Source organism: Limanda limanda, chromosome 18, assembly GCF_963576545.1.
Source record: "Limanda limanda chromosome 18, fLimLim1.1, whole genome shotgun sequence".
Classification (NCBI taxonomy): domain Eukaryota; kingdom Metazoa; phylum Chordata; class Actinopteri; order Pleuronectiformes; family Pleuronectidae; genus Limanda; species Limanda limanda.
In genome coordinates, this window is record NC_083653.1 from 7,375,849 (window position 1) to 7,520,027 (window position 144,179).

The 144,179-nt window shown below is 44.7% G+C and overlaps 5 protein-coding genes across 9 annotated transcripts; 2 read left to right on the forward strand and 3 right to left on the reverse strand.

Moving 5' to 3' along the window:
- Positions 1 to 1,859: 1,859 nt before the first annotated feature.
- Positions 1,860 to 13,653, forward strand: rbm25b (RNA binding motif protein 25b). Of its 2 annotated transcripts, XM_061091127.1 has the most exons (18): positions 1,860 to 1,974; positions 2,433 to 2,533; positions 4,023 to 4,231; positions 4,637 to 4,694; positions 4,866 to 5,026; positions 5,228 to 5,413; positions 5,536 to 5,619; positions 8,137 to 8,432; positions 8,604 to 8,636; positions 8,729 to 8,852; positions 9,048 to 9,137; positions 9,535 to 9,608; positions 9,924 to 10,074; positions 10,286 to 10,697; positions 11,467 to 11,762; positions 11,957 to 12,055; positions 12,161 to 12,208; positions 12,755 to 13,653. In XM_061091127.1, exons 2-18 carry the CDS (start codon positions 2,455 to 2,457, stop codon positions 12,845 to 12,847), a joined length of 2,493 nt encoding a protein of 830 aa, XP_060947110.1. In that variant the 5' UTR covers positions 1,860 to 1,974; positions 2,433 to 2,454; the 3' UTR covers positions 12,848 to 13,653. The 2 variants fall into 2 exon arrangements, with proteins under 2 accessions (XP_060947110.1, XP_060947112.1); XM_061091129.1 differs by lacking the exon at positions 8,604 to 8,636.
- Positions 13,654 to 14,221: 568 nt separating this feature from the next.
- eif2s1b (eukaryotic translation initiation factor 2, subunit 1 alpha b) lies at positions 14,222 to 18,885 on the reverse strand. Its single transcript, XM_061091077.1, has 8 exons — positions 18,724 to 18,885; positions 16,875 to 17,117; positions 16,428 to 16,507; positions 16,065 to 16,216; positions 15,843 to 15,949; positions 15,642 to 15,739; positions 15,388 to 15,531; positions 14,222 to 14,874 (listed from the first exon to the last, which is right to left on the reverse strand). The coding sequence occupies exons 2-8, from the start codon at positions 17,113 to 17,115 to the stop codon at positions 14,749 to 14,751; spliced, it is 948 nt and encodes a 315-aa protein (XP_060947060.1). The 5' UTR covers positions 17,116 to 17,117; positions 18,724 to 18,885; the 3' UTR covers positions 14,222 to 14,748.
- Positions 18,886 to 19,400: 515 nt separating this feature from the next.
- Positions 19,401 to 24,221, forward strand: atp6v1d (ATPase H+ transporting V1 subunit D). Its single transcript, XM_061091401.1, has 9 exons — positions 19,401 to 19,630; positions 21,804 to 21,921; positions 22,047 to 22,126; positions 22,521 to 22,588; positions 22,698 to 22,742; positions 22,852 to 22,955; positions 23,269 to 23,335; positions 23,433 to 23,511; positions 23,648 to 24,221. The coding sequence occupies exons 1-9, from the start codon at positions 19,590 to 19,592 to the stop codon at positions 23,790 to 23,792; spliced, it is 747 nt and encodes a 248-aa protein (XP_060947384.1). The 5' UTR covers positions 19,401 to 19,589; the 3' UTR covers positions 23,793 to 24,221.
- Positions 24,222 to 24,603: 382 nt separating this feature from the next.
- Positions 24,604 to 41,044, reverse strand: pals1b (protein associated with LIN7 1, MAGUK p55 family member b). Of its 2 annotated transcripts, none has more exons than XM_061091403.1 (14): positions 40,856 to 41,044; positions 36,300 to 36,778; positions 35,302 to 35,510; positions 33,257 to 33,334; positions 30,335 to 30,439; positions 29,506 to 29,667; positions 29,189 to 29,266; positions 28,914 to 29,097; positions 27,677 to 27,745; positions 27,493 to 27,564; positions 26,700 to 26,861; positions 26,209 to 26,411; positions 25,934 to 26,044; positions 24,604 to 25,566 (listed from the first exon to the last, which is right to left on the reverse strand). In XM_061091403.1, the coding sequence occupies exons 2-14, from the start codon at positions 36,625 to 36,627 to the stop codon at positions 25,390 to 25,392; spliced, it is 1,938 nt and encodes a 645-aa protein (XP_060947386.1). In that variant the 5' UTR covers positions 36,628 to 36,778; positions 40,856 to 41,044; the 3' UTR covers positions 24,604 to 25,389. The 2 variants fall into 2 exon arrangements, with proteins under 2 accessions (XP_060947386.1, XP_060947385.1); XM_061091402.1 differs by having other exon boundaries at positions 30,335 to 30,451.
- Positions 41,045 to 43,883: 2,839 nt separating this feature from the next.
- On the reverse strand, positions 43,884 to 118,123 carry gphnb (gephyrin b). 3 transcript variants are annotated; one of them, XM_061091588.1, is made up of 24 exons: positions 118,057 to 118,120; positions 94,060 to 94,138; positions 86,131 to 86,188; positions 85,911 to 86,003; positions 82,922 to 83,016; positions 82,676 to 82,742; positions 78,672 to 78,944; positions 76,962 to 77,096; positions 67,899 to 67,923; positions 57,626 to 57,650; positions 55,858 to 55,907; positions 54,621 to 54,758; positions 52,738 to 52,830; positions 50,736 to 50,791; positions 49,495 to 49,614; positions 49,255 to 49,313; positions 48,930 to 49,083; positions 47,618 to 47,739; positions 47,317 to 47,404; positions 46,877 to 46,950; positions 46,606 to 46,670; positions 46,380 to 46,483; positions 44,559 to 44,655; positions 43,884 to 44,181 (listed from the first exon to the last, which is right to left on the reverse strand). In XM_061091588.1, the coding sequence occupies exons 1-24, from the start codon at positions 118,118 to 118,120 to the stop codon at positions 44,048 to 44,050; spliced, it is 2,268 nt and encodes a 755-aa protein (XP_060947571.1). In that variant the 3' UTR covers positions 43,884 to 44,047. The 3 variants fall into 3 exon arrangements, with proteins under 3 accessions (XP_060947571.1, XP_060947570.1, XP_060947573.1); XM_061091587.1 differs by lacking the exons at positions 57,626 to 57,650; positions 67,899 to 67,923 and adding an exon at positions 77,945 to 77,957 and having other exon boundaries at positions 55,858 to 55,900; positions 78,634 to 78,944; XM_061091590.1 differs by lacking the exons at positions 57,626 to 57,650; positions 67,899 to 67,923 and having other exon boundaries at positions 55,858 to 55,900; positions 118,057 to 118,123.
- Positions 118,124 to 144,179: the final 26,056 nt, after the last annotated feature.

A 144,179-nucleotide genomic window follows, 5' to 3' on the forward strand; every position in this document is an offset into this window, starting at 1 on the left:
CGAAATGGGCGTGGCAAAAGGACTCAGCAGCAATCCTGTCTGGTTTAACTGATCTTCACGAGATTCGGTACACCCCTGCACCATGACCGGACAAAAAAAAAGGGTCCTTTGTAGCAATTTGATTAAGACAACAGGAAGTCAACCATTTTGGATTTTGTGGCCATTTTGTCTAGAGTGTATGAAGACAAATGGAGCGTGACGCGCAAAGTCAGGACTTCAGTGATAAGGTGAACTGAATGATCCCAAGTCATGATCCGACATCATCGATTAATAACCACACACATGTTATTATCAGTTTGTGTGAAGAGTAACAAAGAAGCGAGGCCTCGTTCATCCAGGAACCTAAATATGAATTCAGAAGGTTTTTTATAAAGTGAGTCATTAGAGAAGATCAAAGGAGAAGTTACTAGTCAACTAGTCACACTTGTTGACTTGCAGAGTAATGGGCCTCAGTGCAGTGGCGCTGCTGAGGGGGGCCAGGTGGGGGCCCCTTGATACAGTGAAGGCTTTAATACGAGTTTGTCCTTTTAAGCAGCACATCAAGGCCGGCGCATGGTTCTGCGTTTTCACAGGCCCGGAAGCGTAAGAGCCCTTCCATGCCCCTTAAGTACTTACGTATCCTTTCTTACGTGCTTACGTGCGTTGCCCAATTTTTCTAACTAGACGGCAAAGCTCTGCAAGCGTCACGTAGCCGGCAAGGGCTGTGATTGGTCTGCTAACTACATCATTTCTGGAGTCGCATTTCCGGTTCATGCCCGATAATACCGGCGGAAACCACGGAAGATTTAGAAGAACGAATATGGACCAAATAGAAGAGCACTTGGCAGAAGAGATCCGGAACTATGACCACTAGTATAACCAGTCACTGACTGGCGGATTTGTCCACCAGAAGAAGGCTCCGAGGTGCTGCCGTGGCGATGTAAATAGACGGCTCTTCTTCGTGCCACACACGAAGAAGAGCCGACTTCGACAAAAAACATTACTCCGCCTAGTGTTCTGGCGGGGAATTGCTTGGCAACATGCGCAACGCTTGGAAAACCATGTGAGTTCTGCGTCACAACTGCGTGAAAAGCCGCAGACGCCGTTGCAGAAGCATGCGCCGGCCTTAAGTCTAAACTGAATGAATGTCAATTCAATGTGGAGACAACTCACCTTGACTCTTCTCTTCGTTCTCCTTTGACCTCAGTTCTGCAAGGTACAAGGTAATTTGCTGCCCTGTCGAGTTGAGTTGTTCAGGTGATTACTCTGAAAGAATGACACGTGTGTGTGACTTAACTCCACTCAGGCTTTATAGAAAGAACACTTCAAAGTTTGGCTTTAATGTCATATCCGCCTATGATTGTCTGTCACAAAAGTGAAAGATTTATGAGATCTGAAAAGAAACAAGAGTGTCTTTGATCTACATGTAGTGAGAGGAATAGCGCCACCTACTGCCAAAATGAGGTAAGCCCCTCCCCCAGCCCTGCACAGTGCCGGTATTAAAACCCTAGTATTAGTGTTACCAGCTTATACCAGTATTAAATTCCCAATTTTTCCAGCTCCATCCCGCTGCCAAATTTCCATACCTACAACAAAACAAGGGCAAACAAATAATCCATCAAAGGAATAAATAGTAATTGATGTGTCCACGATTGATTCCCATGATCGGAAGATATTACAAATAAATTCAATATTCATAATCCACTGACATTTAAACCATGGTCTCCTCATGCAATCAACATATGAGGATGATTATTATTATGAATCACCAGTATATACACCCTTACACTTGTTTCAAGCTCCGTCCCCCGGCCTTGTTCCGGTGCGTAAAACAAGCGCCCCCTGATTCTGTGACGTAGAGCGCTTGCCTCCATGTTTGTGCAGGCCTGTAACTAGCCGCCGTGCTAATGCAACTTACGGAGCCTTACCACGAGTTTCACAATTCAAAACCTTCCGACTGCCGCTTGTACCTCCTCGCACGCCGCCTGAGTTGGGGTATGTACACCTGGACACCGGCACATTCATTCAAAACGCGTGTTCAGCGCATAAAAGCGAGCTAATGGTCGGTAACACCAGCTGTAGCTAATGTTAGCTTAGCTTGAATGAGCTCCTCGGCTGCGGTAGCGTGCTTTATGCTAGCTCTGGCTAACTGAGTTGCTAGGTTATTCTTTTTTTGTTTAAAATCAGGTGAAGATGTATTTGAGTCATTTAGCCTCATGTGTCGTGATTTAATCAGGTATCAACATAATAGTAGTGGGACCTCGTGGTGTGGAGTTAGTGACCTTTAGCCTGCTTAACTTAGCTGGGCAGGAAAAGTCTCCAATCGATGGGAATTGTAACAATGGTGGAGTTTATGAAGCTGCACTTCTCCTTTTAGAGTTGTACTGAATGTTAATGCTAGTGGAAGCCCTCGGGTCTAAGTGGACAGCTCATGGCTTTCTCTGTTTCTTCAGGTCGGTCTGATTCTCAGCCACGATGTCCTTCCCTCCTCATTTGAACCGGCCGCTGCTGCCTCCTCCTGGGATTCCTCCTCAGTATGCTGGCTTCCCCTCAGGTAAGATCCCACCGGCCTCTCACCAGCAGTAAGAACTACACCCTCATTAACTGTAGGGCTGCACGTACTACTTTTTACAACAACAACTTTTTACTAACGTTGCACCATCAGAATCAGAATCACAATTCTTTTATTTGCCAAGTACATTTGCACATACAGGAAATTGCCTTGGTGTCATTGGTGCACTTAACATAAAACAACAATATATAACAAAATAGAATAAAAATATATACAGTAACAGAGTTATGGACACGTGCGGTGCCAAGGTGCAGAGATTGGTGATAGTGCCAATAATATATAAATTATAAATTATGTGCAAGAGTGTGTGGGGGGGCAGAGTCAGTGTGATGCAGAGTCGGTGTGATGCAGGGGGCTTGTTTGTGAGCCCCACTGCCACGGGGAAGAAACTGTTCAGGTGGCGCAAGGTTTTAGTCCTGATGGCCCAGAACCTTTTTCCAGATGGAAGTCTCTGGAAAAGGTGGTGACCGGGATCTGTCCTGAGTGATCCAATCACAAGTGTTCATTGATAACTACAGGTCTGAGATCTGATCACACGATCACTTATTCATTTGTTTGTGGCCATCGCTTCAATATCAACACTGACCAAACTCGTTATGATTGCACTTAAAGGTTCAGTGTGTAAGACTTAAGGCCGGCGCATGCTTCTGCGTTTTCAGGGACCCAGGACGTGTTTACGTATCCCTTCTTAAGTGCTTACGTGCGTCACCCAATTTTTCTCACTAGACGGCAAAGCTTCGCAAGCCTCACGTGATTGGTCTGCTAACTACATCCTTTCAGGAGTAGCATTTCCGGTTTCATTCCCGACAATCCCGGCGGAAACCACGGAAGATTTAGAAGAACGAATATGGACTAAATAGAAGAGCTCTTGGCAGAAGAGATCCGAAACTATGACCACTAGTATAACCTGTCACTGACTGGTGGCTTTGTCTGCTATGAGGAGCTGCTGTGGCGATGTTTAGATATAAATATAAAGGGTTTTTTCTAGGGTAAATAAAACAGCTATTTGCACAATTTAAGATGATCACACATTAGTGGAAACACCACTAGGATTATTTTACAATAGATCCCTTTCAACCAAATGTTGCACACTGGACCTTTTTTAATTTGTAAAAGCTGAGCTGCACAATTCATCATTCATTCAGCCCTCGTGCCCCCTTCTCTCTCTCTCTCTCTCTCTCTCTCTCTCCCCCCCCCCCCCATCTCAATCGCTTGCCGGCTTGCCGGCTTGAGGCAAACACACACCCTCAGCTTTCACACACACACAAATAGACACATCTTGTGATCGCATGTCTCAGGATAGATGATAATACCAGGTGTGAATAGCACCTATACTGTCATATGTGTAATAACATTAAGTTAAAAAAGCAACAAAGTCAGAGGTTATTGATGATAACATGATTTTAATAAGCTACAGATAAATATTTAACTCCAGACTCTATTTAATGTGCATTTCTTCTGGTGATTGCAGGAGGTCCAATGATGATGGGCATCATGGCCCCCACCTCTGCAGTGATGGTGACTTCTATGCCAGTTCTCAGTAAGCCTCCAGTTCCGAGGAAGGATATTGCTGCTATGCGAGCCAAAGAAAATGATGAGAACAGTGGTCCCACCACCACTGTGTTCGTGGGGAACATTTCAGAAAAAGCTTCGGACATGCTGATCAGACAGCTGCTTGCGGTAAGGGACAGAAAAATAAATACATATAGCCACTGAGTTACGTTCAAAAAGAAATGTTTCTGTGCATGGACCTTGTATTCAGGATTTGTTTCTCTGAAATTAGACATGCTGCATTTAAGCAGTTTACATCTATAACCTTTATTTATCTTTTCAGGAACAACAATGAAATTATAAATGTAGTTTTTACGTACATTTGTATATATTTTTGAATATATTTTTTGTATATACATTTATTATTATTTATTATACATTTATATATTTATTTGTATATATACATTGTAATAGGATTTTATAACAACATTGTGTAGACAGCTTGGTGAGACTGAATCCTGTGCTGTGGTATTTTATATAAATCCACATCTGCTTGACTCATGAACTCTTTTCCCCTTTATGCTAATGTTGTAGAAATGTGGAATTGTTCTGAGCTGGAAGAGAGTTCAAGGAGCCTCTGGCAAGCTTCAAGGTAATTCATGATACGCACAGATAAGGCCTCCTTTAGGACAAAAAATACACACAAAAGACGTTTTCACTTTAAATCGACCAGGAATGATTCATCTGTATTTAATGTCCTTTCAAACTAGGTTTGGCCGTATTTTAATCTACCCCAAAATGTATTTCTGTATATTTGTTGCAGCATTTGGGTTTTGCGAGTACAAAGAGCCAGAGTCTACGTTGCGTTCCCTGAGGCTGCTTCATGACCTGCCGATTGGAGAAAGAAATCTCTTGGTGAAGGTGGATGCCAAGACCAAAGCTCAGCTAGACGAGTGGAAGGCCAAGAAGAAAACTTCAAATGGGGTACGAATCTGTTTTAGTTTAATCAGGACGCCGGAAGTTGTTGCTTCAGGAGTAGGAATGTGTACCTGCCTGTGTTCCAGACCTCTGAGTGGCTGGCCACATTTCTTTTGTATATATTGAATAAGCTATTCAAATGCTTATTTATTAATTGCACTGATGAAATTGGATAATAACAAGACTATTTCTGTACTTTCTGTACAGATTCAAAAAGCTGAAGATGGAGGAGATGATGAAGAAGAGGTTCTAGACGAGGAGACCAAGAAGAAGGATCAAATAGTTAAAGGTGCCATTGATGGCTTGATGCGGGAATACGCTGCCGAACTCAACGCACCTTCAACGGACGAGGACTCCCAGAAACGAAAGAGAAGAAAAGAGAAAAAAGAAGAGGTATACAAACCTAGATCCATTCTTTTCTAACTTGTATCACCATTCTCTTGGAACCTGACAGTGAATATTGTTATTTCACCCAGAGAACTGACTTTTCCTTCCTTTTTTTTCCTTAAACACAGGATGACATTAACACAATTGATATGGAGGACGACAAGAGAGACCTGATTTCCAGAGAGATTAGTAAATTCCGTGACACTCACAAGGTAAAGTGGCTCTTTTGATCTTGTAGTTGACATTACAGGTTTTGGACAGCAGTTCACTCCTAGAGCTTGCACATTAAGTTGACACATTTACCCAGCTTTCTTGACCTCAGCAACATGCACAGTGTGCAACAAATTGGCCGTCCCTAAACTTAAACTCACCAAACATATGAGTTCGCCCCATATTATTTTAAAATGTTACATGCTCAGTGTTAGGACACCACAAGCAGGCAGACAGCTAGTCCTTTATCACCTTTCTCAGGCCTGATTTGACACCTGTGACCACCGTAGTGAAACTATCTAGGTGTGACCATTTATACATCCATTCTTCATTCATCACACAAAAATGCATGGAGACGATGTAAAGTTACTTAAAAGCTAATCTATTCATTAAACCCCACCATTATGATAGTGATCATATGGTGACTAAAGCAAGATGAATCTCAGAGCTTTGGGAAAAAGTTGCGAGGATAGGATGTAAGTATCAGCCTTTATTTACTATATACATATACTGGGCGTCCCCCTCTTGAGGACTTGCATAGGGGCAACTGCACTGCACTGTGTGTGCTGGCTTGGGCTCATAACGCTCTTTATTCCACCAACCACTTGTCATTATAAAGGCACTTCCTTACTTTGTGATCCTGAATTTATGACAGCATCGGTTGGTCCCCTGGAAGCTGGAAAGTCAGTGAACCTGTGCGAGTCCTACGTAAAGTATGGTTTGTCTTAATGGTGTTCATGTTGAAGCACAAGGACTATTGTCAATAACCACTGCAGTGACTCTGGCTGTAGCCTTTATTATACTAGTGTGGGGGGGCGCCCTGTCCACAGCAGCATGCTGATCTGAAGATTGACAAAGGTAAGTGCTCTCTGTATGTTGTGTTGTGTGATTACTCTCCTCCATCTCGTGCTCCATCAGTATCGGCACCTGAAGTAAGTTTATGCACAAAAGATTAAACTGTTCTCCAGTAAACAGATCCTGTTTGTCTGTTTGGAAAAAGATGTTTTCAAGGTTTCCAAATCCAGGTCAGAGATTTAGTCAAAACCAGGGAGAGACTGCAACACAGACACTTGATAGACTGACACAAAGGTATTTAGGAAATTTTGATAACAAAATTATAATTATTATAGGCGAGGGGTGATGCAGTTTGATGCAAAGAGCACTTTTTTTTAATAGCACAACAACACCGGCGTCGGCCCTTATTACCAAAAGCTCTCTTCCCATCCTGGTCATTGTCTTCTACGTGATAGCACAGCCGTCCCATCCTGAGATATTTGTACTCATTTTTATCGGAGCCCCGATATATTCTGTGCAAAGGTAAGTAAAATAAATATACCAAAACAGATGCTACATTTTACATCTGACTCTAATTAAGGTAAACTTATTTTTACTAGAGCCAAGGCATTGAAATACAAGACTATAATTATTAACCTCAGGTACACAAGGGATAAAGTTGCTCACATCTCATATTTCCTTCTCTTGAGTTGCATTGCATCCAAGGCTTTTGGTTATTTCTGTGTTTCTTGGTGAAAACCAGTTGAATGTCTGTAGCTTCATGTGGCTGCGTTAAACTTTAAATAAAATAAAACAGACATAGAACATAGTTGTTTATTTGGTTATGTTCTGGTTTTGTGTCGGGTGCCATTTTAATGATAATGTTACCAGATGCAATCAAAGCCTTGTGTGTAATGTCATTAAAGACAAAGCTGTGGTGTGAGTGTGTGTGTATGTGAGAGTAATGAGTCATGAAGAGCTGCTGAAGACTTCTGCAGGGGTAAGACCGCTTCTACAATTTCATTTATCTGTGCAGAAATGTAACTGATGTTTATTATGTTCATTTCTTGATTTAGCACTTAACCGAATAAAATTGAAGTAAAGGCTACTGTTGTTGATGAATATGATGATGATAATGCTAAAGCAAGACAGAATCCCATAACGTTTTCCCCTTGTATACCGTGTGACCTGCTTTCCTCCCAGGCCTAACTTAAAAGGCTTGTAGGGGCAGCGAAGGGCTGAGTCCATAGTTCAACACCTGTAAGTCTCAAACAACTAGTTCAACCGAAGACTGACGCCTGTTTCTGTTTTTGTTTTCCTTGTTCTGAGAGGAGAACTCTTAAGGAGTGAATAAGCATTTCTTTTTTGCAGCACCTTTTTCTCGTTATGAATGCGTCCAGCTGAACATGTTCCACAGAAACCATTGAGGTGGTTTCCAGTTCCATTCGTGTTAACCTGTAGTTTATACTGCAAGTTTGAAGCATAAAACACTTGATTGTATTTCTTTAAATTAGCGCTGGAGCTGTCTCCCTGTGAGGGAGAGCCTTTTTGATTCTTCCAGGTTTTCCTCAGTTTGAGGTTTAGGAAATCCAGCTTCACTTGCAGGCCTTGCACGGACTAGTTTAGGGCATGTTACTATCTGAAATCTCAAAATCTGGAAACCACTTGATCTGTGCACAGTAGGCAAACAGAACCGCTTGACCAAATGTGCCATTGGCTGAACCTGTCTGTGTTTTGATCTGCAGAAACTGGAAGAGGAGAAGGACAAGAGGGAGAAGGAGCGGCTGGAGTTCGAGCGGGATAGGAAGGACCGGGAAAAAGAGCGAGAGCGGGAAAGAGAGCGGCGCGACCGTGAGAGGGAGAAGGAACGGGAGAGAGAGCGGGATAAGGAAAGGGAGCGAGAACGGGACAGTAACCGGGACACTAACCGGGACAGTATCCGGGACAAAGAACGCGACCGCAGGCCCAGAGAGAGAGAGCGGGAGAGGGACTGGGAGAGAGACAGAAGCCGTGAGAGGAGCGTCGACCACAACAGATCCAGGTACAGGAAGAAAACAATCGTGACAGTAGAGGTGTGGAAATGTTGCCTCAGAAGGAGCAAAACCTTTCATGTTTAGACTCTAACCTAATTTAGCTTTACTCTATGTTGGGTAAAAGCTTTTCCTTTATGATTATTCAATGTTTAAATCTTCTCTCATGTGGACCTATACAGACCAAGCTTGACTGACCGTTCCCTGATGATTCCGTCAGTTTTTAAGATTTATACTAAGCAAGTTAAAGTGCATTTTTTCCGAAGTCAATCCAGCAGTAATAAACTTCTCCCCATCATGTTTGCAGGGATGTGAGTCGAGACCGAGACAGAGACAGAGATAAGAAGCGAGACCAAGAGGATGATGAGGAGTCGTATGAACGCAGGAAGCTGGAGAGAAAACTCCGAGACAAAGAAACGGCCTATCAGGAGGTAAGTGAAGGTGGGATGGTTAGTGGGGGGGGTCACAGCTTCTAGATCCTGGAATATGAGACGTGACAATTATTGTATTCGAGAATAGGAAAGAGAGCGTTTTTAGTCAATTCAACACTTCCTGCAGTTCTATCTCCACTTGTTAATGGGTGTTTGTATTTGGTTGTGGCTCATCTGACACTGTATTTACTACAGCGTCTAAAAAACTGGGAGCTCAGGGAGAGGAAGAAGGCTCGGGATTATGCCAAGGAGACCGAAAGGGAAGATGAGCGTCGACGAGAGATGGTGAGAGGACGATGGGTGAACAAATGATGTTGTGATGTTACTAGAGGTGTTCTAAACTTGGCGCACACACACACACACCAAGATGAGTTGTTCCAACAGATTCTATTTGAGTTTAGCCATTTAAAGTTGATTGTCCTTCAGGAATATAATTAATGGCTTATTTCAAGTAAATTTTGGATGGAAAATGAAATGATAATCTGTTAATTTGTTACTGAGTCTTGTTTCTTAATTTTTTCTACTACTTATGTTGCTGATTTTCAGTTTATCATTTTTTTATTCCACACATTTTACAAATTTGTATTTATCTCCCCATTAAACAAGTGCTATTAACTGTGCATTTTGTTGTGTAATCATGATGAAGACTTAAAAGTGACGAATTATTTAAAATTGTCTACAGATGAAAGAGGGGAAAAGGTTGAAAGAGTTTCTTGAAGACTATGATGACGAACGGGATGATCCGAAGTACTACAGGTGAGCAACTGGAAAAAAATTTGCAATTGTTCTGTCTTTTCTGAATTAACTGTCATTGAAAAAACAAATGCACACGTGTCAAGAGGAATTCAATCGGTCTTCATAAAGCCTTCATAAAGCTTGAATTTACAGATGTGAGATGTTGCACTTGCAGTGTCATTAAAAAAAAAATTCTGAGAGATTTGAGCCATGTGACGCCTAAACATGTGGAAAGTTGCAGCAGATGCGGTGTGACCCAGATCAGACGTGTAGCAGATGCAGTGCTGCAGCGGTGGCCATTGTTCTAAAGGCTGTTATTTTTGATGTGACCCCTAGGGGCAGTGCACTGCAGAAGCGTCTCAGAGACCGAGAGAAGGAGATGGAGGCGGACGAGCGTGACAGGAAGAGGGAGAAGGAGGAGCATGAGGAAATCAGACAGAGGCTGTTGAGCGAGGGACATCCAGACCCAGACGCCGAGCTACGCAGGGTACGCTTGTCTGTGATATTACTGTGTGTGGGTGTGTTTGCTTGTAGCCAGTGAGCATGCTGTATTTTGTCTTTGTGAAGGTCACCTCATCATCTGACTCTCTGAATTTTTGCACATCAGGGCTTTCCAGCTTTCATTGTCTGGTCTTTTTTTCTGGAAAACCCAACGCTTGGTTGTTTAATTTCTGTATATCTTCCTCTTATTGGTCCAGATGGAAGAGGAAGAGGAGGAGCGTCTGAGACAACCTCCCATCGTCCCAGAGCCGGAGCCCGAAGTGGAACGGGAGCGCCACAGGAGTTCCAGAGACCACCGGGACCGCCGCGGGGAACAGGAAAGGGCAGAAGTCCGCCCCCGGCCCCCCCAATCAGATGACGAGGTAGAGGAGGGTGAGGCGCAAGACTATGACAACGAGGAAGATAACCCTGACACTAAACCGTGCCTGAAGCCCAAGATGCGGCCAATCACAGCGGCGCCGTCCGTGTCGTCCGCAAGTGGCAACGCGTCCCCCAACACGCCCGGGGACGAGTCGCCCTGCGGCATCATCATCCCCCACGAGAACTCCCCCCCCGAGGCGCTGCCGCAGGAGGAACACCGGCCGAAGATCGGCCTCAGCCTCAAACTAGGTGAGCCCAAAATACACGTGTCTAAGGACAAACTACACAGATCAAAAGATCGAATTAATCCAGAACAATATTGAGTGTTAGGTTAATATTAACTCACTTTGCTCGCCCTTATTCTGGCTTCTCAATTGTGGAAATTAACAGTTTTATGTCATTGTAAGATTTTTGATTGTTTATCGCTAAATTGAAAGCAATCGGTTTGGGTTTATTTGTTTAATTGTGGATCTAAAGGAGATCTATAGAGAATTTGTACACAAAGAGCTGCACTGCTCAAGGAAAACCACAATATTAGCAGGGTTTCCTCTCAAGACATTTAGTCTTTGTGTTTTAATGTGGTAAATAAACTGGTGTAGGTCAAAGGAAAGACACTTTCAATAGACCACAATGCACCAGCAGCACGTCTGTTGTCAGTAGCTTGAGTAACTCATACTCACAAATGGATTTTTGCCATTTTAAAAACCACCTACCACACACACATTCATCTGACTGGAAAAATACAAAGCATTCTTTGTGCTCCATTCATACACATAGTGACATTAATCATGACAAAGAGCCCCATTCTCACTGGAAAATTAGTTAGGATAATATAGGAAATCACAATATGTAAAGCGTCTTTTGGTCCCTTGAAATTCCCTTAAAAATGTGAAGTTATTATTACTGTTGAGTTATATGTAGTGAAACAAACAAATCTTTAGATACCAACGACCCGGTACAATGATCTTTATCATTTTAAATGAAAACCTTAATTTTTCGATGTCCCTCTTGTCTCCAGGTGCCACAGGAAGCCCCAGTCAACCCAACGCAGGTAAAAGGAAGAAGCTCCCCGTGGACAGCGTCTTCGACAAGTTCGACGAGGAGGAGGCCGACGAGCAGCCCCGCAAGAGGAAACTGGTTCCGCTGGATTACGACGACGACAAGAGCCTCGGGGTGGACGGGGCCGGGCTCTCCAGCATCAAGGGAGACGACAACGAGGAGAAACGCAAACACATCAAGAGCCTGATAGAAAAGATTCCCACAGCAAAGCCTGAGCTGTTTCTCTACCCACTGGACTGGACTATGGTTGATACGGTGAGGACACAAGGAGGGACGTACATTTATAATGATTACATAAAGGATCACAACGAGTTCATTCAGAAACTTTGCAGGGTCGTGAAATGTATTGGTCAGAAACTGGTCTCGCTGGTCTCCATTGTTAAAAACAAATAGTTGCTGATGTAATTTCTACCTGTAACAGCTCAACCTTTTTGTCTCCTGGTCCTCAGACGTTAATGGATCGACGTGTTCGGCCCTGGATCAATAAAAAGATCATCGAGTACATCGGAGAGGAGGAGGCAACGCTAGTGGACTTTGTCTGCTCGAAGGTATCGAACATGTGATCTTTATACGTTTGACTTCAATCAGAATCGCACGGAAAGAGAAACGGTGAACATAAAACAATGCTGATGTGTTTGTCCTTGTTTTCTCAGGTGATGTTGCACAGCATGCCACAGAGTATCTTGGATGATGTTGCCATGGTGAGTAATTGATCAACTTGAATTTCACTCAAAGTTCAAACCTCCCCGATGGCCCAGCCGTCCCCTTACATCCAATCAAGCTGCACAAGAATCTCACACTTATAGAAATCAGTCCATTAAATGTGCCTGATTCATTATTCCCTGGGAAATTATTGAAAAATTTGAAAAATGCTAAATCTCACAATGTTAAAATAATATCCTGGATCTTCCCCCTGATTCGGATCCGCACCAGAGTTTTATGAGTTATCTGACCAATACTGCATTTTCCCAGCAAGTTTCATTGTAATCCATCCAGTAGTTTCTGTACAAATGGAGAAGGGTGAAAACCGTATCTCCTTGAAGGACGTAATAAGACATCACACTGAAAGCTTTTATTAAATGTTCATGTTGCTCTCACTGTTTTATTTTTTGTTCAAATCATTTGATGAAAACTTCATAATCAAAGTATTATTCCTTTGTTTTGCATTTTCACATCCATTTGGAAGTCTCCTCTATGAACTTGGGAAGTTGTGTCATGTTCCTCTAACTCATTGTTTCGGTTTTCAGGTTCTCGATGAAGAAGCTGAAGTCTTCGTCGTGAAGATGTGGCGGCTACTTATTTACGAAACCGAGGCCAAGAAGATTGGACTGGCGAAATAAGCAAAACAGCCACTGAATGAAGATCAATTTTTTCTTTTTTTTCATACAGTGTACAATAGTGTAGCGTGATTACGTCACCCCACCCCCCCCCCCAAAACACAGCGACTTGTCCACATCAGCACAGACTGTAACTGCAGATTCTGCTCATTGCCACATTTGCTCCAGTTGTTTGTCTCAACACACTCAGGCTAAATTCACCTCTTCTCTCCGTTTGCAGCTGCCGACAGTATCGGTGTAAATCTGTGTATATACAGTTTGTCATAATGTGACTTCAATTGTGAGGAGGCTGCTGACACCTGGACCACTGTGGTGCTGCCAAGTAACATCTCTGGGTCCTTTTACTCTCTGTACACGCTGGTGCACATTTTGTGTTGACTGGTTTAATGAACGTCAGTATTTGTGGTGGGAAATCTGACTTGCAGTTGAATGTAGGTTGGTCAAGCAAAATTAAGAGATGCACAACTACAAGGATGTAATTTTTTTTCTTTTTACAGGGTTATTTATTCAACGTTTTTCGAATCCAACTGACTCGTTGAGTTAGTTTCCTCATCACATTCCTGATAAACGCGTCGGCATGTTCTTGTCATCACAGCATCTCGGATACGAAGCTGTCGTTTGAAATGTGTCTTTTGACCGGACCCACAGATCATATCGGGTGGTGACGTCCCTGCAGCTGTAAAAGCACACACACACACATCATGACCACTATAGGAAAATGAGCTAAGAATGTGGGGTAAAGGATTTGACGATGCTCTTCATTTGTTTTTGTATTGGTGAACATTTGAATAAAACTGATTTTTTTATAACTTTGTTCAACAGTGTTTGATTTTCTTTTCACCTTCATTGTTCCTCTCACAATTCTTGCAAGAATGGGAGTCTACATTTTTATGAATTTCTCGGGACTGTGGTGATTCCACTGTCTTGAGTTTACTGGTTTCGTAAAGGGACTGTTGGGCCCTGGCAGAGATGAATGGTCTGAGACATTGAAGTTGGTTATTATCAGGATTATGCAAAAACTATTCTGCACAATATACTTTACGAAAAGTTTCTGTTAGTAAAGTATCAAAAATCTGATTTGGGAAATTATTTAGCACGTCCGACAATTGTTCTCACCCCTGTTCATTCGTCGACAGGATTATGTAAAATTGACTTAAACCATTTTACAAAACGTATGAAGAAAGCTAATAAACCCACTTAACTCATGGATCTTGATTTAAAAGAACAGTATTTGGGCATTTTCAGAATAAAAGCCTTTGAAACAATTTCTGCCATTGTTGCTGAAATTTAGTTCTAATCTTTTGATACAATTTCCCATCAGTCACAGCAACGACTGCATTCAATCTGATGACAGCAGCTGACAAAGACACACAGAGATCAAAACTTCCAGAGCTTTATTGATGCCATGTGAGCTAAACAAGAGCAGGTCTTGCCAGTATTAACCCTTGAACTTTAGAGAAAGATCGAACAATAAAGCCACCAGTGGCCGGGAGACAGGCAACCGGGGCTTTCCTCTTTAACCACATCCAGTGACCACACACAGATGAAGAGTCATGGACACTGAAGACACTGGGCTCTTAAAGCAAGACGCAAGGCCACTGCTTGTAAACAGCTTTTGCCGTTACCACTTATTTTAATGGGTGAAATTAAAAGCAGAAACTATGATGAACAATTTGTGATTTAACTTTAAATTTTTTAATGTGTCCAAGTCTGAATAAGAGGACAGCATTTAGAGAGACCGCCCTCTGAGACAAACCCTGCTAATGAACAAACCTGAATGTTTACCAATGAAAAACCACCGGTTAATGTTTGCAATGTGAACATTAACATCTTTAGAACTGAGTGACAATGGCCGGGTCTTTCCAGGTTTTCCCTCCACCAGCCTTCTTTCCCGAGGACGGACTCTAGTCCTCTGTTTTGGCCTCCATCTCCTCGGCGTCATCGTCTCCATCCACCTCGGCGTTCTCCCGTTCTAACCTCTCCAGCTGCCGGGCGAGCTCTGTCTCATCCGTGTCTGTGACCACCTTGGGCTGAAAGGGAAAGTGCAAAGGTTAGTTTATTTTTAAAATCAGTGATGTGCATGTCCAAGATAAACAGAAAATGTAAAGCCTGAGGGAGGATAAAGCTGTAATATTTTATCTAAACAGTGTAAGGATGTAACTTTGACATCTCAAAAGTAAATAACATGTGATGGAGAAATAAAATAAGGGGAAATATGTATGAGATACAGTCATAGACTTGCAAGTTAAAAAGGCTGCAGTATTTCAATAAAATAATTCAACCTGCTATTCTATTTGAGATACAGGTTTATTCTTAATAAATCAAAATTAGAATTGTATCCTCATTATTATCACACAGATAAAAACTACAACCAACAACAGAAATAACACTGTTGAATTTAAAACTCAATTCCCTTTTTTTAATCTATCATTTGCTGTTGGCTTAATTTTATTTTATTGTTATATAGATTTGGCTGCATTTGTGTTTTCTATTTATTTCTATGCTCAGTGTACACCTTAGAAAACACTAAACTTGTGGCTCACCTCCATCTGAATGTTAAAGACGCCTCTCTTCTCCTCGATCTTCTCCTTGATGGCAGCCATGGCCTGGTTGAGGACAGACAGACCCTCTGTGCGCTCCAGAGTTGTCGTTGTCATCACGTAGCGAGGGGGGGCGATCAGATTAATCTGTCCAACACATACAAACACACTCAGTTGGACTCAAATGTAAAGGTCTCCAGTGGAACCTCAACATCTGCAGTCTGGTTTTAACATGTGTGAAAAGGGAGCAGTGTTACCCTGATGGGCATGGCCTCTGTGGAGCAGCCGAGTCCGGCCCTCAGAGCCGCCTTCACCGCATCGATGCCCTCGTAGCCGTAGCATGCCACTTCAATATCTGCAGGGAGGGCGCAGAAATGACCCTTCATACTTTAAAATCTATAAAACTGCAGTTTTATAGCTTTAATGTAAGATGCATGAAATGGACGGCTCTGTTTTACCTGCTCTGATTTTGACAGCCTGTGGAGTGAGTCGCCTGTTGATGTTATCGATCAGCACGGCCCTCTCTTCCTCCGTGAGGTCCAGACAGTCCAGGATGGCCGGATCTCTGGAAGAACAATTTGAAAATAACTGCTGATGGAGAGATTTTTTTTTTGAGGGGATACCGTGAACAGGTTTTTTCGTGGCCTGACACAAACGCACAACGCTTTTAAAGAACTTACGACACAGCCTGCTTGAAGACATCATAAGCTCCGTATCCTGGCCGCTTGTACTTCTCATCAAAGACCCATGCAGTGCGCATGTAAAAGCTCTCAAGCTGCTCGTCCTTGCTGTACTCCAGCACCTCAGCCACGTGCCGCAGGATGCTGTACACCTGCAAAACACAACACCTCTGGTCAGCTCAGCTCAGAGTCACAAACGGAAACATCAGGAGAAAGATTCGATTTGGATCATTCACGTGGTGTTTCATTTTCCCTTAAAATCACTTAACATATTCAAACAGGACTTCTGAAATTCAAACTTTCAATAATTTTAATGCTCATGAGGAAAACACACAAAAAATATTTAAAAAAAATCTGACTTACAGTTTTAGATTTGGTGAATTTATCTTCACACTTGATGGCCTCCTCTGGTGAAACTCTTCTCTTTGATAGATCAATGTATCCTGAGGAGAAGGATGAAAAGATGCAGTTGCTAATATTGAAGATAGGATTAACTACGCGACAGGGAATCAATCAATTAACTTAACGGTCCATCATCAGGTAAAATCACTTGTTGAATCAAGCTTCACAACACATTTGTCACATGTGTGTTATCAGTACAGGCAGAATTCTATCACTTTTGCTGTTAGTGCGAGGAAATAAGAAAATGTATCTTTTCTCTTATGTAGAAAATTTAACGAGACAATCTCCTGACAATTGCTAAAAAGCTTTTGTCATTGCTGCGATTTTTAAGTCAACAATTATCCTATTTTTCAATCTTTCTCACTGGCCTTCACCTCTACTGGGTCGCACGCCTCTGCCTGCACTCACCCTTCTCTTTGTCTACTCGGATGACGACCACGCACTCGTTGCGGCCGATGCGGATGAGCTTGTTGATGGAGCGGATACGTCGACGCGACAGCTCGCTGAGGAGGATCATGCCCTCGATGTTGTTGTACTCCAGGAGGCTGACGTAGGCGCCCATCTCGGCGATGGACCGCACGTTCACCATCACGACATCCTCCACCTCCGGGAACCGGTGCTGGTAAAAACGACAGCTGAGGCTCGGCATCGCTGCGAGGACAGAGACAGTGAGTGAGGGTCAGACCATTAGCTTCTGGAGGAAACTATAAAGAGTTGCATTGTGGGGATTGTAGGATCCATCCCTTTTGAATTTAGCTTCAAACTAATTGAGGAAGAGTAAGAACATCTCGGCCTTCGTCTCAAAATTGTATCAAACCACAAAACTAAATTAGCAGTTTGTCCCATTGAAACAGATTCATAATTGTACAGCTAAGTTACAATGAATGAATTTGTTAATGAATTAACTAACTAACCCTCGAGACTTGGACAAGGATCTTAAGATTAAGTACAGAATCTTATAAGATCTTCAGGTGGAACAAATCTGTCAAATCAAACAATTTGAAATGAAAAGACTTTGCTGATAATTAGTGTCCAGGCTGTGACCTTCACCTGTGATAAAATGGAAACTACTTCATTTTAACGAATCCCAGCGAGTGAAAATGGGAACCACTGATCTGAGAGTGAAAGCTGATGCAGCACCAGAGAACAATGGCTCCACGACTGGGACACAACAACAGCCTCAGTGAAGCAACTGAGTCATAAGATGAGATGTGTTCATTTTAAGCTTATTACTTAAATGATTTAGAGCTGTAAATAATAGGTATTTATATGAATTTCTGTTGGTTGGTTAATGGATTAATCAATTTGGTGTTTGGCCAATATCTAAACACTAGGTCACGAAACACATTGTTTTATCGGACAAAGCAAAACAAGAGGGATCCAATTCACCAAATGTTCATTAGTTGGAAAACTAAAACAAGTGGATTTTGACATTTGTTGGTCAGAGAAGCAATTAAAAAAAGATGAATGTCAAATATTTTTCTTTCATTCACTTATTGGATTTATCCAATCAGATATCTGAAACATGAGAGTCCACCATTCATCATCACTTCTTCCCATCAACCCAGGATCTGTGGAGACATTATCCTACACATATGGTGATTTCACTGCAATTCAAGGACAATTAAGTCCAAATCTACAATGACAAACCACTAAGACACAGAAACCAGGACAGTTTTAAACACTGGTTTATATGAATTAAAGCTGGATCGTGTTTTATTCTCATATTTACTCAATGACGAGGGATGATGTGGAGCAAATATTAGAAACGTCATTTAAAACAACACCATTAAAAGGCAGATTGGTTCATTCAGCTTCAGGGCAGATGTTGTGGTTTACAGGGGTTGAACCACCGAGTTTAATCTGGACAATGATCGCAGGTAATAAGAGAAACGTGAAAATAGTGAAGTGGACGTTTAATTCCTCGTTTTCCTCAGTGAATGGGATGATGCAACGCAGACAAACGAGAAGAAGTTCAGAGCTAAAGCTAACGCGAGGAAAAAAAAACCCGTGAACAAAGAGGTCGTTTAAATCCAACAGAAACACAATGGCACGGATTCTACCTCTTCGGAATAATCACATATACCAGCTAATTAAAAAAGCCGTTTCATTATCCGTTAGCTTCCCAGCTAGCAGCCGGCTCCCAGCTCACATGCGGCACATGCCCCGCATCCGAGGCTAGCAGCTAGCTCGTTAGCTAGCCCGCTATCGGTCCCTCCCTTCCCGTCCGAATCAAACCCCCCCCACACGGACTCACCTGTGTCATATGTTCACAGGACGATGTGCTGGTTTGTTCTGATCCGACGGCGTCCGAACGTCCTCTGCTGGTTCCTGCTCGGGGTCTTTTAATGGGAGAACTGGGGCCCGTTAGCTCACTGTCATGGAAGCGCTACTTTCTCGACCCGGAAGAGATGGTGCGAGCTCCGCGACCCGCGCATGCGCACGAAGGGGAGGGTTTACGTTGACGGGGGTCACATCATAGACTAGATGTCTCGTCTGCGTTGCCGGCCAACGGAGCCGGACGTCATCACATGGCGGCCATCTTGCTACGGAGCAGCTCGCTCACCCATAACATTGTGATGGTAGTGGTAAATAACCATAACTCGCTCAATTTTCAACCGATTTTGAAACGGTCTGGTTTGTTATAAACGTCAGAGATGTAGTTATGACACATTATTATTATTATTATTATTTTTTAAATAACATAATTATTCATAAGTATGTAGTGTATTTACATCTCTGACGTTTATAACAAACCAGACCGTTTCAAAATCGGTTGAAAATTGAGCAAGTTATGGTTATTTACCACTACCAACACAATGTTTGGGTGAGCGAGCTGCCCCGTAGCAAGATGGCCGCCATGTGGTGACGTCCGGCTCCGTCGAACGAGACATCTAGTCTTTATATATGTCTATGGGTCACATGACCGGGAGAAGCAGCTGATCATCACCGAGGACAAGATCACGACCGACGGCTTCTCGGTGTGTTGCGCTAATCCTGCACGGAAAACAGCCATTTCTGCTCCGCTACGGACACAGACAGACACCCGGAGACCACAGAGGACGTGTCTGGTTTTATCTGAGACAACCCGAGGACTAGAACCCCCCCCCGAGAGAAGACAAGATGTCCGGAAAGGACAGGATCGACGTGTTCCCCTCTAGGATGTGAGTTGTTTGCAAGGCGAGATGCTAACCCAGTGTTAGCCTGCTAGCATAGATTGTGTTTTCGTTGCTTACCAGCGTCTCACGTGATGATATCCTTAATTATTATGATCTGAGGACACACACACACACGCACACGCACACGCACACGCACACACACACACACAGAGGATGTGAGAGCCAGGGGAAAGAGGAAGAGTCCTGACGTCTGTCATGTGATGAAGCTCAACATCATCCCAGTGTGAGCTGTCTGTCTGATCTCAGAAACACACTCATCTCATCCAGTGGCGAGTTTAACCCGAAATTTCTGGTGGGGCAATTTTGTATGACGCCATGTCATCGTCACAAAAATAGAGGTAGCTGATTATTATAAGCACTAGGCCTATATAGACCAGTGAGATATACCATGGGCTGCATTTCGAGTGCCAGCAGGGAGCAGAAATCCTATTTCAAATACATTTCCAGGGTTCCTGGAAACCATGGAAAACATGGAATTTATTTTTTCATTTTCCAGCTTTGGAAAAGTCATGGAAACTGAGCAAAAGTGAACACTTACATGGAAATTGGGAGTTTGTTTTGGATTTGGATTCATTAATGATGGTTAGCAAGCACATGCAGTGCAATCTTGCTAGCCAACATTCAGCTTGCTAACTAACTAACTAGTGTTGGCTAGCTTGCATTGCTAGCTAACTACCAATACATTTGCACATTAGGCTGTGACATTACTTCTATACTAGTTGACATGACCAGTCTAGTCTTGATCAATTTTGTAACATTCATTCTTACATCTACTTTTAGCTATTTTGTGATTTTTCGTTTTTTTCTTTTAAAAAAATGATACACAAATGAGATAGGAGAGGAGTGGAAGAGAGAACATATATCAATCCCAGTGCTCATGTGTCTCAAAGTTCCAGTTCAATAAATTGTTGTTCATCTACAGCTTGTTGCATCATTTCATGCATTGATATTATCAATAAGACATAATCTCTAAGCATTTACCATGTAGACTTGACTGGCACATCGTTTAAATCAAGTCGCCTAAGTAGTCAGGTGTCCTAGGGGGTTGTGTGTGTGAGGGGAGGGGGGCGCGGAAGGGGGCGGAAAGCTTCAGGGGCCTATAGATCATCACTTAATATGCTACCTGCAAAATCAGGAGGTAGCATGGAATTTTTTTTTCAAGGCAAGCGTGGGAACCCTGATTTCACATGCTTTAGCGCTCAGCCCAACACAAAGATGTTGCCTATAATACAGCATTAAAGTAAAATGATTGCAACAAAGTAAACAGATTAGACAGACACATAGCTCAAATAACTTGCATCATTTATTAAACAACACTTTGTAAAAAAGTTCACTTAAAAAGGAAGTTATTAGAACAATGTTTATCTTTTGCTTTCTGATTTGATACACTTTAGATAAGAACCCAGCGTTTTATTTTTCTTCTTTGCAAGAAGAGACAGAACACAGTCAGCACAGCTGTGTCCTTCAGGCTCGTCTGTCCCTAATAAAATGATAGGAAACATAAAAGTATGGCATTATTGTAGAGGAAGTGTTACTCATGAACAAAGTTTGTATCTTTATTTTCTGTGGATATTCAACTACTGATTTTGAATATGGATTTGGATTAAACTTTGCACTACCAAGAGTGTAGATGAGAAAAACATGACTCAATCTCGACAGTTGTGTATTAGAGGAACATGCATATACAACTAGAGTTACAAAACTGTGATGTGTACTTAACATTTCTCATCACAATAACTTTCCAACACATCAGCCTCTGACCCCTGAGAGTTAAAGAGTCCACAAACAGTAGGTGTCACCCAAACACATCCCCGCTTTCCAAGTGATAAGTTATGAGTTATGCTCCAAATGACACCAGCTCAAAACTAATGTGAGACAAAGACTAGAAAAATAGAAAAGACATTAAGCCCTGATGTCAGTAGCATCGTCAGCACGAGGATGGATTCAAATACAGCTGCGTTTCATATCAATCTCCTCAAGAGGAAGAAGGAGGAGCCATGTCTTCATCAGAGTAGAATGGCGAGGATGTACCTGAGTCACGCAGGATGGAAACCACTGATTCACTAACTGACTGAGAGGTTGTTCCAGCTGTTACATCATAGTCGCCCAGCTGTGTTCCTCCTATCACCCAGTTAAAGCATCAAATGTCTCCCCACAGGGTTCAGACCATCATGAAAGCTCGGCTGAAAGGGGCGCAGACCGGACGCAACCTGCTCAAGAAGAAAGCCGACGCCCTCTCCATGCGCTTCCGTCAGATCCTTCGCAAGATTATTGAGGTCAGTCGAAAACGAGTTATTACTCCGTCCGTTTTAGTTTCTGAGGTTGTCGTATCGGACTGTGTTAGTTTTAGAAAGAAGGAATCTTGATGAAGTGTATTTTCTCTCATCTCTGCTTCTTCTAGACCAAGACCAAGATGGGGGAGGTGATGAGAGAGGCGGCCTTTTCTTTGGCTGAAGCCAAATTTGCAGCTGGAGACTTCAGGTGAGAATCAACAGGGTTTCGTCAGGTTTTTCAATAAGTTAAATTTAAGACGTTTCAAGACCAATATGAATGGATTTTAAGTCGTATGTCAAGTTCTACACATATGAAGGAATCTCAGAGCATTACATACAATATATATTTATATATGGTAACACGTTATCTCGCAGTTTACAGGTGGAAACAGTCGGTATCTGTAGTCTTTCTCTCAGCCACTGTATTTAGATCCATTCTGACCAGGGTGTTTGTAATATATTAGTTATAAGTTCCACCTCAATACTTTTTGTAGTTTTTCAGCGTTAAACATATTCAAGACATACTATTTAAATATATTTAATTTCCATTATTGAATTGTATAAGACCCCGTTGGTGTGGTGGTAATATTTTCTGTTCACAGCACAACTGTAATCCAGAACGTCAACAAAGCCCAAGTGAAGGTCCGAGCCAAGAGAGACAACGTGGCAGGTAAGCGTAAAAAACAAGTAATAACGAAACTGTCAACTACTTCTTCTGAGAATCCTCGTTATACGACCGGACCCGTTCTGATTACACACTCTCTCTCTCTCTCTGCCAGGCGTCACCTTGCCGGTGTTTGAGCACTACCAGGAAGGCGGCGACAGTAAGTGGGATCTCAGTTGTCGCTCTGTGGCCGTGTGAAGTCTCACATCGTTACATAGAATGAGTCTTTGTGAGCCGCTGATTGAACCGGAGCTTCTCACCCTGTTCAGGTTATGAACTGACCGGTCTGGCCAGAGGAGGAGAGCAGGTCTCCAGGTTGAAGAGGAACTACGCCAGAGCTGTGGAGCTGCTGGTGGAGCTGGCCTCCTTACAGGTAGGGGGCGCTGTTAGAGAAGCTCCTGTTTAGTTTAGCTCAGATTTGATACTTGGCTAAATGAAATAAAAAGGGATAAAAAGTCAAACATTTTGAATTGTAATTCCTGCAATTAAGTTGAGCCTTTAAATGTTTATATTACTCTATACTTTAACAGCGATGCTTTCATGTTAATGCATATAATAATTCTGCATTATGAGGATTGGCTTTCTTTTTCAAGTCTTTTTGAATATTTGTTGTATCAAATTAAGTATTTAAATGAAACCTTTTTAACAATTACCATCATGTCTCTGTGTGTTGTTTCTATTTGCAGACATCCTTTGTCACTCTTGACGAAGCCATAAAAATCACCAACCGCCGAGTGAATGCTATCGAGCACGGTAATTTCACCCCCTGTAACATTGTTGCCTCACTTTCTTAAAACGACCTAACAAATTGTGTTACCGCAGCTTCAATCATGTTTCTTCCACCTTCCAGTGATTATTCCAAGGATTGAGCGCACCCTCACCTACATCATCACAGAGCTGGACGAGAGAGAGCGAGAGGAGTTCTACAGGTGGAAACATTTTTACTTTTTCATTTGAAAGTTTTCCCAATTATTGGTTTCTCTGCTAAACTATTCCATATCACAACCCCCAACAAGTGAAGTCCACGTGCTATCCTACTAATAAAATGTTCTCCTCCTACTCCAGGCTGAAAAAGATCCAAGAGAAGAAGAAGCAGCTCAGGGAAAGGACGGAACTGGAGATCGCGGCGCGCCTGGCTAAGCTGGGTCCCATCGCGGAGCCCAGCAACATGCTGATGGAGGAGATGGACGAGGACATGCTGTTCGAGTGACGCGTCCTCTCCCGGGCTGACGAGTCGCAGACATCGCTCCAATCATCCTATTTATTCCGTGCCTCTCCGGCCACGTCTATGTCTTATCTTGCAAATCGATGAAAGCGGTTTTATTTGTCGTTGTCGTTGATGATCTGTTCTGTCGTTTCGGTGCTGGAAGGTGTGTGAGCGTGTGTGTGTGTTTCCAGATGTGTCAATGTACAGAACCAGTGTTGTCGCACTTGAGGGATCGGTAATGAAATAATTTAAATAATAATAATCATGTGTGTTTGAACGTGGTTTGTAAGCAACATTAACAAGCATCCCCAGGGTTTGGTCGACTTGTGGATACTTTGCGCTCGGAGCCGTTGCATGCTGTACAAGCTCAAAGGTGGTTGTAGATTTCAAGGCGTGTGTGAGTCTGTGTTGTGGAGGTGCGTCCCACTGCTGACCTCACCTCTTGTCATCACCTCACTGGATGAACTGGATGTTTACTCATTGTACCAGGACCCCTATTATATGACCCCCGCTGTCAAAACGTGTCAACAAGGCCCAAGACTTCATCCAATTAAAGATGTTCGACATGTTCAACCACTGTCTGGACATCTTGTTGATATTTACACCTTAACTAAAGCTTTTCAGATATATATTTAAAGAAAAGCTGAGAACCCTGAGATAAAAACCTTCTCAACTTGTTCCGTCGACTTATTTCCGTGAGCAATTGCAGGCATTTCGCACCAGAATGCAACATTTAACACATATATAGTCAGGCATTTAGTTAGAAGGCTGAAAACCTTCTAACGTGGATAAATCACAACAGTTTGTACATCACTTGTTCACATATTGATCTGATTTATTAAAACAAGAGTTGTGCTTATAATTTAAAAAGGACCCTGCAAAGAAGTGATACAGTATTTGTTGGAGTTTCACTAAGTGACATGATGTTTGGTTCATTCAATACTTTACAGTAGTACTTTAATCACTGACAGTAAAGATACCTGCTAGAGGGAAGATTTGAGGTCTGTTATAGTGTAAATGAGACATGAGACGACAAACTAATACTGATACTGGTGCATAGAAAGCAACAAAACACTGCAGGTCACAGCAGAAGTTTTGCCTTTGTGTGTTTTCTCTGAAGAGAAGCCGTCACACTGCAGCCACTCAGTGCTTCTCTTCTGTTTGGTACCGTGACGGTGATCCTCGTCACTTGATCCTCGAGACATCCACACACTCCCGGTCGAGTGTTGGAGATGTCCCGCGCACAATAAAATATTTTGTCTAGAAAATATATATTTACAATTATAAATAACTATTAACAATGAAATAGAAACATTTCTATTTGTTAAATAAACAACTTTGCATAAAACGGTGAAATCAAGAACCTTATTAAAGCAAAAAAAACACAAAGACCAACACACGGCAACAAAAAGAAATGGAAGAATAGTGAGTCCGTCCCTGCAACATGTGGTACATCAGCTCCTCCACAAACGAGGATTTGTGCACGTGACAATTTTACCACACAGACTTTCATTGTCCTTCATTTTTCAGTCTCCAGGAACATCGTTTTTTTTTTACCTCTGTCTACCCTGAGACTCAGTGCGTCACGACCCTGTGACCTCTAGCACAGCCAGGAGGTGGGCACCCACTGGGGCTCAGTGTCCAGCTTGTCAATCAGCCGGCGCAGCTCATGGAAAGCCTGGTCGGGATCCATGTTCACGAGGGTGGCATCGAAGAAGTGACCGAAGTTGTGCTCCATCTCACGGGCTTTCTCGATGACGTCCTTCAGATCCTCCGGCTGCGCACAGAAAACCGATAGAGAGAGAGAAACATGTTTAATGCTGTGGTCATGATGAGGGTGCAGATCCCCCCAAAGAATCCTGATCTAGTCAATTGAAATGCGTTTTGTGATGTGTCAGTTGATTTCTAATTATCAGTGTCCTTTCTAACTATTAATAACAGAGCCGAGATATAACTTCTTTCCTCAGTGTCAAGGAGCACAAGATCAAATTTTCTTTATTTTCCTGTGAAAATAAGTCTTACGGCCTTTATTTAGCTAAAACATCACAATGACTGAAACTGCCACATTTATGACATAACATATACACCATATTTCATTGACAACATGAACTTGCTGGTGAAGTACTGCACCGCACATTGGGTACCTTTGGTGTCTTCCCCTCTGTGGCCAGCAGGGTGCGTAGTCGTTCCTGAGAAGGAGGAGCGATGAAGATGACAAAGGGCTTGAGGTTGGAGGTCCTCAACACTTGCAGTGACTGACAAGAGAATAACAAAGGACACAAGTTACTAGTCAATCAAGTTTATATGATAAATGTCTCATCGGCAGTGAAGAGTTTTTAAATCACATTGTAACAGTGTCATACTGTTAATATGTAGTAGTGTGATATTTTGGAGAGAGACAGTATAATCAAGTCTTTACCCTCGTGTGCATGCAGAGCAGGCAGATACGTCCGGAGTTGACGATGTGTCGGATGGATTCGGTGCCGGTCCCGTAAAGGTTCTTCTCATATTCCCCCGACTCGATGAACTTCCCTGCCGCCAAATCGGTTTCAAAGGCAGATCGACTCACAAAATGGTACTCGCGGCCATTCCGCTCATGTATCCTCAGGTTTCTGGTTGTGTCTGTTAGGCATCAGAGAGATGGGAGAATTTAGATATGAACTCAATGCTACAATTACCATCATGTTTTTGCACTAAATGTCACTTTAATCATTTGAAGATAAGTCTTATGCACTAGTTCTCAAGTTGTGTCTCCTGACATTGTCCCAAAATTGACAATTGAGCATTTTGTGCAGTAAAAGTTGATTTATTTGAATTTCTTTCTGACTCACACACATCCATTTTAAACCTGGTTGTGTATTTATCAGCGCCACGCCCTCAGGCCTTGACAGTGACGATGTGTGAACTTACGTGGAACCGCGACAGCAAACTTTTCCGGCTCGATGGAGAGAAGCCTCCGACGCAGCTCGTCGTGGCCGCTGTTAGTCGGACCAATCAGAGCTATGGGGCGTTTACGATTGGCAGGCTGGTGATAAAGGGACATCTCCTCATAGGTCAGGACTTCATCGTAGTCTGAGGAGACAGTTGGGAGGGATTAATGAAACGTCCCTGAACAAATCCCTTATAGTTCTTCTGGAACTCACTCTGACCTTTAACCTGCCTGTGGAGGCGGGAAAGAGGTGAGAGGATTTAGAGATCTATAAATGATCTCACTTTTACCTCTTTGTTACTGTTAACATTTCTCAGTGTATCTCAAGTCTTTTTTTGGCAGCTTTCCGATTCATATTTCTAACTACGCACACATAAAACACAACTATCAGCCAGTGAGGGTGAGTCTGTGTATAAATGAGTTTCTGTACGTGAACCAATAGAAACACAGGTCCCTCCAAACCATTTAGGCACCTGCTGGGCACCTGTTGGTGCAGCCTCAGTGAGCCGGAGACTAATCTGATCTGTGACACGTCCAGTCTGGACAAGCTGCTGTGCGAGCGACAAGACGTGTCAGCTCCTGCTAACGAGTGAGGCTAAGACCGACAGCGTGTGGACACCTGGCAGCTGCCCAGTGTGGAAGCCGCCTGTCGGGAAGTTGTAAATAAGATGAGACAGTGGGAGACGTTTCTTTGGACTCGGTGTGAAGCTTCTCTGTGGCATCGTGAGACGGAGGCACTTCTCACATTGTGAAGCTGCTGAGTTAAAGTCTTACCAGTACTTCTGCTCAAGCTCAATGTGTTCTTCTTCCTCTGCTTCCTGCTCTTCTTCGCATACCAATGTTTCCCTGGAATAATTACAAGAGAAAAGATTTAGCTGGATTATCATTTCACATTTTATTCCTAGACGCTGCAAATGCAAATCTTATACATTCTTTTTTTTAACCACTCTCCATTCACCTTGGTGCTCTTGACTCCTGTCTGTTATAGTTTTCTTCAAGGTCTCTCTCTGCTGCTGGAAGCTTTTCCCTGAGAGAAGCAGATGGAAACAAGTCAGCAAATACACACAGAAATCCAGCCCAGTGTTTGCTAAAAAACGCATTAGAACATTCTGGTTTTTAGTATAAAAAACATCTCAGATGATAGCTTATGAATCACAGTAGCTACATTACAAGTCCGGAGCTTTTATGTCTTTCATGCTCTTTTCATACTTTCCAGACATGCAGAGGAGCAGGTAAAAAGTTGCCCAGCTTTCCATTTCAGGTGCTTAACCCAATTTTCTTCCAGCCACAACAGTCCTGGGTCAGAGAGTAATCGCAAATAGTTTGTCGGTGTTTGTTTTAATCTGCTTGATGTGCCAGGTGGGCGGTGTTTGCTGCCAGGTTAGTTATTAGTCACAGACAAGTTTCAAGTGCCTTTCTGTGACTGATCAATCCCACGTAGAACTACAAATGGAAGTAACAATCAACCAATCAAAGTTCTCCTGTGTGATTAATGCATTATGCATTCATTGTTAATCTGGTATCAAGTAATTCTGTTAGATTTTTAGATGACATAGCTTATTTAGGTACAACCATGAGGTAACATATCCTATAGCTTTTTCTGGCAGTTCAGCCTTTTCCACCCTCTGATCCTCTCTACAACCCTTATTTGCATGCAACTCCAATTTTGTTGACCCCTTTTTTCACATTCACAGCACAGGTCATAAAAATACCAAACAGCTCAAATGCAAAAAGTGTGCGTAAGAATAATGTAGGTTTTAAAATATACAGTACGATATACTTATAGTTTGAAAACAGTTTGAACAGTCTTCTCTGTATGTTATAGTGAATGTTTTTACTTTTAAAGTGAATCACTTAAAGTGCTTTACAAAGTCTGTCTCATTCAGTCACACACACACACACACACAGATTCCCTGATGTTAGGCGTTTAGTGTCTTGCTCAAGGACAGTTGGACACACGCTGTGAGAGCCAGACACCCCTCAACCTCCCGAAGCATGTCATCTTCATGTCCAGGTCACTTGTGTATAAGAATAAATAATACTCCAAAGCAAACACAGACAATTATAATGAATGAATACTTGTGTATGACTTTTCTAGACTTCTTGCAGTGGTAGCTGAATGTCCTTGCAGTCGCTATCGACCCATGTGGAGCAGCACATGAAATATTGATATTCAGCCCTGGTATGATCCCCACCTGGAATGAGTCCAGCCAGGGGTTGGTTGTCCTCATCTCCATCCCTGTAGGCCTGCCACCAGTTGGGGTCGTCCTGGCTGATGACATGGAGGATGTCTCCCTTCTGGAAGGACAGGCCCAGTTCCCGGCACGGCACAAAGGGATCATCAGAGGGGTCGTAATCGAAGTAAGCTCGAACGTGCATCTGAGGACGAAGGTTTTACAACTTCAAGGTTGGCCCGTTACATGCATGCAGACAGGCACACTCGCGCACACCCACATCATTAGAGACTTACCACAGTCTGTCTGTGTGGGGCAGGTTTAATCTGAGAGCTCGGGATGAGGAGGAAGGTCAGAGTGCCTTGCATTTGTTGCTGATGGAAAAGATGAGACGCGATGAATTAAACATGACAGGGAACGAATTTCCATAAAAGAAGACTTTTTTAGGACAACATTTACCCAGGAGCTTAGACTTTTAGAATTTGTTATTGCTAAGCTGGTGGATGTTTAACATAATTTGAGAGAGAATCTATTCAGAAACAGTTTAAATATAACCAATAAACAAATACTTTTTTTCCCGGTGTAAATACAGTCAGCAGTGGTGACCCCTCACCAGTAAGTCGTGGACTTCGTTGACATGTTTCCCGCGCATCGGAACCCCGTTGATCTCCAGGATCTCGTCTCCCTCGCTGAGGAGGCCGCTCCGCTCGGCTGCTCCGCCTTTCACCACCCGACTCACCACCACGCTGTCCATGTCGTTACGTACCGTGGCGCCCTGATGGCAACACACACGCACGGATTGTTCACACACAGCTGAGGACTGAGATGATCTTTCAACACACTGGATTATTAACATGTTAATGAAATGAAACACCTGAAACGGATCATATTATTCTGTAAAATGACACGGGACATAGAGGGGAAGTCTGAAAGCAAAAGGAGAAGCTTGAATAAACAGAAACAGAACTGTGAAGACCACTAGGTCATTGAAAACATTTCCAACTCTGGAACTCACACTGACAGGCAGTTAGTTTGTTGCCCTGTTGGTTTGTGGGTAAACTGACACCGACACACCCAGGTGATAAATGTGAGAGCTGGAGCCTGATCGAGTACACAAAAACTCCCATAACACAATATTGAGTGATGCTGAATTCCCATAATATATTCCCAGGGATCCATTTATCCTTGTTTTTTTAATGCTCTATTTGAACAGCTAGATGTGAAGGCTGGGTACCAATTTTAAATGTTTACAGTACTTTAATTATATCCCCGTTTGTTTCTCATGCTTTACTTTGCCCTCTGGGATGCTGATTTACAACATTCACAAGTCGATTATAAAGCGTGAAGCGGGTTAAACGCTAGATCGTCTGTGAGAAAATGTTGAGGGACGACAAGACACAGTCGAGAGAAGTGTCTGAAAAAGACTAATGATGGTGTCTTACCAGTGGCGTGTCGAGGGCCTTCTCCAACCGCACAAGTTTAACTGTCTCTCCGAGGTACTGGGTCTCATTTTCCTCAATTTCCTTCACCGCCACGTTGTCGTGAGCCTGCATCAGTGCCTGCCACGCAGAACAAACACAGAGACCCACGTAGAAACGAACAATACGCACAGACACGTAAGAGACAGAAACACAGACAGACAAAGAAAGAAAATAATGGGACAGGCAGTGTGAGGTAAAGTGAATGCTACGGTCGTAAATCATCATAAATGTGGTAGTTTTAGTCCTTGTTTTTTTGTTTGATACAAAACCCTTTTCCTAAGACAAGCACCTGCTACCAGATCGCCCATCTCTTTTAACAAGTGCAGTCAGCAAACCCACCTCGAAGCCAGAAATAATACAGAGATTGGGCCTTCACTTCATTTAATATGACAAGCGCTCCGTACCGCATAATTAATAACCGTCAGTCCAAATTAGTTTCTTTGTGCTGCGGCAGAGCGGACCTGAGAGATTGGAGGCCGGGCTGAGCTTTGGCGTTCGCACAATCCGTCTTAATCTCTGCTCGCAGTTAGGAGTCAGGATCCACTGCCATCAATCATCAAACGCTTTGTGGCTCCCCGGCTCGTGAGGACGCCGTGTCCTGGAAACTGGTGAAAGGGGGCTGCCTGGAGGCGGATCTCTTCCTTTCGCACTCATACATGTCTCCATTAGCTTTGGGCATGAGGTTGTTTACCTGTGACTCATGGGATCCTCAACTCTCCGCAGAGGAAACCAACACACAATCTGTTCCCCTCTCTGTGCCACGAGGCCGGCTCATCCTCACATCTCCCCGGCCCTGCTGGCTACACGGTTCCAGCTCAGTGGAGGGGTTAAGGGGCCGGTGGGAGACTTTGTGGTTCACATCGCCACATGGGGTCAAACATTAAACCCCTGGCGCTTGACCGTAAAATCCACAACCGTAAAATCACGACAGTCATACACCTGAGGTCTTTTCTCCCTTTACTGCCTCACTAATGGGCGACGACAGTCTCATAATGCGATGAAGATTTTTTGAAGTTGAGGCCACTTCAAGGCGATGCTACTTGAATATATGTTTGCTTCTTCTTAATTTGACATTAAAACGCTCAACTAAATAGATGCACCACAATCAAATGGCTTAGTCCTTTCATCATGTGACTCCTCACGCCGCGGCGGACGGCGGTGGCATGTCTGTACCTGTGATGAAAGGTGAAGCTTGTGGCTCAGCACACCTAAGAGGAACATCCTAATCATCCAGTTGTCAACTGTGCCAACAGCAGCCTGGGTGAGATCATTACTTAACATGTTACCACCAGCGGAGAGGTGGCTGAAGTACTTAAACATCTACACATGCAAAAGTTTGATTACATAGACAAAAATGTACCACATTAACGGTTCTACTTAAATTGTATCAAAAGTACTTGCAGGGTGTAGCCAATTCCCAAAAGCAACATTCTAGTACAGTATTATGCAGAGTCTCGGCAGTGGCCTCTTTTGAATTAATTTAAAGCATTTCTTAACCGGTTTGAACCAGTTCCCCTCTTGTTAGTAATTACTTTAAAAAATATATGCAGAGTACAGATATTTGCTGTGGTGTACAAGTAAAGCAGTTGTAGTAGTAGAAGTACTCAAGTACAGTACAGTAACAAAGTAAATGTACTTTGTTGCATCATACCACTGGTTACCATCAAACCTCTAACTCCCCCAACCCAGTGTGACGATAATTTAAGCTGATTAAATGCATCAGGACAGATATTTCTCATATTTGCATACGATTGATTACATATATTTTAAATCTTTCATAGTCTAAAACCCCATCTCTAAAATATCTGCTCACTTTTATCCGGATACTCTGTCATAACAAGTACGGAAAGGCCAGAGCAGTCCACTATTCAATTACTTTTCTCTGCTGAGATTAATGTAATCATATCATCTTGTAATTACTTTAAATGACATATTAGATTATTTTTGGATCACAGATTAAACATGTACATCTTGTACGATGTCTGACATCTTCCATCAGCTGTGAGGAGGATTCACCTTCACCGGGAGGACGATGTTTTCATCCTCGAGAACAAACCTCATTAAAGCCGTCAGAACCTGGTCCTCATCAATCTAAACGCCTGTGTATCAATACAGGGGAAATTTAAACTGCTCCAGTGCTGCAGACACAAACCAATAAGATTATAAACTTTTGAGCGCTGCCTTTTTAAAGAAATAATTTAAAAGGAAACCGACAAGCACTCGGCTGCGAAGAATGAACCAATCACACCTTTTCATTACCAGGAGAGCTGACCCACATTACAGCCTCATTTACATAATGGCCTTTCTTGAGACCAACTAGATTAATCTTTGGAGCAGAACACGAGCCGACCTTGAGAGTTTAGACTTTGCACACCCTAACATAATTGCTGATGATAAGGAATGAAATGAATGTGTTGAAAAGGATTTAAACATCTGCCCTGCCTGAGTGTCCTTGAGCAAAACAATAAATTAAAGGGGGCACTAGCGAGACGTGACCTTATGACAGCCTCTATGAAGGGGCGGCTTCCTATTATCTCTTTCCTCTTGGACAGGGTTCTGTAGCAATCTGTCATTTGATCGGCATTTTAATCAAGTACAATGACGCAAAGTGAACTGTCCTTCACTCGTCTTTGAGCTGGAATGATTTTCCTCTAATAGAAGACGTGCTGGTCTTTACCTTACCCTGACCTCTGCTCCTCCAGTGGAAGGTGCGAGAGAAACAATCAGCCCTTTGGAATCCGTATTCCAGAATTCTAATTATGATCATTTCAATAAATGAAGTGGGCCTTTAATGCTCTGCGGCCTCACTGGTGTTACATTAATCACATTGTGGGGTCAAGGGGGGAGATATGAAAGGTCACAGCCGGCATATGGATCTCTGACCTGGAGATGAGGATTTGTGAGCAGAGCCTTGAGCTCCAGACCCTCCTTCTGTTGGCTGGACTGGAGAATCTTCTGCACCTGGACAGAGACAAGACACCAAGCAGTGCTATGGTTAGTTAAACTGTGTGATATCACAGCTATAACCCAATAAAGACCCAATTTAAAACCTGACAGACATACAAATGTGTGGACCGCTCAGCCACACATTGTATTTGGCTTCCTATAGCAACTGGGAGGCGTTTTACATTCCAGCCAGAAAAGGGCGGATACATACACTTTGAAAAACAAAACACTCAAACTAAATTTACAACATGATTAATTCTCACTATGTCTGCTTACACACGAAAGTTGCATTTAAACATTTAACAAGCACCAACTTGGAAAGTAGCAGAACTACAACACACTAGACTTTTCCAAGCGTCCACTCTGCTCCATTTTTGATTCCTTTCTGTCTGTTGTCCTCTCAGTTTTGTTTCTATTTTAATCACTGGGTTCCCGTGTTGAGGTGTGGTGGGGGATGCTATTGTCTGTGGCTTGGACTCTTTACTGAATCATGACAGTTGGGGTTGTGGCGTTCTGTTACTCTTCCATCTTTCAGCCTGCTCCTCTTCATTTCCTGTTCAGAGGGTTGGTTCATCCATTACACTAATCAAAGCTCTCACTAACAAGGTGACGCACTTTCCCCCTCCCCCCAGTTAACAGCGCAGTCCTCGGCCCACTCGGCTATAAGCTGCTGGAGTTTCTTTTTCTGGACGCCCAGATCCTGGCCTGCTTCCTGCGGTGCACAGCAACACTCAGCCAGCACCGAGGGCTGCTGGGAGATTAACTTACCCGGAGGCCAGTCTGAGTGTCACACAGCACAGCCACTTGGTTTAAACACACTGCAGCTCAAATTATTAGATGTTGTTAAACTCTTAGGGAGCTGTACACACACTGATTTACTGTATTCAGGAAGACAATGTGTTTTATTATTTTCTGGTGTCCATGTCTGAAACCACTGCCGTCAACACTGCAACAGAAAGTGCTGCTTCATGCCATTTGAATAGACCGTACACAGCTCATAGCTGCTTCATCAAAACAAAAGGTGGAATTTTACACCTATCTAGCCATAGGTTACAAATCCAACGGCACCAGTCTGACTGCTGAAAAGCCTGTATTACATTCTTTCATGTTGAACATAGCAAAGGTCGACACTAATCCTACTGAAGCGCATATTGTGAGAGCAGTTTTTCATAGATGTCGAGTGTTTTCGGGCACTGGGCTCCATGTGACAGGCTGCGTTTGAGGCGCAGCTCTGCAGGGATACAAGGCAATTACTGTCACTTTGCTTTGAGACCAACTGGTTTGTGTTTTGTCAACGAGGAAGTCAGGTAGTGGGAAATTCCCACCTTCTCTGACCTGATTCCTGAAATGATTTGTTGCTCTCTGTCACTCTCTTGGAGGAAAGAGCTACTTATCCCTTTGTCACTTATCACTTATACCTAAAAACATATTTACATTTTGTTTCATGCCTTCCTCCTTTTCTTTTCTTGTCTGTTTAAAACGTAGAGCCTCTCCTTCTCATCTCCTCCTCTTTCAGCCTAATTCTTCAATTCAAATTTGTCTTCCCTCTGCCACTTTTCACTTTTTCCAGCTCACTCATGCATGGCCTAGATCCTACAAAATTCAAATTTCCACTTTGCTTGTTAACCACAAGACAATTTACATTTTATAATTATTCAGAATACCATGGTTGCCTTTTGGGCTTCTTTGTTGAATTAGTCATCACCAGCAGCAAAGATTTTCCATGCTTCATAGAGTTTATTTGGTTTTACTCACACAGACGTGCATGGCTCTAAATATAAACTTAACAGGGTCCAAACTATAATTGGCGATTCAATCTATGCACAAACTCTCACTTGTGGCATAATTAAAAAGGAAGGAGTTTAATATTTCTTGGGTCTTTTCCACGAGAGAGGAATCGACCTTACAAACCTTGCTTTGTCTACTTTTCCTTAACTTTTCCTACTGGAACAAAATTATTGTTTTGTTTTTGGGGTGTGTACCTCCACGCAGAGATCCTGTGCTTGTGCTGTGAGGGGTGAGGTGGGGGTGGCTCTGCCCATCTGCTGGGAGACGGCGTTGAAGATGGAGTAGGCATTCTTGAAGTCCTCCTTGGCGAGGAGCTGCATTATCAGCTCCACATCCTGTTGGCTCTGTGTGTCAGTCAGGCACTGCTGCATCCACTTCAGAGCCTGCAGCAGCTCCTCCAGTTCTGAGAGACAGAGGCACACACAGTGAGGGGAGCAGCTGAGGGGCAGCGCCGGGACACACAGGCACAAAACAACAGAAGCCAGGAAGTTTTTCTGCAAGGTTAAAATTTCTGACAACAAAGGCTGTGTAAGTGATGAAGCTCAGCTGCCAAATCTGTTTATCACAGGTTTCCACCAGCACACTCGACCTGCATTTGACCCTTTAATACCAGACTGTTGTTTGACGCTGACCTCATGTTATACAAGATCTCAGTCTGAAAAGGTAGTTGCATAAGGTTGTAATTTTTTTTTTTTTTTTTTTGAGAAAGTCATTTCTTATTGTGTGTGGGCATCAGTATTCAGATGAATGAAAATACTTATAGATGTGCAAACATTTTAAATCTCGGGCGTTTGACTTCGGCTCTTGAGTTGCTTAAGATTTAGTTCCCTTGCTTTACAATCCACAGCTCATGTGAATACAGCATATCTCTTCTATACTATGCATGTGTCTTTTGTGTCTTTTGATTTATATTTATCTATTAATGACCTCCGTTCCCAGACTTAGGACCAGGGTGGATGGTTGACGGCCCCTGGTACACATCACCCTCCTCCACTGCAGCCCTCTGCTCTGCCCCCTCAATGGTCATTGTTTTAACTCCTTTTCTTTTCACAGAATTTTTGTTGGACTTCACAATTCCCCATTCTTCTCCGATATCTGCATTCCTCCTCTCCTTTGTGGCCTCCCCTCCTCCTAACACCCCTTTGACCCCATAAAGACTTTACAACCCCCGCCCCACCACAGCTTTACTCACCATCTACAGGATCGTGGTAGTATGTGTCTTTGGTGGCGTTCTCCTTTCCATCGAACATGGGGTTGTCAATCCCCAACTTGGGGTTCTCGGAAAGTTTCTTGAGCCTCAGCGAAGCGTTGGGGTCGATGTCGTGCTTCCCCCTGCCGTCTTCCTCTCTCCTCTTCCTCAGCTCCTCCTGGTAGTGCTGGATCCGCTCCATGTGGGCACTGCTGTGTGGAGTTTTGATGAGGCTACTCTCCTCTCCCGGACAGTCCACAGCCCTCTCTCTTTGGGTCTTGGCCTGACCAGAGGCCTCTTGCGCAAAACCGTTCATATGGGTGGTGATCATCCCTGCTGCACTAGTGTACAGCTCAAACCCCCCCCCCAGTGTTTACCGAGATCCTCTCGAACGTTAGGGGGCTTTGGTGCTGCTCAACTCCGGGGCCATAGCTCACCAGTGGAGGAAGTTGACTGTTATGTTCTTTTTGTGCTCTGTCATCCTGGAAAAACAAACAAAACACTGTTTATTTAAGTATTTAAATGGTAAACAAAGTAGGTACACCTAGTTTTCTTTAAGCTGACACACAACCCAACACTTAACAAAATTTTATTATGATTGATCAGATATATATTTTATAGGGCTGGGCAAGTTAACTAGTTAATTACGAGTTAACTCATCACTTATTTAACTCAACTAATTATTATATCTCGCATTAACTCAGGTTTGATTATTTATTGTTTTATTGTGAAAGTCAGGCTTTTATTTTGTGAAAGTCTGTTGCTGACTGCTGCGGAACCGGAAAAAAGAAAATAATTGGCGGATAAATAACCATGGATAAGGGTACGGAGCTTTTACATGGCCATTTTCATTTTAAAGTCCTTCCAGACGGCGGAGTCGACAGAGCCAAAGTTATTTGTAGCCACTGCCGAGGTGAATTTTCTTATCACCGGAGTACTTCCAGTCTAAAATATCACCTGAATGCAAAACACACAGTTGATATCAGCAAATCATTCAACGAAACAGCGAGTGGAGCGAGGCTTCGGCAGACTACGTTAGACGCAGGGAGGTGTATACATTTTTCATAACGAAGAGGATAACATTAATGCCCTGGCAGTGGCATTGAGCTTTAACTTTGTATTTGCTTTGATAACATTGTTAAGTTGAGATTTACACTGAATATTTTATTTAACTGCTACTGTATTAAATGCTGATGTTAAAAGTGTTTGCACAACAAATGTTATGGCACTTTCGTTCATATGGCAGAACATTGAAAAATAAAATTGCGCTATACACTACTTTTTAATTCATTATTGGATTTTGCGTATACAAATGCGATTAATCGTGATTAATCAGGGAAATCATGCGATTAATCGCAATTAAAACTTTTAATCGTTGCCCAGCCCTAATATTTTAAAATATAGGAAAAACCAAATACACTGATCCATTGTATACCGAATACCACTGTATGTATATTTGCAGGATTCATTTAGTCATTGGTAACTCAATACACTTTTTATAAGAGCCTTGATTTTGTGATTGATTGATTAGTCATTTGACAGATGAAGCCACTTTTTACAACAATGCAAAACGTAAACCTTGCTACAGCTTGTTGAATGTGTGAATTTGCAAATTTACCTCGAGTTGACATTATATTAAATTGAATATCTTAAGAATTATGGACCTAGTGGACCTAAAAGTGGACCTAAAAAAATAGTACAGCTGAGATAAATCAAGAAAATAATCATCAAATTAACCGATAAAGAACATAGTTTATAACTAGTTAATATATAATTTTAGTTTAAATGTAATTTCTTTAATATCCTCAATTTATGTTGAGGTGACACGTTTGCATTTTTTCCTTCTTGTAACTGGCGGCCAGTTGATCAGTGACCAACATTTGCTCCTTCCTCTGCTCATCTATGGCGCCGCTAATCTAACTCCTAACATGGGAAGCTCTCTGGCCTCAGTCACCTGAAATCCCTTCAGTTCAAACTCATCCACTTGCTCGAGTTCACCTGTCCCCGACTGTCCCGCTCTTATGAAGAGCTCAACCAGAATATCAATCTGTGGCCTTTGTACGTTAGGCCAAACAAAGGTAATTGCAAAGGAACGTGATACATGACCCACCTACTACTACTACCTGATCTGCCAATGTTGTAGATTATAATCTATTTTAAGGATGCTACCTGCTTTAATCTGGATTAGCACATTTGGTAGCCTTGGACTTGGAGTTTGTTAGTCAAGTTTGTGGTTATATTTCTTCACATTTTGACAAAACAGTCACAGATTTAAAAGTTGAGGTGATTTTTGCAGAAGAAAAAAGGAGGATAAATATCTATACTGTACATATCTTATTTATTTACATATTCCACTTTAAATATGAACATACTCTGCACTTTTACTGCTTTTCTTTGCACTTCTGATTAGATGCTAAACTGCATTTCGTTGTATAAGTACTTGTACCGTGAAATGACAATAAAGTTGAATCTTATCTAACGCCATCAGGAAGGCTTCAACATTCGCATAATGACATTAGCTTCTGTTTAAATACGATGGTAAGGCTCAGGTAGGGCTCTCATTTGCCAATTTGCTATGGATTAAATACAATGCAGACTTTCCACATGCCAGGATAACTTCCACATTAAACTGTCCTCAACACTTCCACTCATCATCCTGTACTGCATAGAGAAAAACCCTGAGGTACCTCGAGGTCAAACACAGCCATGTCATGGAAAGCCACCTTCTAAGCTCATATCGTGTAGACAGTCATACAGTTCGTGTCACCGATCAACAAATGGCAGCTCCCCCTCCTCCTCAATCTACTTCCCCAGCTAATTACGTCTGGCAGGTCTGTCCCCCCCGGCTCTTGGTCCAAGCTTCCAAACCCCTCCCCTGCAGAAGCGTTTAGCTCCGTTTAGACTGGCGGTGTACGGCTGACAAACAGCAGAGACTGCCAGCGGGCCATCTGTTCCTGTGGGCTTAATTAAGCCTGAGATCTCATGCTTCTCTACAGCAGCGCTGAGAGGGATGCTGGGAAGGGACAGAGGGACGTGGGTGGAAGAATGGTAATGACTGGAAGTCCACACACCCGTCGCAGACACATAAACACACAGGGCAACAACAGGGTGTCAGAAGGTGTGGAACAACCGATGCACCTTTACAGAGACGTGGAAATCATCCAGTGTGATGTCAAATTAGACGGTGGCCATCAAAAACTGTTTTTTAAATAAAGTTACCAATAAAAACATTCTCAGAAGATGTTCAAATTAAAATCAGGTAAACTACGATCTCTTTGACAGGATCAGAAACAAACCAGGACGGACCTTGATGTACTCTGATCTTCTACAACTCTCTGTGCACCACTTTTCATGCTGCTCACTATGATTTAACATTAAATCGGGAATTTACGAGTGAAATTAGCACTTGAATACCCTCCTCCTTTGCTAGCATCGCTGCCACTTGACAATGCAAAACAATGGTTGCAGCAGAAGTGATGTTTGTGTTCTCATGCTGAGGAAGGTGGGGAAATTTGCCTGAAAGCCAGAGTCAAAGCTTGTGAGGGAACCTTGAGTTTCGAGTCACAGATATTGTAGTCGACAAAAACATACTTACTTAAGATTACTTAAGATTATACCAGGGACTATAATTAGCTGTGACATGGGCGTGACCTGCATGCATAAGATAATCTTTCTGATATTAAGACTTTTACCAAACCAATCGCTCCACCATCTTTACTTCAGGATGGTTTTCACACGGGATTTCCTCATAACTCATGAAATGATCCTGGATGTGTCATAACAGCACAGACACGACGCTTTGAGACCCCATCCTGAGGTAAATACATCAAAACTTCACTCCAGTGCTTTTCATATTTGCACCTAAAAGCACCAGTTTGTGAAATATTGTTAGTCAGATATGGCCAGAACTTATTTCGAGATGAAAACTTCAATCAGTATCAGTCGATATTGAATAACTATCACTTTTAATGTCACATTATTACTTCTTCTAAGTTGAAGCTGTGGTTTTTAACTAATTCTTTATGGTGAGAGAATCACAAAGACTTTTACAAACCTGAGGTCCATCAATAATGTGTCAATAACTTTAGCTGTCGATGAAATTTATATCGCAATAATTACTGATATTATAGATTAGTGACTTTTCATATCTTGCATACTTTTATTTGAAATAGTCACACTGGAAAAAAAACTTAACCAAACGATGGATCACGGTGTTTTTTAATGGGTTTCACTTCCATCAACCACATCTTTGACTTTAATAAACTGCAATGTAAACAACCAGAGGGTGAAAACACAATAACACAATTAATTAGTCCTGGTTCTTTAGTGTAATAACAGGGGGACCCGGCTGGTTTATCCCGAGGAAACCAACTTAACTTATATTTCAATGAAAGTCAACGGTGGCAAAGTCACAACGGAGGAAAACACACGTTGTTTAAAGTGTTAAAAAGCGGATTTAAGTGACCGGAACAGCGGATGCTAACTTTAGCCTCGCTAGCCCGGTGATGCTAACTGCGCAGTTGAAAGCTAACGGTCCCGTTACTCCCTCCGCTACTCACCGCTCCACAGGCACAGAGCAGGGGGTGGCGGCTTCAGGTGGAAACAGCCCTTTATTTCCTTTGATTACCCGACGTCCTGGAGAAGTTTCCACTCCCTGCTGCCTCGCTTGTTTTCCGGGGAGACGCTTGGGGCGAGAGTCGGTGCTCTCAGGACTTCTCTCTCTCCCTCTCTCTCTCTCTCTCTCCGCGGGGACCTTTCTGTTCAGGCGGCGTCGGGACACTAAACCGGGCCCGGGTGTTTTCAGCCGTCTCCCTGGCAACAACCGCGGCTCTGCGGCGCCCCCTCTCGGCCAGACACGGAACTGCCGCGTTTTCTACAGGACTTCAGAAGATGCCCCGTTACACTCACAGGTCGAAGTATTACTGAGGTGGAAGTATTCATGTGTACAAATGGAGTTTAAAGTACTAAAAGTAAAAGAACACATTATGCAGAATGGCCACTCAATATACATATATGACTCCATATACATATTCTTCTTGTTTTTATTAGTTTTATTACATTCATATTTTTGCTATATTTTGTATATTTCCTTAAACTTAAGTATTGCATCTGATTTTTTACAGATTTCCCCATTGTGGGACAAATAACGGATTATCTTATCTGATCTTATCTGGTCTTTTGACTACACTAGATATGGCAAATAGTGTGTATCTATATTTAACAGTACAGTTTATTGCCATTCACACACATTCATAGGTCGCATCTATGGGCAGCACTTTTTTTACAAGGGGCAATTTGGAGTCACTTTGAAATGGAAAAGGTGGAAGACTGGAATCGAACCACTGCCCTCAGCCACAACCACAGCAGTGGTTGGCAACTAAACATTAATCATGAGGAAGACCTTCAAACATACAAGGGATATCCACCATCTTGTCCTATTTTCTTAAATGAACGACAATAATGTACCTCTGATACCACTAATAATTATAATAACAAACTTTAGTTATATAGCACAACTGCAAAAATGCATCATATTGAGTTTGTTGATCAAGTGATCAATATCTGAAAGTAAAAGGTAAAAAATTTACTTCTGAAATGTAAATGTACAAGAAATGCCATTGAAAGGATATATTCAATAGTCATACAGCTTGCATTTAAGTACTAAACCCGAGTGAATGTACTGACAGTGAGTTTTACAGTGAGGTGTTTTTAATTTAGAAATGAGCACAAACAGCTACAGTCAAAGCCTTCAGTTTGTGAATACGCATTACGTATAATTTATACTGAACCTTGGGCATTTAAATATCCTCATTTTATCTCCTTGTACACACTTCAGAAATCCTCCTGTCATCTAGTTTTTACCCCACAGGCCTAACGCATCTGTGGGATAATTATAAACTCACCGAGCAACTCCTGTCAGTGTATCTTTTAATAAACGTTTAGCACTGGAGGGTGTGAAGAATTTGCAGTTATTTCCTACAATCATCTTCACTCTGATCCCCTTAAACACCTCGCGTTTTATACACATTCACGCAGATGAATTTAACAACTAAGTTCTTGTCACGGCTCTATTAATCATCAGCAGCTAATGGGATCTCCTGTCATTTCACCTTGCAGAGCAGAACAGAAACTGTCTAATCTCATGCTGCCGCAGAAATATCTCCACCAAAGCCTGAAGCCGCCTTTTTCCTGCTGCATTCTCCGTTGGGTTAATCCTTTCTGACACCTCTGTGCTTAACCTCTTTTCTTCATTAGGCTCTCTCCTGCCAGTTCCCCAATCCTAAAGCCTTACCTTCCTGGAAAGAGAGCCGGTTAAACCCCCCTCGCCGTTCTTTATTGAAATGCAGCTGTTCTTTCAAGGAGCAGTTGAATATTAGGACTTAGATATTTTCCTAAAATACACCAAGAGAGCAATGCGAAAACTACATGGATTAAAATTAATAGTATCTGCAAAAATACCACTATGACACTAGAGTGGCTGCAGGGTGCGGACCTCCACATTCAAATTCACCAGATTTGAATTTTTATCAGCACCACACAAGACGTTTTACACCAAAGAAGAAAATCACGTCTTTTTCTTGAGATATAGTTTTTATTAAAAAAGGAAACCCAACAAGAACTTTTTTTTTTACATAATCATCAAGGATTTTTATTATCTTAGTCTCTTTCATCAGTTTCATTTCATTACAGAAAATGTTATAGTACAGCGTTGTTCAATGTCTCCTCATTGCTTAATAATTTCCTTAGGAGTGCTGGTCACATATATCTGTACAATATGGTTCTTATTTTTTCTCTGTACATTTTTTGTGAAGTTGGTTAAAAAGGCTGTCAGCACTTAAAGAAGCTGTTTCTTTTCTCTCTTTTTTATTTCTTAAATAGTTGATCAAATAAAAGATTATTTTTCCCAGGTTCCGCTCGCCCCTGGGGGGTCTGGGGCGGAGTTTACACCCGGTCACCGTGAATATAAGGAAGCTTCAGGGTCTGGGCAGACTGGGGCGTGCCCCCCCCCCCCCATCTCCCTCTCCCAACATCACCTTCCCTGCCCAGGCATTTGGCACTGCGCACATAAACAAGACTCACAAGATAAACAACAAGCAAAGCTCTTTGTGAAGCCATTATGATGCATACTAATGAGAGAAAAACCGAAGTGTCACCTTGACGGGTGCTCAAAAGAGGAAGTGGCCCTGATGTGCCCCCTCTTCCTCTTTGCTGAGCACCATGGGAAATCTGGAGTCTTCCTCAATGTTTTCTTCATTTTCAAAAAACTGATTATTTTTTTTCCACCTAAGATGAGAAAATAAAAATTCTCTTTTTTTGTCCTGGCAGGCACCTACAGCTGTCTATTAAAATGCTACTGCTATAGATAAGGTCTAGCATTGAACACACAAAGCAATTGCAATGAAAGGAACAAAGTTGCCTTAATATAATAATGATAATAAGAAGAATAATGATAATAATAATAAGAATAATCATAATAATATATTACAGAATAAATCTCTTTTTATAATTTGATTTTTTCATTAAAAGTTATATTTTCTTTGTTTGAAATACTATAATCTTTTTAAATTGATTTTTTTCATATGTATCTAGGTTGTGATCAAGATGTTGACTATACCTCAACGTTATCCAAATCAATAAAAACTAGCTGTGCCGTTGCATATTACAGAATAGTCAATGATATGTGGACATGCACCGTGAACCACCCATTCCAACCCTCGCTATATGATGCCGACTCTCCGTCCGTGATGACATCATAGCCGGCCGATGACCATGACGTCGACCACCTCGCCCTTGTGCAGCTCCACGTATTGCTCTGTTTTCGGAGGTAGCATCAGGAGCCCGTTAGCACTGCGCATACTCATCAGTCTGCTGCTCACCTGGTTCCCTGCAGCAGAGAGGAGGGGGACACAGAGGGGGCAACCAGGGTTAAGAGCCAAGCATAAACCATAACGTTTTCTACTTGATCCCATCATAAAAAACATTTTTGCAGATCTATTAATTGTGTTTGTTTCATTGTCAAGCTGGCTAATAAATATATACTGTAAACGTGCTGATATGCAAGGAATTAGAGTGACAGGTTTAAAGATTACACAAAGCCTACAGGACAGATAAGCACAGAACTTGGTGGAAGGATGTGTTATGGGTCAGGCAAGAAGTGAATGTGTATATTTTGAGAAATTTTATGGAAAAAATGAAGCCATATACCTAGTTTTCGTTCTTTTCCCCCCGTATTCCCTGCTTGAGACTGAGAGTTGTCTGTACCTGTGCTCTGTGCCCATGGCAGAGGTTCCTGGTGATGCCATGTCAGAATGCAGCGGTGGTATTCAGGGCGAGGGTCCAGCTTCACATCACAAGACAACTGGAACAAAACATACAAGGCTATTTATGTGGATATATCCAGTTAAACCTCAGGTCTGGATCATCACCCCCCAAAATGAACTGGGTTAAAGGTGATCTACCAACCCAATCTCTGCTATATATATGTTCTTAAACTATATATATATCCGCAAAAAGTCAAAAAAAGGTGAACAGCGAGAAGCGGAGAGCTCTTCCAACTTTGCTGGCAGACTTGACGTATTTTTTTTACAGAATACTACTTGACCTGGGTCTGATGCCATCTGCTGAGGGAAATTATCTGGCTGCGTCTGTGCTTTGAGGCCATCAGTCCCACCACTAAGTGGCAGTAATGCATTCAAGTTGATTTCTAACTGCTTTATAACGGCAAGTGATGTAGCACAGCACTCTGGATGGCACCCGTGATGGCAGGGGACCAGACCTCTTCGCTTGATGATGCTACTCGGGGACACGTGCTCCGTCTGCGGAGTATGTCTGACATTATTATGACTTCTCCTGCTCCGCCATTATGAATATTCATGACCCGGGAGCCGGCCTCCAGGTCAGTGTGGGCTGCGATTGCCTCCGCTGCTAAGTCTGGGCAAAACCCGCTGGTCATTAATATGTATCACGCAGATGATGAAAATAGTATAAAATCAGGAGTTAAGATGCAATGGATTGCAATGTTACACTCTGAGACTAATATAACTTTCCGTGTGGAGTTTGCTTGTTCTCCCCGTGTCTGTGGCGGGTTTTCTCAAGGTTCTCAGGCTTCATCCCCGATAACAAGACATGCAGACCGGGGTAAAGCTGATTGGAGACTCTGAAATTGACCATAGATGTGAATGTGAATGTGAATGTGAATGTCAGCCCTGCGATACACTCGCTGACATGTCCGCTGGGATCGGATCCAGCCCCTCCTGTGACCCACAGAGGATAAGCCATGTAGATAATAGATGGATGTAAATATTCTGATGGTTTATATTTGGTTTATAGTGCTGCGGTTTGTTACACCTGCACTCAGACGTTCTCATATGCGAAGAGAACAGATCATTTTGCAAGTAGAGATTTGTCTTTCTGCCTCTCTCCACTTGATCAAGGACGAATAATCAACTGAATAACGACCCTCGTTCAGACCTGGTATTAACATCCGTCAAGTGGTCAGCTCTAAGTACAAGTCTGAACGCACCCAACTGCACCCTGAGATCCGATCACTCAGACCACGTTGGGAGGTGGTCTAGGACGCATGTGTCCACATTCATTCCGCTGAGTGAACACAAATGCATCCTGGCCCACTTTTGAAGGATCGCCTACTCAGCTGATGTCCTCTGGGCTGCTGCAGTTTCACCATGAAGGGATTCTTATGCGTTTGTGGTCATCGCCACAATATCACTATGATACACTGACCTCCTGACTCCGCTCTCTATCTCTCTATCTCTCTCACTCTCGCAGACAAACACACAAACATTGTCACCTTAAAACAATACCACAAATGACGTACGTGTCTATTTCTATATAGAGCGGGACAAGAGATACATACAGGGTGCATTTTAATACCAGGCTTGAACAGACGAACTTAACGCTGTCCGCTCATGATCGCATCTCTCAGGAGGGATGTTTATACCAGGTCTGAACAAGACCTCTGATAAACTGATGACCACCAGTACTTTGAAACGTAATGAGCTTGGATTTTTCTGTGTCTTTGGGCCAGTACGTCCGGATTCCCCGGCCGTGCCCTGTACGTCCTACCCTCGCTTTGATGATGGTAGGCCTAGGGTCCAAAATGCCCTGCATCTTCCTTAAGGCAGGGATGACAAAAAGATTACAGGTGACAACAGCGGACACGGGGTTTCCTAGGACAAACGGGCAGAGAGAGAGAGATAGCGGGGGGAGAGAGAGGAGGGGAAAATATATGAGTAACATCTCCTCAGAAGGGTCTGGGTGAATCGCTCTTTCTCTCAACTTCACACACTACCTGGGAGGGCAAAGATTAGTTTGCGAGCACCGTCTATGTCCAAGGTGGCAAAGGTTGTTGGGAGACTGAAAAAAAAACAAAAACATATAATAGTTTAGATTTCAATCATGATATTCAATCTGTCACACATTCTTATTGTCTATTTTGAGCAACACTGCTTTAAATGTGCATCTGACATTCACACCGATCATTTCAGTTGACTTTCACTTGTTCTTTTCCACTTGCCTGTTGTGAAAAGTCACATTAGAATAAATCGGACTCCTTTTCTTACCCTGGTTTCATGAAAACACGTCCAAAGTGGATCTGAGCATGAAGATCGATATCCAGCACCTGTTTAAGGTAGTCCTGAAACAGAGATTATGGAAAATTGCAAAAAATCTGATATACAGCAACATTTAACAGAAATCAGTTCGGATCCGACCTGGACCTTCGCTGGACATCTTCCACACTCTCTCCCACTTTCAAGCTACAAACTGTCCTGTCTAATGATAAAGGCATAAAAAGCCAGATGAAATATCTTAAAAAATAAACTCTAAGAATGAACAAATAATACTTTTTCATGGGGGAACTTGTGATAAAAGTTTTTCATCAGTGTCTGTGTTTCATCATCATTTACTGTCAAACACAGGCTGCCATTGGTACACCCACCACAAGGTGTCAGTAAAACACAATGCGACGACTGAACGTGTGCGCTCTGCTCCTGTCACTTACCTTCTCGCCCATGGACACTCCTCCTGAGGTGATGATGACATCAGCGCGGCTGATGCCTTCATTCAGAGCGTTGAGAAGGTCATCGGGGCTGTGGGGCACACACACACACATGGGCACACACATGGGCACACACACACAAACACACACACACACACAAAGATATTAATCACTTGCTCTGATGAAGGGAAGTAGAGGAAGACGATGAACATCATATAGTGTTATTGTGTGTGTGATAAATTGGTTTGGAAAGTATGTTTATGGCTGAAGTCATTTCTGTTAGCGGCTGAATGCGGAGGCGTACTTGTCTCCCACGATGCCCAGATTGATAGTGGGGTAGCCGTGCTCCTGGATGGTGGCCAGCAGGGTGGAGCGATTGCTGTCCCTGATCTTCCCAGGATGAAGGTCATCTTCTGGGTTCAACAGCTGCCAGGACAACACAAGCAGAAATATGACACATAAGAAACATTCAATCATTTACCGACGGTGAAAACCAGATCTGGCTCTAAAGACTATTCAGAAACTATCTCTGCAGGTGGGAGAGGAAACAGGTGGGCAAAGAAATTAATGTTTAGCTGGAAATAGGCCAATACAGTCAGTGATTGCCAAAGACGTTACTCATTTTATAAATATCAAACAACAAGAATATCATACCTCCGACAAGAAGGTTATTTTTTCGCAAAGTCCAAATGTTTGTCTGATTATCGACATGGGTGTGAAAAAAGCGTTTCCAACGTGTTTACTTCTTTCTTCTGTTTTTTACGTGATTGCCATCTAAATAACTATAAACCAATCAACCAATCAACAAAATATATATAGACTAAAAACTAAAGCTGACGTTATGTGAGAGGCGGAGTTCACCTTGCACAGATGTCCATTCAAGCATAGGGCTAAATATGTCCTCATTTTCCTCAGTTTCATCAGACCCGTCTAATCCTCCACGGTGCAGCGTTGCCTCTCGGTAACAAACCCATTCTTTGGCCTTTTACACCCGCACAGCACATCTTCAATTATGATGCAATACTTTAAAAATGAGTCAGGGCCCTCATGAGACCGATAGCAGTGTTTTATTTTTGTCACATGACTCTCTGGAGGCCTCGTCGAGTCCTCTTCTTTTTGTGGCTTTCGTCATCAAATGCAGTTCCATCATCTCTTAATTAAAACTATTTTGAATATTTTTCACAACCTGAGATTCACAATGATAAATTGAGAAAAATATTCAATATGGAAAGTGGCTAAAATGCTAATAATATACCTTCATGAAGAAGGTTACGATAGTTTGCTGAAATATTCTTAAACTTAACATCAGTATTGTAATACAGTTTTAATTCGAAACGCTTTTCAGAGTCCGGGGAGGATTTCCACGAAGGTTACACACACCATGAAATTTAAACTACACATCAGTCCCACAGAAAAAGAAAACACCTGTTCACATATAAACACGTTTAAGTTAAATCATACATGAAACAGATGATGATAAAATGAATGATGTGATGGTTTTAAACGCAGACAAAACCTAAACCTCCTTGGCTCAGGTAATAATGTGCAGTAGCTTTATTTGACCACATGGGGCACAGTTTCCTAAATGAATATAAAGTTCTTATGGTGACCCTCACCTCGTTTCCTGTGGACATGACGGCCACCACAGGGAATTTCTGCACCTCCACCTCTGTGACTCCGACAGTGGCCAGGAGGCCGATTTCGGACGGGCCCATGTGGGTTCCCTTAGCCAGCACACACTCCCCTCGCTTGATGTCATGACCTATAGGCCTGCGGAGAGATGAACCCAATTAAATCCTGCTAATTCAAACGTTTTAAATTGCACCTACATTTTTACACTGTAACTTCTATGAGTTTGATGCTGCTTATAATAAGATGTAAACCGAATCTGCAGTATTTCTTATTAGCCTATAACCCTCACATGCACAAGGGGACATTTACCTGATGTCCTGCCCTGGACGAGCCTGTACTAGGATTCGTACCTCCAGCTCCTCTGTGCCCTGAAACACCAACAAGCTGTCAGATCCACAAGAGTGAACAGATCCAGATTCATCATGCTTCCCATTCAGCTCTGGGTTAAACTCACTCACTCTAAAATTCTAAACCAACAGAAGCTACTTTCTGCTGCTGTTGCCTGTTTTGGTTAAGTTCTGTATACGTTGGGGGAAGTGTCACACTTACGTCTTCAGATTCACGGAGGAGCTCGGTGTCTTCCACCTGCACGACGGCGTCGGCCCCGCACGGGATAGGAGCGCCTGTCGTCACCCTCATCACCTGACCAGGCATCACTGTGTGAGTGGGCTGTACGGGCAAACAGAACAAATACATACGATTCAAATTTGTACCTTTTATACCTATAATTTTTAGGTTTGGTCCATGTCCCATCTACTAACGTGGAGGTGGCAAGGTTTATGACCTATCCTGCAGCCAGCCACCAGGAGGCGATCAAGTTGAATTGGCTTCTTGGGAGCTGTGTTGTCCAGCTTTATATATAGAGACTAGGGCTGGGCAACGATTAAAAGTTTTAATCGCTATTAATCGCATGATTTCCCTGATTAATCACGATTAATCGCATTTGTTTACGCAAAATCCAATAATGTATTAAAAAGTAGTGTATAGCGCAATTTTATTTTCAATATTCTGCCATATGAACGAAAGTGTCATAACATTTGTTGTGCAAACACTTTTAACATCAGCATTTAATACAGTAGCAGTTAAATAAAATATTCAGTGTAAATCTCAACTTAACAATGTTATCAAAGCAAATACAAAGTTAAAGCTCAATGCCACTGCCAGGGCATTAATGTTATCCTCTTCGTTATGAAAAATGTATACTCCTCCCTGCGTCTAACTTAATAAAAGCCTGACTTTCACAATAAAACAATAAATAATCAAACCTGAGTTAATGCGAGACAAAATAATTGATCGAGTTAACTCATCACTTGAGTTAACTCGATTAAAAACGAGTTAACTTGCCCAGCCCTAATAGAGACTAATTTAAAGTGAATTATTGAACTGAAGTAACAGTCTCAACTTATGTTCCACAAACTCATAAGAGCACAGAGCAACAGTGACTGAATATAAAGATCTGCACACGGTGTGTATCGAGTGTGTATTTGCATGTGTGTTGATTTTGTTGAAGACGAGAGGTCAGGGCAGTCGATAAATCTCTGTAGCCTCCTCTCGTCTCACAGTTCTAATCTGTTTTATTCTTGGCAGCGCTTTGACTTCCTCTTCCTGCTTTGGGGTGAAGGGCTTTTCATCCCCTGTGCGATTACGGCCGGTCAAGGCACAAGGCGAAGGACAAAAGTAAAGCGGTTTATTTTCATATCAAGTTTTTGTGCAGGCGTTTGTGTGGGCGTGACTGTGTCTGTGTCTTTTTGTGAGCGAGAGAAGGCTTGTGTGTCGAAGCGGGTCCGAACCTGCTCTCCAGCTTGGGACTCGCCGATGATGAAGCGGTCGCCTGGGCCGTCGGCCGCTGAAAGAAAAGAAAGATTCAATAACATTACACCTGTGTGAAAACGTGTGTGTGTGTGTGTAGGAGTGTGTCATTTCATATCAGTTCATTACAGAATGAGCAAGTTGGAGAAGACGACTGACGACTATTCAATGCTTACACCTATAAATGCAAGTATAGAAAGTAATAGTAAAGTTAAATTTAAGACCTTTTAAGGCTTTTTAAGACCTTTTTTAGATACTTTAAAAAACATTGAAGAATCCGGCCGCAACTAAAAAACACAAGGGCATTACAACTTTCTCATAACGTCCAACTGTATCTGTGTTGCTGAGAGGAGGAAGGTCTAAAGACTAATTTATGCTTCTCCGTTTTTTCTAAAACGGACAGATAAGACCGCCCTATCCGCCGTGGAACGCCCTCTCCGAGCGCCTCGGACAGCTTTTCGTGCACCTCTGTCCGTGTTTATTATTTCGGAGACCCCACGGACAGCCCTTGGCTGTGATTGGTCCGCGAACGACATCATTTCCGTACGACGTCATTTTCGGATTTCACATTTCCGGACCTCAAACTTCCTGCTTGACAATAAACACAACTACGATTCTACAATTAATGGGACGTGTGTGTTAAGCCAGCGGAGTTGGCGGTGAATTGTTTTCAAACGTACAGTCGTCGGAAAAGCAAAAATCAAAAAGACTCTCTGGTCTCCGTGCGTCCCTCTCCAGGAAACGGATACGTAGAAGCATAATGGAGCCTTAAGGGCCGGACAATCCTCCGTTGCTGACACTAGAGGAAACTTTGCGTCACCAGACCTCCAGCTTTAACCTCAGGACTGGCTAATACCCATTTAATAGCCTAAACAAAGTTCATTCAGCTTTTGAGTTTTTCCTCTAACTCCCAGTGATGGAGAAAGGTGGATGTAACTATTTCTGTTGAAGGCAAAAGGTTATCCGCTCCCTCTACACCCACGGTCTCGGCTCTCAAATCTCTGAGATCTGCACGCTTGCCTCAGCAGGCGCCAGGCCCTCAGGACATATGTAGAAACTCCAGAGAGACATGGTGTTCTTCTCCTCCTCCTCCTCCTCCTCCTCAGCCAGAGCCAACAGAAGATGTTATATGCAAGAGCTTTTGAGCCGCCTGGAGCCAACAAGCTGCCACCCTGCTCTCCAGGTTAACAGGCCGCTCGCTGCGCTCCAGGACTCCCAGACAACCCACCTCGCTTCAGCCCTCACCGAGGAAACAAGGCGCTCCGAGGAGTTATCACAGACATTGGGACGTAACTAGTCTTTCCGAACAAAGGCCAACCCCCAAAGCAGTTTCAGAACTTTATCTCTTGTTACTCGTCTCCACCTGGAGGCAGATCAGAGCCCCGTCTCTTTCCCACAGTGCAGTGCGTCGCTCTTCCTCCACTTTGCCCTGGCAGGAGAAGCCCTCCCATTGTTCCTGAGGCTGTTCTCCACTGCCCCAGTGTCCTGTTCATGTCTAAGTGGGACAGTGAGATCACTTGAGCAGGAAGAAAGACACACTGGCCTGGTTCCGCTCTCAAACTTCCTCCTAAGAAAGGACAGCAGTGACTCTGTGGATAATACGTGCAGTGATGCAGAGTTCACACGACACGATTAGCTGTCTTATGATCAGGGATTGACAAACAACAGGAGGTCACACACTAGCTGAATTTTCAACGGGAGAAACCCTCAACCTCATCTAGATATTAAGCCTCCTAAAAATAGCGTTTTTTATTTTTACCTGGTCTGACCCCATGTGCTTTGAAACCATTTCCCGTTATAAGACTTTAAGATGTTCATTTTTGTTTCAATACCTCAAAATTAACACATTGATTCTTCAGTTTCAGCAAACCCGACTGCAATGAAAATATTGAACTGATCTGCAGCGGACAGACATTGAGACGTCAGGAGAGATAGAGAAGAGGAGTGTGTTTCACATCATCGGCCATAATCTGCGAAACTTACCTCTCACAGCGTAACCATCCTTGACAGAGGCAGGGAAGGGGGGCAGGTTGTCTTTGGCATAAACGTCCTGAGCCAGGACTCGACCCATCCCATCTGCGGGAGGAGAAGAAGAAAAAGAAGAAGAAGAACATGGTTATGAGGGGAGGTGGAGTAGCTGGGACAGGACCTCTCTGTAAGACTCACAACTTGACCACTACACACACACACACACACACACACACACACTCTCTCCTATTTTATTTCAGCTACATTCTGCAGAGATACAACTAGTCAGAGAAAGTAAAGAAATGAAAGATAAGAAGAGAGTGGGTGGCGGAGAAAAATCCCGGCATTAAAATACCATAAGCTGCCATGTGGCTATATATAGCATCTCTGTGACAGCATTTCTGCTGCCGTGATTATGTGGGTGTTAATATGAAGATCTAAGCTTTGATATCAAAACATGAAAAAACAAAACATGTATACACACACACACAAACAGGAACAAACACACACCAGCTTATTAGAGGACAGTCATTACGATCTACTGTAAATAACATCTCAGCAGCAGAGGACGACTCATGTGCTCTCGTCTGATCCTTACATCTTGTTTTTCAAAGTTGACAGCATTTCTGCTATAAATATTCTAATATTAAATAAGAACAAAATTAAGAATATAAAAAATAAAGCCTGTACATTAACTAACCCACAGTGCACACTTCATACACACACCTGCAGGTCTCTCTTAATCCAGCAGGGGAGCTGCTGCAGCTCTTATCCGCCTGAATATTTATTCCCTTCTTCTTCTGTCCTCCTTCAAACCCCGGAAACTGACTCCCTCTTTCCGAGAACAAGAAACATACCTTTACACTTGGCAAAAGAAAGAGTGCTCCTTCTCCCGCCATTGATCCAGAAGTCATGTGCACCACAGGCCATTATTGCCCCCAGTACTTGCTGCCTCGTCTTCAAAGATGAATTACAGATTGTGGGTTTTTTATTGTGTCTTTTTCTCCTCTGGCCCAGAGCCTGGTGCTGTGTCTCCCTCCACTAGTGCTGAGGCCCGAAGGATGACAAGAGCTTCAGGTGCTTAAAATAACTTATCTAACGAAAAAATCAACCCTCAACTTAAACATGTAAAGTCTTAAGCTGCTTTATGACTTGAACTTCGGACATTTTCCTTTAACTTTACAGAGGGGCTGTCTGTGAGAAAGCAAATCAGTCAGTTGAAATTTTCCTTAACCTTTCCTGCAAGTCCCCTAGTAAAATATAGTGTTGACGATGTTTCTAACTCATGACGAACACAAAACTGAAAAAAAGAAAAACCCAAACAGAATGCAGATATGTCCTATGATGATAAGATGAAAAAGAGGCGCCGTACATGTAGAAGACGCCGATTGAGATGTCAGCTTGGAAAGAAAAGGCCGATGCTGAGACTTTAAGCAAAAGCGTTTCCCTGTTGTTGTGAATGTATCTGACCAGCAATCTCCCTCAGCCTTTTTCACAGGTGAAAGGCAAACTCCTCTGACTTGTGTTCTGTGAGCTACATGCATGCACTGGTGGTTAAAGCCAAGAAAGGTGTGTGTGTATTTGTGTGTGTGCGTTCTAACTGTTTGTGTGACTGACACCGCGGCCTGCAGACAGGAGCTGCTGATTCAGTAAAGTGTCCCGCTGCGGACAGAGAGTGTTTAAACACCGTCATGTGAAAGGTGCAATACGTCAACATCCCGACGAGCTCAGCTGCTGATGTCAGCAGGTGTAATGGGAAGATGTCGTGGGGTAAGATTGACAAATTTGGGACATTTACGTAGGTGTGAGTGAGGAAGGGGATCTTCTCCTCCGGCGTTCTTTTGTTAACTCAGCCGGCTCGACAGTTTAAAGGGGAAGCAAACATCTGTCCTGCTCACCTCTGTAGTTGATGATCTCAGTGCCCAGGACGGCGGTCATCTCCAGCACAGTGATGAAGGCCTTGTCCATGGAGGTGAGGGGGAAGGGGGACATGCGGTGCCTCCGGGCCACCTTGGTGATGTCCACTGCACTGTGACCTGAGAAGACACAACACATTATACACACTGTCGTAAAAAAGCCAACTCTATCTCAAATTAAAGGCAGTGTGTATATATAAAATAAAAATAATTATATATAAATCAAACAAAATAGCTGTTTTATAAAGTGCATCCTTGCATCCTGGAGTTGGGGCAGGCCACTCACCAAGTTTAGCATTTTAATTCTTAATTTAGACGGTTTAAAAGTTGAGAGGAAGACAGCAAAGACGGAGAGGGAGAGGAGAAAGAAATCTGCTGGGACTCAAACATGTGGCACCAAAGGCAAGAAAACTAAAGCACTCAACTATCTGGGGACAAAAAAAAAACACAACTGTATTTTAAGAATTTTCTTTTTAGCCCAAGAGCCACAAGAAAAAGAAAAAAACTGTTAAGGTGATCTGAGCACTCTGGGTTGCAGCAAAGGGCAAATTAAAAAACCCATAACAAATGCACATTAGACGTAAATAAACATATGTAATCTCATGTGTTTCCACTTTAATATAAACTGGATTAACGTGATTTATTTCTGGTGAACATATACGTGTAATAATACATTTTGAACACCACGGAGAGGCAGGAAATAGTCCTGTTGGTTTGCACAAGCTGTGGAACCCAGCTGCATGATAGAGGCGTTCGATAGCAGCCATGTTGGTTTAATAATACCTCTCTAATAATTCCAAAGGTAAAAGGAACAAAGCAAGGTGTAACTAATGTGTAATCTGCTCTCTCTCTCCCCCCTTATCTCTCCCTGCCTCGCTCTCCCACTGCCTCTCTGCCTCACAGCGAAGGAAAAGGCACCGTGCTTTGATTTTTCCCTTGACCCAATTTCTCTCCTTTAAACATACACTTACGCTTCAACAGCATATTCTGATGCTTAACATGGGGCTTAACAACCTCTGGCATAACATCACACACACACACACACACACACACAGGGGCGTGCAAACACAACACAGCAGCCCCACACACACACACACACACACAAACCATGCGCGCATTGTCGCATTCCCATGCTCATTTAAAATCTATTCCTACGTGTTTGAGAGCACACTTGCCGACACACGGAGCGCGCCTTTGAATCGGGGGGCTTAGTACTCACTTGATCTTAGGATATTTTCTTTGCTGCTGCATCGTGACTGCACCTGGAGATGGAGGGAGCGATTGGGAGCGAAAGACAAAGGGGCGAAGAGGGAGAAAGCAGAGGCAGTGGTGATTTGAGAGGAATCCAGGCTGCTCTTTTGCTGTTTATGCAACAGTCACAAAGCCCTGGCAAGAGCCGTGTCACACTACACTGCGCACTGTGTCCTGCTGCCGGGAGATGGCTGCATCTCCTGCATTAAAGTTATCATCACCTACTGTACGCAGGCGGTACTCACACTGATAAATGCATTGACATGTTACACTACAATTAGATTAAAGCATTTGAATATATATAAATATGTATATATTTATACGAATATATATATATTTACGGACAAAGGCAACAACATACAGAGTGACAATATCGTATCACAAGGTCATAACAGATGTATTAACTGTGCTGTAACATCAAATGTAGTGGAAATGTCGTGTCGAGTAGAGAGAGTGGCTGTTCAGATGTGGTGCAGGACTCTGGGGTTTCTGTGGGAATCGCTGACTCTGCACTATAGCGCTAAACTACGTCTCATCTACGGCGAGGAAGGGAGGAGAGCAGGGTGGGTTCAAACTGGGCTGAGTTTCCCAAAAAACATCTTCAGACCACAGCTCGGTGAAGTCCACCGGGACCGAATGGAGATCAAAATGTGCCAATGTTCAGTATAATGATGAAAAAACAAATGAAAGGCACGATGGAGACATTGATCTCACATTGTTTCTCAAAGTAATCGCCACATAAACCTCCCTGTCAGGGTGGGAGTGGTTTGAGTCAAACTTCTTCTTTAGTTGCAGTGTCACAGTTCCATACTTCTTACTAATCATGTACAGTACGATTTGTCATGTTTCTGCAAAAGGTGGAGAGGAAAACATGGTGTCCTGGAGGCCTTCAGGGGTTCTTGGCACCAGACATCCACCAATTAGATCCCGGTCGGGGGGCTTTGTTGCATGTTGTTCCCCGGTCTTGCTCCACGTTCCTTGTCATCTCTCTGCTGTTAACAATCAGTCAAACTTTGACTGGGGAGCGCCACTGCCGTTTAAACTTTACAAAAGGAAAAGCAAGATTTTCTTTCTCAGGCTGGAGATATTCTTGGTTTTGAGCCACACATCATCTGGTCACAACATAACATCACGATAGCTAACATGACGGTGAGGTATGTTGATGTTGAATTGCTCGACAACAGTCTCAACAGTCCGTGTGAGGGAGATGTTTTGATTCAGTGAGAACATGCTTCTGGGAATCTCAGCCTCGGGGAGACACTGAATAAGTAAAAGAGAATCAGAGGCTTCAGTTTCATCGGCTGCTTGTTTGGCTCAGAATTCTCGTATCGCTATTCTTTATACACCTACACAAATTACTGGCCCAGTTGTAGGATACAGTGCGGGCAGTGAAAGTATATAAATGTAGCCAAAGTTAAGGTTTCAGCCAGGACTTTTAAGTCAAAGGTGCAAAGATTCAGGAAAGTTATTAAGTAACTGCATCTATTGGCCAAACGTGAGTCGGGCATGAGTCTGCTGTGTTTGTCTTCTTGCCGTCCTGACCTCCTCTTGTGACAGAACTAATCTCCTCCTCCTTTATTGGTGTTATTCCCAACGTCGTCTATGAGCTCCGACAGTCCTCCCTTCCTCTCTTGAACTGCTACATCTCTATAACCTGGAGGTATCACATAAGTTGGGTGTGGGCAGTGTGTGGTGTATGGAGAACCAAAGCACCCATGGTGAAGGTGAAGGTCTCTCTACCCACCCGCCCACCCACCCCTTCTTCTCTCCTCCCCTCCCTCACCGCTAGCGTAACTACAGGCTAATACTGCGACACCACTGGGCACCAAACAGCCAAGGTGAGAGGGTGGGAGATGGGAGGTGGGGCGGGCGGGGGAGAGTGGGATGGTGGGAGCGGAAAGGAATGGACAGAGAGAGAGAGAGAGAGAGAGATAGAAAACGACAGGTAGTTGGACAGATAGAGAGACAAAGGGTGGGTGGGTGGGAGGATGAGGATCAGCATGACGTGGTCCCACAGCCCGGAAACGAGAAAAAAGAAACAAAGACAGGATGCACGGACTGGACAGACTTCACTAAACTACAGAGCCGAGACACAGCAGAAAGGAGGGAAAACAGGGAGAAAAAAGAACGGAAACAATAAGAGACCACTGGAGCGGCCTGATGGCATTTTACTGAAACAGACATCCAGCACACCAGACAGAGCTAGTGAAAGCAGAGCATGTTGAACCGGAGAGACAGGAGACAGAGAAAGACAGACGGATGGAGGGAGAGCAAGAAAGACAGACGGACAGAGAAATAGTGAACAACGAGGGACGGGTAAAAAGTGTGCGTGGGAGACGGAGAAGAGGGAGAATCCGGACAGAGAGTGAACGACAGACAGATTGAGAACGAGGAGACCGGTGGCAACAGACAAGGTAGAGAGACAATCAAAGAGAGAGAGGGAGAGAGAGAGAGAGAGAGAGAGAGAGAGCGAGCGACAGCGAGAGAGAAAGCTATAGGCAAGCGAGGGGAGGAGGGGGGTGGGGTGGGGACACAGAGCGGGGCGTTTGTTTTGCGCGCCCCCTCGGAGGAGGGTGGGGGCAAAGGTGGGGAAGGGGGGGGGGGCGGGATAGTTACTCGAGAGCTGAAGGTCCTCCTGCGATCATCCTTAAGCCCCTCCAACCTACACTGGAGCTAGTGGAGATAAAGCATCGAATCACAGGCATCAGTGCATCTGTCCCGGCAAACGACAACAACACACACAGACAGACAGACACACAAGACAGGACGGACAAGACAGACAGACAGACGAGAGGACGGATGGACGAGAGGACAGGGGGACAGACAGGCATCCGCTAGACCACAAGCAGCCCTGACAGGAGGAGGGAGAAGAGCAGTGAGGAGAGAGCTGAGAGAGAGAGAGAGAGAGAGAGAGAGAGCGAGAGAGAGACAGACAGACAGAGACAGAGAGAGAGAGAGAGAGAGAGATGAAGAGAAAAGAGTTGAAGGTTCTGTGATGATGAACCGCTGATCACTTACAGACCTTTTGACAACTTGGAACAATTCAGATACAAATATGAATTCTGCGTCAGCGACTCCTCAGGAGTTTATTTCTGACGTTGCAAGGTTGTTGATCTCATTTTTTCTCCCTCCTGCCTCGAGGTCTAGTTTGTCTATTTTCATTATTCCCTGTGAGTTTATGTATTTATGTGCTGTATGACATATCTTCTGGTGTATTTTTAATGACTGCTACAAGATCAGTTTCCCTTGAGGGAACAACAAATTGACGTCATTAGACTTATTTTTGGGATGAGATCATTTTTATCATGTTATCTAACCATTTAATCAGCTAATTATCACTGATAAATGCAAATATGATGCTGTTTTGATCACATTTTTATATGTCAAAGTCATAAAGGTATTGGGTTGTATTTTAACAACTGGTGTTTAGCGTCAAACACGTTGATTGACAGGAACTCCAAATGCGACAGATGGTTGCATTTTTACTCAGGATATTTTGGTTTATATTAATCCTATTTCCTACTTTTTCCCACTTTCTGTTGTGTCACCACCTAGGTTGTGTTTAGCTGTTATTCATAATTCATTTAATTTATATTGGTTTGTAAGCGCAAATATTGCCGTTCCATGTAACTACAATCTTTGATTCAGATGCTAGTTGATGTATATATTTTTTTGCTTTGTAGCATGTAGCTGTTGTGGATAAGTTTAAGAAATGTCTATTTGTTTCATTGACCCGACATTGTTATATGTTCAACTCAGCTGTTTTTTACAAAGCCTATTTTCGAGTGGATGTACATGATGGCAGCAGCTGTGGTTGCTAGGAGATTTGTGCCACAACTGCAGCCCCTTCATATATATATATATATATATATATATATGAATATATATATATATATGAATATATATATGAAGGGAGAGAGAGAGAGAGAGAGAGAGAGAGAGAGAGAGAGAGAGAGAGAGAGAGAGAGAGAGGGAGAAAGAGAGAGAGACAGAGACAGAGACAGAGAGAGAGAGAGAGAGAGAGAGAGAGAGAGAGAGAGAGAGAGAGGGAGAGAGAGAGAGAGACAGAGACAGAGACAGAGAGGTATGATGTAAAAAAAGAAAGAAAACAGACAAAGGGGGGGAATAGGGAGCTAAATACAGCTACAGCAAACAGACACAGATCAAATTTGCAGACATTGAAGAGAACATGTGAAAACTAACAATCGACAGCTTGGACATATTTCGTACAAGATGTAACTTGTAAAAAAAGTTAACTACAGAGGACATCTAATATTTGAAAGAATGACACAATTAAATCAGAGTCTCGCTACTTAGCTGGTTTCTTTTTAACACAGACAAACCACAAGAATCACAAGTTGTCTACTTCCGAAACCAGTGGGCTACACACACACACACACACACCCGCCTGTATGGTAATGTGTCACTAATCTGTCCTGCAGCTGGGATTAAAGCAGTGAAAACACACAGTCACCACAAACTGAGACACAGCGTTACACCTGGATGCAGTGTGGAGTGACAGACTGACACGGGTGGAAAACAAGACCTCTACATAGCAACAAAAATGGCTCAGCAGGAAAGGTCGTACCATCAGAGAGCCATGGGGGGGGGACAGTTTGCACATGGAGATGGAGAGACAGAGTGGAGAAGCTATGCGGGGGTGTGTTAGGAAGTGAGGAGAGTGGATGTGGAGAATGGGTGCAGGAGCAAAGAAGCAGACTGTCAAACACTCTCTCACTCATTTCTAATCTACCCTCCGCTGCACCCCTCCCTTACTGGTGAGAGACCGACCCAGTGAGAGAGAAGAATGGGCTCGTGTGAGAGATGCAGATGTAAACACTAACACACAAACACAAGGCGAGAGCAGGTGAAACTCCTGTAGTAAGCGAAAATAAACAAGGCTAAAAAATACCAAAAAAAAAAGTGAAGTGAAGGCTATTCTTGAATTCTTTGTGAGTGTGTGCATCTGAGGAGTCGACCTGGCAACCCCTCACTGGTCTGAACAGCACCTCGCTGGATGCTGGGAATGCACACACACACGCACACACACACACACACACACACACACACACACACACACACGCACACACACAAATGCACGCACACACATCCAAAAACACAAGCCTCCAAGCCAGAAACACTAATCACTCCACACGCCAACCCCATCGTCACCGCGGAAACAGCCTGACAACGGGTTGTCATGGAGATCTGCCAGGATGATCAATGGGCTGGGGGGGGGGCTGAGGTGGCAGCGGCGGTGCGAACGAACACAGAATAGTGAGTGTGGCCAGGTCGGCGCGGCACGTGGCCCTGGGGGGGGGCTGCGAGCCACCCGGGTGGGGGGGGGGGAATCGATGGGCGAGCTGAGGAGACGCTGCAGGAAGTGATGGGATGCTGCCGCCGCCGCAGTGCTGAGCTCAGCACAAAACAAAGGAGATGTCAGACAAATTATGCAAAAAAGAGGGGGGGAGATTTATCAGTCCGCCCTGAGGAGGAGAGGGCTGTGACAGGGGCATTGGGGGGTGGGGGGGTGGGGGGGGCTTGTTTCAACTGGCCTCAACTGCCTCCCCCCCATGGGACGGAGCTGGGAAGGGAAAGGGATGGAGCACACGGCAAAGTGCTGGAGTGGTAGCGACAGAGCGGTATAGAGGCAATCCAGAGTCTTCCTCCCTGGGGGGTGAAGGTAGGAGCCTGAGGGGGGGGGGGGGGCAGCAGGAAAAAGAACGAGTGACATTACGACGAGGAGGAGTGTGTGTTTCGGCAAAGACCTCTGCTCTCCGCTGCACTCACAGCTTCCCAAAGTCTCATCTGTTGACCCACCACACACACACACACCCACACACACACACACACACACACACACACACACACACACACACACACACTCAAATCCAAATCAGGTACACACACACTCACACACAAATACATTCACATCATCTGCATAAAAAAAATGACACAATTTCACCAACCACTGATACACATATCACATCATATGTCCAGGTGGGTGATGGATGACAGAATGGGTGCTGGAGAGAGAGAGAGAGAGAGAGAGACAGAGAGAGAGAGAGGCCATGGGGGGGGGGGGAAATGTTGCTGTCCACTAAACATGGTGACACACAAGGCAACTTCTCCAAATTCTTTCTGACTGGTGATCACATGTTGCCGCGTGTATCACCACGCTGCTTCTGAACCTGGCAACAGACATCTCCCCCTGCAGAAATCTGCTATATGAGAAAGTGTAACATTTGTGTTTTTTTATTGTGATTAATACTCCATCTATGCCAAGTATTAACATATAATCTGTATCTGCTGTATCTGGATAATAACAATAATAAAACCAGATCACAGATCATTGCATCAAGTTCTGGTGTTGATAAACATTCTTCTGCTCTCGGTTTGAATTGATTGTACAATTTAGCTTGTTAGCAGATTTCAATAAGCAAATGAGCGATGAGTCCAAAGTCAAGAAAAGTGACGCTGCTTCATGAGAACTGCTCCTTGTCCTTTAAGCCGTGCAATGGGTTGTCTGAACATTTTGCTTAAGGCAGAGTTTTGTGACCTTGCAACATTTGATTGGAGCAACACAACATTAGCTAAATCATCAAGTTTGGTCGCTGAGCAGCATTATGATGCTTTTTACCCGTAATTAATCTCTTTTGTTGTGGGCTTCTCTCTCCAATCCAGATAAGATATCCAGACAGAGACTGTATTTGAATACCAGCTTTAAACTGGGTCTAATAAAGGCTACACATGTAATATTACCCACTTAAGACTGTCACTTTTCTGGATTCTAGATATTTGTATTTTTCTCTAACTGTCACTTAGCAAAGCATCCATAGGCTGTGTGTGTGTTGTTCTTTGACATTCAACAAAGACAAGAGCCTGCAGTAAGACCAGGGTATCTAACCTGCTCCAGTGCTACATGCTTTAGCAGGATGCTCTCTCTCTCCCTGAGCTGCCTCTCTGCCTGCTGCTGTGTGAGTTGGTGTCGTGCCACTGGTGTGGTGAGGTGCTATGTGGGATGCCAGTTGCCTGCATGCTGGTAGAATAAGAGGTTGGTAGAAGATTAGCGGGTTTACCTGGTCCAAGGTAGAGTACCTTGACTTGAGCGTGATGACCTCATCCAGGTGAGCCCTGAATTCTCTCCGTGAGGCCTGGGGGGAGCCACAGGATAGTCACTCACCTTCATGCCACTCACACACACAAACGAGCACACACACAAGCACACACACACACACACGCACACACGCACACACGCACACACACACACACACACGCGCTTGTGCAGCCAACAAGAATACACACCCACCCCGATCAATATGACATTTCAGTTAGTGGTGAAACACATTTGCACAGTCTCTTATTTTCCACACTAAAACACACACACACACACTCACACACACACACACAGACACGCACACGCACACACACACACACACACACACACACACACACACACACACACACACACACACACACACACACACACACACACACACACACACAGAACTAAGCCAGAACTAAGCTGATGCACATTCTGCAATCCTATGAAATGTCAAAATAAAAGCATGTGGCAAACAAGTCACCGGAAAACACTAACCACCACCGACACAAGACAACCAAAGATGGATGAAGAAACCAACAGTTCTGGTCGAGCGCTGCTACTGTGGACACATTTCTCAATCATTGTGTGTGTGTATGTGTGTGTGTGTGAGTGCTTGACCTCTGACCCTACCTGAGGCCTCTCTCTGGCTACATGTGACCAACATGTGTATCACGTTGGATGGATGTTCATAATTACAGATTATACATCTATAATTCATGTCAACCTGAATTATAGACATAAAATAACCTAAAACCTACTGTGCAGAATATTTACAATTTCTCTAATTCAATTGTAGCTATATGGGAAAAAAAATCTAAATATCAATGATAAGCTTAAATTCTGACTCCTACGCAGGTTACAAGTAATGAGACAAAAGTAATCCAATGACCGGGATTTGTTTCTGAACAAGTTATCTTAAAGCTTAGAAAGGAGCAATTGTATTTTTAGAAAAGAGGTAATTGATTCTGTTGCAGTATTCTGTATTTCAGAAAGCAAAGCAACAATTATCTCTAAAGCTTCCCTGCGATCTTTAGTATCTAAGAGTCAGACATTGCTTTTTTAAATCTGCTGCCAAACTCTTTTTCCAGATTTCATTAACACACAATTACAAATAATCAATGGGTTTCGACATCCCACTGGACGAGTGTCAGCGCTATTCCATGCCCTTGCACCGAGGCCGTGTCTCCATCGCTCAGAGCCATCGGGCCAGAGTAACAAGCACAGCAGCTCTGTGAAGGCCTCCAGCACATAGACAGCACCGCAAGCTCCTATGTGTGTGTATGTGTGTGTGTGTGTGTGAGAGAGAGAGAGAGAGAGGCCCCTTTAAATGAACTGAGGTGTGCACACAGACGGAGAGAAAGGCACTTTGTTTGTGCAAGCAATATCACTTTCATTCAAATACATAATTCAAGCATCTTTCAACTTCAGCGCCGAGGTTGAAATGCAGTTTGAGGAATATGCCATGTGATGGAGGAGGAGGAGGAGGAGGTGTGTTTGTTTGTTTTGTGGGGTGTGTGAGTGCGGAAACAAGGCAAAGGGTTAGACACAGGACCAGAACGAGGGGCAACGGGACATTTGACTACAAGACGACGACAAAATAAAACCACAACGACGGGACATCCACACAAAAAACAGACGAGGGACAGACAGGATTGTAAAAAAAACAAGAGAGACAGCAGGAGTGTGGCAGGCAGAAGGGTTAAGAGAGGAGGGGGAAAGCAACCATGCCAGGCAGGAAGTGAGTGGGTGGGGGGGGGTGACGGCCGTAACAGTGCATTAGAACAAATGCAGGAGTACCTCAGCAATGCTTAGGGTGGATGAACAGGAGGGGAGCCGCGCCTGTTGCCACGAGAGAGAGAGAGGAGGGGAGAAGAGAAGAGGGGTTAACGAGTGGAGCCAAAGCCGGGTGGAGCAGGTGGAGGGACGGGGGGGGGTGGTCAGAGACACACAGAGACTGACGGCTGGAGGGGACAACGCCCTCTGTCTTTCAGGAGGACGTCGGTGCGACAGGTCTCTGTGTGACTGTCTCAGATGGGCCAAGGCAGCCAAGGGGGCAAAATGGGACAGGACAGGTCAGGACAGGACAGGAAAGGAAAGGACAGGACAAGACAAGACAGGTCAGGACAGGTCAGGACAGGACAGGACAGGACAAGACAGGTCAGGACAGGTCAGGACAGGTCAGGACAGGACAGGTCAGGACAGGACAGGACAGGACACGACAGGACAGGACAGGACAGGACAGGACAAGACAGGTCAGGTCAGGTCAGGACAGGTCAGGACAGGACAGGACAGGTCAGGACAGGACAGGTCAGGACAGGTCAGGTCAGGACAGGACCGGACAGGTCAGGTCAGGACAGGACAGGACAGGACACGACAGGTCAGGACAGGACAGGACAGGACAGGACCGGACAGGTCAGGACAGGTTAGGACAGCAGGTAGGAGTTGCATGGGGTTTCACTGTCCATCAGAACAATAGGAAAAAAGGTTTCACATCAAACATTTGCTTAAATTTCAGTGTGTCTTTCGGGAAATAAATGGTTGCAAAGCTACTATTCCATTCATGTGTATGCATTCATGTTATTCCAGAATAGAGACATACTGCATTTATGATCTGTACCACACACTCCTTATTGCATAAGGTGTAAAACACAAATGAAGAAACACGTAGAATGGAAATAAAGATGGACGACATGACAACTCCCCAAAAGTGAAGCCTAAGCGATCACCACCTGGTGGCTGCTATGAGTAATGAACTCCCATTGGTCGAGCGCGTGCAGAGGCGGGACCTCAATGCCGCGGCTCAAAACCTTGACTAGTACTGCGCAGACTCAAAATGCAAGATGGCGGCGTTCATACTCAGGATATTGGAACTTAAAGAACAGTTTCTATATTCATCATCTTTCTGTTATCTTTCTGGCACATATTATACATTTCAAGTTCCTGTTGGTTCAACTGACCTTCACTCTTTCCAAGACAACATCACAAATCTTTTCCAACTTATAAACAAACTACAAACAGAAAGATGAGACTGTTACTGTGTGTTCAGTGCTGCCATTGCTATGCTAGGTCCAACACCGTTATATTTTCCAATAGCTTTAAAAGTCCCACAAATCCGAAAAATTGATTGCAACTGATAAATAATGCAAACCACACACACTCCTGTACGTGAACGCCCTGGGATCGATGCAGGCGTCAAATATTGATCCAGAACTCAATATCCAGTCATCCCTTCGTATCGCTCACAGTAGACATGCAACACAACACACTGTACAACACAAATCCCACGGGAAATAAAAATGAGCCGGAAAAATGCAACATCATTTATTTCTAGCACCCAATATTGTCTCCTATTATTGCTCCACTGGGGTCAGGACCGGTTTTCTTCACGCTGTGGTAAGACCCTTTAAAAACAATGCCCCCACCAAACGGCATAAAATACTTTTATTAACTCTGCTAATGAGGTCGGGAGGATGTTGTGTTTGTGCCTGTTTCTACAAGATGGTTGCCCGTGAAGTTCTCTGCATTTTGAAGGACGAAAAACGTTGGAGTCGATCAGGATTTGGATTTTTTTGTTTATCACCTGCAGCCATTTCCCTGTTTACGTGCACGGCCCCTGACAGCTTCTACGCGGCATCGCCTTCATCTGCTTGTTTTGTCAAGATTCAAAAAACATAAACACCACAAAAACACGACCATCTGCGCTGGCAGAGGTGTTTGTTGGTGGAAAAACCTTCCAGCTAAAATAATAACGGAAAAAAAACATCTCTGTGAAATCTATTTTAAAAATTTCACGTCTATTCCCAACAAAATAATGCAGTCGGGCATGACAACCGAGCTCATGATGAATTATTACTGAAATCAACAGACGATTCCCGGGCTTTTCCTCATGAAACAATAACATTTTAGATGATTTAATAAACTTTTTTTAAAGCAGGGCTGTCAATGAGATTAAAGTCTCATCCCTCCTCATTGAAACGGAGCAGATTCACAGCAGTTACCCTCATCAGACTCTGCTCCTCAGATAATGGACAACGGCAGGAAACCACAGGCGATTACAAACTGAAACTGCAGGAGCAAACTACACAAGGCTCAGATCCAGGAAATCTTCTAATAACAATGTGAGATAGGACCTTTTTTGACATTTTGATTAACAGACCTTAAATACGAACTGTTAGTTAAGAGACGGCTGTTTCTTCAACATATCTATTGACTTAAAAAACAGCTGTGTAAGATCCTGATGGTTTGTAATTGGATTGCACTTCCCTCACATCTAAACCGAACCACAGATTCAGTTTCATAACTGTAAACATATTTTGAATGACATCACAGCCCCTGACTGTGCAGGATTCTGACGAGTTGTCAAATTCAACTTGTGTGATGTCGGTGCTGTAAACGTATTTTTTAAATTTTGTGCTTACGCTTTGAAAACAGAAGGGTTATTAAAAAAGAAAAGTTGCTCTCACCCTGGAATAAATAAATGTGAGGAAGAATGAACCGTGCAGGAGCCAAACAAGCAGGAGCCGCAGCTGACCAGGAGCATGTGCTGCACGCTCCCTGGTCCGGCCCCGGCCATTCATCACCGCCCCCCCCCCCCCCCCCCCCATGGCCGTCTCCACGTCTTCACCTATTAGAAGTTAATGAGCTATTGAGTGAGTTGCCAGCATGGCGGAGAATAAGAGCTAGCACAGCTGATTTGACGGCCGCGTGTTATGCGGCTCACCAGCTCCTGGTTCTCCTCCTCACATGGTGGATGAGCACGTTCAGTACAGCTGGTCAGACAGTCTCATCCATTCCTCTTAATCCCTTTCATTTCCTGTCTGTCCTCTCTCCTCCCTCTCTTTCTTTCCGTCCGACTGTTTGTCTCTCTCACCTCTCTCTCTCTCTGTCTCGGCCTTGCTATTCACGGCTCTCTCGTCGTCTTTCCATTCTCTCTCTCCGTCGCCCTCAAGGCAAACTCTCAGAGTCAGTGGGCGTGAGTAACTCCAGTCAAATATGATATCGCACACGATGTTCGCAAACTTCACACATGCCGACGCGTGGCCATGATGCATTTGTGTCGAGTTGAAAACACATTTAAACGCTCTTCGACACTCGTGTATTTACACTTAAAGATATCCATATGTCCTCATAACGAAAGAATAAGAACGCCACCTCGTACCCACGCTCTACGCACACATGAACAAGCACACCGGACTCAGCTGAACTGACTTAATGCCGAAAGCAATTTGACCCAAATGGTCCATGAGTAGCACGAGCCAAAGAGAGGGAACGGGGGGGGGGCTGAATGTGTGTACATTAATCAGAGACAAAAGAGCACTTTCCTTCTGCCTGCAGCTACTTTCATGGTCTCTGCAACAGTATTTCACTCACATTAAAATCCATCCCGCTCTCTATATGACTCACGTCTCTCAGCCGTCCCTCCTGCACCTGAGATTTAACCGGGTATCGACTCATTCTGCACGGCTCAATTAATATCACCGGGCCTCTTCCATCCGGTTATTGAAAGCTGCCGTCTCTCTTGTTAACAGAGACGAGGAAGAATGCTCCACCTTCACGTGCATGTTTCAATTTCCCCCCCCGAGGCCATTTAAAGATTCGACTAAGAAGACGTCAAAAGAAAAAAAAACCTCCTTGTGAAATCTTTCTCTGTAGAACCTCAAGATCTTGTTGTCTTCAGAAGAAAAGCAATGGAAAAATCTGACAGTACAGGAGGAATATTTGAGTCCCTCTAATGCCCCAAAGCGGGTTTTTCTATGCTTTTTTATTTTTTCCTGATTGTAGTGCAACAAACTAGCAACTCAGGCGAGAATCATGTTCACCGAAAACGTGACATCAACAAAATATATAACACAAGTCAAGCCTTTTGAAGAGATTTTGATAAAAACAATTGTTACATTTTACATTTTCAAACGAAATAAGATATAAGAGATTTTGTTAGCGTTGTATTAAAGAGTCACGCTACCACTTTCCTCTTGTTTCCAGTCTTTGTGCTAAGCTAAGCTAACTGGCCGTAATGCAGCCTACTGAGAACATCCTGGTGAAATGAATCGAAATGTAATTCGATTTTTTGGATTGGATGTTCCATCGGCCTGTGTTGACATGAAAAGCTTTATTGTTTCTGTAAAACAGCAGGAATTAACAGACGGGACATAAAAAGGCACAAGAGATTCTCGGATGAAGAGTGCCTTACAAATAAAATGAATTTAATTTATTTTTTTTATTTACAAGAAGACATTAGCGGACCTGCACAGATCTATTCTGTGGGAACCTGTGTGCAAAATAAAATGGATAAAGCTGCAAATCTATCAGTGTACCTGGCAGTTAACTATCGGTGAAGTCATCATCCACAGATGCATCAATACCCCCCTGCCTCTCCTCGTGACCCTTGTAAAGCCATCATGGATTTTGAAGCCAGGAGCTTCTTCATCCATATTGCCTCATTTCCATTTACAGTATGTGCTGTAGGGGGGGAGCACACGATAACTCAGGGCAGGAGGTATATCACCAAGAGGAGCCGGGACTGAGGGGTTTTGAAGGAGGATGAAAACAGCAGCTAAACGAGTAGAGGCTTCTGTTTCTGAGAAGGTGACTGTTTGCTTGCTTGGCTTTGACACTGAGGAGACCTGGGAGACTCCTTCGCTGTCTTGCCTGCTCATTGTCAACCTTCCTTCTTTGCCTTTTTATGTAACCATGTCCCCCACCGCCTAACACCACAGAAACAGTCCCAGAGACATGAGCCCCTTCATCATCTTCCTCCACATCATACCCAACAACCCTGCTGTAGTTCCAGTCCACAGTCCCATCGCTACATTACTCACCCTCCTACCCCCTGAACTCATCCCCGGCCTGTCAGCGTTCCTGCTTCAGGCATCGTCAACATCAGCAGCAGCAGCACACATGCACCAATATGCATGGAGGACAACAAATTATATTTACTAAACACACACTGCAAACGCAATGAATCCACCCCCATGCCAACTCAGCTAATAATACAAAACCCTTCGCTTATTAAGACACAGGCACACAAATGTGCATGCACGCACACACACACACACACACACACACACATACGCACACAGTCACACACAGAACCTGTAAACAACCTCTCGGCAATGCAGGAGGAAAGACAGTACTTACCATCTTCTGCCTGGAGTCGGAACAGAATGAGCTCCCCGGCACATGCACACAAGAGCACACACACACACACTTTTACACACTCACTAACTGGGAGAGGGTGAGTGAGGAAGGGTGAGCGAGAGAGAGAGAGAGAGAGCGAGAGAGAGAGAGAGAGAGAGAGGACGCAGTAGAAAGCGAAGAGCAGCGAGTAACGCAACAGCCAGAGAGACATAAAGAGGTGGAGAAGGAGGAGGAGGGGGGGGTATATAGTCGCCCATACGGTGCAGTGTGCTGCGCTAAATCAAACACGCATGACTGAGGTCTGCTGTGTGTGTGTGTGTGTGTGTGTGTGTGTGTGTGTGTGTGTGTTTGCACATGTCTGTGTGACTATGTGTGTGTGTTCACTTCCCATGAGCGTTTCTGCTGAGGAAGGAGACGTATGTGATTCTCTCTCCCTCACTCTTCGTCATCTACCTAGTCATTTGAGAGGATGGAGTCGGGGGGGTCAGGGAACCTGAAGTGATGGGAGGTAAGGGACTGGCCCTCGGGGACGGACAGATGGATAAAGAAGGACAAACAGACTGTGCCACAGGGGCCAACTGTCCTCTGCTCCCTCTGTGTCCATTCCCCTCGTTTTCATTTCCATCCTTCTCCCCTTCCCCACCTCCCACTCGGTCCCTTGTCCTCTCTAACTCATGCTCTCCATTCCTTTTCTCCCTCTCTCTCTCTCTCTCTCTCTTGCTTTCACTCCCTCCCACTCTCTGTTCCTTCTCTCCATCTCTCTTCTCGCCTTTCTTTTCTCACTCACTCCATCATAAATCCTCCACATCTCCAGCAGACCAGGAGGCGAAGAGTCACTTTTTATGAGCTTTACTGCACTGGAGGAGGACAATAACACATATCTAGTGGTACTGACCCACACACACACACACACACACACAGTAGGATCGGGTGAGTAATTCCAATAGGACACAAAGGCGTATAACAAGTGCTATCTATCGTTTCCACAGGGGAATAAAACCTCGGAGGAATGACGACACAGGCTGTAAAACAGTGGTGGAGCATCACACTGCACCAGGCGTCCGTGTCCTCTGCTATAAACTGACCAAGCATCCGGTCACAGAAACAGAGTTAAAGGTAGAGATGGTTTCTCTTTGGTGGAAATCGACTCCATGTCGGTAGCCATCAACATCTAAAGAAGAACAAAACTTCATCTACTTCATCTTCTTAGCTCAAAAACAGCACCACATTTAGCAGAAGTTTACAACACAAACACACACAAATGCATAAACACTTCCTCTCTATAACATATTGATAGTTGTGGTGTTTCCTGCCCCGGTTGCTGGGCTACAGGAGGAGAGGGGATGTACGGGCCCGGAGATGACTGATCTGTCTCACCACAGCCGCTTCACTTGACGTTGGAACGGCACTTACTCATACAGCCCGGACATAAATCATTCATCTGCCTCCGTCTGATCACTTCACTCCGTCAATGATCCTCTGTCACAGCTCATTTGCAAGTGATGATACTGGGAGCGTGTACAGATCAGGCCTGGGCCCAACGCCACGGACATTTTCACACACACACACACACAGCATGACTGTCGTAATTTGTTTTGACTGCTTTCAAAATCCGGCAACGGACAGATTGCCATGGATCTCTATCCAAGCTTCTTCTTTGTGAGTTCGCAATGGGAATCGAGACGGACATTTTTTCTAATTGAAAGACAATTTTTCATCTAAAGAATTCATAAAAACAACAAAATGAATTTGTCTTTAAACGTCTGTGACTTGTCCAGGGTTTACACCGCCTCTTGTGCAATGTCAGCTGGGATTGGTTCAATTCCCCGTCATGACCCTCATAGTATAAGCAGCATAGATAATGGATGGATGGAAGGATAATGACTGATATTAGCTGATAACTAAATAAGTAATTTTATCCCTTTTCTCTTGTACTGACATAATAAAACAGTATCTCATGTAGCAAATCCAACTCATCCCCCCCATTGTCAAAGCAGGTCGGAAAAAAATTCTGTTTCTATTTATGTGTAATATGTGTAAATTTATGTATGAGCCTGACTGTTTGCACACGTGTGCATATTAACACGGGTTCGTTGTGTCTTGCGGCAGTGACCAGAAAGACAAAACGTCCACAGTGAAGGTCATGGACGTGGCGTGATCTGAATTACACTCGGACTCAGTTCCCACACTTCAACGGAGAAGGAGGAGGTGATTTCCATAAGCTTTGGCCCCGGCTCCAAAGCCATACATCAAGCCATTCATCAAAAGAAGAGGCTATAGGATCCGTGCAAAGTGCGGCAGCGTCCTCTCGGTGCACCACAGCCTGCACCTGAGAGAGTTTGTGCAAAGGCCCCACGAGAGTGAGAGCAGCAGATTGTTTAATCAAAATAAATGCCATCATCAGTCAAGTTGATGGGCTGTTTGGAACCGTGTACAGTGCAGCGAGTGTAAGTGATGCTCGCACTTGCAGATGCATCAAGGTGAAAACCTGGTGACACCGAGGGGAGAGCAGCAGGCCGGCTTCTGGAGCGTCTCCGTTTCACAGGTTTGAATCGTCATTGACTGATCTGACTTAATAAAAGTTGTGTCTTGATAATATGTGTATTTTGTTTTTTACAAACAAACTGGAAAGTTGTACTGAAGAGTTCACTTGAGAATAAAACATTTGACAAATACAAAATAAGGCCTTTAATCAAAACTAACTCTATTTCAGACAGGAAGTCCCACCTTAAGTCTGCAGCTAACCACTGAATACTGACTGACTTTATCAAAAATGATGCATCAGATGAGGCTCACTAGAGGATTTAAGAGGCACTTTATATCATAAATCTGTATGTCCACCATTCATTGAACTATCGTCGCAGAAATAACGTTACTTAAATAATCCCACATTTTACAGTGAACACTCATAAAACGCAAAAATGTTGCACAGTGTCAGAACACGAGGCAGAAAACATGCAGTAGTAGGTTTTTGTGGTTATGTCTCAAACAAGTAAAATCCAAACCAATATTGCTCCAGTGAAACACACACACACACACACACACACACACACACACACACACACACACACAGAGACACACACACACATACACACACAGTCAACCATCGGCTGAGTCACCGCCGCATCTCCCATATGCTTCATTAATCCAAGCTCACCATTACATAACTGCACTAAATGCTCACAAGATTGGAAGGGCACAACTACCCTCCCTATGTGTGTGTGTGTGTGTGTGTGTGTACTTTGTTGTGTGTACAAGTGCAAGTAGGAGACAGTGTGACAGGAGGAAGAAAATCTGGTTACATGAATGGTTGTCGAGCAGCTCAGTTTGTAATCCTTTTGTATCTGCTTGCATTTGTGGGCTGTGTGTGTGTGTATGTCTGTGTGTGTGTGTCTGTGTGTGTGTGTATGTCTGTGTGTGTGTCTGTGTGTGTGTGTGAGAGACAGAGTGAGACAGACACTTTTTCCCTTGAGGATGATTTTGTGCCTCCAATTTTTTATATTGTGTGTGAGTGTGTGTGTGCGTGTGTGGACATGAGTTGTGTTGCAGAGGCACAGGTTCTATGCTTAATAACAAAACCTATTAGCTACATACAAATATACACATTTACATACATACATACGTGCAAAATACACATGCAGAAATTTTTTTGCTTAGCACACAAGGCATTCACCGGAAGTCTCTTTGTGTCTCTCTTAGCACACACACAAACATACAAACACACACACACACACACACACACACACACACTCACACACACACACACACACACACACACACACACACACACACACACACACACACACACACACACACACACACACACACACACACACACACACACACACACACACACACACACACACACACAAAACAAACTTGACAAATGCAGCTTGAGCTGGAAGTGCTGACACATGACCTGTGTTTATTTACGCATGTTCTCTGTTTGGCAGGAGAGCGGCTCCTCGCTCACGCTCTGCTCTGTGGCGTCGGGCCCACTTGTAAAGGCAACCTCAGCGGCAGCTCTGGCGGTGACAAGATTAAGACCTACTCCACACCTTCTCCTCTCACTGCCACCACGCAGCGCTGCCAACAAGACACAGCTAACAAACCAACACGCAGCCCACAGTGGCACATGAAATGCATCAGTGAAGAGAGCCGTCCTGGCTCCGGCTCCGGGGACATTGTGTACATAATGTCGGCAAGCCGCTCGCAACGTGGGAATTTTCAAAGAACATATGGCAGCTTGTCGCTGGGAAACAGCCCGTGACACAATCTAAACAAGCTGAGAGCTATACCTAGGAAAGCCATTAACTGTCTGTTATCGGCCACGCACAAAGACACACACATGTCCAGACCAGCATGTCACGCACAAGGCGTAAAGTGGCCGGCTTGTGGTCTTGACAGACTCGCGATGCTCAAACAGGGTCATTGACAAAGGAAGCCTTCAGTGGAGAGGCAGGTGTCTGCATGTTGGGGCGAGGGAAGGAGGGAGTGATGGCTGAGGATTACCTCACTGCATCAATGGACCCAGCAGCAGCAGCAGCAGCAGCAGCAGCAGCATCACAGCTCCCTGATGTCTAATTATTTACAGCTACACACTCTGTAGCTCAGCTGAGGTCACAATCGCCTCAGCTGAGTCTGAGGCTCTCTAAACATGATCAGAGGAATGAATTGCTATCATGCAGAGGCTCGGTAGCCAGTGGGGTGCGGAGGCAAGATGTAGAAACAACCCAACAGACCCGCATGAAGTCACTATGACCTTTGACCTCTGACATCTAATCATCGCTTTCTCTCAAGGCGTTGTTGAGATAATACAAAGTCAAAAAGGTTTTGCGAGGTCACAGGGACTTTTGAACAAAATTTAAAGTAATTCCTTCGAGTCGTCCTCGAGATAAATCGCGGGCACAAGAATGGGACGGACAGAAAACTGGACCACGAGACCACGAGGGTGAGCGACTCTCTCTCCTGCACTGACCTCTCCGTGCTCTACAAACACCGCTGAGCAGAGAGAGACAGAGACAGAGACAGAGACAGAGACAGAGACAGAGACAGAGACAGAGACAGAGTGAGAGACAGAGACAGAGACAGAGACAGAGACAGAGACAGAGACAGAGTGAGAGACAGAGACAGAGACAGAGACAGAGACAGAGACAGAGTGAGAGACAGAGACAGAGACAGAGACAGAGACAGAGACAGAGACAGAGACAGAGACAGAGACAGAGACAGAGACAGAGACAGAGACAGAGTGAGAGTGAGAGACAGAGACAGAGACAGAGACAGAGACAGAGACAGAGACAGAGATAGAGACAGAGACAGAGACAGAGACAGAGACAGAGACAGAGACAGAGACAGAGACAGAGACAGAGACAGAGACAGAGACAGAGACAGAGACACAGACAGAGACAGAGACAGATAGAGAGATAGAGAGATAGAGAGATAGAGAGATAGAGAGATAGAGAGATAGAGAGATAGAGAGATAGAGAGATAGAGAGATAGAGAGATCTTCTCTTCTCTTCTCTTCTCATCTGTCTGCTTCCTCTGTCGCATGACCCGCCCATGCACCCGCCCTCCCTCCACCATCAACATCCCATCCCTCTGTTCCCATGGAAACCCCCTCACATATATTCCCATGGCACCTGCCTGCTGTCCGGGAGACACATGGAGACGTGACACAGATGAGGTGAAAGAGAAACGGGAAGGGAGACAGAGAGAGGATACAGAGAGCGAGAGAGGGAGAGAGAGAGAGTCGACGCCATTCGGCATTTTAAAAACCTGCAGGAGAGATCAGTTAACACACAGCAGGATACGTGGACATTTCAGATTGTAATTTTGATCTTGAACAAGTTGGAAACAAGTTGGCAGTCGTGGGTGTAATCAAGCCTCAGACTAACCGGGGGGGAGGGGCTCGACATGTTCAGGTGATGAAAACCGAGCACGAGGCAATTTTAGAAGGAAGGAAAATGTTGAGGTATCCCGTTGAAGCCGGCACAGACAAAGCAGACTGAGTTTTTTAGGTACGATCATTGGGATTTGTTGAATTAAACCTGGGGAATATGGGCATCCAAGCATTAGACCCACAACCTGCTGTCTCCAGAAACGCACAAAAAACACACACTCACACACAAACAACAGGGGTTTTACATATAAAACACATTAAAAACAAACACAGAACGTACACTTCGCCAAGTTGACACACTGAAAGAAATCAGGAGAGAGTGTGTGACGTGCGAGTGTTTGAACAAGTAGGGAAACAGTTTGTGCAACTGTATACAAGATAATATGTTCTTAAATTAGGGTTTTAAGGAGAAAAACACATTCAGTGTAAAATAAAGTCAAAGCAAAACGAAAAATATATTTCTAAGCCAAAACTCCTTTTGGGATCTTTGGATTATAAAGGTGATTCGATCAGAAACCGACAAGAATTAAATGTTTTAAAACACAATATCAAGCTGGTGGGTAGAAATACTTTGTGTTCCATCCAACATTGGCAAAAATAAATACAAAAATGTTCTATCTTAAATATTTTTTCCCGAATTTAATCATAACAAGAAAAGCTTCTGTTAAACTTCTCAAATTATGTACAAGTTTTTTGTGATTTTTAATCCCCAATGCTGTATTTCAAGAGAAGCTATTATGATCTCGTACGATTCAGTTTGTTTTTTATAGGATAACTCCTCTTGCGTCCTGTTAGAAGTTTCCTTGTAACCAGGTTGGGTCCCACTGATTAAGAGAAGCGTTGGAGATGGAGATCAGGGTTTGGGAAATAAATCTTGTCAACTGCAAGTCCTCACAAGGATGTCAAATGTGTGTTGAGTGCACAAACTCACTTTGGGCGTGGGACAGGAAGCCGTGGAGAGGCGGGAGGTGGCCTGAGCTCGGGGCGACTCCGAGGGCGTGGTGCTGAGAGAGGCCGTATCCCTGGGCAACACCTGCACACCCCGCGAGATAATGGAGTCTGGGATCTAAGATCACACACAGACACACACAGGTAGACAAACGTGCATGTAAACACCACACCCACCATAACCATAATCACACACATAGTGATATTGAAGATCCAGAAACACACAAAGGTATACAACAAACTTACAGCACAGACACACAAATATTCCATCATCTCTATACATATACATGGGTGATTGTCAAATGAAACACAAAACATGACGCGATGATCACAAATCATGATTGTTGAGATTTCGGTGAGAGGGGGGGCGGGGGGTGCTGAGTCTTACCAGCATCCATGTGTGATTGGACAATGAGGTGGGAGGTTACCCTGACAACAGAGCCTCAGAGCAGTTCCAGGCTGCAGACTGGGCAGGATGGGATGATGGGTATGAGGTTACATGTAAGTGGACAGAGCAGACACACACACAGATGAAGGAGTGATATGTTAAATCATAGGTTTGACTCTTTTTTTTACAACAGGAAGCCCAAAGAGTCGTCTCCGGATAAAATATGATCAGAAAACGTTTTAATCATTGAATCAAGGTTCATCGAAATGACTTTAACACAGATTACTGCATCTGGCAAAGATTTAGACAAGAATAATAGTCACAACACAATCTGAAAGAAAGCTTGGTTCCCACTTAAGGTGGCTAGAGTGAGGTTTTTAAACAGTCCATATATCTGTATATAGGTCATAAAGGACCAATGAGGCCTGTCCCATGTCTGATTCCCCCCCTATCTTCATTCAAGGGCGTGTTGTTCAGTTTGAGAACAGAAATTCTCTGTGCTTCAAGTGTTGAATTAAAATATCACAACTCATACATTACATTTTAATACTACAGTAGTGTCTCATTCATATTTACACTCTGTCCTGTGTACTTCCTGTTTTGGACAGTATAGTTAAGTACAACAGGAAACAGCTATGTTTCCTAAGATATGGGTGGACAAACTGTAAATTAAAAATTTCAAGGTGCTTCCTGTGGCTTTTTTAAACTTCACTATGTGTAGATCAAAGTAAACCTTTGTTTTGAAACAAGGCGGATTTTGATACTTAAAAAGATAAGACCCTGAAATTCTTCAAACCGTGATGACACATCTAACAAACACATTTATCCTCTTTCTAACTCAAGTATAATCAAAGGGTGAATGAACATCTATCCTATAGAGCTTCATGTTGTGATGTCCTGACAGGCACAGCAGAAACATCTGCCCTGGATCAAACAAGCAATATAATCTTTGTTTTTATTATTATGTCTAATATTGAAACACACTGTATTTCCTCTAAAGCAGATCACAAATCTACATTGAGCTAATCTCATTGGTCGACCTGGTCTGTAAACTGCACACAGCTCATAACACTGAATGGTAACTAGACTATAGGCATTTCCCATTTGTATTCACTGAAGAAATGAATTGTAATTTTTAGAATATTTTGAAATTATACTGTTGACTTTTTGGGAATGAGTCACTGATGTTAAAATCCTGCATGTGGCCCCTTTAACACATGCATGTAGTGTATGAATGAACATGTGGAGATGATGGATGACGTCACACGTATGAAAACTCTCCTCTCCTCTCGCCCGTCCACGTACCTTGGCTGCGATGGAGGCGGCGGTGATGTGGGAGGAGGAGCTGTCCTCGGTGGATGCTACGCCGCTGTCCTTCTTCTCCTCGTCCTCGTCCTCGCACTGCACGCCCTTGTCCTCCGTCTGGCGGCGTGGCGAACTGTTGAGCGGCGGCGAGAGGGGGGGCGGTGGCGACGGCAAGTCCTCCAGCTCATCCGCCGCCTCCTTTACCTTCACAATCGCATCGCGCAGGAGGTCGATGGCGTGCGGCAACGCCGGCAGGATGAACTGGAAGCATTCCTGGAATGGAGAATGGAAAAAGAACATTAGTAAAAAGACACTGTATTGGACGACGTGGTCAGTTGCAGCGAAGAAGAAGAAACAGGCTCCTGAACAGTCACTGATGTAACTCAAAGCAACACTAGGCAACTTTTGAACTTTAAAAAAGCAGCTATTAAATGAGTTTGAATGTTCAGTGAGTCGGACTAGGTCGAATAATTCCATTCTGATTTCCACTCCTCATCCTGAATGTCTGTTCTTCACTATGTTACTTTGTTGAGCAGGTACATTCCCCTGGGAGAAGAGTGGGACTGACTGAGAGTCGCAGCTTTAATTGTCAGAATCAGGTCCAGCAAATTCAAGAGCGATGCTGAACTGTCGATCAACTAAAAATCAGCGTTTATCTCCCAATATTCAGTGAGGAAATGTTTAAACTATGAGGAATTCTAAACAGAGTTTGTTGTACTTGTTACAGCAGAAGCTTTATTCCTATACATGCTTCCTGATCCTGATCCACGCCAAAGTTTAACGGGTTCTTTCCTGACCCACACCACATTAGAAAAGGGGATGATTTGCCCTTTGAGCCGCTGGCAGACTATAAATGACTCAACAAGTGGAAATAATTAGGGACGAAAAACATATTTTGCACAAGGAGCAAGAAAGGAAGCAACTTGTTGAGTTGTAGAATAACCTGATTTCACGGATCAAACATGAAAGAAGCAATAAACATGATGATGAAACAAAAGTTTCCAATGCAGGGTACAGTAGAATGAATACAACAGTCTGCTCATTTCTGTGAAACTCTACTGGTGCATGACCCTGGTCGAGACAGAAGTACAGCGCCTCCCTCTGGCCACAAGTACACAATCCTGCTCCCCTTCCCTCCCTCCCTCCCTCTCTCTCTCTCTCCCTCCCTCCCTCCCTCCCTCCCTCCCTCCCTCCCTCCCTCCCTCCCTCCCTCCACCGGTGATTTCCTCTGCGGTGTCTCTCTGTGTGTCAGTGTGCCTGTGGGCTCCTCGGCGATGCTAAACGCTCCATTCTCCTCGCTCCCAAGACAAGAGCTAATCTGTGAAATTATTTATCTTCCTGTGTATTTAAAGCATTGAGAGGCTGCATTATTAATCGCCCCCCCCCCCCAACGCCTAACAGTATCTACGCTGGCTTTTTTGGAGCAACCTCTCCCCCAACTCCATGTGCTTTCAAAAAAAGAAAAAGTGTGCACATCACAGGCTAGATTAAATAAGGCGATGTTAACCTTGATTTGACAGAATTTCAAGCCCACTAGGATGTGCGCCTCTCGCTGGGATAGCATCATCCGCAGGGAGAAACCCAGGAAGGAGGGCAGGAGCGCTCTTCAGATGAAAAAAGGTGGAATGGGTTAATCTCAGCAGTCAGCCACGAGCCCGCCAGCCCTGCTGCGTAGCCGCGAGCTAACCTTTTCCCTCTCGAACCCCCCCATGCCACTCCGTCACACAAACACACGCAGCCCGGACCCCCTCGGCACGCAGAGGCCTGTTTGTGCCTCCTCCTGGTGTGTTTGAAGCCCACATCTGAGAGGAGTTTTTTGAGAGATGTGGAGAGGAGGGCCGGGCGGGTCAGGCTGAAGCAGGGGAGCGAGAACGGCGTTAAGAGCCTGGAGACATTCCTCCTTTCCCTTTTTGTTCTTTCATTGAGTGCTGGGCGAAATTTTTAGGTACGTCAGGAGTGCTTTTTTTCCTCTCTGTTTTGTCCTGCAGGAGAGTAACTGTCAAGAACACTAAAGAGCAGAATCCCTGGACCTACTGCTGGAGCATGAGAAACACGAGAGAGAGAGAGGAACGGAGGTCGAGGGGGGGGAGGCCGCTGCTGTTCGGAGGGGAGGTTTGCAGAAAGGATGACAGAAACAGAGAAAGAGGGAGAGAGACAGGGACGAGGAGATGGAGACATTCAGAGGGACAGAGATTCATTGAGAGAGTGAAAAAAAACTACGTGGGACGAACAATTAAGAGTAAAGAAGAGAGAAGGAGAAACGAGAGACAAACCGAAACAAGGACAGTAGACACAAAACTAGAATTACTGTTGTTTGCCTCCACCAGTGCAGTTTCAGTCCGCATACATTTGTTCCCAGTGTCATATGAGTGACCTTTGACCTTGTAAAGTGTCAACAGGTTGAAACTGCAATCAGCTGCTGTGCTTCTTCTCTGTTCCTGGAAGCGTGTCTGTCCCAGCAGACAGAAATGCCACTGCAGTGAGCAGAAATGTCAGCACAGTGGGTAGAATTGTCTTCCCCACAGGTAACCATCAGCGCTGCAGGTGGACGCATCCTCGCCGAGAGTTGAAATGTTTTGTGATGATGTCATACCGTGAAAACACAGTTACCACGGCAGTGAGAGGTGGGGAGAGCAGCGGAGGTTTGTTCGGGGGGAAATTGCTACTTGCAAAGTTGAATTACCGCCCTGATGCCTCCACCAAGCAGCGAAGTTTCAGTCTACATACGGTACATTTTATTCCCAGACTCATATGAGGTCACTGTGACCTTTGACCTCTGAATTCTAATCAGTTCATCCCACCAACCCCTGTGTCGTCCAGTTTCAACAGTTTGGGTATCAAACAGGCAGGAAAGACCAAAAGACTGAACAGTTCTGTGTGGCATTATGGGAAATGTAGGTTTCAGGGTTATCTGAGTTTGACCTTGATGAAAAGTCACAGAAGTTCCTTCTTTGTTGTTTAAAGTTTGACCATTCGAGTCCTGAAAAAGGCTAAAAGTATGACGCTGAAATCGCCGGGGAAGCCACCAGTCTGAACACGTTTGTCTTGTCAAAGCTGTTGGTAAATGTACAGGTTTCATTTAATATTTACATATTCATAGGACATTTGTTTTATTTAATGTCACGACGGAAGCATTTGCTGGAGGTTTTCTAGATTCCTAGACCTCTAAAATCATATCCTCACGTCCCAATGAGGACAAAATATACATTATACAAACTACAAGAGGATACAGTATTCTATCTTAGGTATAAATGAAAATGAAATGCGAGTAAAAGATCAAACGCCGACACTCCTGGGTCAGCCGGACTCCCCCCCCGTTATCTTTATGACAGGAGATCATCGTAATGAAAGCCTGCAGTGGGCAGCTTGTGCCGTTAACTTTAACTGGGGGTTGATGAGGGAGACACTAATATGGCAGCAGATGGGGAAGAGGTGGCATAATTGATTAAAAAGAAATACTAAAATCGATCAGGAGAAGCGGGCGCGTAACGAGACAGAGACAGATGTGCAGGTCAGCGCAGCAGAGAGGGAGACAGATGGAGTGGGACACAGAGACAGCACGCACGTACATGCACACACATAAAGTATATAGGCATGTTGAGACAAACACACTCACACATTCACCCATTCACACAAAAATGACAGCACGGTACACACACATCAGCAGCAAATGGGGTTTAGTGTCTTGCTCGAGGACAGATGTCAGGAATCAAACCCCCTGACCCAAAGGTGCGTTTGTTGGAATCACAAAAATCTCTAAAGGTGCCTCTCAATAGAAACAATAACAAAAGTCCTAGTTTGATGAAGCTGTGAAGCAGCGTGGGATCAGGAGGCTTTCATGGATTTCGGATTTGAATTTCTAAAATTTTTTCAATTGGTCTTCTTTGTGCTTTAGCTAATTTTGTCACATAAACACATTGGCCAGGTGAGATTTCTTTCTTTGCACCGAACACCAACATCCACAGGAGGAAGCTGTTGTTACAGCAGTTTGGAGTGGTTCCTACCTGGGAGCCTTTCTTGCTTCCTGGTAAGTTGATGATGAGCGTCTTCCCTCGGATTCCACACACCGGTCTGCAACACGGCAACACACGGGACGGTTAAAAGAATGCAACTGAGGAAAGTGTGTCACTGCAACAAGTTTGTTTCCTGCATTTGTCTAATGTTCGTCATCATAAAGGCCTGTAGAGATATATCAAATCAAACTAATGTTCGTGTTTTGATTGTGCTGCATGAGCGATTGCGAGACTGACCTGGAAAGCATGCCTAGTGGTGTGACGTTGAGAGAACCCATCAACATCGCCAGAGACATCCCAGGAGCCTCGCGCTCTATCACCTCTTTAGTGGCCTGGAGAAAGGAGAGAGAGAAGGAGGGAGAGAGAGGACAGTTGTAAGAGTAGCCACAGTCTAAAGCTGTTTTTTCAGGCATGACCTCGAGAGGATGTCCACACAATTTGGTCTGAACAAACTTTATAGGAAATGCAGTTTTGTCTTTCACACATGAACACCACAGCGGGACGTTCACATAAATCTGCAAAGCGTTCAGGTTAATCCTCTCAGGTCAATTTAGATACAGTGCAGCAATGCAGCTAAACAAGGAACCTTCAAAATAAGAATGTATGTATAAATACTGGTGTCGGTGAAGAAGTGAAACTGTGGACTTCAAGTGGAAAAGCAGGATATAGTAAGTCCCACGGTTGAGACAACAACATGTCTTGACTTATAACACCAGGACTGCCTTTGAAATAATGATTCACAATCCGTTTTGCTCAATTCACGCCTCAACTGACTGGAAAATCCTTATCTGACCCGACTCCTCCCTCCTCCTCCCATTAGCAATCAAGATTGATTTGAGATCGATAGAGGAATATGTCTCTTTCGTGGTCAATCTGTGGAATTTTTGTCAAAGTTTCTCCTATAAAGTTTGTGCTTCTATGGACGAACGGTTGCTTTAAATTATTTTGTGCACAAACATGAAGAAAACCATTCAAGTGGTTTCCGGAGCTGCTGATGTTTTTAGTCTCAGTGCTTTTGCCGACACAGGTTCCACCGCACGTATTTGTTTATGTGGGAGTGCATCTGTTTGCGGGACTGCGGTTGACGTCGACGCTCCTGACGGACACAGGGAGGATACACAGCCTTCTCCTTCTGCTGGGTGTGTGTGTGTTGGGTGCCCTTGAGTTGAGTGACACTTCAAAAACGCACCAATAGCGAGGGAGAGGGGGGAGAAAAGACTTCAAAGCAGAGGAGCCGCTGATGAGCATCGTGGGTTTGGACTCAGGAGAGGAGAAGGAGGAGAGAGAGAGAGAGAGAGAGAGAGAGAGAGAGAGAGAGAGAGAGAGAGAGAGAGAGAGAGAGAGAGAGAGAGAGAGAGAGAGAGAGAGAAGGGAAAGAGTGTTGGTGGGACCAGGGAGGGGTGCGATAGAAACAAGCGAGAGGGAGGGAGGGGTGAGATAGAAGAGAGAGAGAGGCAGGGAGGGGTGAGGCTGGATTTGTAGCTCATCATACATCATATAAAGTGAGTGATTGGAAGAATCATTTTTTAATGTTGGCGTGATTTGTGAAATATGCTCAGGCGAGGTTTTATCTTTATTACATGTGTGTGTGTGTGTGTGTGTGTTTTTGTGCGTTTGCGGGGATGTATAACAAGGGCAGGAGATGGACTCATAGATGATGAGGTGATGAAATTTAAGCAAATGAGGTGTTACAGACTCTGGCAAATCCTATTCCTTAAATGTAGCTTAGTGCAGATCAGCGCCTTGATTGAATGTTTCCTTTAAAAATTCCTACCTATTTACAGAGGGAAAATTATTCTTAATCATGCGTCTTATGCTAATCGGCAGAAAGCAATGCAGTCGCATGTGGAAGGAGAGCTCATGCATTTAAATTCACTCGATCCAGATTTTTGTTTGGATTTGAAGCAAATTAAGGACACACTCCCTTACATGTAGACAAATTTATTTTAATCAAGATCCACAAAGAATTCTCGACAAATCAGTGAAAATGCTGAGAAACACTTAATCTATAAAATATTCCTGGATCTGTCTCCTGATCCGGATCAAGGCCGGGAACAGGTCGGATAAGGAAGTTTCAACCTTCTGATCATTGAGAGGTGGATTACTCATGAATAGTTGCATTGAAAATGACGGTAACATGTAGCTCTTACTCGAACAGAAAATAAAGGGAAAGCAAAGTGAAGTATTTCCACATGAAAGACATTTCCCATGAGATAAAGGACATTAAGGCTTGTGTCCTGCTTTCATCGACACAGAATACAGTCGTCTGTGTCCTCTGTACAGACGCAGAGAGGAGACAGACGGAGAGATATCAGTGTCTCCGGCACACGGGGTTGGATCAGATATCAGGTGTTATCAGTGACTACAGTGTGTACGTGTCTTCCCTCTTCCAGGAAGGTTGCTGCTGTCTACCATGATTGATGAGGACCAATGATAGTGCTGAGAACCACGGCTCATCCCCTGCCAAATTGCTTGTATGTGTGAGTGTGCGTGTGTGTGTGTGTGTGTGTAACAGCAGTGGAGCAGTGTAAATCCAAAAAGAGCTTCTTCTAATCCTTCAATCTAAAGGTGTGTGATGAGACAAGTAAAGAAAAAGGAGAAAGAAAAAGACAAAACGTATATTTACACAGAGGTCTGCTGCCTCTACACTGCAGTAGGCGGAGTTTATGCAATATGCAAGAATGTGTGTACACATATATAAATATATATTTATATCTGTGATATTTTAGCTTCATTTTTGTACAATGGGAAGAAAAGGAGGCACGTAGTACATCTTTAAAAACAGAGAGTGAAATATGAAACACACACAAACAACATGCAACCTGAGACCTGCCACCCATTAACTCTGAATTACTTGCAATGCAATCCCTTTTTTCAAAAACTTGAGTTGATAAGGGGTTCACTGGTGCCTCTTTATTTCCCATGTGACCGAGGGGCTAATTACAACCTGTGTTAATCAGCGCTGCAACACACATTTGTAATCAGCAAGAACACGCTGAGGTTCTCTGAATAACGCTCAGAGAGCAACAGGAGAGATCCACCTCAGTCTTTCCCTCTCACAGAGGAACTCCTACGTTTTACTTTGGCCGTCATCATATTTCTATTGCAGGCGATCAAGTTCCCTCATGTGACCTCTCGGCAAAAACTGTTCACTGAAAGTTGTCCTTGTTTGTTTGTTCGTTATCTGGCTAAATATAAAATTCTAATGAGAAACACGTGAACCCACCTCTGGCGTGACGTCTCTCGGGGCGAAGCCTGTGCCTCCGGTGGTTAGGATGAGGTTAAGTTCCTTTTCATCGCACCAGTCCACCAGAGTCTCCTGTTGGTGGGTGGACACACACACACACACACACACACACACATGTTAAATTGTAGTTACAGATTAGAACACAGAAATACAGACAGATACTGTCACAGAAAGATAAACAGACAGATAGATTTCATACCTTGATTTCATCGATCTCATCTGGCACTATCTTGTAGGCTGTGATCATTCCCCCCAACCTGAGAGAGGAAGAAAGTTCTTACATCAAACATGTCATCATCACGTGTTCGATTCCAGACAGCAAGAAAATCCTCTCTCATCATCAGAGAGGGTCCGCTGACAAGAAAAGACCCCGTCAGAAGTCAGTGTTTTTTTAACAAGCCTTGCCATCCCATCTTAAGGACAGTCTCTCTTTTCCATCATCCGTCTGTACAGCCTATCCTTCAATCTGACTTTACCCTGAAAACCTCCACAAACACAAGGATTAAGCAAACGCCACACAGAAAGGCCGTCAGGTTCAAACTCAGAACCCTCTTGAGAGCAAACCACTGCATCATCCTCTCTGCCCCTCTATCTGTTTTCTAATAGGAACTTAAGGTACCAGTGCCGGTTCTGGTGCAGAGCCAGTTCAGTCCTTTTGAGAAGTAGTCCACATTTCGGCAGGTTTGGAAACTGAACCCAGGGTCGTGTTGCGGTGGCAGCAGGCAAACCAGCGTAATCCAGACAAATCGAGCTTCTCCTGGGAGATCCAGAGGCCTTCCCAGGTCAGATGGGATTTATACCCCTGCAGCGAGTTCGGGTTCTGCCCTGGGGTCTCCTCCCGGTTGCACATTCCCAGAAAACCTCCAAAGCTGCAGCTGCTCAGGAGATATCGTGACCCACCTCGACCGGCTCCTTTTGACGCAAAGGAGCAGCGGCTCTACTCCAGGCTCCCCTCGGGCTCCATACCAGTGTGTGGTAATGTAATGCAGCAATTTGTGGTTCACGAAACCGCTAAGAGACCTCAAAGAAGAAGGTGGAAAGAAATCAAGCCTGACAGAACCCTTTGCTTTGTGGTTTTCTGGTGAAATGTGTGGAAACTTGTTCTATGTCCGGCAGGAGCACCGGCTCCGGGGCGACAGAAGGTGGAAAAGGGACGACACGTGGTTCAAGAGGTGAAGGTGCAGGAAACTGTCGCCTTCATCTTTTTCTAAGTAATAAAGAGACACACACACAAATCAGTGTTCGTAAATATGTTGTTCTTCTCCCCTCACCTCCATTCTTTAAAAACACGTGTTTTAATTTGCATTTAAGGAAATGGAGGCTTGTGAAATTCACGATGGAGAGAATAGAGTTCACGTGACAGAAACTCCAACGATGCCCTGTACGTGTGAGAGAGGAAAGGAGGACATTGAGCGAGCAGAATGAGACCAGAGCAGAGGCAGGAAGGAGCGAGAGACGCCGAAGTACAGCGGCAAAAAAAGGAGGAGAGGGAGAATGCCCTTGAACATCTCCTCCTGAAAGGATTTTCCACAGGATGGCCCACTGAGGAGGAGGCTGCTGCTGAACAGCGAGCCACAGCTACCTCCTGTGGCCAGTCCTGGTACGACATTCCCCCCCAAAGCCAACCCGAGGCTCAAGGTGAAGGCTCTGCACAGACACCCCTTATGTAACCCTTTTATTTCTTCCTTTTTTTTAAAGGAGCGCTATTTTTGGGAGACCACTGCATCATGCTTCCCCTCCACGTCAGCCACTGAAATACCCTCTGTGAACATTGAAGCATCTGCTATTTATCTGCCTTTCAGACGCTTGTTAAAACCCACGAGACGATAACTCCTCACACGCCCGGGTTACGACGGCTGAATCCTGCACACTGGAAGCATCACTTGATAAGAATCCATCAGCCCGGCTCGGTTTTCAAACCGTGCGAGGGAGCGGCGGAGGGATGTTCTGTACGCAAGACACCAGAATACTGCAGCAGGCTGAAACTCCAAGAGAGAGAGAGAGAGAGAGAGAGAGAAGCTGTCTGGTTCTGACAAAAGAGGCAGAGGAGTCAGAAAGAATCATTTAAGAATGACTTTGTCATGAAACACTGCACATGTAGGGCTACTCGGAGCATTCGCTAACTTGCGCAGCCATACAAACACATGCACACACACACATGCACACACACATGCACACACACGCCCACACACAAACACACAAACACACTCCCCTGTTGACATCCCTGTGATGGCACACATGATTTACTTTTCTTGACGTGTTTTGGAGGGAAGGATTTTTTTTTGGCATCTCTGTATGTGTCTCCCTGTGTGTATGCGAGTGTGTATTTTATTATTATTATTATTTTTTTACGTGTTCATGAATGTGCATTGGTCCGTTTACACATGTGTGTGTGTGTGTGTGTGTGTGTGTGTTTGTCTGTGTAACACCTCGGGAGAGTAAAGGAGCTGTCAGGACAAATCACCTCTCTCCCTCTCCTGGGGTTTTTATGCCTCTCTGTTTCAGCCCAAATGAAAATATGCTCAACACAAATAACTAGGGTTCCTTCCCACCGTTTCCTAGGCAACCCCTCCTGTCTAAAGCCTCTGGTTGCTGTGTTGTTCATCGTGAGAAAGTGTGTGAGAGTTTGTGTGTGTGCCAGCCAGTGTTTGTGTTTTTTTTTATTCGGTAACTACCGGGGATGCCATTTCTGTGCGGAAGGAGAAATATGCTGTTGACTTGACATTTTGTGTAGAATGTGAAATGCACGTACACGCGTGTTTCTGCTCGGATATGTCAGTAAAGGGAAATTGTATCCGTCTGTATGCTTACAGACATACATGTGTATGCATACCTATACAGTAAATAACATCTGCATTTATATATATTTATATATGGAAATTAGTGTGTATGGAGTTATATATAATGCGTATTTGCTCCTATGAATATACAGTATAAGTTAAAGACACATGTAGATAAAAAGCTTTAGTTTTACATGTGTCACCATTAAAACCAGCACATTATCACGTTCATGTCAGGACCATCAATTGCAGGACTGTTGTATTAGATGTATTTGCTAGAATTTGGTTGAACTCCACGCTGGTGATTTGCTTTGCCACAGTTTCATTCAGGTATTTCACAGATTGGAAGTGAATGGGAGGTGAAGGTTCGCCACTGGAACGTGCTCCTACTCTTCTATGGGACTGCTTTCACAATTTGGCCCTTGTCAAAGTCGCTCAGATCCGTACACTTGCACATCACCTTCTCTTCACTTGCTGCCTGATGAATCCCAGTAGCTTGACTCGTGCAATTGTAACCAGATAATCAATGTTCTTTATTTCAGCTCTCAATGCTTTCAAAATTGGAGCTCATACAAATATCTGGGGAATCTGTATGTATTTGAAATGATGTGTTCATTTGTGCATGTATGTGTGTATACTTGCAATACACATACAGCGTGTGTATCTGTGGATGTGATGTGTGTGTTGATTTATACTGTAAATGAGTGTGAGCGTAACTGTGTGTTTGTTTCAGCGTCACTGGCTTCTGTGCAAATTTGGCTGTATTTTTGGGTGGGTGTGCTCTGAATTGAAGGAAGCCTGTTAGAGGGGAATGGGCCTGCAACATTTTAATCTCACACACCCATCCATGTCTCTTTCTACTGTGTGTGTGTGTGTGTGTGTGTGTGTGTGTGCGCGACATATAAAGCTCTTCCTCAAACTGCAGACTGAAGCTAGTCGGCCTGGAATAAAGGCTTTTTGCTCGAGGTGTGGACAACTGATGCGGGCAAAGGAAGGAATGGAAAAGGGGAAGGAGTGGGGCAGGGGGAGGGAGGTGAACAGTGTGTGTGTCTGTGTGTGTGGTGGGGGGGGGGGGGGGGGGGCGTGAACATAGCAGTAGTTTTGGCCTGAAAGCCTGGACGCCGCGGTCCGAAATCTCTCTATGAATAAAAGACGAGCACAGAGGAGAGGATAAAGAGGGAAAGATAGAACGAGTTGGAGTGAAAAGAGTGAGAGAAAGGGAAAGTGGGGGATAGACTGTCAGAGGCACACTTAACAAGGGGGAGGAAAAGTATGAGTGTGCATGTGAGCCAGCTGCAAATCTCAGTGGTTGTGGGACACTTCCAAGATGAGACCCATCTGCCAGGGTAATTTCATTAATAATACAAGCTCTTTGTACACGGCACTCAATCTCACTCTCTCTTTCTTCCTCTTGCCGTCTTAGACACACACTCCATCCAGGGGAGAGGACGGGAGGCTCGGCCATCGTTCCCAGTAGTGGCGTGGATACGAGCCCATTACAGCTGAGTTGTTGCTTTCGTCCGTATGTGGGAAAGCTCTCAAGGGGTCAGCTCTCAACATGTTAGCTGATGGAAGGAGGGTTGGGAGGATGGAGGAAGAAGAGGAGGAGGAGGAGGAGGAGGAGCGGACTAGCCCACCTCTTCAAACCCCGACCGTGAGCTCTGAGTGCACCGCAGGGGGGTTTCACTCCCATGATTCCACTCACAGCCACTAAACAACACGCAGGACGCCTCGGAAATACACTCGCTGTAAGATATTCTGCAGACCACTCCACCACACAAGCGTTGGATTTATCTACAGAATAAATGTCGTCCTGGTCCAGCTCGGCCATTGTTGACAGCCTCTCCCGCGCTTCATTTTCCGAACCATTCCAACACACACCAAACCAACTTCATCTTCACATGGATTCGAGCAGCTTTTGGGATGTGACCAGTTACTTAGATTTTAGCTTTTAATATCGCATGAATAGTTTAGAAAGTTGATCCAATTATGATAGTTATTAAAGTGCTAATCGATCAAACCTCTAACAGATCAGGGTTGTGTGTGTGTGTGTGTGTGTGTGTGTGTGTGTGCGTCTTTTGTCCCCTGACTGTCTCCTCACTGGGAAATTGGTCCGACTGTCACCCAGCTGATTGACTTCTAGCTATTGTTAGCCGTGACAATTTGTAAAATTGACGAAGGTTGTTACGACACAAGCTGCTGGAGGGCAGAGACACGGAGCTGGCTCAACAGCACCGGGGGAGAGGCCAACCTTCAAAGCACACACACACACACAAAAAATAGGGATGTCAGCAAAAGCACCTGCTCGGAAAAGGTAAAGACGCAAACAAACAAAACACACAGACAGGTGCATTTACTTCTATACACACACACACACACACACACACACACACACACACACACACACACACACACACACACACACACACACACACACACACACACACACACACACACACACACACACACACACACACACACACACACACCTCGGCCTCATCTCCTCTGTGTGTCCTTGAGTCTGGGTATCATTTGTTTGACCCTCCTCTGTTTTGCCACGTATCATTTGTTCTCTCCCGACACACCTCTGGATGCTCGTGAACCTCAAACTGGGCAAACTGATAGATTGCGTGTGCCAGTGTGTGTGTGTTTGAGTGTGTGTGTGTGTGTGTATGTGTGTGTCTGTGAGTTGCTATGATTACAGTTGTAAGTAGTGTCCTGCTGTGGCCCCGGAGTCCCTCCCCTCCCTCCCCTCCCTTCCTTCCCCTCACTCTCCCTCTGTCTCTGTCACAGCGGCGGTGGCACATTGAGGGCACGGCGTTCCAGCTGGTCGACCGGATGGAGCCGCTGACTCGTGGCGTGGATTAACATGGCATGGAGGAGCCCGGGCCAGATGAGGTCAGCCAGGGCCCCCGTCCGCATCAGCCACCATCGCTCACTGCACGTCCCAGTGTCCAATTTGAATGTTTTAAAAGCACTGAGTCTAATCCAAACTCAACCCTATCAGTTCACTGGTGTGGGACACATCCGTCCAAAGTGGCTTTTAAGTGGATTGAGTGGATCCCAGAGCCCCAGCCTCACTGGGAGCCAAAAAAACCTCAGTCCAGCAAACACAACAGAACCTTCTTTATCAACTGTCAACAGCCAATCACTCTCCCTTTCCTTGTTTCATGAATATTAACTCCATCTCTGAAGTGCTAAATTGATAATCACTTAATTCTCACTCGAGGAAACATTAAGAGTTCCCTTAACTCTTCTGCCCTGAGCCAATTCCCCCTTATCTGCTTGGCTTCACTCCGACCTTGTTCGGTCTGGACAGCCTGACTTTTTAATTTAGTCTGAACCAGAATAACAGGTAAAGCAATGTTCAAAATGAATTGTTGTTTCAATAAGTGGCAAAACCCACATGCTATAATGTCAATAGACAATTAAAACCGAATCAACGAGTGGCTCACAGTGAAAAAACTGGTGGAGTTCAGTCATCCTAAATCAAGAAATAAGGGAATAAAAGCTCAAACCTCATTATTGAACCTGAAGGTGGGTTGTGATTCTGATTCAAAATTGTCAAAAACACAGACGTCAACTAAAGCTTGTTCACAAACAAAGCGGTACTAATAAGCTCCCATCTCAATTCCTCCAGTGTATAAATGAACCTGCAACGAGTCCTGATCACTATCTGGTGTGACGAACATAACATGGAACACACACACACACACACACACACACACACACACACACACACACACACACACACACACACACACACACACACACACACACACACACACACACACTCGCCCTCTGTGTCACACACAGCCTTCACACATACATTACACACTGGCCTAAAAATAAACATACCATAAAGGACATGACCAGCATGGATCAGTGAAGAGTCCCACAGCAGCGGGGGGGGTTGACACTCCAGTGATATTGACTGGAGTGATACGGTGACAGAGGAGCTCCAGCCAATCAATGGCTGCTGCATGGAGCCGGGCTCTGATGTGTACGGAAGCGTGTCTGATGTTTACATGTTGTGGTGACAGCGTTTCTGTTGCAGGCGTTTTGAACAGAAATGTGTGAGACGCTGTTATCGGTGATGGACAGAAGTTGAAACTGATCAGAGTGAACGTCATTTGAGCTCAATTTATTATTGTTAATAGATTTGACATAAAACACAACCTCTTGTGATTTTAAAATCTTACAGAGGCCGTATGGGGTATCATAGAATCATATCATATCTATCTGCATTGTGGATTTAGATGTTTTAAACTCCTCTGAACTGCAATAACTCCACCAAACCAGCACCCTGGAATATTTGCATATTTGCACCAGCACCATAATAAGCATATTTGAATATTTGCACTACTGCACAAATTGAACATTCATCTGTAAAGATATATATTTAGATGTATATATTTTATTTTCTATTTTACATTTTTTATATTATATGTCATTGTTATTCTTATTTTATTCTTTTTTATTCTATTTTATACTATTTCTATTTTTATTTTATTTTTTTGGGTTAAAAATGACTGAGCATTGCTTAAAGAGAGCCTGTGACCCAAGTATTTCATTGACAGTGACTGCTCCATGTTATCTCTGTTCATTTGACAATAAAAAATCTTGAATCTTGAATGTTAAACAGTCACATGAAGGCGTACTATCCGAGTGTCCGCATAATCTAACTCTCAGGCTTTGAGTGAAAAGCGTGTTTGTTTTATTATCTTCCGCGACCTCGTGAAATTTCGAGTTTGTGTGTGAATTGAGAATTGTGTTTTTGCGACCAACTCAAGCTCAACACCAGGGATTGTGCGAAATCCTTTGTGAAGCGACTGAAAAGCTGCACAAGCAATCGTCTAACGTGTCTGTTTTGACAAACACTTGTTGTGATGGAGATTATTGTTTCCCCGTGCGTTTTTGTCACTGATCACGTCCCTGTTAATAAAAAACAATGGTTGATTTCACCTTCTCCATTTTCCTTGAGCAAATAATGACTTTGTGCAGCCACCGAGAGTCGTCCTTAAACAGAAGAGCGCTGCAGCTCTTCTGTTGTTGCCATGCATGCTGGGAATTTCTCTCCACAGGGCGACACCGAGCCCCGACATGTTGTGTTGAAGAGATATTTTTAGTTTCTTAGTTACGCTCTGGCATAATAAAAGGAAAGAAAAAGACGACGATGGCGACGGCGGCTCGCACACAGAGACGCACACATGCAGAGAACCTGTGCATCTTGTATTTGTGTGGTAGATTTAACGTAGGTCTATTTAAACACAGGAAGGTTCGGTGATTCCACAGGTTTTGCATTTCGGTCTGGAGATGGGATTATCGTGTAAGAGGTCCATACTCACAGGGAGGGATCGTGTACGAGATCTTTGAGGTTGACGCCACTGCGGTCCTCTGCAAGGTTCCGAAAACAGCTGTCACTCACTGGATAGAGAGAGAGAGAGAGGGAAAGGGAGGATACAAAATCATTAGTTATATGAAAAAATCAAAAAACACGAGGGGTTTCAGCACAAAGCCGTATTATTACATCACAGGTGTTTACTGAAAGAGGAGAAAAACATCATTCATCTTCCAAAAAAATGTGTTTAATCTCGAGCCATCTCACTTTGTTAAACCAAGAAATACAGATTTATTGTTTTGTGAAAATGGTGTAACGGTTTAGACACACGCGGTTCCTGATGTTCAGGTGCAGAAAAATTACGAAATACACAAAAACGATCCTTGTTGGAAGCAAGAAATGAAAACTAGAGGAACAGCAGCCAAGGAGCTCCGATCCAGACAAATCCCTGAACAGATCTGTGCTGCTCTGGGAAAACGTCTCTATTCATTCGTACAATTAGGTCCAGATTTCACGCACGTAACGTGAAAGGAAAAACAAACAAACAAATAAACAGTATCTTGTAGAGGCGGAATGATATGGATTTTTTGGTTTTGATCTATCTATCTTGTAACTTTCTTATATAATTCAAAAGAAGAAGAATGTAAATCTCTGATTCCGGAAATCTCTCCTTCGGTCTTTGGGCACATCTCATCTTATCAGCTTCACACACACCATGTGTATCGTTAAGGGCCAGAGGAAGTGCAGTGTTAAGATTCTCTGCAAATTGGACGCATGATATAATCAATATTGATAAACTTTGAATAGTCAGGCAACCGGCATCACCGCAGGCCAAGGAGTTTATAATGAGCACTGCACTATGTTTAAATCTTTTCTGTATTGTTTATCATCTAAGTTAAAAGTTTTTATACCTGCAATCGTAAATGCAGATGTTTGTCATTTCTATTTGACTGATTTTTATAAGAATCAAGTTTCTAACAGGGATCCACTGTGTCTCAATAACGTAGAGTAAAGGAATCTCTCTTTTGATTTTCAGCTTCACTTGTCAGTTTGAGTTTTTATAAGGTCGGTGCACCTGAAAATGAGAACTCTGTGTGAAGTGACGCTCACAGTGTCTTCACGTGTTCCACATCAGAATGTTGCAAATGAAACACAGCGGCTATTTGTAGGAACAGGACTCAGAACTCCTCCCGCCACCCTCAGGCCACACCTTCATCGTCTTCAACCTCTCGTCATCAAACCACGTCGGCCCCTCCACTGCAGAGCAGGTGCGAGCCACATGAGTCATCGACGCGATCACAGATGGATTGAGTGACGAATGGAGTGAGACAGGCGGGAAGACAACGACGTGGGGAGAGCAAAATGGAAAGAAAGGAAAAAAGAAAGTGAGAGACAAAGTGAGAGGAGACGGAAAGAGTCGGAGGAGGAGGATGACGAGAGGGACGAGGTGTTGTGTGATCGGATGAAGGGATGTAACGAGAAGCACCGGAGGGGCGGAGGATGATGAAGATGATGAGGACGATGATGGTGGTTGTTGATTTTAAATTTTTTTAAAACTTGATACACTGGTCGTAGATAAGATTGGAAATGTCATGGCGTTACTCCAATGAAGTGCCATGATCCATGAATGGGGAGGAGGGAGGAGTGCAACAGGGCTGAAGACAGGGACGAGGTCAGAGAGACAGGATGAGAGTGAGGGAAGGAGGTGAAGAAGAGGATATTTAAAGCCATGGGATGGACAGAGGGATGGAGAGAACGAGAGGGGAAGAGTGATGAAGACAAAGAGCTGCACCGCTGGGGCAACGCTGAGGAGACGAGAGGTAAACACAGGGTGCAGGACGCGGCTCGGGCCTCTGGCAAATAAATGGGAGAGTGCTGACATTTGCACACCGAGCCAGAGAGAGAGAGAGAGAGAGAGAGAGAGAGAGAGAGAGAGAAACAAGAGAGACGTAACGACAGCGGGAGGAGGCTGGGGGGGAGAGGAGATGTATTGAGAAAAAAGGCGGAGGGAGGAGAGGAAAAGGGGAGCAAGCACATGGAATACACACCACCCTGGCTTCAGAGGGGCACTGCTGCAAAAGTGCATGTGTGTGTGTGTGTGTGTGTGTTTGTGTGTGAAGAGGGAACTTCCTTCAAGACTGCAGTATTCCTTACTAACACACACACACACACACACACACACGCACTCGCACACAGACACACACACACAGTCCTCAGTCTTTCTCTCCCAGCTACCCCTTGATCTAAAAATAGCCGTTCCACTCTCCTACAAGAGGCAGCAACCATTCTGAACCAATCAACACGCTCTGTCAAAGGCATCGGTACCCACCGCCGATGTGTGTGTGTGTGTGTGTGTGTGTGTGTGTGTACGTGTGCGCACATGTGTGTACATGTGTGCAACAAGGGGAACTCCTGACTGAAGGTAATAAAACCCTGCTGCACTGATTTGTAGAAACGGAGGGAAAGCGATTCCCCGCTAGAAAACAATAGCTCGCGAAAAAAGACAGGGAAACGCGAGAGGAGGAGAGGAAAGGGGGAACAAATGGAGGGAGGGAAGGAGTGAGAGTGGAGGAGAGGGAGCTCGGGCTGCAGTTGAAACAGGCTTCAAAGGAATATTAATGTGATCCTGTGCAAGAGCTGAAGACGGGGGGGCAACAGGGAGGGAGGACGGAGGAGGAGGAGGAGGAGGAGGAGAGGAAGAGCGAGAGGGGGAGGAAAAGAAGGTGCGCAGGAATGTGTGTGACGCCGCTCCCTCCCACCTCCGAGGCTCCACCCATGCACCTTTCTCCAGGTAAATCAGCAGCTTAGCTTTCATCGCCTGCCTCCCACGACCGGCGCTCCGTGCACTGCACCATCTCTCGTGTCCCTGGAATCCGCAGTATGGCAGGAACCTGGGATTCACTCAGCAGAGCAGGGGCCGACTCAGTTCTGCTTCCTGTAACCCTTCCGATGGATTAGAATTCAATCTGATCCCTGAGCAACAAGCGATTGGCGCTTCATTGCCGGGTCAGTGCGACAGGGAAGAGGCGGTGCAGTGACCCGTGTGCTGCTCCGTGTACACAGAGAGCTAAAGGTCAATGTTTCTACACGGCCGCACAATCAAACCAGGAGAAAGACAGATTGCTGTGAGAGCTGAGACTGATTAAGACTCTCTCCTATCAAGACAGATGTTTTTTGGGAATGACATTTTTCCGAGTCCTGGTCAAGATGGGAAGCAATGAAGTAAACTAACATTTTCAAATACAAATAAAAAACAAGATAAACAGAAAAAAAACAAAGAACATGTAGGAATCAGTGGCCAAAATAAATAAATAATTTGTCATTATTGCCTATTAAAGTAAAACATGTTAACAATATCAATATCGGAATAAAAATATCAATATAAGAACACTTAGAAGTGAATAAGAGATAAATTATATTGTGATAACTTGACCTGCCTTTAATGAGGTCTCTCAGATATAGACATCAGATGCACACTTTATTTATCCATACAGGCGTCTCTGTAATTGTGATTATTTGTCAATTTAAAATCTATTGCCTGGCGCCTATGTCTATATTGACTCCTGTCATCTCACATTTGCCTCCACCTGTGTGTGTGTGTGTGTGTGTGTGTGTTGGACGTCCCCAGGCTACAGCAGTGGGAGGAGAGCAGGAGGCTTCAGCAGCATTACGCAGGGCAACATCATTCACATACATGGGATCGAGATACGCATCCTTAACACAAACCCAATGCACGCACGTGAGCTCTTAAAGGGTTAATCGCTGAGCCGTGGCAGAGCGGGGGGGGAGATCAGGACACAGGGGAAGACATCAAGAGACCGAAGAGCAGAGAACTGATCAGGGAGGAAAGAAATGTCGATACAGAACAAGAAAGAACAAAAAAAAGAAATGCAGGGTTTTGAAGCTTCCTGACTTGTCTCTCCTGGAGGTGATGCAGTGTAAAGACAGGCCATGTCTGCGTAATACGACTTTATATTTTCTTGGTTTACGCTTTAATCCACAGCAGGCGGCTGTTTTAAATGAAAAAGCTCTAAAGCCCACTCGATGTACCTGCAGCATTCAGGAGGAGACCAAAATCAGAGCTAAAAGAGAATAAACCTGGTATTTATATCCATACACTATAAACAAATAACAGTCCATTTAACAAGTAGGACAGATGTGTCTGTAGTCAAATGGAAATGGGACAAAAATACAGTCAATCAGTAAAACAGAGAGCAAGGTTGTCAAACACTTGGTGTGTACGTGTGAAAAAGTGTAACTTCTATCCGTCCACTTCTTCTATAGGTACCCAGCGTTAGCCTGCAGGCTCCATCTGCCCATCTGCAATACATTAGCTTAGCTAGCTAGCGGGAAACGTGCCGTCAGCCTGTCAGCCAGCAGCAGAGGAAATTCAGAAACTGCTTCCATGTTCCACTCGATCATTTCCAGGACATAAAGCAGTCAGCGCTCATTATCGCCCTGGGAACCCACACTAATGGGGTTTTCCCTTATAGCAGGTTCACACACACACACAAACACACACACACACACACACACACACACCCCACACACATACATACATACAGAAAAAGTGTCTCACAAAAAACACAGATAGTATCATGCAGACATTCCAGGAATATAAACACACCTACTGTATACACACACACACACACACACACACACAACCTTGGACAATACCTTTACACGGATCAGTAAACAGACACAAATTATTATCGCAGTGCAAAACCGACTGCTACTGCCTCCAGTTTGCTTTTGACAAATTCTGCTTCCAGCCCAACTATGACAGCGCTCACATGTCATCACGGCCCAATACTGTGTGGCAAAATGCAGAAGTTGAGTTTTGGATATTTTACAGCGAGTCAGTCTTGTCGCGCAACTCAGCCTGACTGAAATGCTCAACACATCTTGCACATTATGTATCCGTACATATACATGTAAGGGATGATTTGCTAATCTGCCAGTGGAGCCTCGCTCATGTGAACAGTCCACTTGGCATCTTTATTACATCCTGTTCTTTATCTGCTAGCAGCCGTGCCAATGGCCCCACAGCCCTGGAGAAGCTACTGTGGAGGTCAAACACTGGATTGGGATGACATCTGCTGTTGGGAGGGACAACATCTCCATACGTACACCAATAAGCCTCAACAGAAGTGATACCACTGCCTCCTGTCTTCTATTCCACTGGCTTGTTCTGTGTTAAGTGGAAACACTTCGCCCCGGGCCTTGGATTAAATGGGCTTAATGATGAATAGAGGTATGGATACGCCTCCAGATTGTAATGGGGTGGGGTAGACATCTGACTAGAGGGCTTCCAGTTGCTGCATCCCCGAGAAGAGAGGGGAGAAGATCAGCATCTTCTTTCGGGGGTAAATTTCCAAATTAATAAAGGCTTCACAGAGCAGGGCGAAATATAGTAACAGAAATAACTGAAGATAAGCTAATCTAATATAAACCCACTGTATCTTAGCAACCTTGTTAATTCTGAGAGGAGCAGTGGGGTAAGCAACAGAAGCACAGCATCCATCATCAAAGACACACACACACACACACACACACACACACACACACACACACACACACACACACACACACACACACACACACACACACACACACACACACACACACACACACACACACACACACACACACACACACACCAGCTACTCACAAACTCAGCCCACAACACCATGCTCATGCTATCTTACCATTAGCCACTATCTCAATCACACTGTGTAGCTGATGAATGCGTACACATGTGCAGAGCTCCACGCCCGGGCGCACACACACATACACACACACACACAGATCCTCAGGCTTACTGTAAGCAGCCGGGAGAATGGAGGGGGTGTGGAGCGGAACAATGGGATCCTAATCGTCGGGCTGCGTTTCAAAGCATCTCCCCTCTACAACACTTTTCTAGATAAGATTTGAAAATGCTATTTATATCCAACGGGGGAAAGGAGCCAACCAGCAGCTTGATTTTCATTTATTTGAAGTCAGATCTAAATTGGGGGGAGGTTACATAATGCAACGAGTGCGACACTCCACCTGCTGTAGTGCCGAGGCAGCGGCTGAAGAACGCTACGGAGGGAACGGCCCCAGAAGAATGAAAATAGAACTTGGCCCACGCTTCTACTGCAGCTAATAATTACTCTATCGGCTTAATAACCAGTGCTTAATACACCAGTGGAGCCCGGCTCATCCGTGTGGGTACAGCCGATCCACATCTCAAATCCAAACCTACTCCAGCGTAGCCAGGCCAAAATCCGGCAACCGCACTGAGCCAAGGACAAAACAACAGAGCACAACATGGCCCAGTCCCCCCGCCCCCCCTATACACGCACCAGATGTGCAGAGAAAGAAAGACAGAGCAGGAGAGGCAGCTCCGTTCTTCACAGCTGTGTCCCAGGCAGCCAGGGCCCATCCCTGGCTGCCCGGCTCCTCCATCTCTCCCTCCTCCCTGGAGAGGAGAGCCAGCCCCATCCCAGGCCGAGGGAAGGAGGAGAGATGGTAGGACGGACATGTGGAGTTGAGGGAGGGCGAGCTGGAGCCTAACCCTTACAGGATCAAGAGAGCAATTCACACTGGACGAGAGGAGGGGAGGAGGCAGAGAGGGGAGGAGAGAGGAGAGCACAGTGGGAATACTCTGAAAAGCAAAGAGGGAGGGCAGAGAAAAGAGAGGAGGAAAGGATGGAGAGTGGTGAGGTGAAATGGGAAGATGGGGAAATTACTGTTGGGGAGGCAGGAGGTACGGGGGGATTCATATTAGACATGGGGGCCAGATGAGAGGAGGAGAGAGGAAGAGGAAGAGGAAACAGGAGTTCAGCTGAGTGGAGCCCGTCCTGCTCCATTGCCTCAGAAATGTGTTGACCATCATAACGCTCTGATGGAAACAGACTCTATATAGTATCACAGAATTATGAATTCTTAGTCTGAAAATCATTCCTTATAAACCAAATAACATAATTTTACAATCAGCTTGACAGCTTTTAAATGTGAAATTGTCAAATGTTGCACTTTAGTCACTTGCAAACTGTTCGTCCATCTCTCACTGACGCTTCACACAACTTTTCACACCCCAGACGTTTTCATGATTAACGTGCTTATGCTTATTGTTTTATGCTTCTTAATTGTTATGCAAATATTGGGAAAAGGTGTCATGGTGTTGTTTAACTGCTCTAAACAAATAAATACGAATACATTTTATTTACCTGACCCTAACAACTTCAAATCTCTGGACCCATAATTTGTTTGTTGAACGTCATCATTTAATAAAGTTTAAAAAAACAGCAAAAGTGCACACTCCACCATTTCTTTTGAAGGTGCACTGAGCGTGTATGCTCTGTTTTAGGAACACCCAGTTCTCTCACACACACACACACACACACACACACACACACACACACACACACACACACACACACACACACACACACACACACACAAACACACACACACACACAGTTACCCACATTTGCACCTGGAAACGGCCCATAACAACCATAATCTAGTCTTTTGGGTACTGAGCAGCTGCCGGAGCAGTTTGGAACGCTGCTTTTCTCCGTTTTTATACAATTATAAAATGGAATATCTTCTGGCCTCGGCCCGCTGATTGCTCAAAACAAGAAATTCAAGGCATCACCTTGGGCCCTGGGCTCTGGTTTTGACACAAGTGATTAATTGAAAAAGTAGTTTATAAGTAAATTGATTCTAAGTCGCAGTCCCACATGTGCCGTAAGTCGTGGAAAGCGGGAGAAAGGATTGTGCTGACCCGGAGTGTTCTCTGGAGCTCGAAGAGGCCCCCCCCCCCGTTCTCACCGTCACTTTCCACTGGAATAAATAAAACATGAGAGGCTGAACTCCGACAGCAGCTGAACTTACAGTAGTCAGCAGCCTGGCAGGGGAACAGCCAACGATACACGGGTACACCGCCATCGACAAACAGATCCGCCCACAATCAACACAGCAGTCACCGAAATATTGTTTTCCTGCTCCAGATACAACCTCTTCTTCTCCTCCATAATCCCCAAACTATCCACCCTCTCCCTTTCTTATTCTCTCAGTCATTCTCTCTGCACAGCGCTCACCTGGACCTCTCTCTCTATCATCCACATATCAGTGGAGAAGCCTGAGACTGCAGCACCCGTACAGCCTGCAGCTCTCCACAAAGGCCTCACGTATTGATGTTTTATTAACGCCGCCATAAATATTGAAAAGACACTTACTAATGAAGCCACGGAGAGAGAACTTCCAGAGACAATCTACAGAACCGGGGGAGTACAGGGACCTTGAATATTGCACCCTGCGCCCGTCCTTCCACTTTACCTCTCTACTCACTATCTCATTTCCCACGCCATGACCGGAACGTCCCCGCAGCTACAACACCAGCCCCCCCCCCACACACACACACATACACACACATACACAAATCACCCCCTCAACTCCCCCCTCCCCTCATCGTCAGCCCCCTTCTCTGTTTTTCTTGTTCAATGAAATCAATGGATTGGAGAGGCTTGACGATCCGCCACACCCCTTGGGAATATTAATCATAAATCACAGGCTCCGAGTATAATGAGGCTTGTTTCTAATGACAACGGGTGTGATGAATGTGTCTGTGGCTGAGCGTGGCATTATCATATAGCCATTCAGGGGTGTGTGTGTGTGCACGCCGTACGTGGAGGTTTGGGTGGGATGTGTGGCGGCGGCGGCAGCGGCGGGTGGATGAGGTATCGCAGCTCTTCCCCCCGCGTAGCGTGACATTTGGATGGCAGAGGGCCCACGGCGAGCCAGCTCTTCGTGGCATTTCCAACAGCTGTTTACACACACGTGCACACTGACTAAATATGTTTTTCCCGAGCATGAGCGCGTGAGACTGTTTTAGCGGTGCATGTGCAGCCGTTCATCCAGCGTAGTTTACTGTAAAACACATGGATGCCACTTGAGGCATGCATGAGAGCAAAACACACAAACCATTCGGATCATCACGTAGCAGGTGACGTGCGGTGAAGGTGGAAATCTGAGAGACAGATTTGAAAAGCCTGAGGAAGTAAATCCGAATGTGTCAACGTGTCTACAAACCATTAAAGGTTAAGGAACATATGTTTTTTTGGTGTCATTTGTGTGAAGTAACCCTTTACTTTTGACTGGTTTATGCAGTTTTGAAGATGGTTAATATCATTTCAGACTGTAATAGAACATATCAACATGAATTCACACCTGCCTGGCATATTCTTCTCCCTTTTACCCAATTTAGCTGTGTTTCTGTGTGTGTTATCTCCGGCTGCTCCATTAGTGAGCCAGGTCTCGTTAGAAGCCAAAATGAGCTGGAGAGCGGCTCTATTGATTTCAATAGAAATGTGCTTACACTGGCATCAATATAGCTGCATCTTTCTGATACCTCCCGTTAGAAGCTTCCCTCCTCTCCCCTCCTTCTTCTCCCCTCCTTCCTCTCTCCTCCTCCTCCTCCTCTTTCATCCTTCCAAGCTGCTGATGCAGGGAAACCCGGGGCTGCACCAGTGCGACCACAGCTTGGCTGCACCAGTACGACCACAGCTTAGTTTGTGCATCCTTGCAAAAGCTAAGTGAATCTGCACTGGAAAAAAAATCCTCAGCTCATTCATTTCCCTTCACTGACTATGAAAAAGGCTCTGAAATGGATAGCTATTGGCCAACATTAGCAAGGGGCTCGTTATCTGTTTGCTTTTAGGGTTTGTAGTGAAACATATGTGCACAGGCCTAATCAGATCAGGTATTGATTGGTCCTCATAGAGGAAGCTTAATGTTCTCCCTGCTCCTCTGTGATCTCTCACTAGAGGGAAGGACGGGAGGGAGGATCGCTGGCAGAGTGATAGACCGAGGTCAAGGTTTACGGTGTGACTGCACTCAGATTTACGGGTCAAGGTGAGCCTGGCAGATGGCCATTCGGAATCAATGCCAGGCCTCTAATCCAAGCTCAGAGCCACATTCGTGCTGACCCGGTGAATCGTTTGATGGGCAAGTCAAACGCACCCCCCCGACCCCCTGATTGGGACGAGCTCGTTTGAAGAGGTGCAGCCGTCAAGACGATTTCTGGAGCAGGAGACGTGGGCCTTATTGTAAATGACACATTGTTCACTAAGTGGAAATTTAATCTAAACTTCATCTCCGCAGGGTCCCCACGAAACAAGGCAGCCTCTGCGTGGTCTTGTCTACCGGCTGACCTCCCCATGACCAGCTCTCTGCCCACAAATCCCATTTCACAGCAGCCACGCTTCTGAAAAGGAAAAACAAAAGCCCGATCAGCAGCTGCGGCTTTAACGCACTGTGCCGACAATGGTCGTGAAATCAGTGGAACAAAGCAAAGCGGAACTCTAGCAGCACCCGGAACTCTGCAGAGGTGCACCAGGCAGCATTGAGCTTCAAGGTGTCGCTTCCTACAGGGAAGGGAAGTTCCTGCTGAAGGTCGACAAAGACACCTCATCAGTAAAAAAAAAACAAGAGGATATAAGCAGAGATGTAAACACTTTGACTGACTTAGTGTCAAGATATAATCCATTAAAAGCACTGTTACACTGATATAGTTTTTGCTGCCTCTGAGTGTGAGGTTGTAACGGCTGCATTAATCCGATTGGATGTTGCTGGTCAGCTGGTAGCCAAACCGCTGATGAATTAAAAAGAGAACCTTGATTGTGGTTGTGTTACATTATAAAAGACAATTCATTTTTAGAAATAATCCACCGAGCAATGAAAATAACTTTAATAGCTACATCCCATGTCCCATTAGGTCTTAATACACCCTGCATGACCTCTTCAAAAGTTGATTAAAGGTGAAAGAAAGGCTTGTTGTAGGAAGTTACACCTCAGGATTATGTTTTGAAGAGCGTTCAAAAAGACAAACCTAAAGAGGAAATGAACTCCTATGGATCAAAGTAACAATCAATGCTGTCTGGACTTCTTTGATATGTTTGTTAATGTGTGAGTGGGTGGTAATACATATGTGTACGTGTGTGCTTGTGTGTGCTCTACCCATTCGACTCCCCTTATTTCCCAGGAGGCCGAATTTTACTTGCCCACACACACACACACACACACACACACACACACACACACACACACACACACACACACACACACACACACACACACACACACACACACACAGAGGGAGTGCCCGGGGCCCGGCCGTACTAATGAAGCAGCCTGTAAGCAGCTACCTTCATTACATTCAATCCTCTGGACAGCGTCAGCAATTACATTGCAGCTACCCACTGTCAGAGCACAAGCATGTACACACAGACACACACAGACACACACACACACAGACACACACAGACACACACAGAGTAGCTGGTCCTTCTTCTCGAGGCTAATGCTATAGCTGAGGTTGATGACGGGAGGAGTTCCTGCTTCCTGGAGGATGCTTGGCTCCTGCTCCTCTTTTTAAAACCCAACCGCCTCAGTCCCACCAACACATCAGCACACACAGCTTCGGTGACGTCTCTCTCTCTCTCTGTGTGGCGAGGGGGAAGCCTGGGGGCGAGGGAGGAGGAGGAGCAGGGTGGGGGTGCTGTCTAATAGAGTGCTCCACTTGCCATATTTCACACATCTCATCACTTATCCCACTGAGACACACATACATGTACATGTCGGTGCAGGGGCAACCAACAAGGAAGCCCCCCCCCGGAGGAGTTATTCAGGCATTAGTTTGACTTTGTATAGGAAATGAAACCTGAGACTTCTACTGATGAGGCGAAGGTGTATGGGAAGAAACAAGTCCAATTACGACTGGCAAGAATGTGCAAATTACTGGGATGTGTAAATAAATAATGGCGATCACAAACACGTAGGCTGCAGCAAGGAATTATTTTCAATGTTGCGTATTCGATTCATTATTTTCTCGGTTGTTATTATCAGTCTTTGTAACAAAGGAGTGACTCCATGGAGTTTTAAGTGTCAAATATAAGGAGCATCCATGGTTTGTGTCTGGTCGAGGATCTTTGTTTCCTGTTATTCTCCTTTTCTATCCTCTCGTTTTTAAGTCATCTCTCTACTGTCGACGATGGAACTAGAATGAAACTCATCAGAGAGCTCACACCTACATTTAGACATTTTTCTAAAACTTTTGGAGATATATATAACCTGTTGATTCTCTATTGGATCCATATTATCTCAGCTACACAGTGGCTGAAACAACGTACCCCTATGAGACCACATTTTAATCCCCTTGATCTAGTGGAATCTCACAATGTTTAGAAAGTGCTAAGAAAAACTGAATTCTTTCCATGTTGCATCCTTCCCTTCAGTAAAGGAAAATACAACCTCCTTGATGGAGGTAATAAATGTAACTACTCAACATCTACTTATTTTAAATTTTTAGTTTTCATAAATCAAACTGCATTTCCCAGGAAACTAAGGTGAGATCTTCAAATTGCATTTTACTGAGGACAAGTCTGATAAATATTCAGGTTACGTTCAAACTACAGCAGATACGCGACTTACATGGATGTTTAAAAAATGCAAGCTCATGGATTTTCTGCCCATTGGCTCATTGTCCCAGCTCCAGTTACTGAGACTCTTCTAGTCTATGGAGGGAAACACCATGGAGGGTGCTGGCAGCCAACTTGGACGTCTGGCTTTTCCTTTCGCATTCATGTTCACGAGTATTGAGATTAATTTCTCTCCATAAATCTGCTGCCAAATGAAAGAAGACAGAACAACAACAGGTGGGACAACGGAGCAGAACCGAGGGAATGGAGTGAGAATCTCCCTGAGTCACTCTTTCAAATGTAAACAGTCATGTGCCGAGATTGGAAAACCACCAGTCATGGCTGTTGTAAGAGCATAAATGATGCAGGAGGGCAACAAAACTGTCGAGCCAAGCCAACTCATGTCAGTCAAACGGGTCGGTGTGCACGTGTGTGAGGTATTTGTGGCTCTGAGCGTGTGTGTGTGTGTGTGTGTGTGTGTGTGTGTGTGTGTGTGTGTGTGTGTGTGTGTGTGTGTGTGTGTGAAATGTGTGGGCGGGTGTCTATTAACATTTGATTCCCAGGTGCTATGATCTGAAAGGATTTTGTGGTAGACAGGAAAGGCATGACGCTGAATAATGGAGGAGGAGAATATGGGAGAACACGTGGGGACACACACACACACATACACACACACACACACACACACACACGCTACACACACACACGCTACACACACACACACTGGGCTGAGGTTGGACATCAAACACACCTCGTTAGGGAGAAGCTGGCCTCCTCCATTATTCACACATACATGCTCCCCTCACACCGCTCTCTCTCCCTCACCTTACCGGGGGAGATGGAGTGAGTTGAGTGCAGACGGACAGCGGAGGTAAACAAATGAGAAAGGTGGGCCGAGAAAGAGACTGAGAGGAGGTGAGGGGACGGAAATAGTGAGCGAGAAAAGGGGGGATGTGTCGAGATAAAACCTGATCCATTAGCAGAAAAGAGAGAAACTGCATTTTCTTTCTATCTGAAGTCCAAAGTCTTGTAACACCGGAACTGGATTTGAGTTTCCATCGCCAAAGAATCAATTAGTGATGAAAGTATGAATATTAGATTGTGAGCAGGCCAATGACTCATAAGAATGAATGGCATCCAGAGTCCAGAGCCACTGTTCTCGCTACAGGGAAAATCCTTTTATTCGGGAATGATCAAACTAGCGTTGATTTCACGTCACCTTTGCGTCCGTGGGCTTAAAAATAGAAACATTTCTCCTCAGTTCAGACGACGGTGGTTTCCCAGAAGCCCAAGTTGCACACGCATCAATGAGCGCCGCACCTCAACATGGCTGGGCCCCGTGGCCTCGGGGAAGGAGGGAGTAACGGAGGGAGGGGAGGTCTGAGCGAGTGACGAGCCAATGGACACTCTGGCAGCGTGTCAAGATGGAGCCAAAGGGGTCGTTGCCAACGGTTACAGCCAGCAGACACACAGCCATACACCTTTTTCCACTTCAGGCTTTTCTAATGGGCGTTATATGCATGTGTGAGGTTTGTAGTCATGAACGCATTTTGGGAAGAAACATGTTCGAGGCACATTTTCAGTTTTTCTCTTTCCTCTCTCGTAATATCGAGTTTTTATGTTTTCACCCCCGTCCACTTGATTGTTGATTGGTTTCTAAGCAAGATACACCAAAAAACAAATCGACGGATTTCTGTGATGCGGAATGGGTCAGGGAAGAACTCATCAGATTTTGGTGCAGATCCGGATCATGGGGGGCGAATATGTCATTATTTTCAAGTAATAACCCAAATGAAATTCATAAACCTGAATATGAGCAGCGTATGTCTCCTTTAACACTTGCTGTGCAATGCTTTCCCTTGTCTCAACTTTGCCTTGCACCGTTTCTTGTATTCCACCTCGAACCTCCTCAAGCTGCAACCCGCTCCGTTTCCTCCGTTTGCCAAACGACAGCAAAATGTCGAAAGACTGAAAACCTGAGTGATGTTGACGTAAATGAAGTTCCCCGTCTCTACTTGCAGTGAAGCAGATTTAATAGCTCCTGCTCTACACAGAAGATCTGAGCAGCCTCAGTCCCCTCCTCTCATCAGACGATGGTCAAAGAGCGGAGAGGAACCTGTTGCTGTGGAGCACATGGAGCTTTAATATCTTATTTATCCTTTATTCTCAATGAAAGGACGAATCCTCATTGAGAATAGTACATTTTCAAAGAGTACCCGAGTGATTTGAGCCACAGTGAAGCGCGTGTGGATCTGAGCAGGCAACACGTGTGAATCAAACAGGTGGTTGGCAGCTCAGACAGCAACGAACACATGGACCGGCAATAAGCAAGATGTTGACTGTCAGGATGTCACTGAGACTGATGCAGTCTGCAGTTTCAAACCGGCTTCGTCTCAGTGTCAGTGTGTCTGTCCTGTCCTTCCTCGTTGGTGTCACCTGTCACCATCTTTGCCTTCATGCGCCTTTACACATATGTTTAATAGTGGTTTTACCATGTAATATATGTTTTTGAACACAATGCATGTTTTTATGTCTTATTCTGATTTGTATGTTTCAGTTCAGTGTCTACACACCAGTACAATGTCGACTTTAGTCCAAATTCCTCTTCCCTCGTTTTCGCTTCTACTTCTATTATGAGTCACTGTGTTGCATGGTTTTAATAGCCCCCATCAAGGTAATAGAAATGTGTCCTGAATGATATTTCAATGAACATGACTATTCTCTTTTATTTTTATTCTTCTTCTGCATGCATTAGGAATTCTGAATAACTCTGCAACTTTAATTTGATACTTTTTCTATTTTGGGATGACTTTGTAACTTCTGGCCAGGGACTGCAGATGAAGAATCGCCTCTTGGCCGCAGCCCCGGCGCATTCACAGCAACGTTTACTAATGTGCACCGTCCCCGGCTAAATAAATCAGCAGATAATAAAATGAAATGTGAGACGCTGCAGCCGGGGAGGTCGCCGTGTCAAGAAAATGGTGACACCCCTCTGTGGCAGGAAAAAGTAACCACACAAGTAATGGAGGTAGACTAATGGATTTGTGCGAGGATTCGGCTTAACTACAAGGTTGAGTTCACTTTCAAAAACTCTCACACTGTAACGCTGAGGCTGATCGGATTGTTAGTGTAGCAAACGCTCCCAATGAGACCCTGTGGAATCGGCCCCCTGTGGAATCGGCCCCCAGTCAGAGGTGATAGATGCTGGATGCAGGCGAGCTGACCTCCTCCTCTGAGTGAAACATGGGAGAGGTGCACGTTTCGGACACCTATGAGATGAGGACTGATAAAGACGAGCACATGAGGCCGCTGATGAATCAGTGACTCCCCCCCTCCCCCCTTTTCACTCTCCTTTTCCTCCGCTTGCTCATCCTCCAGCATCCTGCGCTCGCTCCGTCCCCCCCCGGTGCTAATTAACACCTCGAGCCAGGACACGGGATCCAGTGGCAGCGGACCACGAGAGTGACTCATCAGTTAAAACCCACTGCTGTATCTTTTATCTCCATCTCCATCGCCATCACTCAGCGCAGCCTCGCTCCGCCTCACGCAGGTTATCGCACGGGAGTGACCCGAGCCGAGAAAGGGCGGGGGGGAGGGGCGGTCACAAAAACAAACCAGGAAATGTCTTCCTTCCACTTCGAAAAGTTTCAGAAGCTTTAATATTTAGAATTTCACTTTTTACTTCACTTTTTATATCTTTTGTCTTTTATATATTTTTAAATAGATATGTTTATGTCTAAATAAATGCTACCTTGTATAAATATTAGAAAAAGTGAGTAAATAGGAAGTAAATAGTGAGTAAATATATATTGTTTTTTTATTATTATTATTGTTTTTCTTATGTGTGGTGTATTTATTGTGTGTCTATGTTTCTATGTTCATTGTTTGCACCAATAACCAGAGCAAATTCCAGGTAGGTGTAAACCTACTTGGCAATAAATACCTTCTGATTCTGATTCTGATTCTGAATATAATAAAAAGGTTTATTTGTCAATAAAACTAAATTGTGAAAAAACCTAAAATATTTTGTTTGAATTTGGATGTTGAACAGATGACTGCACCGGAGAAAAATAAGTTACATTCACCTCTGCTGAGGAGGTTATGATTTGATGTGATTTCCATTGCATTTGTTAGCTAGTTAGTAGGACTAAGCTAAATCTACTCATGACCCAACGAGGAACCCGATTCAATTTTGTCCACATCTTTCATCACACAAATTTAATTATTTGTTTTTTTGGGATTTCTCAGAAAATAATTCATAGAACTTGATGAAAAATATCAATTGAGGTTTCATAAGGGCACTGTTGAGCCTTGGCGAACGTATGTGCTCTCCTTGAATGCCCTTCTAGGTCAAGGTAGAAGTTCCTACTGTTGTGGAACAGCTCCAACACCAAACTCTAAGTGAACACACAAGAGTTTACACTGGGGACGGCTCTGCACGGCCCAAAAAAATGCAAATCCATCCGGCGAGATTAATAATTATCATTTCTTTGAACAGCTCCATGTTTCGTCCATGTCCTGTTTATCCGCGCTTCAAAAATAGAAAACAATAGCTTCAAGCTCTTCATGTCCAATTCCTGCTTTTTCTGTCAAAACAACATGAGTGCTGATGCTAACAATCAGCAGCATCTCCCTTGCTCTTTTGCTTACTACCAAATATATCAAGAGACTTTTTCTCTCCCTCCCCCCCACGTGATTATCACCTCCAATGAAAGACAGATTGTAACACAGTTTCAGCCGGGAGCGTGTGGGAACCGACCGACTCTCCTACACCAACGCAACCCAGTCTGGGGAAGGCTTCCCAGGCAGCCCTGATGGAGCTCTTCTCTGGAGAGCTGACAAGAGCCTTGGCGAGTGGCGGAGACTCTCCTCCAGCGTCCACCGAACACCGTCTGCCTCTCGTCCTAAATCGCAGCCCAATTAAAGACTATTTACAGTAAGGGAGGATTATTTCCATGGGCTATGAAAGCACGGAGAGAGTGAGGGGTGTGTGCAGAGGGTCGGAGAGTCATCCCCTCCCTCCCGCTCCAACACACACACACTCTCCAGTCCGTACTACTCCAAGCTGAAAATAATTCCTTTGCAGTGAGGACTTAATTCTCATTCTGTGTTCGTGTCGCTGATCCTGTATTGTCTATTCTGGTCATATGGGCTGCCTGCCTTACTGCTGTCCACTGTGACAGCTGTGTGCGTGTGTGCGTGTGTGTGTGTGTGTGTGTTTGTGTTGCACAGAAAAAGAAAGAACAAGTCAGAGCACGGTCAGTCAGTGTTTCAGCCCCTGGTACAGTACGAGCCCCACCCATTCCTACCACAAATCCTTGTCCGTCCACACGCAAACAAAGAGCTTAGGTATTTCTAGAGTCTAAAAACCATCCAGGCTCCTGCTCATTGTCTCTAGCCCGGCAACAAACACAAACTTCTGCATGAATAAAAAAAAAAAGAATCCCTCAAATTTGGTGTGGAGGTGATGGCAGTATTTTAAGGATTGGAGGAATAATTTGAAGGAACAAGTGCGTGCCCAATTTGTGTGCTTTCCTCTCCCCTCGTTCGGGTCTTCTGTCCCAAGCGTATCCCTCTCAAACAAGCATATTGTTGAACAGATGCCCACATATCGTTGCAAGAGAAACTCCCCAGTAGCAGCTCAGAGATGATTCAAGCATAGACAGACACACAGTCGGGTCAAAGCAGGAGAAAAGAGAGGAATAAAATCATGCTAGTGGGTAGACATGCACCCCGGGCTCTCTGATTCCCATCCAAACCACGTAACTTTGGATCTCCAGTGAACCGCATGCTAACATCTATTTTGTGTTTTTGTTATCCTGCCATGATGTCAAGTGTGTGCGGAATGTCTCATTTTGGCCGTCTCAGCGGCGACAGAGTGGAAGACGTGGAGGAATCGAGACGTCGCGATGCTAATAGGGACAAAGACAGACCGGTGGCCGTGAGGGAGCTGGTTACGAATTTACAAAACATGGGATGAGTGGCTCGATTTACATTCCGGTAACATCAGTGGTGTGAGACGTATCTTCAATCAATGAAGTCCTCGTTAAACTCTTAGTCTGTGTTGCTCAAGATCTGGAAAATCGACCGAAACTGAAATGAGATGATCTGGTCTACTTGTCCCGCCCTGACAACCATCGCCTAGCAACAGAGCTACACCCGGAAAAGTTTTTCAGTCGATTGATAATGTTGAGGTGTTATTTTACCATGCTACCAAAATGTCACAAAACCTGAAGCTAGATCACGTGCTCAGAGCAATAGTACAGTGGAGGGCATTCTGGGAAACGTGACTTCCTCACAGAGAGCTGAGGCAGACGAAGCAGGCTGAGGGGAAATGGGGTAAATCCAAATCAACAACTTTAACTACAATCACAAATATATCTCCGGCAAGACCAAACGTCACAATCTGATGATTTTTGAATGAATGATTGAAGATTTCCTATTATTGTGAAACACTTGTCTTGTATTATAGACGGTAGATTGAGTCATTCAGGCACAGATGCTGAGAGGAGATTGCCCCACAGCCTGGCAGACACCCACACCGTGTCGGAGACAGATGACTGTGTCTTCCAGGTTTGGTCAAGGTGCTCTGGCACGCGATGCCGCCTCTCGCTGACATGACTCCTGTTTCTCTAGTGAGCCTCTTTGGCGCCTGAGCTGTTAAGGTGAGCTTGGGACAAACTCCAGAGATTAAATCATGTGGAAAAGCAGATTAAATAGTTATTATCCTATCTGCAGCCAGACAAGTACACACACGAGCAAGCACGCGTGCATGCTCGTGAACCAATACGTACACACACAATGCACGAGAGCAAAGGGGGAATATACACACAGACACACACTCACACACACGATCTACAGCAAAGGATAAAGCATTTTGAGTCGAGTTTGAATGACGGTTCAACTTGTATCCTTTCAAAATGGGCTATTATCAACACGTGTTTTGTTGAAAAGCTGCCACAGTACAAATGAATCTCCCCAACGCCAAAATTAAAGCTTATACCCATTCTGCATGTAGTCACAGAATTAGTTAACAGCGGGATGGAGAGACTGATCTAAACATGGTTGTTTAGGGACGCCTGTCTGCTTTACATTCCTCCTGATAGACATGTAAGTTTGGAGAGCCGCCCACACACCCCTGAGCCTCTCTCTGTGGTTACAACCCAGGGAGATAGAGAGAGAGCTAAAAAAAAATGGAGGAGCGAGACAGACAGAGAGAGGGAGGGATTGAGAGAGACGGAGAGGGAAGAGGGAAAAGTGTGTGCTGTCCGTCACAGGAGTGGAGGTCTCCTGCACCGAGCTCCTCATTGGAAGCCCGGCGCAGGAGAGTCCACGTCTCTTTGAGGGAGGGCTGGAGTTAACCCACACACTCTCTAGCAGCCAGCATGAATGGGGTCTTCTAATGGGCTGTGAATCAAGTCACACATCCAAGAGCATCCGTGGCTCATGCATGGAGCGCTGCGGTGTAATAATACCGTATGGTCCCACACAAACACACCGGCTTTACACAGATTAAAAGACACCGACTGCCTTTTGCAGGGCTCTCTCTCTCTTTCCGTTTAGTAACTGCTAGCCTCTCTCTCTCTCTCTCTCTCTCTCTGTCTCTCTCTCAGTGTATGATCATGGGAGGTATGCATACAGTAGCTATATTTGGGGCTAGGGGGATTTGCTAAGCTGTGTTTTCCAGCCAGAGCTCAGAATTAGTGTGCAAAGACAAAGAGCAGAGCAGAGTCACATGCATGTATGCACATGCCGCACATGCACACATATTTCACACACACACAGTGCATGACTGTCTATTTCAGAGATGGACAAAAAACCTAGTGTGTACAGTTACACAGTCATCATGACAAGTGATTTTCCTAAATAAAAGAAACAATGTGGTGATGCTGGTGGTAGCTTCCTTTCTGAAACTGTAGAAGTGACCTGCAGGAACTATTAAGTAAAGTTCCGCTGCAGGACCCGGTCTATAGAACCCTGAAGCTGCAGCACCGCTTCTTTTCATACAAAGTTCGGTGAAGGACCCCGAACCGGAGAATTAGTTGTTGTCGCCCTTGTCGTGAACCCTCCTGTTGACGCAAAGTTTATTAATATTGATCGTATTACGTGGTCAAATCCTACAATGCACTTCTTTGGGCTCTTAAAAAACATATAAGTGTGAAGCCGCTAAGATGAACGGTTTGAGAGATACGTGTTTCACTGACAGACAAACACAGATTTCTGGAATTACTCGATAGATGCACATCACAGAAGTGTGAATGTAAATTGTGTGTATTAAATATGACACCTTCTTGAATTAGTATCCCTGCCAGAAAGTAAATACATATGTCAGCAAGCTCATTTTTTATCTCCGTACGTTTGCCTGTTACTTTTCAGCATCACTTAAATTCACGTCTGTATTTCTGCATTCACAACCATACATGCTTCAAGTGATGCAGCCACACATATGTAGCTGGTGTGTGTGTGTGTGTGTGTGTCTCAGACCCTGAGGCAGACCCAGGGAGAGAGACACAGGACAATTAAAATTAAACAGGGGGATTCACTGACAGCTAGAGACTGGGCACTGAGCACTCATGCATCAAAATACACACAAACACACACTCACGCACAGGTAGAAGAAAAAACTAATAATAATACAAACACACATCACAATCGGCTGAGCACAGCGTGAGACGCTTTCATCCACTCCTAACAAAGCTCACATTTCCAGTGTGACATCTTTGACAAGTGACACCATGTTCACCCCAATTATCCGCTTTCAAGTGAGCTACCCCTCCTCTTCCTCGCAAATGAACCCCATCACTTATTTACACGTTCCACAAAAAACATACATTATCTGACACACGTGTGCTCGGACACAGCAACCTCACCTCCCTTGCACTGTGTCCAGGGTCTAAACAGAGCTGTCCCCTGGGCTCTGTCACCTGTCTACAAGGATGTGGGGCTAAGTGATGGAGGAGGGTGAGCCAAGGTCTCATCTGCTCCCCAGTGACTGAATGCAGGAGTGGACGAGCGACCTTTGACCCTGGCAGGAAGGGAGATTGAGCACGGCTTCAGACCCCATTAGTATTCTGCTCACACGGGCCGCCCCGTTACCACGGCAGACTAACGACAGGAGCAGCGCGGATGCATAAGACTGAGGTGTGGCGACAGGGTTCCTGGCGTCGTGAGGAAGATCCAGTCAACCTGAATGTTTGGAGCCGTGCTTCCTCACAGCGGCACGACAGGGGAGCTTCGGCTGTCATAATACATCATCTCACAAATATTCCCCGCCTAATGAGGGAATCACTCAGCGGTCCGTGTAGCCACGTGCAATCCTGCTGTGATTGGATTGTCAAAAGGCTAAAGGTCAGGTACGACATGGCGACTTAATGCCACCTTGCACGTTTAGCCCGCCCCCCCCCCCCCCTATTCCAAACACACACACAGGTACATCGGAAAAATAAATAATCCTCTTTGTCTCCGATAATCTGTCATTTTTGCTGGGGATAAAGTTGGAGATTCAAGTGACAACCACATAAATTAAACCTCTGATGTGGCAGGGGCGATAAAAAACGTCCGGGAATACATTGACCTGCAGTGGGTGATACAAAATTAGGCAAACAACATGCTACACAAACAGAAACCCAACACACAAGCATGTTTATTCGCCCCTCTCACACCGACTGCTCACTGTTTCCCTTCTACATCCTACAGTGATGCGGGCTCGACAAATGGTGATGGGGGTTGGGGGGGGGGGGGGTCTGAAGAAAGTGACTTGAGATGGGTCGATCCTCTTCTACAGGCCTGGGTGTTTCTATCTGATGCAGTATTTACCGTGGTAAGGTCAGTACCGCACTGATTTGTGAGTGACGCTGGGTTTCAGCACCACGGACAGCGCTCTAACTCTCTCTCTCAATCTCTCTCTCTCTCTCTGTGTGAGGAAGAGGAGGAGGAGGAAGAGGAGGAGGAGGAGGAGGAGGAGGCATGAAACAGACGACGGGTGGTTGTGGTGCTGGTGTTGTTAGTGGTACTGGTGGTGGGGGTTTCCCTGGCAGGTTTCAGGAGAGGGGGTCTCCAACACAGTCATTCCTCCATCGCTACACATCGCCTACCACCTCCTCCTCCACCTCCTCCTCCTCCTCCTCCTCCTCCTCCTCCTCCTCCTCCTCCTCCTCCTCCTCCTCCTCCTCCTCCTGTGTGCGGATTTACATACGGAGGAATACCGTGATGTGTGAGATCACGGCTTTTCATGAAATATTGATCGACCCAGCCTCGCACACAGGATGGACAGACAGAGAAGGAGAGGAGGGAGGAAGAGAGGATGAGGAAGGAGATGAGAGGAGGAGGAGGAGGGGGGGTGTTCCTCATCTGGACATGCATCCACCACCAAATCCACCACCACCACCACCACACTCCTTTCTTCCACATGATCCTGAAAAAATGTGGAAGGAGTTCCTATCATGGCAACCGCTGGATTCTCCGTGTGTGATGGTTGAAACATGACAAAGCAATGGCACACACACACACACACACACACACACACACACACACACACACACACACACACACACACACACACACACACACACGCACACACGCACACACACACACACACACACACACAATGGAGGCCGGCAGGGACCAGATCTGACACCATCCGCCGCCGTTTCCCATCCTGGCCAAGTGAGAGACGCGCCGTCATCGCGTTGCGTTCAGAGGAATGTACAGGAGAGCTTCTTCATCTCCATCCTCCTCCTCCTCCTCCTCCTCCTCCTCCTCCTCCTCCTCCTCCTCCTCCTCCTCCTCATGTCTCATGTATAAACTCCCCTCTCTCCTCACTAATGCTATTCACAAACACACACAACAAACATACATCCGACATCTATACATGTTTCCCCCCCTCCCTCCCACCGCACTGCTCTCCCTCACATCCTCCCCTGGCTCCTGAAAGGCCGAGGATGCGCTTCTCATCTGCCAAACACCAAACACCATCCTCCTCCACCTCCTCCACCTCCAGCTGCTGTCGTGAGCCGCACTTCAGAGAGAAAGGAAACCGCTGTGGTCAGCTGAGGTGTCAGGAATGTAATCTAGCGCCGGAGCATCTCCACACAACACACAACACACAACACAACACACGATCAGCTGTCATCTCCAGCCCGGACACGCAGATAAGGGACATTAATTATTCAATGCACATAAACTGAGCCGCTTCTTCTTCTTCTTCTCCTCCGACAAGGAATCGAGGCTGTTACAGCGGAGGACACACAGCCGATGCAGGGACAAGATCCACCCGCATCAGCACCGGATGATATGTAGCATTAAAGGGATGGAGATGGGTGGTGGTGGGGGGGGGGGGAGATGGAAGGCTTTTTAAAAAAAATCCTGCCTGCAAGAGGCTGCAGAAGCCAGGGGAGAGAGACCGAGGAGCCGCCGCCGCCGCCGCGCAAAATCCAGCCGACATGTATGACGATTCAAAACGCACGCATGGAAATGTCATGGAAATATATGAGAAAGAGAGGGAGGGGGAGGGACGGGGGGTTCCTAGCGTGTGTTACCTGTCAGGACTCCGACCCGGATTTGGTGGTCGTGGTTCGTTAAAATCATCCCGTCCGACGCCATGTTCAGCAGCGCTGTCGCCCGCACCGAGAACTCGCGGCAGGGCCCAGAGCCGAGCGCATCGAACTCAGTGGGGAGAGGGAGGGGAGGAAGAGGAGGAGGAGGAGGAGGAGGAAGAGGTGGAGATGGAGAGAGAGAGAGAGAAGGGAAAGCAAAAAGAAAAAAAAAAACAGCCAGGCCAGATGAGTGGAGAGCCGAGTGATCAGTGGGACACCTCCGGATGAGCTTGGCCGCCTGCCACGGATGGAGTGTGGATCCCAGATTCATTCTCCTGGAGGAGACCACTATTGATTTCCCACTCGCTCTCTCTCATGTCGTTCATTTCATGCCATGGTTGAGAGCCGCACGTTTTTAGATCCCGTATTCTGCCGCAAGGCCTCGGAATTGACCCCCCCCTCCCCTGGCTTCAGGAGTAATAGCATCAAAGGATGGCTTCTCCAACCTGGAGAGCATCATCTGATAGATTAAGAGTAAGATACATTTATTTGTCCCAAACACATGCACAGACATGCATAAGTACACTCATGCAATTGTAGGGAAATTTAACCTCTGCTTTTAACCCATCTGGTGCAGGACACACAGAGCAGTGAGCAGCCATGTACGGCGCCCGGGGAGCAGATGTTGGGGGAGTAAGGTGCCTTGCTCAGGGGCACTAGACAGGGTAGGGAGAATCCTCTTGGATTTTTGGACAGATCAATCCAGGTTCCTCTGAGAGCCAGGGGACCCTCTGAGAGCCCAGGGACCCTCTGGGAGCCCGGGGTCCCCCCTCTGAGAGCCCAGGGACCCTCGGAGAGCCCGGGGACCCTCTGAGAGCCCGGGGTCCCCCCTCTGAGAGCCCAGGGACCCTCTGAGAGCCCGGGGTCCCCCCTCTGAGGGCCCGGGACCCCTGAGATGTGCTGCATCTGGACGCAGAGGCTGGAGAGAGGATCACGTTCTGACCTGTAAAAAACACAACTACATCCCTGAAGCAAAAAAAAGCACTGCTGCTATTAATAGACTGCATGGCTGCATGCTTCCATGGTGTATAATTTCCTCTTGTTTATTCTCATGGAAGAAAAACAACACACACACGCCCATCCTCCAGCTTCTGTTGGGAATCTATCAATATACATAATGCACTAACACACGTGCATTAGTGCAGGAACAGCGGGGGGGAAATGGGGCAACTCCTTCCAGCTTCACTGGCTTCGTCTGTGTCCAGTGACCTGACCAAGAGAAGGGACACGATTTCCACACTTTATATAGTGCGCCAATTCCCTCCTCCATTGTGTCACAATTAGCGACAAGAGGTGTGAGTCTGCCAAGGTAATGAAATAAAGCCTCAGGCCTTATCTGGCATCTTAACCTGAGTTTGGACTCAGTGGAACTTCTTTTCCTCCTTTTAATTCCAGCACAACACGACCACAGTGCCTCCCGTACTGCCCTGATTCACACAGGAGGTGAATCATCTTTTCATAACTTAAAATTAAACAATAATCTATGCATGGAACCCGGTGGGATGCAGATTCTCATTTTAATGTTGGTTTTGACACATTTCTTATGACGCAGAGTTCAGCCGACTTACTGGACACCAACAAACCCAAATGAAATGTTGTTGTTGCTCTTACATCCGCCAAGGACATTATGTTTTAACCCGTTTGTCGTTCATCGGTTGTTTTGTTGTTGGCAAGATTAAGCAAAAACTACCATAGACGTGCCATATATGCTAATAAACTTAAAGGCCATAATCTGTCTTTTTCTGTTTCTGCTGAACATGCTGACACATAAAAAAATCATAGTTTCAAACAGAATTTTATTGATCTTTACATAAACACAAGGAACATAGTAAACTTACTTTCATTCAAATAATTTGCAACACAAAATTCCAGCTATCCTCACACATAATGTATTGAAAAGGTGTCCACATGCATAAAGCAAATAAAGGTTGATTTATTTTCTATATAAAAAACACAAAGTTCTTACAGGGTGTTGGCAGAATTAACGAAACTTGTTTGCTGTTTATAGAAATAAGTTTATTTGCTTTGTTGCCTGACGTCAGATTAAAGGATGGGTACATTTTAGAGAGCTGATCATCTTATATCTTACTGTAAAAGCTGGAAAAACCTTTCAAAGTTAAAAATATACTGACCAACAGACATTTTATAGGTTTGATGAATATACAGATAATGTAAAATGAAAAATTTGAGGGTTTACATGGAGGAATGTGCTGTGAAATTCCTTGACAAGGTTCAGTGCATCCGTCCCTGGGTGACACCAAATGCACCGTTATACTCACTCATGCATGAGTGTGTGCATCCACACATCCACACATCAACACTATAGGAAGCTATAGTTCCATGTTCCATAATGCAGAAAAAGAGCGCAAACGGTAACTGGTAAAGGACATGCCTTCTACAACCTATTTGATGTAATACTGTATATGACATTAATGAAAACTAAATCACTGAAGTGTTGCATCACAAACTATCTTGTAACATATACTTTCTTACACCGATTCACCAAAAATTAGCAGATATACAGAGGCTTATTAAACGCTCCTTTCCCGTTGCCACTCAATGAGTTTGCATATTAGTTATTTGCCTCCTGTTGTGTCATGTTTGACGTCACAAACCTGCCAGAAACTGACACTTAGTGTTGCATCTTGCACAATATGATGTAAAAAACAAACAATAATTCCTATAATATGTTTGTTCATTCCAGCTTCTTCTCTTAACCTCCCCATGTGTGTGGAGAGGAACTCAGCTGCTGGTCCACACCATGTGAGGAGATCTCGCTCCGTGGCATCGCGACAGCATCCACATCTGTTCGCCTGTCAATGATGGAGAGAGCTCTCTTCTAAACAGGCCCCGTGAACGGTGAGAACCAGCAGGCACTGTATGCCTCATACCGTGCACACAAACAAACAAATTCACACACACACACACACACATTCACACACACGTCATAGTCCAGAGCTGGCAAGTTTCCCTGGAAGGCTGGAATTCCCTTGTTGGTGTAGAGAGAGAGCGAGAGAGAGAGAGAGAGAGAGAGAGCTGAGGAGAAGATGGTGAGGAAGGAGGGAGGGAGTCATCAGGCTGAAGACACTGACGACCCCATCTGCTGCGTGGAGGACTGTTTATATATCGTCAGAGTGTGTATGCTTGTGCACGAGTGCGTATCATAATGACGGAGCAATTACCCCAGCGTCGCTCGTGCTGCTCCTCATGGAGAAGGTGATGAGGAGGAGGCCATCGCTCTCCCCCTTTTCCCCCCCACACCATCCATCACAATAACAAGAGGAGCCCCAGCAGACGGTGGGAGCTGTAAACGTATGCTTTGTCGTCTTCGTGGCGATCCCAGGGAAGCCCCCCCCCCCACCCCCCCGAGGGCTCCAGATAGGGGGGTGGTGCTGGTGGTGGTGGTGGAGGCACCAGGGGACAGCAGCTTGTTCTGGGTGTTTGTGTTATGTGACATTAAAAGGTGCTTAAGCCCTGCCTTTAGGCTCCAGGGACATGTGGTGGAGGAGGGAAATCTCCAAACCCTCCCCCCCAAAAAAGGCCTGGCTTCCTGCATGGAAGACAGACCTCTCTGCATCGATTTAAACCCTGGAGCACGGAGGACGGAGGATGACTTATTCAACAGCAGAGATTACAGGAGATATTTCTGGATGCCGTTTTATTGCTCCTGTTTCGTGTCTTCCCCCCCCCCCCACCCGAAGCCTGTGGACTCGTGAAGAGGCTGGAAAAAGGTGCACATCCATCCATTGTCATAAAGCATGCAGGACATGGTCGCCAAAGAGCCATAAAGCTTTACTTCCACCCCAATGAGCCCAAGCCTGCCCCATTCCTAAAAGGAAAACACCAGGCTAAAGTTGTTAAATGCATGATAAAGCATGCGGCTGAGTTCCACTGAGTTAAACACCTCTTTATGGCTCCGGCAGTGTACCTCATTATTTTATATGGGTCAAATATTTTAATGAATATCAAATTGCACTTGATGTGGCTTTGATTAGCCAATAGCACATCAGGTTTTCAATGGATTTCAGCCATTCAGGATGCGATGGCAGCGATCAGGAGACAATTAGACTTGTTTATCCTTTAACCAATCACATGTCGTGTTGGAAAGGCGCCCCGCTCGTTATGGCAGGCTGCTCTTCAATTAAAATAAGAGACACAAAAACAAAAGAAGAAAAGGGAAACTTACCCCGGGGCTTAATCGACATCATCCCGTGATGCCTTCTCCACAATACCTGACTAAATCTGGCCTCGGCTGAAGAGGAGAAGTCAGCGAGGAAGAGAAAAAAAAAAGAAAACAATTATCCATCCGCGAATGAGCAGCAGACACTTAATTCAGGACTGCTGGGGACAGAGTCGCTTGTTTAGAGACAGTAATTAGGCAACAACATGGTGAGGAGGTTGGGGAGAGTTGAAGGCGGGGGGGGAGGCGGGGTACACCTCTGGTCAAGGGTAGAGAAAAATGGAGGGATGGAGATGAAACGAGAGGAGACGAGAAGGGAAGAATGAGAGAGCAGACATGAGAAGGAAGTGTGTGTTTGTGTGTGTGTGTGTGTGTGTGTGTGTGTGTGTGTGTGTGTGTGTGTGTGTGTGTGTGTGTGTGTGTGTGTGTGTGTGTGTGTGTGTGTGTGTGTGAGTGTGTAAGGCAGGATTCTGATGAGTGCAGGATCTCTGCCGACTCTCCCACCACCATTACAGCAGCGCAGAACATCGCCCCAGGGCTTTGGAATCAAACCCATTACATCTGATACTGGATTTCTCTCTGCTCAGAATTAATGCAATGTGGACTCGCCTTCTCTAAAGCTGGCCAGTGTCGCATAGCATCGCTGAGGAAAGAGCTGCACCACACGGAGAAAAAAAAGGGAAGAGGACAGGGGAGGAGGAGGAGAGTGAGGGGCCTGAGAGTCGGAGAGGGATAGTGGAGAAAGGGAGGCTCGCTGCAGCCGGAGGGGTCATTTCAATTTTTTTATTTTTTTAGGGCTGGTTGTTTCTAATAACTTGCAGGATATGTGGTAGCGTGTTCACATAAAGGCACCTTTACGTATATGTTTATACAGGGGCCTTGAAGTCAATTTGCATAATTAACAGAGTGGCATTTGAATAGCAGAATGTCAGCACAAACAACCTTGGACACCAAACTACCCCGGGTCATTTTTTCCAGCCGTGTAATTGGCTCCTAATGCAGAGGAGTTAAACATAGAGATTTTCTGCCCTTAAAGCAAAAACAAAAAAAAATCTCCTCTCGTTAATGGGCTCCCGGATTCCTGCCGGTGATGATCGGGCAGCTTGGCCTCTCAGAAGTTGAGGAAGGGGCCGGGTTGGCTTTCACCTTTAAAACCATCATTTTCGGTATCTCGTATTGTATTTTCAATTGTCAAATTTGCCCCGAGTCCCCTTATTAGTTTTAAACAAAGCCGTGAATGAGAGCGTGATATCGCTGCTGAGCCTGGCGTTCATTTTGTGTGAGCGGCACTGTGGTGGAGTGAAGGTAACACGTCCGTCCGTCTCTGCCTCTCTGGCTATTCGTAGTGACACGTCTGATGTAATGTTTGTGTAAGCAGCCATACTCTCTGTGGCTGCATAGCCGGCTTTGCACATCATGTCAACGCTGCGTCCTGAACACAACTCGCCCGACAGCTACATGCAATCTCCAGTAAATTGGCAGAGTATGGGATGAAACTTTATGTAAGGCCGCTCCGGGGTTTTTTAAACACACTGTGTACCACCTCTTAGAAGAGTAACTTTACTGAGCCCTGCAAGGAAAACGGCTATAAATAGAACAGATGTCTTTCATTGACCTTTATACTGAAATTTGATCCTTTTTTATAGGACTATATTGAAGAAATACCCTGAAATTTCTTTAATTAGCTTGATAAACAAACACTTTGAGGCCAACCAGACAGAACATTTATCAGATCCATGTAGATATTTTGGAAATCTGCCATTTACCATATTTTATTTTTAAGATTGTCAAAGGTCCTTGTGTTTACTTTGTATTTTCACTTATTTATTACCTTTACGGAGTGTGTATTTCACTTTTCACCATTCCCCTAAATATATGAATTATATTTTTAATTTGCAATTTCTAAATCACCTTACTGTGTTTTGAAAGGTGATATATAATAAATTTACATCATATTATATTATTCACTGCAATTATATTGAAGGATTCCACCATAACAAAAACTAAATGAAAAATACTATTTTAGATTTTTATTCTACTAGCATATATATATATTTATATATATGTGCACATATTTCACACAACTATCCTTCTGTCACTATGATAAACGTTTCACTTACAAAGTGCATTGGTGTTAAGGAGCTGCTCTTTTCAGTCCATTAATAAAATGCATTTGTTTGGCAAGAGAAGGGAAGAATCTGAAAGGATGTTGATCTGCACAAAACTGCAGCTGATGGCTACTTTAAAATGGCTATTAGCTGTGTCAAATTAAATAAGAACATACTTAAATGGAATCCATCTGTTGAACCTTTATATAAAGACGGATGACGCATCCTCCACTTCTGTAGTACAAAAGCTACAATATAACATATTCGGATGCCGGCATTCTGCATGTTTGACGTCATTTGGATCCATGGTTTGCACAGGAGTGATCGTTAAGTGCAGCCGTTGAATCAAGGTCTCGCCAAAACATGCTCTACCTATTTTTATATCATCGTATAACTTATTAAAACTAAACTGCACATATCAGTGTTACAATATCTACCTAAAATGAGAAGTGTACTGTTTGGTCCATGTCCCATCCACTAACACGGGGGAAGCAGCGTTCATGACCTGTACTGCAGCCAGCCAGCAGGAGGCAATCAATTTTCAATCAGAGAGTAAAGTGCCATTTTAAAGCCTTTGAACGTTGAGACCATGAAGAAGAAACCATCTCTTCCGCTGTTGATGTGTTTATGCTTTCAGATGCACAGGAACACTTGTGGCTGTCGCCTGTCATCAAACTCATCAAATCTCATATGCAAGTCAAGGAGCGTGAACTGAATGAAAATGAAAAATAGAGGAGGAAAAAAAACACAACACCCTCCAGCACCTGTCCTTCTAAGCTGTTCCCAGGAAAGAATTGGATTTCGGGATTTGCCGGACGCCGTGTGGCCTTTGGGATGTAATCTCACATCCACACACCTATTAACCTCTACCAGCAGAGAAGTTGGAATGACTTTCAAGCTCCAGTGGGTCCAGTGCAGGATAATGACTGTGGTGAGTTCAGGTAATGTGGTTAGCGCGCTGTTGGGGCCAAGCTGTCAGCTCCGTGGCAGAGTTAGAGGTGGGAGGAGGTAAGGAACTTGGAAGAGGGAGGGAGGGAGGAGAGAGAGAGAGAGAGAGAGAGAGAGAGAGAGAGAGAGAGAGAGAGAGAGAGAGAGAGAGAGAGAGAGAGAGAGAGAGAAGGCTGGACATGACAGAGCCTTTGAGCGGAGTCAGCGGCGTAGACCAACTGCTGACTGGATCGGACATATTCCTGCAGAGTGCTCTCTACTGAAGCATCACACACACACACACAGACACACACTTACACACGCACACACACACACACACACACACACGCATGTACTTGTGCCCAAACGTGCACAAACCAATTTCAGCAGATTGCAGAAGTCTTCCTTGTCTTCTCTGTTAATCGGTCTTCCTCCGTCTCCTCCCTTTTCCAGTTATGAGCCTCCCTTTGCTCCTCCTCCACCTCCTCTTCCTCCTCCTCCTCCTGTTCCTGTTCCTCCTCCTCTCTCCATCCCTCAAGTGAAGGTGCTGCAGGGAGTAGCGGATGTCCGTAGCAGCCAGCGCTACATGACTTATTACTCACCCAGGCCTGTGGTGGGCCTCGGAGCCTCATTGATGCAGCTGGCAGCCGCGTGGAGCTGTGAACCGACACTCTCCTTGTTCTGCTAGTCAGCCTGTCAATCAGCCAGCCGCTCCGTCAGTCACTGGAGCAGCCATGCAGTCAGGCCCTCTCTCTCTCTCTGGCCTGGGTGCCCCCTACCTTTTTACCTTCACAGGGTCCGTGCCACACCTGGCCGCTTCCTCCCCGTCCGGCTCGCATGGCCGTGCAGACCCTCGGCCCGGCCACCCCTGGTGCCCCCCTTTGCACGGGCTCCCATTTCACTGCGGGAGCCACTGACTCACACCCAGGCCAGTCGGAAAAATGAGCCAGCCATGCAGAAGAGATGAGACGCAGGGAGCGAGCACATGCAACCAACAAAAACACATCAGTCAACGTGAGGCGATAAAGAGGGAAAACGAAGGTGGAGGAAGAAAAAGCAAGAAAAGATTAATAGTTATTCAACACATTCATAATTTCCCTGAAACTCTACTTGATATTGAATTGAACAAACCATCTACAGCTGTAGAAAGTGTAGCTGTATTTGACTTGATCAGTTCGGGGTTGGTAGCAGATTAGAATCCTGTGTTTTGAATTTTGCTGATGGGTTGATGTCGCAGATTGTGCTTTTATCCTCTATGTGACATTAATAGAAATGCAAAATACGTATTCTTAAGACGATTTATGCTAAGCTTCAATATTAAAATGTTTTTTATTTGGGTGAAAAGCTGAGATACTGAGCATCACAGATTTGACACAACAGCTGACAAACATCTTTCTAAATATTTAATCCTAAAAGGGTCGACTTCCACGACCACATGCATGAATGAATGCTATGTAGAACATGAATGAATACATAGATAATGGCTCTATTTTCTTAAACTCCATATCTATTCAATTCAAGCTTGTGATTTCAAGATTTATACACATTATTTATGATTTGACAAGAATAATTAGCAGCCTCACTCATCCTTCGCTTTCTGAATCCTGAGCCCATACTCTGTCCGGCCCATTTGCGCTGGTGCGTCGTCACAGGGCCGGGGGATTTCAGCTAAGCCATATCAGCAGCTGAAAAGGACTCCTCAGAGAAAATACACTGGCCTGGATGTGGCAAATATATTGCTGTAACGCGTTTGCAGGGGGCCAGGGATCAACAATGGAACCACATGAGGCAGAAGCAGGGAGCCTTGCCTCTGGTGGAGTGCTCCTCCAGGACCCAGGATGCACATGTCGTAGTTTAACACAGACATGTTACATTCCCGACAAGTACATGCTCCATTCAACCTTGAGCTGCATCGAAGGCAAGAGCAATGTTGTTTGCTGCTAAGATCTAAAGTGTGTCTTTAATAAGCAACGTGTCTGAACCTGAATCTGCAAAGTGCAAGTCCACTCAGTCATGAAGAGACCCCAGGGAAGGGTCACAGCCCCCCCCCCCCCCCTGATCCTGTCTCCTCCTGTCACGCAAATACATAAAATGTTTCAATTCACGCCTAACACACACACACACACACACACACACACACACACACACACACAAACACACACACACACACACACAGTCGGACAAACATGCATGGTTGCACATGGAGGTTAATGAGCTGAGAGGGAAATATGTGTTTTTTTAACAAGCTTCACTCCACAGTGAAATATTTTCTGGGGGTTGGGACCTCAAAGGGTCACAGAATATTTCCCAGGGTTCATAAGGTGATCAGTTTACACATCGGACCTGTACCTTTTTTTACAGTTTAGGGTTTATCTGCAAAATCTGCCTCAAGTGATGTGACTCTGCATCAGCTGGATCTGAGAGCCAGAGTTTAAAAAAATGACTAAAATCTGTGGGTGTGGAGTTAAAGAGGAGTGAGCTCACCAGACGTCTGCTGCCACCGCCTGCAGTCACATGAACCGCTACTGACATGACACATCCTGATCTCTGCATGGCCTGCTGGTGATGGTTTGCATTGTGGGTAATGTAGTTCCCTAGATTCAAATAAACAAAACCAAACTTGCTGAAATGAAAATAAACACTTGGACAAACATTGGTGTGATAAATCTTCCCTAAAATGGCTGAACACATCTTCAGGAAAAATATATGTGACATCCTCCAACACAGAGGTGAGGTTGAGCACGTAGAGTGCAGCCAGCCACCAGGGGGCGACCAAAATTATTTAGCTTCACTTTTGAGGAGCCCTCATGTCATCCATCTTACTCTTATATGTGCAGTCCATAAACAAGTGAAATGAAACAATCTAAAAGTCGGACGCCGGCAGTCTGTGTCCAGAGGTCTCCCCCGACTTTGTTTTGTGAAAACTACCGGTCAAGGAAACACGCTAAACGCAAGTATGAAAGATTAATCGGAAGCATACGTCTCCCTGCACTGTCTCTCTCTCTGGTTTGCACTCAAAAACTATTTACCGAGGTCCAAACAGACAGAGCTAATTAAACATTCAGCAGAAGCCACGCCATCTCCACCATAACAGTGATGTGATCCTCCTCTCTCACACACGCACACGACCGCCGGTTTAAACTCTGACCTCTGCACGACACTGCATTACTGGATAACGACGACAGCTCGGCGTGTGACAACAGTGTCGCTGCCACGCTGTGACAAATGGAGCGATCGTGACAGAGATGTTAAGGAGCTCGTTTGGAGCCCGGCGCATGTTGGAGGTGGACGGGCCCGGGCCGGCGTGCACCGCGGCCTGAAGCACAGCCTGACCTCCCAAGGACACTCACAGGCCAGAATCCCTCACTTGCAGCAACCAGGCAGGGACACCAGGTACTAAGGGGGGGGGGGGGGCAGGGACTCGCTCCCCTGGCTCCGGCACCTAACACCCTGCAGAGCAAGCTTTTATCTGGCAGACCTCGGCGGCCCACCTGAGCGCAGAGCCAGCTGGGGAGCAGAGTGTTAAGCTGTTGGCTGTTCCAGTGTCATGTCTGTGTGTTAACAGGAGGCCTCGGCTCTGCTGCTGCCGCTGCTGCTGCTGCTGCTGCTGTATCTGAGGGCTTCTGTGAGATGCGTGTTGCAGTTTGATGAGTGTTTCTTGCTGCAGTGCGAGAAAGAAAGAGAGAGAGAGTGGGAGAGAGAGAGAGAGAGAGAGAGAGAGAGAGGGGCAGAGAATCCCTCCCCATCCCAGCATCACATTCCCTGCTGTTACCGGTCCGGCACAGTTGCATACACACATGCACATCTTTACATGCAGGCACACGCACACATAAACACACACATGCACAGAGATGCACGTGAGAGCAGGCTTGCAAAAAAAAAAAAAAAGAAAAGAGAAGCCGCCAGCACAAGCAGAGCACACTCAGGCACGCACACTGTGAGGAGAGGAGGTGCTTCAGTGACCCAGCACGGGGAGATAAGGCTGCTCTGCAATTCAGAAATATGCAACCTGCATGTTAACAAACCCTGGAGCAGCAGCCTCCCCGGGGCGCTCTGCCTCCTCTCTCTCTCTCAGCCCCCCCCTCTCCACCCATCCCTCCATCCTGGACCTCCACCTCGCCTCACCTCACTGCTAAAACACAGAGGGGAGAGGAGAAGAAAATGGAGGCTGGAGAGGAGATCGAGAAATGGGAGAAGACACGGAGAGAGAGATTGTGTAGGTGGGGCAGGTTGTGTTACTGTTGTGTGTCTCTGCTGGTCGGCGAGACGTGTGCACGAGACCCAGTGAGCAGCTTAGTGCAGGGCCAGGGCAAGAGGGCTGCGGGGGGGCGAAACACAACATCTGGAGGACTAATGAGGTTCTATGTGGAGGGCTTCTCCTGGAGAGGTCAGAGGAGGCCAAAGAGGAGAGCGGAGACGATAGGGCGGATGTCGTGTATTCACTAGAGTTAATGATTTTAGCTAATAACTCTTTTTAACATGGTTATAAACCACGATGACATGTTATCATCTTCCGTGTGTTGATTCTCAAATTCTCACACTCCTAAAACACTATGGAATGTATGAATAACCCTCTCCCCCAGAGAATACTCTTTGACCTTTACCATGAAGACGCCTCACACTACAAGATACTAAACATGCCCTTATTTAGGCTGAAGCCCTATTGTGTGATTAGATTAGATTAGATTAGATTCAACTTTATTGTCATTGCACAGTACAGGTACATATACAACGAAATGCAGTTTAGCGTCTAACCAGAAGTGCAAGAAAGGCAGTAAAAGTGCAGAGTATTGTGCATATTAAAGTGAAAATGTAAATAAATAAGATCTGAACAGTAGAAATATAAATGGAATATTACAGTATTAACAGGAATTGTATGATATAAGAGCGATGAATACACTATGAGCAGGATACAAATGTAAATATATATAAATATGAATACACTATAGGCGGGGTAATACAGTAGTACAAAAAAAGATTAACAGTAGTGCAAATGTACAAATGTTCCAATGATCAGTGGTTGGAGGAGGGTGTGTGGCAATAAGAAGTATATGAGTATTGTGCATATTAAAGTGATAAAGTAATAAATAGGATCTGTACAGTAGTAGATGTAATGTTACCTCTAGTTTTGGGGTCCCACCTCCCACCTATAAAACTTCTTGCCCTGCAGGGAGAAGACAGACCTTCACCGTTTGGCTGTGTGATTTCTCTGAGGCTCTAGAGCTTGTCCTGACCTGTCCTACTTTGTGTAATAAACATCATTATACTTGTAAGTACTGGGTCCGCGTTCCTTTCCTTCATCATCAAACTTCGACAACCACATCAACCTCTCGGCCGACCAGAATATACATCACGGAGTTTGGGGCAAAGGGGTGAAAGTGGACTAAAGGTGAAGATGCTGGCCAGAGAGAAAGAGAGAGAGGGCAGAGGGAGAGGGGTGAGCAAACAAACAGAGGAAGCTGAGCTGGGTTCTCAGCAGAGGAGGGAGACTGGCAGGTTTCCTGGCTGGAGAAGCTGGTGAGAGTGACACGTGGACACGACACGGCCGGAACACATCGGCTTTGATACTAATATCAGTCTTTTTAGTAGGAGGTTGATGAAATTTGCATTTAGATTGAAATGACTTGGGGACGGCCAGGAGACCACAGAGGAAAAGGAAGAGAGAGGCGACAGGGTTGCAGGGGGGGGGGGGTGCACGTCCACGCTTCACTCACAGCTATACAGGATGCTCCGGCCCTCCCCGAAACAATAACACACACACACACATACAGCCGTCCACACACATACCAACACACCTTTGTTGAATGATATGCACCGAACCTGATCCATCCACACCCTCTTGTGATCTCCACCACCCTGTGCTCCCACCTGATTGGCTCACGCTTGCAATGGGGAGCTCCACGCGGCCTCCACATCTCGCCACCTCCCTCTGCTCCCCCCCGACTAGACGTGGCCCAAAATTTGCGTCGTCCAGAGACGCCGGAGTTATGAGGAGGAGGAGGTGGGTAGCGAGCTCAATTTGTGTCTTAATCACATTAAAACGGCCCAGTGCAATTTTCTAAACGATTTAACGAGGGCGGCGCCGACTGAGACGGATCACGCTCTGTGTCCTGATACTGAGCCCCCCCCCCGCCTAATGGGAGAGAGGAGAAAACACTTTTCTTGCTCCTCGCGTATTATTGGCACCGCTTTATTAAATACTTTTCTTCTTAGGGCGTCCAAAATATATTGTTTATTATTTGCGTTATGAAGTTACATTTTCAAGGCCCTCAGCCAGAAGTCCTGATTGTTTGGTTTGACACTATTTCATCATAATCGTCCGTGTCTACAATCACAACCTGACTAATACTTAAAGGCCTTGAAAACCTAATCTATCAATTCTTCATAAGAATGATGAGCGATGGGCCGATGTGAGATTTAAAACGTTTCATACAGATTTGTGAGTATTTCTGGTTTGGAGTAGACAGGGCTTCATTTTTGGAAATATGGGAAGTCACCTGTTTCCAAATGAGGGCTGAGCAATATTCAGTAATGACGCTGTCAATCATAACTGATCAGATCACACCTATACAGAGATAATAAAGCAGATTAGTACTCTTTATGGGGTGTAAAATTCAATATAGATCATTCACTCATGTTTTCCCTAATTTTAGTTTGGGACCTTTACAGTGGCTTTAACAGCACTTTGGTAGTAGTAGTCGTGTGTTCTTTTGTGGAGAATACCGCACCTCTATGATACATAATTTAAAATATTAAACTTTATCCATGGTGTTATGTTTTCACCACCATTTCCACAACCTTGGTGGAAGAATCCATTACATTTTGGCCCGGATTGGGATTAGGTGGCGGATCCAGGAGTTTTCTTTAAAATTGCAAGAAAGGGCGTTTGAAAAAACGATATCTTCATTGATTTCCCAGATAACAATTCATGGATCTTGATGCCAATAATCAGACATATTAACGGAACTGATTTCTATGAGTGTGTGCAGTTGTGTGTGACTGTTGGGCCTAGCTTGTCCTGTGGTCATAGTCAAGCCAAAGTTGTGTTTTCAAAATTTTCACCACTTCAAATGCTTAAAGTAAATTTTTGGGCTTCTTACCATGTGGTTATCTGATATGTGTCATTATCACAGGTCACCGGACACCAAATATTATGATTTTTATGTAACTGTTTACATTTTACATTTTTACTATTGAATATATAATATTTTTGGATGCTTCTCTGATCATCTCAAGATAGAGGAAGCACATTACAGCCTGTGTGGTCGCAGATATAAAGATAATCATGAAAACATTCCTCTCGGCTTTATTCTTTGCTTTTCCCCATCGTCTGATTTAATCTTTTAATCGTGCATTTCAAAGTCCAACATTCTGACAAACAGCTGAAAACATCAAGAAGCCAGTGAGTGATGACAACAGACCTCAGTGTTTCCATGTCTACCTGTGCACCAGCATCAGGTTGACCGTGACTTTTTTTCCAGAGGACAAGAGCACCACCTTGTGTTCGTATTCCACCAAGACAGCGGGCTCTGCCTCAGTGCACCCCCCCCGTGCAGATGGCTGAGGACAACAGACCAGACAACTTCCTCACTGTAACAATTATGCGGAAATGAATTGGCTGTTTGAATCTCGTCACGTCTCCATAGAACCTCAAACCACAAAAGCTGCATCTGCACAAAAGTGAAGCGAATCTCCCTGAGAATAAAAAAAATAAAAAAAATAGAAAGCCATTTAATCTAGAGCTGAATCTATTTAAATCTTTGCAGAGAATCATAAAACCTCCCCCCAGGGTTGGATCATTTCAGCAGAGCGGTTTCACCCATACGGATGACGACTTTGCTCTTTTTGAGAATCAATACAGTATTAATCGCTTGTTAAAATTAATTTCCTGCAGTGGAATTGAGAAGGTCAGTGTGGAGACATGAACAAAGTGACTATTATGCACTTCTAAATGTATCAAGAGGAAGTACACAATGAGCTTTTGCTATTATTAAACTGCAGCCGTGCATCAGAGCCTGAACCTGAGCTCATGTTACTAAAACCCACCAAGTGCCTCACTACAGCCTGATGTGAGGAATCAATACAACATATTTATTAAGTGGTTTCCTATTGAAACAGTGGTAGCGTTGAATTTCTCCGACCGCCGTTACTGTATGTTAAAGTGCTCCGAGGAGACGGTTATGTGCATTAAGTGGGAGACGAGATTGCATTAAGAGTTAATTGCATCTTACAATGCCACATCCCCTCCGAGGGTTTATAATCTTCCATGTAAAACAATTTAATCCTCTCTGTCAATATAATCCTGCTGATATTATTACACAACACCCCGCGATGACATGTGGATATTACTATTTTGCCTCAGAGCCAATAACTCTAATTTACCTGGTGGGAGGGAGAGTGTGTGTGTGTGTGTGTGTTTTTAGAGAGTGTGTGTGTGTGTGTGTGTGTGTGTGTGTGTATATGTATAAGAGAGAGAACAAAGAGATGATGTGGGAGTGCAAGAGACATTTTTGTGATGAGGAAGCCCCATGGGGTAAATAGCTCTGAACTACCTGGGTAGTTACATAACAAGATGGGGAATCAAATTGACGTTGCACTCACTCACACACACACACACACACACACACACACACACACACACACACACACACACAGACACACACACACACACACACACACAACCACACACATACTCACACATAATTTGCATTAATATCACACCTTTCCAATGTGCCCATAACTTTGTTACTGTATATATTTTAATCTATTTTATTCTATTTAGTTATATATTGTTGTTTTTATATTGTTGTTTTATGTTCAGTGCACCAATGACACCAAGGCAATTTCCTGTATGTGCAAACATACTTGGCAAATAAAAGAATTCTGATTCTGATTCTGATTCTGATCACCTTTACTACACCTGCTGGTGCTGAAAGTTCTCACAGACGGAAACTCCACATTCTATCTGTAAGAGCTGGAGCCGGAGTAGGACACCACTCTGTGGACTGCCTCACTCTTGTAATTCATTAAAGGCATTTTTTTTTCTTTCCAAAAAAAAAAAAAAAGTAGTGAGCGAAAGTAGGACATGATTTAATGACTTAGGGGAGATTTGGAGCCTCTCTTAAAGGCTTAGCCCCCCCCATCACACCTTCCTAATGGGCTGCCGTTTGTCCAGAGTCAGAGGCTAATGGTCACATCAGCATATGAATGCAGCCGCTGTGGTGTGTGCGCCTTCAGCTGTGGAACGGGTTTTATCATCGCTCCGGCACCAGGATCACAGCACGGGTTAATTTGGGGGGAGATGGGAGGCCGTTTCTACGCTGAGGTACCTCCAGTGACCAGCAGGTGGCAGTGTAGCCCTCAGCCCCGGCTGCAGCCAGCTGGAGTAGGGTGGGTTGGGTGGGGAGGTTGGGGTGGGGGGGGATTGAACCTTGAGTGGAGCACAGAGGGGAGCGGCCTGCAGTGGACTGGCCAGCCAGAGCCGCACTGCATCAAACACAAGGTGGAAAAACTGCTATTAATAAGCCACACTGGGGGGGGGGGCAGGAGTTATGTCGCCTCTGGCCCGCGAGCATCTTACAACTCATTCAGCATAACTCATCTTTAACCATCAGCTAGTGTCGGATACTCAAGACATAAATTTGTCATCGCATTCTGTTACGAGAGTGTGCGTGTGTGTGTGTGTGTGTGTGTGTGTGTGTGTGTGTGTGTGTGTGTGTGTGATACAGAGAAAGTCGTAGTTGGACTTAAAAGTGATAGAATACTTCCCAATCCCGTCTCCAGACGCACAACCAATGCAGATAGCACGAGCACATCGCACACAGGGCCGAGCAGTGTGTGTGTGTGTGTGTGTGTGTGTGTGTGTGTGTGTGTGTGGGGGGGGGGTGGTGGTGACAACTGAGGGTTTACGCAGCTGAATCCACTTTTATTATTCTTTTAATCTCCGATCTCGCTCTGTGGGTGACACGGCACGTCCAAACACCGGACGGGTCCCGTGTGGACTTTGTCCTCGGCTGCTGATAACAACACAACACACACACACACACACACACAGAGGAATTCCTTGTTAACCTGATGAGCCGGTAATCTGGTTAACGATAAGACTCAATTCTCATAAAAGTCACATCTCAGGTTAAGATACACAGCTCGTGTAAGAGAGGGGAGGAACCTGAAACTGGATTTTGTTTTTACTGTATACATATAGGTACTGGTTCTTGTTGGCTATACAATTTCCCATTTATTTTTGAATGCCTCCGCCAACAGGTGAGGTTTAATTCCATAAACTTTCCCCCTGACTATTAAGGGCATAGCAAATGTGACCTTTGACCTTTTACCACTGAAATCTAATCAGAGTCCAATTGAACCTTTTGAGCAAATGAAGAAATTCCCTCCAGGTGTTGACGAGATATCTTGTTCGCAAAGATGGGACAGAGGGACGAGACAAAACCCTGAACATAAGTTTTAAGTTTCCACAAACCAAGGTGACGTATTTTTACTTTTAAAACCCAACAATATTCATTTTACTGTCATATGTTCGCAAAGAAAATCAGAAAATCATCACAATTAAAGCAGCTGTTTGACTTTAGTGGGAAATAAGCTTATTCATGTGGTTCCACTGACAACAACTGAAGTCACAATCAGCTGTCACTTAGCTTAGCTTAGCATTATGATGATAACTGGGGGGGAACAGGTTCTGTCCAAAGGTAAAAACAATTCAGCCAGACCCACGTCTACGGATCATTCATTATTTCGTTTAATCTAATTAAGTTGAACCCAAAGAACCAAAGACTGCTTCCAGTCTTTATGCATAATAAACTAAATAAGCTAAGTTAACTAGCCTCTGGCTGCAGTTTCTTATCAGACAGACAGAAGAATGTTCCTGTTGATTTTCTCATTTTATTCTCAGCACGTAAAAGTCATATAAAAGCAGACATCATGGAATTATTGCTTTAATTTGTATCAAAAGTATAATTTGTGAATGGAATTTGGCAAATTAACTATTGGTTCATGCATATATTTCTTAGCACAGCATGGTTTGCTCGCTGCTGCAGATCAAACACATACATAGAATAGAACGTGTCCAACAGCTGTCTCTGCCAACACCAAACATAGATCAAAACGGGCATGCGTTCGCCATGGCAACAAGTTTCTACCCATTGTGTGAATCAACATACAGTGTGCGTGCGTGTGTGTGTTTGGGCCCATGCATCATGAGTCTGTCTGGTTTGTGTGCTCTGTACATTATGAGAAGCTGTGAGAGGTTGTGCCTCCTCTCTCATTCTGCGTGTCCACGTTTCAGTCTGGATTATGTTAACACATCTCCACCGAGGCCTCCAGTGCAGGAGGAGCAGGATGAAGCCAGATAAGCAGCTGGTTTGAATACCACTGTGTGAGAGAAGCCCAGTTCCCACCTCCAAATGTGAGCAGTCACTCAGCAGCAAACAACGGCTGGATGAGGAGAAAAAAGAAAGACGGAGCGAGATTGGAGATGGTTTGTGTAAAAGGTCGACGGCGGGAGTGAGGGAAACGGGAAGAGACACCATGCACAAATATCGTCTGGAGGTGGAGAGGCGGGGAGGCAGGGAGAGCGCAAGAGCAATTAGTGAGAGATAAAAAGCATGGCAGGGAGGGTGGGACAACCTTCTATTACTCCAATTAATCCAATTTGAAAAAAAAAGAAAAGAAGGACCGAGCGCACCAGAAAAGCAGATCTATTTCCCTGACAACAGCAAGTGTGTGAGGGTCGTGAGTGGGCAGCCGGAGCCGGCCTCCTGCCAGGCCGAGCAGAAAACAGCATGCTGGCATTTCAGCCGGGCGGAAAGGGAGCGCACCCCCCCGTCAGCGGCCACATTAACACTAATTCAACATGACTTGTTGATATATTTCCACGGCGGTAATGATGTTAATGGCACTATTTTAATGGCCGTGTGCATGGAAATCAGAGGGAATATTAATGCCACTGGCCGCTGATCGTGCCAAGGGTGGTGCACATTAATATGCATTGAGTAGACCCATGTGCATGTGTGCATGGGTCCATTTGAAACGACTCATATCACTCCAGTTTAATGTTAACTAAATTAGACCAGGCTTCTCCATGAAAGAGACATCACTTATCTTGCCGTCGGCGCGTGCGGCGTGGGTCAGTGGCGTCTGATTAAAGTCTAGGTTACAACTTGAAGGTAAACGTCCTGAGTCTGAGCGCTGTCGGGTGAATGTGTGTCGCCGCCGGGGGGGAGAACAGACTATTTTCAGAGAGACTAATCTTTGATGGACATGAAAGCGTTTGCTGTGGCACCCTGCCACCACAAAGTCCTTTACTGACCTAATTAATGTGTTGCCTTGGCCACAAGTGGGTGGGGGTGAATGTCCAAAAGATCTGGGCCGCTAATGACCTGTGGAGCTCAGACGTGTCTGTGATCTCATGGTCGGGCTCTTTTACAGGCTCAGGCTCAGATTTGTCCTGAAGATTGGGTCAGGAGGACTTTTTACAGACGTTGCTTATCACATTTATAGAACAGCAGGAGATTGACCAGGTCAGACATGTTCACAACAACAAGGACATGTCCGTAGCGTTTTGGTGAGTAGTGGCTGCTGGGTGGGGCTTGTGTGAGGCGGGACATGAGTATAGATTGCGTGTTTTTGTCTACAGCACATCAGACACCTGCAACCTGGAATCTCACTGTCTTTCCAAGTTGATTTCTTTATTTTCTCATCGTGAAATATTTGGATTCATTTAGTTTTTTCTTTTGTTATCAACCTCATCAACGCACCAAGTCCTGTGACTGAATTCTAGGGACTTTCTCAACAAGGGGACATGCAGGAAAAACAGCGGAAAATGTCCCAAGAAACTGACTTGGACAATTTCGTTCTTCCATGCAGCCCGTCTGGACGATTTTAGGAGAATGTCCAGCCTTCACTGCACGACTGAAAGCAGCACGAGACTCATGCACAAACCTGCTGGTAGAATGTTCTTATTTCGACTCCTGTCTGAGTTTCTCTGCCTCAGACACAAGCTGTAAAAGCGATTCACTTCAGTTTTCAAGCTGCATCTTCATTAGTCTTATCTGCGCCGATTGTCTAAAGATGCGAAAGATTGCGTCCGGACGCTTACAATCAAAACACCATTTTTTTCCACTAAACATGCTCCGAGTAATCCCGCAAATAATCAGCTCAGCCAATGATCAGATTACCTTGGTATTTCTTCCAGTGGCAGTAATGGATTAGACCTGCCTGCGATAGCAAAGTGGAAGAGATTTGCTGCCCTCAGAGTTTTCATTCAGCGGTATTGTTTGAAAAATAGACAGAAGAGTCTGCTGTGAAACCCTGTAGAGTCACTACGCTCCCTAACGTCACCTGTGAGGAGCCTTGTTGACGGTTGGGGGCCACGTGTCTGACAGCCCATTATCAAGCCACTGTGGATATCAACCTAGGCATGGGACTTGTACCACAACTGTACCAAACACCACGAAATACAGGTATTACACAGAATTTATGAATTAGATTAACCTACATTTCGACAGTAGTTTTGCATCACGCTTAATTGCACGGTTTTATATCGAGTGGCTCTAAACCTTTTTGCTCTGTGACCCTCTTTAGCCAAGCGATGCTTCATCGTGACCAAAAGTCAAAGACTGAATTCCATATGAGCAGTGAGCAGTTCAGCTATGGGTCTGTGGCCCCTGCTCGGATTCATTTGATTGTTTTTTTTAAACCTTTTTGGAGAAATTCTTTTGTGTAGCAGAAATATGTTTATTCCTTCTTGCTAATCATCTTCTACGTTGTCTGATGAGCCATGACCCTCATGTTGGGAGCCTCATTCTTAAAGTGAGAATATTATTCCATTCGATTTTAACTTTAACAAAGTTTATTACTGAGATTCTCAAGCCACTGTCAAAACTGTTGGCTATCAACCTAGACATGAGACTTGTACAGCAACTGTACCAAACATCACGAAATACAGGTATTACACAGAATTTATGAATTAGATTCATCTATATTTCATAAGTTGTTTTGCATCACGCTTAATTGCACTGTTTTATATGGAGTGGCTCTAAACCTTTTTGCTCTGTGACCGTTTTTAGTCAAGCGATGCTTCATCGTGACCCAAAGTTAAATATCAGGAATAATTAAAACGCCGTTCTTCTTACTTAAATGTTGAATGTGTTCTCAGATTGACCATTAGTTCATGCAGCCATGTTTACAGATTTTATAGCTTTGTTTTCAGAAGTTACAACCATGCAGCATCCAATTCTTTTCTGTCGCAGAAATATGTTTATTCCTTCTTGCTAATCATCTTCTACGTTGTCTGATGAGCCATGACCCTCATGTTGGGAGCCTCATTGTTAAAGTGAGACTATTATTCCATTTGATTTAAACTTTAATAAAGTTTATAACTGAGATCTGGGTATATATAACCTCCCTCCTACACTCTTCCCAGGAAAGAAGCGCTTTATAAAAAACACTTTCCTATTTATGGTCTTTGAAGAATTAACCAGAAGTTCCTTTGATCATGAGAAGCCTGTTTGTCTGATCGATGATAACGATGAAACCACCCACACTCTGACACGAGCTGTAAAAAGGAAAATTCCCTTCAAACTCTGCTTATGCTGTCGTAAGAGTTTTCCCTGGCTTGGTCCGCACCCAGTGGTACTTCATTATGAAACACCATACAGTCTTCCAGCAGTAAAATACAATACTTTTAAGAACCTCATCAGAAATCATTGTGACGATCCAGTGAGTGCAGCCGGAGAGAGATTACAGGACCAGGAAGCTCGGCTCTGTAGCGGTTGCCAGGGCTCGTTTTTGGTTTGAGATTTAGGCCGAGGAGGAAGAGGGGATGCTCAGGAGGGCTGAGAGACAATGGCCTGGATGTTAGCCGGGGAGAAGAGATCTCAGTGCAGCATTGGACACAATTGACCATAACATTTTATTACAGAGACCAGAACAGTTAATTAACATTAAAGGAACTGCCCTAAACTGGTTTAAATCTTGTTTTTCTGATCGCTCCCAATTCGCGCAAATTAATGATGAGTCATCTGTGCGCGCCAAAGTTTATAGAAGTTACCCACCATTGCTTACGATTTGTGGATCGCGTATCAGAGGCCGCAATGGTGGATCCAGTATGGCGGATTCTATATCGTGCGGGCTGATCGTAGTGGGAATGGAGGATGCTTTGTCGTATTGGCATCGGATGGCGGTGGACCAGGACCGAGGCGGCAGCTCATGATGGATCCTAATAAGCGGCAGTGGACAATGACTGTGGACTAAAGTGGCCTCTGATCGGGATGGTGGATCATGATCCTGCTGGTTGCTGACCATAGACTAGATGATTGCAGCAGGACTGCTTGACAAACCGTATTGAAGTTATCCTTCAAAATGTTTACCTCACCAATGCTGCTAAAAAACTTTAATCTTGATGATGTTTTCCTACACTTGACATCTATTGCACTTCTGTCCGTCCTGGGAGACGGATCCTCTCATGTGGCTCTCTGAGGTTTCTACGAATTTTTACCCCGTTAACGTTTTTTTTTTTGTAGTTTTTCCTGACTCTTGCTGAGGGTTAAGGACAGAGGATGTCACCCCATGTTAAAGCCCTATGAGACGAATTGTGATTTGTGAATATGGGCTATACAAATAAAACTTGATTGATTGATTGAAGAGAGCCCTCCACAGGTGGGACATGTCAAACAGGCCGGACCCTACAACCACAGACACGGCCTAATAACATCAGAAGCTTCTTTACCCACGAGGCCCTTTTTAATTCCAGGTGTGTGTCCGCCTCGTCGACAAGAGCCGCAGCTTGACGCGCACAATTTGCTTTTTGCCAAGCGAAGCAGCACAATCCCCAGGCCGCGCTGACGTGGAATGACAAATGCACGAACACTGACTGGGAAACCGGCTGTGATTTCTAAAACATTGTCTGAAATAATGGCGGCGGACGGAGGGAGGGAGGGGAAGAACGCGAGAGAGTGCAAATTATAACAAAGGCAATGGCCTGGGATAAAAAAATGAAAGAAATAAAAAGGAACAGCCTTGTTGATGACAACACCGTGTGCTTTTCTGTCAGGGCGTCCCCCCCCCCCCCCACTTTAGGATCCATCTCTCAACTCGTTCCAAAAGCACATCGTCAGCTCTGAGGGGAAATGGGCCGACTGGCACAACACCGGAAAACAGTTCCTGACCGATATCTGAGTGTGTGAGTCTTGTGAATGTGTAAATGGGGTGGCCGGGGGGGTACTCTAGGGTTCATTCTCATCAATCTGTTGTGGCACTGGACAGGAATGGATGTCAACATTACCTCAAGGTTAACTCTGAGCTGTGTTTGAAGCGACTCTCCCGCCCGGCGAAGCTTCTCTAAACCTCCTCAGCGCGAGCGGCTCCTCTGCCATATGTCTCAGCGTGCGATAATGAATTCCTGACGAGTTTAACTTGCTCCCCGGCATTTCTCACAAAACTAATGGGCCAGAAGTGAATTATTGATGAGTGTTGATCAAGGAGAGAGCCGGGGAAATAGGTTACCTATAAGCTCACACTCAAACACCGTGACACGCCTGAATATTTCATCAAAGGGGGTAAATAGGAATATGATATCACGATGATATTCCAGTGCTTCCCTTGTAATTGCTAATTTGAGAAATAAAATGAACACTAGTCTTGCTATTGACTCGTGTTCTGCTCCGTTCATGAGACCTCATTTGGCTGCAAAGCTCCGCTCTGTAGCCGTCTTATCTCTCCTTCATTTAACTCGAGCATCCCTTGCTATCTTTATCCTCCCGCGTTTGCTGTGGGCAGCGGCAGCGCAAGACTGATGTGAGTGACCTTGGCCTGTTTCTGCCGGCTCCAGAGGACGGCCCGTGTGTCTCACAGCGATCCGTTCCTCCCCACCGATCCCGATTAGCAGGCGGGCAGTGGGCGACGGACGGGAACTAAGTGTCGCAGTGCAGAGACGGCTGTCGAGGAGCGGGAGCCGGTTCCCAGGCCCAGAAGAGGTGCGAGGGGGGGGGTAGAGGATAATGGAGGGAGAGTTTAGCAGCGGGTCAAGGTGGAGTCAGGAGTGATCTCAGTGGGGAAGGAGATAAGACGACACAGAGGCCAGGGAGGAGGTCGCTGAATGTTTTACTGCTCGTCAGGGTCGTCACTGCACAGAACAGCAGCAGCTTCCATTTCATTGAGTCTTAAAAAAACGACACTTAAAGTTTGATTTAACCTCCAAGGTTTTCTTTGGAGATGAAAGCTACATCCATTCTCATATCCTGTATACACACTGTATGGATTTTTAAATGATTTCTGTCCACACAAGCACTTTAGCTCCCCCATCGGATTCAGAAATAATCCCCATTCATACCAACACAGCTGAAAACATATATCACTGGTAGGGTTGCAAAATTCCGGGTAATTCATAGTTGGAAACTTTCCATGGGAATTAACGGGAATTAACGGGAATTAAAGGGAATATACAGGAATTAACGGGGAATAAACGGGAATATACGGGAATTAACGGGAATAAACTGGAAATGTTGTGGGTAATTTTTACTATCTGTATTTACCTTGTCATGTACAGACATAAATATGAACATTTTGTTTTGTCATAGGCTGATTTGAGCCCTGAGGAAACTTTGGGCACTTGACTACATGCTTCTGCATCGTTGTGTCATTCTTAACATAGGTCTTTGCACAGTATTTGCAAATGTACACAGCCTTTCCTTCTACATTGGATGGGGTGAAATGTCTCCACACATGAGATAGTGCACGTGGCATTGTTATGTAGAATAAGATGAGAAAAAAGTTTGTAAAAAAACACTAATGCAATGCCAGAGATATAAATAGTACCAAACAATTGGAATAGTCTGTAAACATATTTTACAATTGATGGATAAATGAATGGAAATAGGCTAGATGAACAGATGAACAATCCTCAATCAACATGCTAATATATTTTCCCCAGTAATATCATTGTAACTTACCTGACTAGTCCTGCACACTACAGCCGGCCTCAATAGCCCTGCTGTAGAGTGAAGGATGCTGGGAGTTATCTGTGCATGTGATGGAAGAATGCACAGTGGAGGGTTGAAATTCAATCAATTCAATCATCATTCAAAAGAGTTTTGAATGATGTTTTTATTGCTCAGCGTTTAATTTGCGTATTTAGTTTTTTTTTCAAAATTCCCGAACTAAACTTCCCATGGAAGCTTTCCGCCCCTTTGCAACACTAATCACTGGGCATGTGCGTGCAGCCATTTCAAACTTAACCGAGGCAAATTATCCATGTAGGTGTCTTGAAAAGTTCAGAGTTGTTTTTAAAACTAAAACTAAAGTGTGGATGCAGACGAAGCCTTGAGGCCCACGTTTAGTTTCGTCCTCCTTAACCTTCACACACACACACATACAGTAAATGTGTAATGTATACACACATCCACGCAGCAGATGGGCTCATGCTATGACAGCCACCTCTCCAGTGTCCTTGGCGCCCTCCTCATGCCCCCCCCCCTCCTCCCCTTCCCCTTTCCTGTAATTCTGCCCTCTGCTATAACTCTTTCCTCTTGATTCAAATCAATTTCAGGGCGCTTCACTTGCAGGACACGCAGCGAGGTTTCACCACCGCAGAGGAAGTGGAAGTTTTCTCTCTCTCTCTCTCTCTCTCTCTCTCTCTCTCTCTCTCTCTCTCTCTCTCTCTCTCTCTCTCTCTCTCTCTCTCTCTCTCTCTCTCTCTCTCCACTGCCTCTCTCCGTCTCCGTCCATTTGGTTCTCCCTCCTTCAGACTCTCCCTCTTATTATTCGCTTCTCCTACATGGGGCAATCGACCCCAGCGATAATCCAGTCTTTCATATTGGCAGATTACTATTGACTCAGAG

Coding starts and splice junctions, on each gene's coding strand:
- pals1b (XM_061091402.1), bottom strand. CDS start 36,627: ATGATCACCACCCATATGAACGGTTTTGCGCAAGAGGCCTCTGGTCAG. Junction 27,746..28,913: donor CCTGGCTGGACTCATTCCAG/GTGGGGATCATA, acceptor TGCTTCTCTCAG/GGAAAAGCTTCCAGCAGCAG. Junction 26,412..26,699: donor GTTTGCTGTCGCGGTTCCAC/GTAAGTTCACAC, acceptor GATGCCTAACAG/ACACAACCAGAAACCTGAGG.
- eif2s1b (XM_061091077.1), bottom strand. CDS start 17,115: ATGCCGAGCCTCAGCTGTCGTTTTTACCAGCACCGGTTCCCGGAGGTG. Junction 16,508..16,874: donor CCGAGTAGACAAAGAGAAGG/GTGAGTGCAGGC, acceptor CCTTCTCCTCAG/GATACATTGATCTATCAAAG. Junction 15,740..15,842: donor GGCTGTCAAAATCAGAGCAG/GTAAAACAGAGC, acceptor CCCTCCCTGCAG/ATATTGAAGTGGCATGCTAC.
- atp6v1d (XM_061091401.1), top strand. CDS start 19,590: ATGTCCGGAAAGGACAGGATCGACGTGTTCCCCTCTAGGAT. Junction 21,922..22,046: donor TCCTTCGCAAGATTATTGAG/GTCAGTCGAAAA, acceptor TGCTTCTTCTAG/ACCAAGACCAAGATGGGGGA. Junction 23,336..23,432: donor AGTGAATGCTATCGAGCACG/GTAATTTCACCC, acceptor TCCACCTTCCAG/TGATTATTCCAAGGATTGAG.
- rbm25b (XM_061091127.1), top strand. CDS start 2,455: ATGTCCTTCCCTCCTCATTTGAACCGGCCGCTGCTGCCTCCTCCTGGG. Junction 2,534..4,022: donor GTATGCTGGCTTCCCCTCAG/GTAAGATCCCAC, acceptor TGGTGATTGCAG/GAGGTCCAATGATGATGGGC. Junction 12,056..12,160: donor TGGACTTTGTCTGCTCGAAG/GTATCGAACATG, acceptor TTGTTTTCTCAG/GTGATGTTGCACAGCATGCC.
- gphnb (XM_061091588.1), bottom strand. CDS start 118,120: ATGGCGTCGGACGGGATGATTTTAACGAACCACGACCACCAAATCCGG. Junction 86,189..94,059: donor CTCGTACACGATCCCTCCCT/GTGAGTATGGAC, acceptor TTCCTCTCTCAG/GTTGGGGGGAATGATCACAG. Junction 46,484..46,605: donor ACTAATCTTTGCCCTCCCAG/GTAGTGTGTGAA, acceptor CGTTTGTCCTAG/GAAACCCCGTGTCCGCTGTT.